Source organism: Silurus aristotelis, assembly GCF_946808225.1.
Source record: "Silurus aristotelis genome assembly, chromosome: 5".
Classification (NCBI taxonomy): Eukaryota; Metazoa; Chordata; class Actinopteri; order Siluriformes; family Siluridae; genus Silurus; species Silurus aristotelis.
In genome coordinates, this window is record NC_139578.1 from 12,182,030 (window position 1) to 12,326,208 (window position 144,179).

Below are 144,179 nucleotides of genomic sequence, written 5' to 3' on the forward strand. Positions count from 1 at the left end.
CTCTCTCTCTCTCTCTCTCTCTCTCTCTTTCTTTCTTTCTTCACCCAAGTAGACTGGATTCAAATCCCTTCTCTGGGCAAATAGTACACTACAGCATACAGGATATAGACGCTGTAGGTAGTGGGGTGATATGGGGCGTAGGGAGTCGCTTGGGATTCAGCCAATGGCCTGAACGCGTGTCGAGACACTGGTACTTCATATCCACACTTTACACTCGCGTCCTAAACAGTACGCCAAACTAGTGCGCAGAGGCAGGCGTGTCTCTAGCAGAGGTGTCGTTTCAGCATTCTGTGTAGTACAGTAGTATGCAGGTTGTGCATCTCCTGAGCTTGAACAGGTAGGTCATGGTTTTGCATTAGAGCCAATCAACCATTGTGATTGAGAGGACCCTGGAGCATGTTTTTAGGGGATTTTAAAGTTATATTCGGGGACACAATCCACGCGTCATCTCGTCCTGAGGTAGACTAATTGAACTGCAGGGCAATGACATCACGCACGTGACTTACAAAAAATAAATAAATAAATACCCGATCTCTCTCTCTCTCTCGCGCGCGCGGGGGCACGTGAGCGCTCGCGCTCAATTAATATGCTTGTGATGAAAGCGTGGTTTTTGCGAGGGGGGAAATGCAGAGACCGACGACTCCCGAACATGTCCCCTGCGCCTCGGCCCAATTCACCCCCCACCCCCCTTCACACACACACACACACACACACACGTTGAAGGTCATCATGTGTCTTTCATAGACACATACAGTAGCGTCTACAGGACATGGAGAGAATGTCTAATAGCGTCGCACGCGCAAAAAAGCGGGTCAGGATGTTTCACGCGACAACCGGTAACCTTCTTCTCTCTCGAAACATCTGCACACGGAATAAAAAAAAAAAAAAAACCCAAACCACCCTTAATGGCATCTTGTGGTGATAAAGTTGAGGCTCTTACCCGGGTGAGAGCAGAGCGCCAGACTGACGAGGAGCTGCAGCAGCGCTCCCTGCATGGTTCAGCCGAGCCGAGACGAAGCCGCAAACTCAAATCTCCGCATGGGGAGCGTCAGAACATCCCAAAACACGGAATAACAGTCCCTTCCATGCGTGTCGGTCTTTCTCTGTCTTTCTTCTCGTCAAACTATTCTTTTTTTTTTTACCCCCTCCCTTCTTCTCTCTCTCTCTTTTTTTTATTCTTCCCCTGGGCTTTGCTCCTTCGTTGCGTTCCAGAAGAGCTCCGCTTTCTCATTAGCGCCACATTCCTCGCATCTCTCCCTCTCTCCCTCTCTCTCTCTCTGGCGTCAGAAGCAGTTCCCCCTCCTCTTTCCCTCTTTCACTCTTTTCGTTTGTTTTACCCCCGGCCCTCCCTCCGTACCTTCCTCCCCGCCTCCTTCTTTCGGATCCCACTCGGTCACTGGACCTTAAAGAAAGCTTATGGAACATCTTTATGTTCATACCCGCATCCCCTCATCCCTTTATCCGTTCATCTCTAATAAAAAAATCCATCACAACACACACTCCTACTTTCTATGGATGCTGTTTGAGTCCTGGTGTGTTCACTGTTGTATTAGAGTCAGACCAGCTAATAAACTGGTTATAGAGCATATTTTAGATATATGGAAGAGTAGAAATCCACAAATAAGGATTTATACATATATTTGTATGCGTTTATAAGAAGACACAAACTCTCGTGATATTCCTATCTCATCTTTTTTTAGGGTTGGAAGCAGTTCTTTTGGATAAGTAATTGCATTGCGCCCTCTGGTGGAAAAAAAAAGAACAGGCTTATGACATCAGAGTAATAAAAAAAATGTTTAGTATTGCAGAAATAGGCTTTTGGTTTACAAGCTAATATACTACAACTACTACTTATAATAATGATAATAATTATCGATAATTATTATTATTATAGCTGTTGATTATGCTGCTGCACAGAAATACTATACTAATTGGTCCCCTTTGTATTTACAGTGGTTGCACTGGTTTATCTTTTGTACTTTTTGTACTGAATTATGTTTCTTTCAGCGAAACAAGTAGAATGATTCAAGTATCGCTTCATACATTGTTATTATTCCTCAGAGTAAAGCTCAAATACACTGCATGCACGTTTCTAGGTAAAAGATGCATAATATACAAGATTATGGACAATGAAAGCACCCATTAGTATCCCGCCCCAGCGACAAGGAGCGGTATAGTGTAGAATCTTCTTTTCTCTCAGGATTTACTTTTATATAAAAAATGTATATTATATAAAAAATATTTTGAGCTCTCCATTGGATGTGGCTCAGTTTATTCCCACATTACTAGATGAGTTTCTCACTGCACATGCCCCAGATTGGGTTTATTCTCATGTGCTTAATGAAAGATTCAGGCATCTAAGATGATGCTGATCAGTTTTCTCACAACGTGAGAATGATGACCAAAAGAAAGCCGCTCCCAGATGCGGCATCTGTGACGCTGCATCTCTGCCGGGACTCGAACCCGGAGCCTCTGGATTAGAAGTCCAGCGCGCTATTCCATTGCGCCACAGAGACGAAGTCGAGAAAACGGCAGCCGACCTGCTTTAGATACATACAACCCCCTCTGTCTCCTTCATCAGCATCTTGCAGCATCAGGACCGTACTGGAGGCGCGTTTGCTCATTGTAGCCAGCAGAGGGCGCTACAGCTTCATTAGAATTGCTCAAGCCGATTTGGTACAGGAACAAGTAAAAGTATAACAATTATATATTATATATACAAATATAGTACAAATATTTATATATATATATATTTTTTTTTTATTTTGTTTTTGGACACAGCAACAGAAACATTGACTTTTTCAATCAATAAAACATAATTAATTGCCAAAAATGTTAAAATTATTGCACATTTATTTATTATTGTACAATTAGCATGAGCATACTAATTTACAATTAATCCAGTTACAGTAAAAACAAAAAACAGAAATGTGTCCTTAAAAAAACCTGAGTGGTCCAAGCAACTTGATGCTACTTGGTAATAAACCTAATATAGAATCTTTCAATAGTTTATTTTGGATTTATCTAGAAATAGGATTACCATTAGCAAATTTGTTTTTATTATTGTGGATTACAATTTAAAGAGATCCAGCTAAACAAACACTTTTCAAATATTGTAAAAGTAGAAGGTGCTTATGGGTTGGTGTTCTGCCCTTGGCCAAGCGATTTTTATTGGTAGCTTCGACAGTGATCCGACATATACATATCTTATAGCAAGAATATAACTATGATTTATTTACATACCAGTGCAAAATATATAAATGCAAGTTTTAACAACAGGAAAAAAGTTGCATTGGGCACTCTTTATGCTGCTTTAAAATTATATAAAGGTTAATGAGAAGGTTACAGCTTGACAAGCTGCAATTTTCCTTTATCTTTCGATCTAGGAATTTTTAAAGCTTTTCTGGGATATGTATGAACGGCTGATTTGTTAGTGTCATAATTGTCATTGCTTTCTATTTTAACTTGACCCGCATTAGACTGTTCATTCACTGTTTTAAACCATTTGTTGGCTCCATAGGCACAATTCTGTCCTCTGTGGAAATGTGAACAAAGTAAAGACTTACGATCGCGACAATCAAGGAATAAGCCGAGGCGCTGCTTAACCAAATTCCACATGTGCCCAAAAAAAAAAAAAAACGAAAAAAAAAAATGAAAAAACCTAACATGACCTTTATGTTACTGTATCTTTTCACTTAAAACATGAACTATCCATCTTTATATTTTAAAATAAACCGTGGCTTGCTGGGCTTTTACAAATGGTTTGAATAGGAGAAGCAGGACGACGTCTGACACGAACTCTCCCAGGCTCCAGACTTGCGTTGTAGCATATATATTAAGTATTCTCACAAACAAACAGTGTAACAGTGTATTTGCTAAGCAGCAGGATGTCTTTATCTTTTTCTGGAACATGTTCATTCTAAGAACAAATAGACATTTCAGGCTGAAATTCTGTCAGCGTTATTATTATTCATCAAAAAATCAATGTAGCAAATATCTTATAAATAACAATTTTAACATTTTGTATTACTTACAACAAGCAACTTCTTGTGTTCAAAATCCTGACTAAAACAACATCCTACATATTATTAAATGGTATGTAAATATTTGCACCTTAAAACCTTCAGGTTTTGTTGATTGGAATCTGTGATGCAGTTTCTGGCTCCACATGGATCGGTTCCACCACCTCCTCAATAGGTACATAGAGTTCTCCCACATACAGGACCTGTGGAAATGGAGGGACACAGATATTCCCAAATCAGCACATGATCCATAAACCAAAGGCTGATTGTATGATATTGAGTTTATGAAAAGAAGTTCACAGGTTTATGAATATAACCAGTAAAATATATACATTGAAAAAAAACCCATAGGAAAACCATGATTAATACTGCTATGATGATGATCTGTTTTCTGTAAATGTGCAATTACAGCAGATCACCTTTGTCATTTCTTTTTTATTGTCAAACATATCCTTGAAGAAATTTGCTGGACTGGGAACTTTAGGGAGAAACTTCTCTTTGTGTCTGTGAAGAAATAAAGCATTTTTATTTTGAGAATGATCATTAGCTTAGTAAGAAAAAAACAAAACAAATAAAGAATGAAAAATGATTATTACCTCCGAAACAGCAACATAGCAACGATGAGACAAGAGCACATTATTACAGGGATGGCAATCATAGCCACATTAAATGGCAAATCTGGATCACTATTGTTACCTAAATAAAATAAATAAATAAAACAAAAATTATTAATTTTTTTAGTGAAGCTTAAAGACAAGAGGCTGTTGCAATACAAGTTTGATGATAGAGTCTTGATGTTTTAAGAGGTATAACACTGAATAAAAGTGTCACATTACCGAAATACACAGGTTCGCTTATTTCACTGTTGTTGTTGACATCCCCACAGTACGTTTTATCAAATAATGCTTGCACTTTAACAGCATACCTGCAAGCAACATCATATTGTACTGTGGCTGTCCAGTTTCTTTCATGAGTTGCACATACTGGGATTGGGTCCTATGTAGACATACACACAATATAATTAAGATACGTAGAGAGATAAGATATATCCAGAGAATTCTAAACATTATGTAGTCAGGCATTGCGATTCTATCAGTATTAAGTTTGCTTATATATTAACAAAAGAAAAGATTAAAAGCTGAAAGCTACAGTGCAAAACCTTCTGCATATGTAAAAGACAATCAGGTAATATAATAAAGCATGCAGGAAAACTCACTTCATTGCATTTTGTGTACACAAACCTATGTATCCAACAGTGACGGGGTCCTAACATAGGGGGGCTAGAGTGAAAATGGAGATCATCTCCTTTCCTAATGATTTCAATTGTGGGTGCTGGATCCATCGCTGCAAAAATAGTGATAAAGGTTAAAAAGAGGAAGAAAAGAATATTGGAATGCAAAAATAAAACCTGCAACATAAAAGTCATAAGTAAGAAATGAACAACAACGATCTTATATTGCACAAATGACAAAACGTTAGAGAATGTATGCACCATTTTGTGCAGAAAAACAAAACACAAATTCACAATAAAACTGCCATTTAGGGTTTTTTTTTTTTATGTGCATCTGTTCTTGGAAGGCAAGTAAATTTTATAAAGAGAAAACATTCCCACTCACTTTTTAATATAACTGAGTGGGTTCTATTACTCTATTAAAAACTACAAACCCAATATCAAAAATATTTGGGATGCTGTGTAAATTGTAAATAAAAGCAGAATGCAATGATTTGCGAATCTAATAAACCCATATTTTATTCACAATATATTAAGAGTATAAGTGAGCTTCAGGCCCTCGGGTGGCACTGCATTGTAGAAGAGCCATATGTGAACATGATCCAGAAATGGGTCATCTCATTTAAATGGATTGAGGCACAGTAAAAAAACATTTATGTGGTCAGACAAATCTAATTTGATATTTTCTTTTATTTCTAAATGATGGACACCATGCCCTCTGGATTAAAAAAGGGAAAGAGATAATCCATCTTGTTATCAGCACTCATCTTCAAAATCCTTCATCTCTGATAAAATTGGGTTGCATTAGTTTCTATGAAATTAGCAAGGCATCAATTCTGAACTATGCCGTCATCCAGAAGACCTCTTTCTTAGGGAAGGCCTTGCATATTTCAGCAACAGCATGCTAAACCGCATAACACATCAATTACAACAGTATGGCTTTGTAGTACAAGAGTCCGAGTGCTGAACTGGCCTGCCTGCATTCCAGACCTTTAACTATTTGAAAAAAATTTGCCACATCATGTAACTAAAAATACGACAAAGAAGACCCAGGACTGTTAAGCAGGTAGAATCCTGTATCTGACAGAATGAGACAATGTTCTTTTTAAAAAATGTCAGCGAATGGTCTCCTCGGTTCACAGATCTATAAAGGCTGTTGTTAAAAGGAGAGAGGATGCTACACAGTGCTAAACACGGCCCTGTGTTGCGGCCATTAAATAAAAAATAACCTCATTAAATTTACATTTACTCAATGTACTCAATAAACGTGTTATGTTTTCTATGGTCTGTTGTAAATAAAATATGGGTTTTTAAGATTTGAAAATAATTTTATTTTGGTTTTATTAAAATTTTACACACATCTACATTACATCACTTTTTTGGAATTGGGGTTGTACATTTGTCTTCTGAATTCTACCAAGTTCTTATCATATTTAATAGTTTAATAGTAACCCCTGAACAACAACAACTTTATGCTGTTTTCCAAGAAGCCAATTGCTTGGTGGCATCACAATGCATAAAATTCTGCAAATACCAAGCTTCAACCTTTAACTCTGGTAGGATTGTTGGTGCCAAATTGGAAAATGAACAGACTGGTCTTAGCTGAGAGGATGCCACTTTTTACAAGCATGGTGAGCAGATTGGCCAGCAGATCAAAGTCACCTTTTCCCCATACTGATGTCTGACGTTATATTAAGCGCTTGACCTGTATCTAAGGGATTTTATGGCATTGTTAAAGTTCAAGTTTATTATAATATTTTAATTATTGTTTTTCACAATTGACAATGTCTCAAAGCAGCTTTACAGAACTTAAGAATTAAGAATTTCATACCGGATCGGTCGAGGCCTGGGTTATCAACGAGTGCCCCACAATCTGCAAGAGAGAAAGGGAAAGTTTTTAGGACTGTGGTGAGACCTGCTATGTTGTATGTTTTAGTGACGAGGATGGTCAGGATTAGAAATGAGTTTATTAGAGGGACAGCGCATGTAGGACGTTTTGGAGACAAGGTGAGGGAGGTGAGATTGAGATGTTTTGGATATATGCAGAGGAGGGACATGGGGTATATCGGTAGGAGAATGCTGAGGATGGAGCCTCCAGGAAGGAGGAAAAGAGGAAGGCCAAGGAGGAGGTTTATGGATGTGGTGAGGGAAGACATGCAGATAGATGGTTTAAAAGAGGTAGATGTAGAGGATAGGGTGGTATGGAAACGTATGATCCGCTGTGGCGACCCCAAATGGGAACAGCCGATAGAAGAAGAAAAATAAGAAGAGTTCAGGGAAAACCTGCAAAACAGTCTAATTCATAACATACAGCCTTCTTTAAAATGTTTTTTTATTCCTGAAAGATCATTATTTTTGGAAAACCCACATTTATCCTGTCTGGCAGTGTGGAATGGTACTCATTCCCACCTAGAGGCAACTGTAGCCACCCCTTTTTTCATCTTTTTTTGAAAATAAAATAAAAAACCAAACAAACAGAGTAACCCAGAGAAATCTCTAGCAACAGTTTCCATGTCAACACAAAAAAAAAACATAAACTCCAAAAAATGATTATGAACAAACAACACAAAGTATACTCAGTAGTATGCAGTAGGGGAAGGCACAGTAATATGGCAGTGCTGACTCAACACTGCCAAGCTACACTTTTGCCATTAGGCAAAACATTTAACCCTTTCTGAAAGGGTGTTGCATAAGAGCTGACTCTATGTGGGTGGTAAACTCTGTGCTTTTACCCGAGTTTCCTGATTTTTGTGAAGAAATCATTTTTACTGTAATGTATGTTACAAACACTTCTCATTCTACTTCTGCTTCTTCTACTTGATTTAATTGTTTATTAACATGTTTATAGAAACATAACTTACATTTACATGTACGGCATTTGGCAGACGCCCCTATTCAGAGCGACTTACAACTGAGCAGTGGAGAATTAAGGGCCTTGCTCAAGGTCCCAGCAGTGGCAGTTTGATGGTGGTGTGTTTTGAACCTGTAAACCTTCCGATCCAAAGTCCAATGCCTTGACCATTGAGCTCCCACCTCCTAACCTAATGATTATTAAATCCACCAATGCATCCATCAAGCAGAGTTTACCCATTAACAACAAAGAATCCATCATATACTTTCATTTTTTTCCCCCACTGTACTTCACTTACAGTCCCAAATGACCTGCACAGTGCTGTTCAGAAACATGGGGTCATTTGGGACAGTTGGGACTAAACAGCATTTAATTTCTGGGCTCATAGACTGAACCTGACACCTTAATAAATCTGTTTGATCATAATCTGATCAGCAGCATCAAACACGAATTTGACATATGAATGGCCTGTGTTTTTGTCAGATTATACAGTTGTCATAATTAGTATATTGCATTAGTTCTTGTTTTTAATACAAAAAATATGCCTAAAGTTACAGTCCAGATAATCTACCTATGTTTAGATCATTGTCAAGATGTCCCACATGGACAGAACTATTGGACATTATAAATAATTTTACTAATCTGTGTTTAGACACGTATCATATGAGCCGCAGCTTCCTAGGAACAAGAATGTAATAAGGCAAATGACTGACGTCAATCCTTCAGGATTGTTACACCCTTGTCTTTACTGCACTATTGGTCCATGTTACAGCCATACAATGTTATGTACTAATTCACCTAACTTCATGTACCTATATTATTTAGGGGTTTTTTGGTTCTTTAGTTTATACGGTTTTTGGTTTGAAAAAATTCAACCAAAAAAAACCGAACACAAAACTGTATTGGAGCCTCTCATTCCCATTCTCTCAAACTCCGTTTTCCCACCAGGACAAGACATTGTCACGACATGTGAGCTAAAGCACCAAAAACGTAACTAAACCCAAATATAAAATAGTGAAAATTAGTTTACCTTGTTTAGTGACAACCCCAGCCAAAGCGACCGAAAAACACATGACACATACGACAGTCCAGTATCCGCAAAACATACTGCCGCGTTTCTAGTTATAACTTGTTAAAATACCCTTTTCCAGGTTTTTTTTTTTTTTTATGATAGAAAACTATTCTTGTTTTTCATAACCGCATTCAGACGTGTCCACTGTGAAGAGGAAAATGAGACTGACGCGTTTAGGAGAAGACAAGCTCAAACTGAAAGCGTGGAAGTGAACTTTTACGAGTAGGGTAGGAGTGCCTGCTTATTCACTGGAATAACATGTCGGATTTGGCATTTAGCTTCATAAGAAGGAAGTATGTCTAAATTGCCCCGAGGTTTGCATGTGTATGTGAGCGTATTAAAGTATTGGGGGGAGAGAGAGAGAGAGAGAGAGAGAGAGAGAGAGAGAGAGAAAGAAGAAAGTCAATTTGTATGGTGGGAGGAAATACAAATAAAAGTAGCCAGATGTGACTATTATGTTCCAAATTCTTCTCCCTAGTCTTCACACTTCTGGGAAGGTTTTTCCTGGAACGTGGCAGTGGGGTTTTGCCCTCTCCCCGCTCAAGAGCATTAGTGAGGTGTTAAGCAGATGAGGTCCACTGAGAAAATAAACAACTCATACCAAGATGAGGATTCGTATCAAGAACATGAGCAAGTACAGCTCAGGAAATAACCACTTTACAGACTGATTACTTTAATAATGGAAAAGATCAATTTCTTAAAAGCATCAAAATGTATTTATTTATTTGGAACCCCATTAGCTTCCACGAGTGGTCGCTAATCTTCCTGGGGTCCATTTTACAAAATCAAAACATATTATATACAATCACACCACACTTTTTTACAATATGTTATAAAAAAAATATACAATTCAATTTGAGTCATTACACTTAATTTTCATTACAAATCATACATTTTTTCACCATCTTTTTAAAATAATATCTGTTACTTATTTGTCTTATACACATTGACAGTTGATTCCAAGCTACTGAGGATCTAAATAGTACAGTTCTCCTCATACAATTTGACTGTGCAAAAGGAACAACTAAATCACCAGAGCTGACCTGCCGAGTAATATGTTGGTGGCAATACCCACTGTACACCAATTTATCCACAAAAAATCTGCGATTATTTTTATAGATGGCATTATGCATATAGCACAGAAGACTTATCTTTACCTTATCCTGTACCTTCAGCCATACTAATATAGTGTGCATCACATTCACACTGGTCCTGTACGAACAGCCAAGAGCTACTCTGGCAGCTCTATTCTGTGCAAGTTGAAGTTTTTTCAAGTGCTCCTGTGTAGCACTGGACCAAATAACTGAGCAGTACTCCAGGTGTGACAAGACCAGAGACTGGACAACTGTTCTCATGACTGAGGCTGGACAAAACGGCACACACTTCCTAGACAAAGCAATGCCTCTGCCCATCCTGGAAACAATATGATTTATCTTATCAGTCCATGAGAGCTGATTATCCAGCTTGACACCCAAGAGTTTAATTATAGTAACCTGTTCAACCAAAATTGTTTCAATAGTCAAATTAAGGTTACAAGGTTTATTTAACAAATGTTTAGTACCAAAAAACGATACATTTGGTTTAAAAAAATATTTAAAACTAATTTGTTCAAATGAACCCAGTTGATAATCAAATTTAATTGGTTTTGAAGGTTCAGACTTAAATTAGTGATTGAAGGAAATGCACAAAATAAACTCGCATCATCTGCATACAGTACAACTTCTGCATTTCTAACAACATGTGGCAAATCATTCACAAAAATTGAAAATAAAAGTGGACCCAAACAGCTGCCCTGTGGAATACCGCATAATATACATTTACTGTCAGAAAAACTACCATTAAAAAATACTTGCTGAGTTCTGCCATTAAGATAACTCCTTATCAGTGAAACAGACAGTTGTGAGAACCCATAATACTTGCGCTTTGACAACAGAATATCATGGTCAATTACATCAAATGCAGCTGTAAAATCTAAAAGTACTGCACCAACAAGTCTTTTATCCTCCATATATGTAAGCCACTGATCAACCATATGCACTAATGCAGTGTTAGTTTAATGGCCTGGTCCATAGGCATGCTGTGAACTAGTAAGCAATTCATTTAATGTAAAGTACTCTAACATTTGATTAAAAAGTAACCTTTCAAATATTTTGCTTAATACAGGAAGAATATGAATTGGTCTACAATTAGAAGGAATAAATCCTGCCTTATCCTCTTTGAGTAAAGGTACAATTTTAGACTGTTTCCATAGCTTAGGAAACACTCCGCTGAGCACTGATCTCTTAAATGTGTGACATATTGGTTTGCACAAAATATTTGCAACAATTTTAAAAATGTTGCCATCAAGATGATCAGTACCAGGCGCTTTCTTATCAGATAAAGAGAGAAGCAACTTCTTAACATTGTCCTCACTAAAAGTATAAAATGACAAGGAGCAAGTTTTCCCTCTCATAATAAATCTAACTGTCACAAGGAGATTCAATATCTAGCATTGTCATACAAGATCTTAATTGTTCTACTTTGCATATAAAAAAATTATTTAAATGATTTGCAATATCATATGGTTTACTAATAATGTCACCATCATTAGTCCCCATATACATATTCAAATTATTTGGCTTTTTACATATCAATTCCTGTAATACTTTCCACAATTGTTTGCTATCATTCATAGTATTAGAGATTTTTTGTCCATAATATGCTTTCTTTTTTATGTTATTTAATTTTGTAGTTTTGTTTCTCAACTTGCGATAATGTGCTCTGTCTACATAACATTTTGATTCAAAGGCCAGATCTTTGACATTGTCCCTTTGCCTCATGAGGGACATTAACTCTTCATCTAACCATGGAGCGCTGTTGATTTTTATAGATCTTTTCCGGAGAGGTGCATGTTTATCAACTATTTTACTAAAAGTGTCCATAAAAATGTTAAGAGAAGCATTTACATCCTCCTCCTGAAGAACTGCCGACCAATTTGAATTATTGATCTCATCAACAAACAGGCTGGGATTAAAGTTTTTATATGATCTACGATACGTGATCCTTCCACCAGGTTTAGGAATTTTCATCATTATTGAAATTGCTATCAGGTTATGATCACTGCATCCTACCCCCACAGAAACTGCTCGTGAACATAAATCAGGAACATTAGTAAAAATATGATCTATACATGTTGATTTAGACGTGTTATCCACAGCAATTCTTGTGGGTTGTGTCACCACCTGTTTGAGATTGCATACATTAGCCATTGTGATCAACTTTTTATGTAATGAGCACTTTTTTGAAAACCAGTCAATATTAAAATCCCCAAGCAGAAAGATATCCTTATTTTGATCTGAAACCATGTCCATATTTTCACATATTTTTTGTAAGTACTCTACATTTGAGTTTGGAGGTCTATAACAGCAACCAACCAGAAATGGCTTATTAAATGGAAGATTAATCTGTAACCATATTATTTCAATATCTCTGCATATTAAATCTGATTTAATTGTAGCAACAATATTCTCCTTTATATAAAACGCAACTCCCCCACCATTTTGATTTCTATCTCTTCTTTATAATTTGTACTCATCAATAGTTAGCTGTGAGTTCTCAAAACTGTCATCTAGATGTGTTTCAGATAAGGCAAAAACATGAATATTTTCTGTTGAACAGATTCTTGTAATTTCATGAATCTTGTTTCGAAGACTACATATGCTTAAATGAGCTAAAAGTAAACCTTTCTTTGACAAATTTACAAATAAAGATGACATGTTTACAAAAGAAAAAAAACATCAATGAGACACAATTTAAGTTGGATAGTAAACAGTCAGTTATTCTCTTTGTCCAATTGCAGGCCAAATAATGAGTTTATCATACCTTAGACTGGCTCTTTCACCTTTTGTTCTGGCTGCTATCAGTTTAGGCAGCAATTCCCTTCTCCTTTGCTGCACCACATCTGAAAAGTCTTCGTTGATGTAAATATTTGTGCCCTTTAATTTCTTCGCAGAAAAAAGGATGCGCTGGCGATCTTTAAATCTCAGAAACTTAAAAATTTTCCTCTGCTTTCTTCCTTCCTGGAACTGGCCCATCCGATATGCTCGCTCAATCTCAATTTTTGTACCATCGAGACCCAAATTCTCAGCTAGCACTTGTTGAATCTTGATTTCTAGACCACTTGAAGTTTCTCCTTTTTCCTCTGCAATCCCATCAATTAGAAGATTGGATCTCCTGGACTGATTATCAATGTATCAAAATAAATCATCCATCTCCTGCTTTGACTTTGTAATGCTGCTTTCAAATTATTTGATTTTTACATCAATGTCTATATATCCTTTTTTCATATCTTTCATGATACCTTGAGTAAATTGTAGGCTTGTTTTCAACTCCTGGACATCTCTGATAACACCATCCAACCTTTTTGTGCTTCCATCCATGATTATTTGAATAAAACTCTTGAAGTTTTCTTGTTGCTGTTGTAACATGTCCTTGTAGAATTCTTTCTGCTGATTCAGTAACTGGGTCAACTGTACTCATGGTCACAACAGCATCATCATCAGGCATTGCTTTAGATTTAGGAGGCATGATTACTCACTCTTACCACGATGTACCAAGTTGGATGTTAATGTGAGGATATCTCTTCAGGCCTAACAAGGCCAGAAGCCTCCAAAGCGCAGTACAAAATGTTGCAAATTATAAAGTTCTTTACAACTCGATGTTCTTAAAATCCACTGTATATGATCAAAGTGCATATATTGAGCAAATCTCAAACTTGATGTAATGGTCCTTAATGCGATTAAGTAGATTTTTAGTAGATTGTAAGCAGCCAAAAACTCAGAGAAAAGGCATGGCAGCCATCTTGTGATAGATCTCCAATACAATATTGTGTGGTAGATTATAGGTTAAGGTACTGAACATGGGCTCTGAAGGTTATGAGTTCAAATCCTAGTTCCAATGAGAACGTAATGGAAAAGCCACACATTATCAGCTCATTGCTGTATGTTTCAGGTCAGAGTAGATGCTGAATAAAACAGCTGGAACATAATGAGGGAATATGGAAATTTCCAGTTGAATGAAGAATTACTCTTAGGTCAGCTGGCACTTTAATATCATTAATTAAAGAAAACATTATATCTTACTATTCTGATAGTCTGGTCATATGACAGCAGGACAGTGTCTGAATGTTTAGGGGGCCCCTAAGATTAGGGACCAATCAATTAATTTTATATGCAAGAATAAAAAAAGAAATATTCAAAAACTATTTCATTTACAATATGATACTTCTGAATAATAAAAAAAACCCAATAAGCACTACGAACTGTTAATACTGAACTTTTCTAAAAATATCTATTTAATTGACAATTTAAAGTAATGCTCTCAAAGCTAGTAATGCCAAGCTAGCAACTTAATTAGCAACCTTTATGACATAAATCATTTGTGAATGTTGGAACCAATACATCTGCCTACTTTAAAATGATCACATATCACATATGACCTACATATTACATGATCTAATATGATAATCTTTGGTAGTAAATTGCTTTGCAATAGTAGCGTTTTATCATAAAACCGGTAGCATTGCTTCAGATATTGCTGACCTTTTAGTTTTTTGGTTGGGAAAGCTAGAATTCAAAATAGATTACTGGAAATGACAAATAAAATAAAATTTTTTTTTTTTTTTTTTTTTTTTTTTAAATAAGTATTTGTATGGGGGAGTGGTGGCTCCAGCGGTTAAGGCGCTGGGTTGCCGATCGGAAGGTCTGGGGTTCGAGCCCCGGTATCGCCAGGCTGCCAATCTTGGGCCCTTGAGCAAGGCCCTTAACCCTCTATGCTCTGGGGGTCCCTTACGAGGGAAATATCAAGGTCCGTGACGTCGGAATGACGTGGGGCCACCTTCCCGTGGGCTCACCACCTGCAGGAGGGACCATAAGGGACGGTGCTGTGAGGATTGGCCAGCAGTCGAAGGCGGGGTATGCCTGCTTAGACTGCTGCCCCCGCGACCCGAATTACGGATAAGCGGGAGAAAATGAATGAATGAATGAAGTATTTGTATGGCTTTGTTTAGTTGATATTGGCTTATTGTGCTCAAGGAGCTCTGCCTGTGATCTAACTTTTGATAATAAACATTTACTGAGATGAGCCTCTCTGTCGTAACCAGACAAGACTTTACAGGAAAAAAAAACAGAGGCATTTCCCAGACAAGTCGTAGGAGGAGAACATGGGAGGAGTCACGTAGCTTATTTACTGGCATAGCAAAGACAAACTGGATTTGAACTATTTTCATAAGAAGGAAACCTGGTGTGTATGTGTGTTTTTTTAAGCAAGTATTTCAAGTTTGGATGCACACACAATATCAGGTACACTATATATATGTGTGCTTCCAACATTGTGGCATTAATTTAACAACATATATGTAATGGTCATTTGACAATGGACTTTTTTTTACACCTTAAATGGTGCATCTAAAATAAATGTACAATAATTCAATATTCTTTTAAGGGTCTTTCTAAATTATCCCCTATGTGTAAATGACTGTATGTCTATGATACTCCTGTATGTTCCATAAATAAAATTATCATTTTATTTTATACATATGTACATAATACATATGATTTCTGTGCATTTTGAGACCATTTCAGTTTCTTTCGCTGTAAGTGTTTAAGTGTATAAGTATTCACAGCGCTTTACCCAGACTTAAACCCAGGATGTTGAACATCTCAGGAGAGATCTGAAAACGGCTGTGCACCGACGTTCCCCATCCCACCTAAAGGAGCTTTAAAGGTTCTGCAAAGAAGAATGGGAGAAATTAGTGTGCAAAGCTTGTAGCATATGTAACTGGTGCCAAAGGTGCTTCCACAAAGTATTGAGCAAAGGCTGTGAATACATACGTGATTTTTTTATTTTTTATTTTTTTTGTATTTTTAATATGATACTGTTAATAATTAGCTAATTTCTCCAAATCATGTCAAGTTATGAGTCACTTAATGTTCAACAACAGCCCTGTTTCATATAACACCTTTTTATATAAACATAAATTTAATACATTTTAAGTTTGCTAAAAATACTAGAAATTGCTGTGAGAAAAAAAATAATAATAATAATAAATATATTTATATATATATATATATATATATATATATATATATATATATATATATATATATATATATATATATATATATATATATATATAGTTTCTTTTTTTTCCCTTTATATTGCATACCATTTTCCTACCAGTGTTATATCTACATAATCTACCCCCTTGTTTAGAGAATCCTGTGAGGAATTATACAGCATGGGCTTTTTTTTGTCCTTTACGTTCCAGGAATTGGAACTGATAGTGCTAATTGCACAGTAGACTGGCTAATTCTCATGTAATGAATCGAGGAAGTGGAACTGATCAACCTTTACCAGCTTACCCTGTGACATGCAACCTTTCAAGTTAAAAGTACATAATAACATATATACATAACATACATACAACATAATTAAGGTTTTCATGTTTTAAGGTATTGGTGACAGACTTATGCAAGCACAGTATCATACCAGCTGCAATTGCTATATATTTAACAATATACAGGAAATGTAACTATATATATAAATTTAGCTTTATTTTATATAAATGTTTCTTAATCGGTGTTGCCTACAATATTCTACACTAAGTGTTCTGCTTCTTTAAAACTGTGGTTTTTGTGGTTCTGTAAAGGGATGTGGGTATGTAATTGACACCATACATGTCTGAAGAATAGCAGCTCAAAAACTAAAACACAGTTCAGCAAAAAACATAGTTAAAACTCCTTAAAAACATGTGTCCTGAAGTACAGGGATTTAATAACTGAATTTACTCTGCTCTTTTAGAGCCCTGCTGGTATCCTGTTGCCATTCAATTCAATTCAATTCATTTTTATTTGTATAGCGCTTTTAACAATGAACATTGTCTCAAAGCAGCTTTACACAGATAATGCGGTGATTAAAAATGAATATATGCCATGCTTTTTGCAGAGGGCAGTTAAAACTTTCTTCCTTTAATGAATCAATAAATTAATGAATTAAACCAATCAACCAAACGGACAAACAAACTAATAAACGAACAAGTCAAAGATCACCATTTGTTTTTGGATAACTACTAAGTCAATATGTAAAATATTTTATTTTAGTCTATATTTAAGACTTAAAAACCATGTGGTCATTAATGAATCATTTAATTTCAGTTCAACAATTTATGATCTCCAGTGCACACCAAACTGATTAAATGAGCATGATGGATATCTGTGAGACCAGAAGGCTAGTCTCTGTCACATCTTGTCTCTCTCCCAAAATGGTTTACTTTCAGATATGTTTAGACATCGATAGCTGTGAGTAAAACTCACTGAGTCATGTTGACGTCAGGGTTAGATTGTCGTCACTCTGTCCACATTCCCAATTTATACTTACCATCCCTGTTTACAGTGAATCCAGAAAGTATTCACAGGCGCTTCCATTTTTCCACATTTTGTTGTTACAGCATTATTCAGCAAATTTTTTTAAATTCTTTATTTTTCCTCAAAATCCCACAAACAATACCCCATAATGACAATGTGAAAGAAGTTTGTTTGTAATGTTTGCAAATGTACATACGTCACATGTACATACATATTCACACCCTTTCCCATGACACTCCAAATTGAGCTCAGGTGCATCTTATTTCCACTGGTCATCCTTGAGATGTTTCTACAACGTGATTAGTTGCCTGTGGTAAATTCAGTTGATTGGACATGATTTGGAAAGGCACACACTGTCTATATGAGATCCTACTGTTAACAGTACAGGTCAAAACACAAACCAAGACATAAAGTGTAAGGATTGTATCGAGGCACAGATCTGGGGAAGGGTACAGAAAAATTTCTGCAGCATTAAAGGTACCAATGAGCACAGTGGCCCGCATCATCCGTAAATGGAAGAACTTTGGAACCAACAGGACTCTTCCTGGAGCGGGAAGCCTGGCCAAACTGACCAATCGGGGGGAAAAGGGCCTTAGTCAAGAAGGTGACCAAGAACCCAATGGTCACTCTTAAAGAGCTTCAGAAGAACAACCCTCTCTGCAGCAGTCCACCAATCAGGCCTGTATGGTAGCATGGTCAGACTGAAGCCACTCCTCAGTAAAAGCCACTCACCACCTGGCCAATACCTTCACTACAAGCATGGTGGTGGCAGCATCATACTGTGGGGATGTTTTTTTTAGTGGCAGGAACTGGGAGACTAGTCAGGATTGTTAAAAAAATGAATGCAGCAATGTTTAGAGACATCCTTGATAAGAACCTGCTCCAGAGTGCTCTGAACCTCAGACCGTGGTGACGGTTCATCTTACAACAGGACAATGACCCTAAGCACACAGCCAAGATAACAAAAGAGTGGCTACGGGACGACTCCTTGCCAGCCAGAGCCCAGACTTGAACCCGAGTGAACATCTCTGGAAAAACCTGAAAATGGCTGTGCACACTGTGCATCCAACCAGATGGAGCTTAAGAGGTTCTGCAAAGAACAATGGGAGAAACTGCTTTAATATAGATGTGCTAAGCTTGCAGCCTCATATTTAAAAAGACTTGAGGCTGTAATTGCCAAAGGTGCTTCAACAAAGTATTGAGCAAAGGCTGCGCATACTTTTGTGCATGTGATTTTTTTTGCTTTATATTTGTAATATATCTGCAAAGATTTCAAACATACTTATTTCACATTGAAAATTTTTTATGTATTGTTTGTGGAATTTTAAGGAAAATAATATATTTATCTATTTTGGAATATGGCTGTAACATACAATGTGGAAAAAGTGAAGCGCTGTGAATACTTTCTGGTTGCACTGTATTTTCTTGTTTAAAAAAAATCACAGAAGACAAATATAGAACACAGCTACACAAACACAACTACAAACAACCTAGCTAATGCTGAAAAACATGAAAGAAATGTACAACAAAAAGGAGGGGTTCAGTAAACCAAGAGAACATAGTCATTAAGGAAGGACAGCTAAGGAAATAGCCACTTTGGAGACTGATTACACTCGTAATAGCTTTATTCAGGATGGAAAACATCCATTTCTTTGACCACAGAATGGATCTATTCCATGCGTTGCATAAGCCACACATTATCAGTTCATTATAAGCTTGAGAGATAGTTTCTTTATGTTCCAGGCCAGAGGAGAAACTGAACTAAGCAGGAAGTGAAGACATTAAGTACAAACATGGGAGGCCCTTTTAGATTAGGTTAAGCTTCTAGGCTCCTCATGACAACAGACACTAAGATTAATCCTTTCTTTTCAACATTACATAAGTATATATTTATTACCATGTAGGTCCTACAGAATATGTTCTTCTAATGTGGAAAAACTCTAGCTACATAATAAGCCCTTTATACAGTTTAAACCTCATAACAGCTGATACTCAGAGGTTATTTTGATATAGCAGCTGTGGCTTAAGGAATCAGACTAAAAGTTTTTATATTTAAATGAATATCACAAAAATGTAAATGCAGCATGCCTTTAATAAATATATCCAAAGCTATGTTATAGTTCACATCTTTATCATTTTTTTGCCTTTCATTTGGTTAAATTGTTCATTAGGTTCACTTAACTCAAACTGTCATAGATTCTTAACCACAGAGTCAGAAAGCTATTAAATATAAAATAAAAGGACACAGTGTGAATAGTTGTGTATAAAAAAGAACTTAATCTTTATTAATCTTCTCTCATCAGTTTTTGCAGAGATCAGGATATTTCTGCCTTCTAATCAAGACAGTGTGTTTCTATGGTAAACAAAGCACCGCCTTCTGGAGCTGCTTCACTCCCCTGGAGAATTATGTACAAAATGGTCATGTGAAAATTATACTTTCAAAATCCACTTGTCTACTTCCTCATGGCTTCACCCCAAGACCCGACCTTGGTGAGTCCACAATAACAGTCTTTATGCTTGTATTTACATTATTTTCACAGTAGTTAATAAATAATGGTGGTGACCGAGTAATATGCTTTATGATGGGTAATCGAATAATAGCCAAGACCTTGTGGGGTTAGGCAGACTGGTAAAAAGAATTCAATGGATAACGCTCATCACCGTAGTTAAACATAAACTTTTTTTAATTTACAGAGCAAACTATGTAGAAAACCTTTTCGTCTGCCAGTATTTACATATATTACTATTAACACTATACATCCTCATAATATTAGACTGAAGTTTCTATTTATGTACAAAATGGGGTACAGATGCTGAAAAATTACTGTGTACATGTTTAGTGTTCCTTATTTACATTGTTACCCGTTTTCCTTTCCACTGTAAACCAAGTGGGCAAATATATCTATATTCCTGAGTAATGCTGTTTGCAGGCACATCATAGGGCTCTTTCTTCACTGAAAAAGATAAGCTCTGTTTCAGAACCCACTGCCTGTTGTGGCTGAGCTTGTCTTTGATGCCACCCTGACTTCCTCATTCAAACGTGAACTCAGACAGCTATTTAGCAAACCACAACCTATCCAATGCAAACGTGAATGCAACGCAGTCCTTGTACCTGAAGTACATGTGCATGAAGACTAAAGGAGTGCACTGAACTAAGTGGCTCTAAAAGCAACAGTGTTGTGCATAGATTTATGTCTAAGCTGCAAGTCCAGTTTTGTCACTGTGAGTCCACTACTGGCCATGTTCAGAGAAGAGCAATGTGTAATTTAGATGCAGCTCTCATGGTTTGGGTGTAAAAGTGCAGATTTTGGCTCGACGTTCACTCCACTTGCAACGATCTCTTTAACAGGCACATAGAGTTTTCCTCCACCCAGGCTCTGTGGTGAAAGAGAAACATTGGCGTATTATTAGTTCAACAAGGAACATTATCATATCTCACTTCATACCTCTGCCAGGCTTTTATCTGTGTATCTGTGTCACTTTGATGTGGTTACCTTAGAAAGTCCATCAGTAGTACTGTTAAGCATATCTTTGAAAAACATGGATGGTTCAGGAATCTTTGGGAGAATTATGTCCTTGTTTCTGTGAAAATATTGATACAGGAATAAAATGTTTGCAAGACGAGCCATTTATGTTAATCTTGCCTAGAGGAAATAGAAATATTGTCACTCGTATAGCATTAAAAAGTAATACAAGTTGTCTCTTAATATTTTATTACAAGAGCAGGGAAATGAAGGACAGTGAAACAACCTTTCTGGAAAAATAAATAAAGAAATATATATATATATATATATATATATATATATATATATATATATATATATATATATATATATATATATATATATATATATATATATAAACACATTATAAATGTAAATGTAAAACACACATTATATGACATTATAACATTATGACCGGTGACTAAATAACACTGATTATCTCTTTATTACGGCACCTTTCATTAGGTAGGGTATATTACGAGCTTACGGATTTGATCGAGTTTGACAAGGGCCAAATTATGACGCCCAGACGACTGGGTCTATCCTTAAAACTGCAGGTCTTGTGGGCTGTTCCCCGTCTGCAGTGTTCATTATCTATCGAAAGTGGTCCAAGGCTAGAACAGTGGTGAACTGGCGACATAGTCATAAGCGGCCAAGGCTCATTGATGTATGTGGGGAGTGAAGGCTGACCCGTGTGGTCCGATCCAACAGATGAGCTACTGTAGCTCACATTGCTGAAGAAGTTAATGCTGTTAATGCGCGATGAGTCAGATGTGTTTTTGGCAGCAAAAGGGGACCAACACAATATTAGGCAGGTGGTCATAATGTTATGCTTCATCAGTATATATATATATATATATATATATATATATATATATATATATATATATATATATATATATATATATATATATATATATATAAAATGCTGACTTATTGCAAAAAAAAAAAAAAGAATATTGAATGAATGAATGATAAGAATTACCTCCTAAAGAGCACTATAGCTACAATGAGACTGCAGCATACCATTACAGGGGTGATGATCATAGCTACTTTAAATGGCAAATTTGGGTCACCATCCTCACCTACAAACAAAAAACTGGGTTAAAGTCAAAGTAATCAGAATATAGTATCTTATCATATGGTTTGTCATACACTACAGAAATCTACACCCTTTTAAGTCTAAAAATATAGTGTAGTCACTGTCTGGGATCCTCTCGCACTACCTTTTCCTGAAACACTTAAACTAACACTTTCAAAGTTTGCTTTGTTGAAAAAATAAAAATAAATAAATAGACAAGGGCATTTGCTAAATGCCACAAATGTAAATGTAGTCAGTTTGGATTTTGATGAACCAGTCTTTGTGGTAGAGAAAAGTACAGTATAATAGTGAAATAGTGAAATAGTGAGTTAAGAAGGGTAGAAGTCTAAAAAAAGGAATACAATACCAAAATATTCCGGTTCGCTAATGTCACTCTCAATCTCCTGTTTCCCGCCACATAAGCTGGAGTATATGACCTGCCCTCGAACGGTGTACCTGCAGCCCGCGTCATATTCCACATGTACTGAGCTTTTCTCTTGTGCTCCCTCTTCACTCTACATATTCAGACACAAACATTTTCATGTAAATATCTATACAGGTGTGCTTATTTGTTAAGTCAATTTTAATACCTAAATGTCAGCAATTTATAAAAAATATTCAGTAGAACAGCCTGGAACAGTATAGGGTTACAAAAGCATTAAAGTACACTCACCACACACTTTATTAGAAAAAAACCTGTGTACACCTGCATATAAATACAGTTATCTAAGCAGCCATTTAAGTAGCAGCAGCGAAATGCAAACAAGCTCAAGCATATCTAAAGGTCAAGAGCTTTAGAAAATGTGTTCACTTTAAACATCAGAATGAAGAAAAGATGTGAGCTCATGATAAAGTCACTCATGGAATCACTATTAACATAACAAGAATCAAGGTGCTATCATAGGAGAATATACACCTAAACTGCACTGTTGAAGACTGGAAAAAGACCATGTGATCTTTCTTTCGAATATTTAACTTTTTAGCCTCAGATTTCTGTTCTTTATTGACAGGATTAAAATGTGATGCTGTTGTAGCCAAAGACTATAGACTGTTTTCATAGGGTAAATCAGTTCCTTAAACGTACTCAAAAGGTCAAACCTTCCTTCCTGGCACAGACAAAATGCCACAATTAAACTCACAGATATCATATTTTCCCTTGTTGCTATTTTATGTGAGCTCTTGACCTGTATCAGCGCAATTATATACATTTTGATCTGCTGCTACATGATTGGATTACTGCATAAATGAGCGGTTGTACATTTGCTCCTCTAAAAGTGGGAGATGGGTGTATATATTTGCATGCTGTTGAATTATACATACATAGATTAATAAATATCATAAATATTTAACCATGTACAGGTCATAGGCCACCAGCAGCTTTGTTATTTTAGCAAAGTTTTAAATTATATATTAATTCTACTGTCTCCAAGATAAAAATACAGGAAACGCGTACACATTTAAATATGTAAAAAAATAGCTTTTTTTTTTCGGGGAAAAGTCAGTATTTAGTGTGACCTCTGTTTGCACTAAGACTGAACTTTTCTGAAGTAATTTACAATACAAGGCTTCTTTCAGCCCTTCCCAGAGTTGTTCTTTAGATTTAGGTTGCCTTTAAGTTCTTTATTTATGTCTTTAATTGTCTTTTATTTGGGAAGGAATGGCATGATGAATTCGAATCTGTCTGTACTTCTCAGCGCTTATGATCCAATCAATTTGGACAACATCGCCATATACCACCGGTAGAAATGCAGCCCTAAACCAGGACAGACCCTACACCATGTTTCACTGAAGCCCACATGCATTTACTTACCCACCTAACTGTTTTCACATACTGTCAATGACTGAACCCAAATATTGCAAACTTGGATTCAGCACTCATAATACAATTTTCCACTGATCTTCATTCCAATCTTGATGCATATACATCGCATATCTTAACTTTTTCATCCTGTTCCATTTCCATTAAAGTGGGTTCTTATCTGCTATCCTAATCGTGCTATTTTGGATTGTAGTAGGGTAAATCCTGATGAAGCTGACAGATGCTGAGCCAAGTCCTTGCTGGACATCTTCTAGAGGTTTTCTTGGCCTTCCTTTCTTGTCTGTGACCGCTCCTTATTCTTACATTTTCGTTATTATAGTTTAAATACCACATCAGTGTGTTTGTCGATTTCCCACTGAGAGTGGTCTTGCTGATGCAAAAGAATGATTTTATGTCTGTCAAATTCTGTGGTTTTTGGCCTTTTGAATGGAACGCTCTTATAGAAGGTGGTCTTATTAGCAAGCTTCCACTGCATTAAACTCGTACAACATGTCCATGTTATGCTTAAGCATGTCTTTAAAAAAACCTGGTGTAATAGACCTTTTTTCACTGCAGTCTATTTGACGTGAAATAGTAGGACAAATTCCATTCCAGGTCCCTGCTATTGCTCAAGAGTAAATACACTAAATACTTGCCTGTAGCAGCTTCAAAGAAGCTATTTTTAATACTGCATACACATTTCTTATATTTTCTGGTTGTATTCTAGTAAAGCAACTACAAAATAATTGTGAATGGTTAATATAGCATTGCTGAAACAACAAATCTAATGGTGGCTTAAGAACTTTGCACAGTAATGTATGTAGAAATGATGGTTTGCTGGTTGATTTTGAGGCTAATTCTATTTCACATTATAAGACAGCAAAGCACATATAACACCAATGTCTTACCTCTTTTTTGCATCTGCTGTAGAAATACTTGTATTTCAAACAATGTGATGGTATGAAATTTGAAGTGATTGTTTGAAAATGGAGGCGTTCACCTTCTTGTGTGATGCTGACCTTGGGCTTAGGTATTTTCACTAAAAAAATACAAAAAAAAGAAAGAATAACCAATGGAAAAATGTAAAACAACATTTTCAATTACATGATAAAATGCATTTAAAAACACACATAATTTGCTTTGTATTAGTTCATGCACATTTAAAATAAAACAAAAAAGATCAAGTTTCAAAATAAAGTGTGTCTGGTAGGATTTTAGATGGTTTTAATCCCTAGATTATGTTTTTTTATGTTTTAAAGTAATTTTTAATATACATTGCATTCAGAATGTTTTCAGACCCACTTCATGTAACAATTTTATGTTACAGCCTGATACCAAATCCTTTAAATAATTTTTTATTTTTTTGCACATCTGGATTGCGGTAATCTCTGCCATTCTTCTTTGCGAATCCACTCAAGATGGGTCAATTTGAACGGGGACCGTCAAGGTGGACAGCCACTTTCAGGTCTCTTTAGAGATGTTCATTAGTGTTCAATTTAGAGCTCTTAGTTGTCGCTAAGCCACTCTGTGTTGTCTTGGCTGTGTGCTTAGGGTCATTGTCATGTTGGAAGGTGAACCTTTGCACTGTGAAAAAAAGTTTTGATTGCAGATGTTACTGACCTTTGCCCCATTGAGCTTTTTCTTAACCCTGACTAGTCTTCCAGTCACTGCTGCTAAAAAACATCCCCATAGCATGATGCTGCCACCATCATGCTTCAGTGTTTGGATGGTATTGTGCAGGTGTTGAGCAGTGCCTGGTTTCCTCTGACATAAGTTTTACAATTAAGGCCAAACAGTTCAAATTAGTTTTCATTAGACCATAAAATATTGTTCCACACAGTCTGAGAGTCATTTTTTGGTAAAGGCCAAGTGGGATTTCATCCATAAAGCCCATATCAGTGGAGGGCTGCAGTGATGGTTGTCCTTTTGCAACTTTGTACCAGCGCCACATATCTCTGGATATCTGGATCTTGGTCACCTCTTCTGCCCCGATTGGTTAGTTTGGACAGTCAACCAGCTCATGGAAAATTCCTGGTTGTGCCAAACATCTTTTAATTGAGAATCAGGGAGGCTACTGTGCTCTTGGGAATCTTCAGTGCAGGAGAAATTAGAGCCCTCACCAGATCTGTGCCTTGCAACAATAATGTCTCATAGCTCTGCAAGCCTCATGGCTTGTTTTTTGCTCTGATACACATTGTCAGCTGGGAGGCTTTCTAGAGAAAAGTGTGTGCCTTTTCAAATCATGTCCAATCAATTTAAACATCAAACATCTCAGCAATGATCAATTGAAATGGAAGGCACCTGAGCTACATTTTAAGTGTGGTTGCAAAGGGTCTCAGTTTTTAGTTACATATGATATTTCAGTTTTTTTTCCTTTTTCATACACTTGCAAATATTTAAAAAATTCTGTTTATAGAATGTAGAATTAGGACATTCATTTAAAAAATGAAGTTGATTCTAGTATCAGGCTGCAACGTAACAAAATTGAAAATAGTGAAGCAGGACTGAATACTTTCTGAATGCACTGTATGCAATATATATATATATATATATATATATATATATATATATATATATATATATATATATATATATATATATATATTCTAAAAACTCATAAGGCAGGTGCTAAAATAGGCCAGAAGTATAAACTAAGAATGTAAGTGGACATGCTTGATAAGCAGAGAAAATTTTTTTTATGGTTGTGCCTACCTGACTCAAGTATGTCTATCATAAACCTGTTGTTAATCAGTTGATTTTCTCCAGTGCCATTAATGACAAAGTAAACATTTGTTTGGAATGTAAGACCTTTATCATGCAGGTGGCAGCCTGTCTTCATGTTTCCATAGGTGATATATGACATACAATGCTTTAGGATGCCTTTGTTATTTTGCTCTTCCCTATAGGACAATGTATGTATTAGTACATTAGTGTTCAGGTACAAGCAAATCATTTATGCTGCTTGGAAAACAAAAAATGAGCTCAAACAAAGATTTTAAATTTAAACTTATAATAAAACCAAACAAGCCACCTGTAAAACAGCTGAAGGTCAGGAGTACTTTTGACTACAGTCCATGTGCAGTTCATCGTTTCATTCGCATAGTAGACACAATTGAAGTTCTTCACTAAGGCTGATTAAAAAAATCAGTCAATACAATGTCCTTGCACACAAGAAATGACTTTACTGAATAATGTGATTACTTGCAAGCCCTCTATAGGCTTAATGCTGCTCTTAAATCCTTACTGACTCGTAATTCAACTTTTAGGAACATTTAGCATTTTAGAGAAATTATTAAGTTTACAAGTAGCAGAATGTGCTATTAACAGCTGCCAATACATAAAAGATGATAATAAAACTCATAATTATAAAATATGTGAATCGTATGCTCAGGGTGTTACCTTGAGGTGGAGAGAGATGTTTGTATACTTCTTTGCTGGCCTTTTTGTTTTCGCAGTCCATTGGGTTCGTTGTTATGCCGACACATATTTCATCCTCTTTAGAAATGGAAGTTTCAAAGTTCAAACGATCTGTTCGATGTTTATTTGAAGTATCGCTTCTGGGAGGACATTTTTGCTGAGGAAGAATTTTTTATTTTTTTTTGTTACTTACACAGCTTTACAGTATATACGTTTGCAGTGAAATGAAAACCTGTCCCATTCCTCTTTATTCTTCTGTGCAATAAGAAATAATAGAAAAAACTAATAAAAAAAAAAATTTTGAAATATTTGTAAGAAATATTTGTACAAGAATGCAAAAAACCCCCCAAATGATGCATAATGTTATGTTATGTGTAATAAGAATAAGAGTCCAAAGTGCAGGGTGAGGAATGTCAATGATTGCAGAGTGGACAAGAGAGTCTTTATGGAGCCCTAATGGATTTGTACAGTAGGCATATCCATGTTGAAAAGTCAGATGGCCTGAGGGAAATAGCCTTTAAGTTTTAGCCATCAGACTACACAAGTACCTGCCTGATTGCAGCTGGCTGAATGGACAGTTTCCGGGGTGAGTGGAGTCCTTGATGATTTTAGAAGCTCTGTATCATTTGGTGTAGATGTGTTGCACACCACTCTCTGCAGAGTTTTGCAGTCCTTGGTTGAACAGTTCCTGTACCGTGCAAGTAATTAAACTTTATGCTGCCCGAGTATAGAAACTTTTCCAGGATTTTGGTTCCAACCACTGTCTGGCCTTGGATGGTCAGGTCCTCAAAAAAGTTGCTCGCTCTCTTGACAGAGGTCCCACCAATCCTGAGCAAGGTGTATTTTAACTGTTGTCACTCAGTGAAGTTCACAATAAGATCCTTGGTTTTGCTTACATTCAGAAGAGACAGTTAGAACGATGCGAAGCTCCACCTTCTCAAGGTGGGCAGCCTGGTTGTTGTTCGAGCTGAGTCCTATAATCATAGCGTCATCAGCAAACTTGATAATCTATTCTGATAATCTATACTCTAAGTAGAGCTGCGAGAGGACACACAGTGTGTAGAGAGAGTACAGCATGCGGTTCAAGATATGACCTTGTTTTGGAGGTAAACTCTCACTACCTGATGTGTGCCTGTGAAGAGTATCTGGACATAGTCACAATGGGCTTACTGGGTTTTTTTTGACACAGGAATGCCAACAGATTTTTTAAAACAGGTGGATCCACAAAGGTTAAAGATAGAACTGAACAGATCAGCAAGCTAATCAGCACAGGATTTCAATTGAGGTTTCAAATGTCTGAAAACCTCATCCATAACAGAGTTGCTTCCTTCTGATTCCCTAGTCGGCAGGCTAGTGCCAACATTGTTTACCCCTCAAAGCAAGCGTAGGCGAACTAAAAACATATCCCTTTAAAATGTGTTGCCTTAACATTCCTACCAGAATAGATCAGGTAGGGAGGGCATGCAAATTTGTTGAAAATGACACAATGGAGTAACATCTCACCTCATTATATATTGCTAAAGTATAGTTCACTTTACAGTCTGTGCCCAAGCCGACTGGTTCTCTCCAGTGTACACGCAGAGACAAAACGCTCGAGTCCCATGACAAGCTGAGGTTTTCCGGTGGTGGCAAATCGCCTTCAATAAGTGGGGGGGGGGGACACACACAGATAGCAACAAGTTAAATGGAGCACATGCAGATTTCATAGGTCCACAAATACACACAAGGGTTTGGCCTGAACTTTGCAACCAAATGCCATTATCAAATTACAATTCTCTTTATGGTCGAGGTGCACACTTTGTTCCTGTTTGTAATCAATAATTACATATTAACAACACAGCCGGAGAACAAGAAAAGCCTGTCGAACTACAGATTACACATAGAAGATCAGGCAACTGAACCTGAAATAAATCGACACGATTCTTATTATTACTCTCCTGATTTATATGTGAATTTTTTATTTATTTTTAGCTACACCTTTTTTTCCCAATAATTTCTCATCCCTTTTTCTCTGAACGCTAGTTCGACAAGTTGATAGTCCAGTTTCTTTACCAATGTTCATAAGGTTTATTCTGTAAGGTCAACGTATACAAGCCCACGCCCTTACATAAGAAAATATAATATTAATAAATGTAAAGAAAACCCAAAAAACAAATTGTTCTTTAGGTCTCACATAAAGATGCAAATGTACTTAGAATGCATTATAAAAAATGAATCAAAAACACAATGCAGATCAAAGAGATGATTATAACAGATATGAAGCATTTCATTTAGTCCAAGAAAGTAGACTAAAATGAGATATCTTTTGTAGGAAATTAGTTCTGTGCTGTGAATGCCTGAAAGACCGGATGCTGGATTGACGGGTGACCCTGTGTCCGGATTTTCGGGAAGTCTACAGGATATGCAGATTTACACACACACACACACACACACACACACACACAGAACTGCACTCCTCCCTTTCAACAACAATCAACAAACCTTTCTAAATTCAAACCTTAACAGAGGTACAGAAATTACCTGACAAGCTGGCAAGTCCATCCAGGGCGAAGGACATGCACATCAGCAGCACAGAACCACCCCAGCCGGGGAGCACCATAATCAGCTCACTGATGGGGCAAAGTGTCCTCAGTAAACCTCTTCATGTGTGAATAGAGAACAAAAAAAAATCAAAACACGACACTTATCCTAAAGGATGTCAAGACGTTAAATCCCTTATGACCGTGCTTAAAATAAGCCGAAATGACTACCAGAGTTACGTCCGTATCCCAGAGTGTTGTGAGTGTGACTGAAAGAAAACCAGCTCTAATCTGCGTCTCTTGGCTTGTCAGTAGAAGTGGGCAGGGTTTCCTGCTACTGTTTATAAAGGTTTTATGGCGCAACACCAAAATGCTGCACACCTCAAACGCGCGCTACATTGTAAACATGTAACATGGCAAGGGCAAATGGGGAACCATTGTTTTCCGAGATATGATGAACACATCTGAGAAAATGGGCAATGCACTGAATTTTTCTTTTGGATTTGGATGTTGTGTCACTAAGTCGTGGGATGCATTAGTCATACATTACATTCGTCTATGTGAGACGTCTTTATAACGCCTTATATAGCTATTACAGATAGAGAGTACAGAATAAGAAATACTTCTTGCTTGAATCCTGTTTAATATTGATTTCACGGGGCATTTTGGAGGTTTATAAAACAATACCGACGACGGAAACGAACTGTGCTGAAATACACAATCGGAATTCATTACAGAAATCATAAAACACTTCCACTACTCACGCAATCAGTGGTTAACCAGTAAGTGGGTGTGTATACATTACAAAAGTGGGTTTGTATACATTAATAAATTATTACGATGGAACTATAATGAATGGACAATAAGTTCCATCCAGATGAGGATGGGTTCCCTTTTTGAATCTGTTTCCTCTCAAGAAATTTTGTGGGTTTATCAAACAGGACATGGCAGAACTGTACTGAAATACACAGTCTAATCCATCACAGAAATCCTGAAACACTTCCACTACTAACACAATCAGTGGTTAACCAGTAAAACCATTACCCATTCACAGTGAGTTTGTGTACATCATTAAATCATTATGACATTCAGTGCCACCAGGATGAGGATGGGTTCCTTTTTGAGTCTGGTTCCTCAATGCAATCTGTGGGTTTATAAAACACATTGAACTGTGCTGAAATACACAATATAAACCATTACAGAAATACTGAAACCACTTCCACTATTAACACCATCAACGGATAACCAGGAAAACCATTATTTATTCAAAGTGGGTTTGTATACATCGTTAAATCATTATGATAAAGCTATAATGAATGGACATTCGGTGCTATCCAGATGAGGAAGGGCTTCCTTTTGAGTCTGGTTCCTCTCAATGCATTTTGTGAGTTTATAAAACAGTACGGATGAAAGAAACGGCTGAAGTGTACTGACATACACAATCAAATCTATCACAGTCCTGAAACACTTCCACTACTAACACCATCAATAGTTAACCAGTAAAACCATTACCCTTACAAAATAGGTTTGTGTATATCATTAAATCATTATGATCAAATAGAAATAAATGGACATTATCAAGGTGCCACCTAGATGGGGAGGGCTTCCCTGTTGAGTCTGGTTCCTCTTAAAGTATTCTTCATGTTTAAAAACAGTACTGATAAAAGAAACGAGTAAACTCTTGAAATACACAATAGAAACCACACCACATCACAGAAATCCTGAAATCCTCCCACTACTAACACTATTAGCTGGTAAACAAATCCAATAACCATTCCAAGGTGGGTTTGAGTACATAGTAAAATGATTATAATAAAAGTCTAATGATACCATCCAGATGAGGATGGGTTCCCTTTTGAGTCTGGTTTCTCTCAAGGTTTCATCCCACAGACCATTTTAGGAAGTTTTTCCTTGCTACTGGCCCCACTGGCTCACTTCTTACGGATACACCTATAAGAATAAACTTGTAGGAACTAAACTTACAAATTCAAACTTTTATGTCTGCAAAGTTGCTTTTACAATGTCCATTGTTAAAAGCTCTAATTAAATAAAACACATTAAATTAAATTATCATCAAAGTAAAGAAACCACTAAGAAAACACACAGGAATCTCTGTTTCATGATGTTTTAACTGGTTACAAGTAAATATGAACATGTTGTATTAGTTGTCAAAGTTTTTCTAATAATCCTTAATTATCCACTAGACACACACACACAAAAAAAATATTAGTAGAGATCCATTACATTGACATTCATTCTATTACAATTCTATGAGGATTTTTATTGTTTTTTTTTTCGTGTTTCTCAACAGAAAGGCTTCCTTACACAAAAGGAACTGTGTCTGGCATAGTTAAATAAAACTGCATTTGACCTACATACTTGTTAAGCATACATACCAGTTTGCCTGATATATTCTACATATTAAATCATTCCCCCCCCAATCATTCAAATATAAGGGAAATGAACACTTTTTTTTAAGCTGTGTTTTTTGCAAGTTTATATAATTTTTTAAAAGAATATAATTAACAGTTTATATAATTTTTAGAAGAATATAATATTATATAATTATTAGAAGAAAAAATGCCTCTGACATAAAAAAAAAAACATTTAATCATTCTCATGGCTGGGTGGTTAAGCTGTTGCAAACTTGCGTTAGACTTTAAACAGGAAACATGGCAAGCACATCACACTGTTACCCAACTTCTTAATCAATTCTGAAAGACCGGAAGTAATGCAGACTTCTAGTCCATAAACATCCCAATTACACCATAAGCAACATAGGGCTGAAATACACTTTTGCGATACCCAGAATTTGGCATATGAATTTTCCAATTTTCAATGTTATTTTATGTTCACATGAAAAATAAACCGGGAACTGGAGGAGAACCAGCAAAAAAAGAAATAAAAATAATTATAATTATAAAAAGGTTAAGCAGACATACATAACTTGTCATAATGGTTTGGTCATAGTTTCTTACAACATATTTTATCCCCTCCTCAGCAATTCTTCAGCACATTCCAAACACGCAAATCCAAAATGAGACGAAACCAGATGTTTGCAACTGTTAGATTGTTCTCCATGAACAGGCTTGTTTTTACATAGTCATGTGGACACTTGAATAAATAATTGAAAAAATTTGTTGTTTTTGAATAGATTAAACTCTAAGTCTTGCTTAACCAATCCTGCTACATAGTCTATCTCAGGTCACACATGGGCACCACTGCTCTTGGCTTCATATCAGGAACTATTTCTCACAATGATAAAATCTGTGGAAACAATCAGTCATTTTATTACCAATTTCCAACTATCTTTTGCACCATTCACCAACAGGCAATGCATCTTCGCAAAGGCAAACACTTTCATGATTCAGTACTGTTTTTTATTTTATACACACACACACACACACACACACACACACACACACACACACACACACACACACACACACACACACACACACACACACACACACACACACACACACACACACTCCTGTATTACCATATAATCTGATTATAAACGTGGCGTCTTTAATTTATATATTAATAAAAATCTGACATGATGATTTCTGTAAAATATGCATTTGGAGCGTGTCCTCAGTGAAAAGTGCTGTATAAATAAAACAATGCTGAACTGAATATTTTGAAACGATAAATTTTTCCACATGCTATATATTAAGGTTATCAGCATTTGACTAGCATTTGCGTTTATTTCCTCAGGTAAAATAACACAAATAATGCATAAGGTCATACTTCATTTACTGTGTAGTTTGTCACTACTGTAAGTGAACACAGTGATACTGGTGCTCTCCTAATTAAGCTTTCAATACAATGAGAAAAAATATTTAAAAGATTGAGAGCTAAAGAGGCGCTAAATCGAAAAAAAAAAAAAAAGATTGTCAAGATCGTAGAGATTCTACACTACAAGGCACCACTTAGCAAAAAAATTACTGACAATGCATAATAATCATATTCAATTGTAATAATAATAATAATAATAATAATAATAATAATAATCATCATAAAATTCTAAATGGTGTAAGCATTAAAAAAAGAACAAGAAATTCACAAAAGTAGCTTATTAAAATCGAGGTTTTATTACATTCTTCAATATAGTTCAAAATTAGCACCCCTTACTCTGAATTCTTATAGCCACTGTGTTCAACAACAATAATAATAATAATTATTATAATAATAATAAAAACCTACTGAACATTTTCTGAACTATGAAATACACTGGGACTTTTACATGTTGGCTGCTGCTACGTGTGAATTTGCTGAATCTCTAAATATTTTGTGGGGAAAATGACAGACAAATGGTGCAAAATAAAACAGCAATATGCACTTATAACAACATGGCACTTTCTCAGAGGCTAACAATGAAGCAATGTTTTATATATATATATATATATATAAAAAACAGACATGGTGTGCAGGCATTTGAATAGTCAGACTTTAGCTGAAGCCAGTGGATGTTCCACTGATGGCTCGGAACACATGGAGCGAGTTCTGCAAGAGGGAACGCATCTCATCCTCCTCGAAGATCTACAGTTAAAAAAGACAGGATATGGTAATAGACATTTAAGGGATTAACACTTTCTTCAAGGTAATATAACGCTGATACAGTGCAAGACATGAAATTCAGTCACTAAAGGATGTGTAAATATTTTTTTAAGGTGTGTTGTGTAAATGATATACAAATCTGCGGGCATGCTTCAAAGTTTCAAATTATGTTTGTATTTAAAACAAAGGTTACCTAGCACTCAATCTACAGAGCATGGCAGCACGGAAAAGGAAAGCAGAGACAGGTTAGAAAACAGAATGTATGGAGAGAAATTTTTTTTGCATTTGTCAGAGCAATAGATACTTTATATGGATCACAAACATGCACAAACACCAACCACAGAGTTGTAAAGATAATCAGATAGCTATTTTTGTCTGAGAATTTAGACTACAGTGAGACAACATACTGGTATGTTTATGTCATTGGAATAAGTATTTTGGCAAGATCTCACTCTTCACACCTTAAATCACACAGGTCACTTCAGTTCTAGATCTTAAATGTTTAGATTAAGCCGTATGGGCTTGAGGCGCATTTTTTCTTTGGAATTTTGGACTGTGTAAAAATTAGAGCCGGATTGGCTGTACTGAATTTTATTCGTTTTTTTTGTCATTTAGTTTATAGTCATTACAGTACCATAAAAAAGTCCAAGTTAGTTCACCTGTTTGCCATCAGAAAACACTTAAATTCAGAGTTGAATGGAGACCACGTGTAAGCAATTAAAGAATCACATGATCCCGATTAAAATACGCATATTCCTGGAAGGCCCTAGATTTGGTTAGAGATCAGAGCTGAAAAGCAATGCGGAGATGAAATGTGCTATAACAAGTCTGTTCTCGAATAAACGCAAAACCAAGAACCCAAATCTGACCCAATTAGCCCAAAACTCTATTCTACTGAGAATCTTGTGGTAAGATTTAAAAAAAAAATTGCTGCTCACACACATTATCCAAAAATCTTTTTTTTTTTTTTGCCAAGAAGAATAATATAAATAGATTTTAGGGTTCAGATATCTACCTGAAAACACAACCCAGAGCATTTTTTCACACGACATTCGTGGAGCCTCACTGCTATTTCCTTTCTGGTTTTTTTAGTGGCAACATGTCTATACTTGATATCTCCCCTAAAGTCAGGTGATTTCGTAATTCTTGAGAAAACTAACTGCCAGGATTCTGAATCACAAGCGAGTTTCACAATAGATAATCTAAAAAAAAAAAAAACAGCACTCAGGAAAAGGGAAAAAATGAGGCATGACACTGTACTTCTAAAAGGTATAAAGCGTATTTTGGATTGGCGTAGTTGTTTGTGTAACCCTGACCAAGAATGACTTTGTTACTTCCTTAAACACAAGATGCACATCCAACTTCTTAATGCACATCCGGTATATTTTCATTCCTGCCTGCATCAGATGCCAGAATGCATTTGTTTTTTTAAAAAGCTATTTTTATTTTTTAGCACCTTCTAATTGAAACTGATCAATAATATCTTTTTAATTCCAGACAACACAGACCAGCTTCAAAACCGACAAATGGCTTCATTTTACACTGTTACACTGAACTAGCCTCTCCCTAATACACAGGTATCATACAGATCATTAAATGAATAATTTGAGACATGCTGGCAAAACCTGAACACTAGATAACGACTTGTTTAAAAATAATTATAAGGACTATTTCTTGATAATTCATACAGGATTGTGCATGCAAATCTGTTTACAGTGTCATAGAGGATAAATAACAAGACGTGAGAAAACATGAGCAACAAAGATCGTTATCAATAACTGCAATGTTTATCTCAATATTTCACAGTTCATTTCCCAGAGTAATAAAATTTCAGGCTGTAATCAGGTTCAAACCCAACTTTACTAGGTGTTCCAAGTGCTTGCCAAGTTGTCGGGAAGCTGGAAAGCATGACTGTAAACTAATTTGGTGTCCATGAGGAATAGAGTTGAAAAGACTAGCATATTATTAAAATGCTACAAATGAAGTTTTTGATTTACCATGTAAAAAAAAAAAGGATGTTTTCTTCAATTAATGTTTTACAGTAAATGCATTCATTTAAGAGCTCTTTGAAATACTTTATTTATGTTGCCGTTGTATTTCCTTTAGTAAGGATTAAACATTAGTGAGCTAAACCATGTCGATTGCTATCACTTTCATCAGTTCACTCAGACAAACAATAGGCCAGTGGAATTTAAGACAATATTTGAGACGAATACCGTACAGAATAAATAATAGCAAAGTTTTATCTATAGTTGCAGGAAGAGTTCAAGAATGATTTTGCTTCTGTCTGTGTCCTACCTGTTCATGAATAATATCAGACAGTTCCTTGACCATGCTTTTAAAATTGCACTTCAGTCCCTCGTGATATTCGTACTGGTCCTCTTTAATAAGCCGCTCGTTAATATCTAAAGCCACACTGCATGCCTGAACAAAGCTCCTGTAAGAAGCACAACAAAAACTATAAAGTATTCAAGTAGTACTTAATATTAACAAGTTAAAAAACCAATAGGATTGTCTATAACTACGAGAAAAATAAATCCCACTCAACAGTCAATTTTGAGATTCTAAATTGATAATGTTCGTGCTTAATGAAGATGTAAGAATAATAACAGTCAGTGTAATAATAAGAGTCGAAGATGCATTCAAATAGAAAGAGTCATTAATGAACATATTATGAGGGGAAACAACATTAAGACACGATCAAATAAAGCAGCTTGAATAATTGGATAGATTACAAACCTGAATATATCTTTGAGCTCTTTGACTTTCTTATTGGACTGGCCAGACTTGGCGTCATCCAGGAAAGCTCTAGCATATGCCATGGGACCAGCATTGACCTAAATACCAAAAAAATGAACCAACCATCACTATTAAATTGTGCAATCTTTTACTAACCTCTTCATCAGCAATCTAAATGTTCTTACTACACAAGTGGATGGCTAAAAGCTTATTCATTGTGACTCATGGAAACAGTTAAATCAAGCATTTCATTGTGGGACTACGGGACCTGCACACTGACGCAACCCTGAAGCTTGAGCTGTAGCTGAATCATGTCCACTTCCTGGTTGCAGCAGAGTTTGTTGAGTTCAATGCTCCGATCTCGCATTTCATCTATGGCCACTTCAATGGGTTTCAGCTCCAAGTGCTTTTCCCCAACCACCTCTATCCTCTTCTTCACATAGGGGAATGTGTTGGTCGCTGTGGAGGTGTGCGCACAATTGATACAAGTCAGATGGGCAATTAGTGGGAATTAAAAAAAAACCCTCAAAAACTAAAACCACTTTGCCTCAACTTGAGCTCATAAGACTACAGTTAATCCTGTATGTCATCTAATCAGAAAACTGTAGTAAACATGACAGACAGCAGGCAAACACAATACAAACAGCACATCAACACAGAGAAGTCCGTTACAAAATAAGGTAATTTTCTCCATACATCAAAGCATGCTGTGCACCTGTTGTTATAAATACAGCTGTGACAAGCCACCCAGCCTTACCCGAAAGATATGAACAAAAGCTACGTTCCGAATGACTTGTGACTGTAAATAAACGCTATGAAAATGACAGTTTGCTTCGAAGAGTGCTCGGAGTCATTAAAAACCAAAATAAATATTTAAAACAAATAGGATTGTGCGTTCACCTATAGATGCTATGTTTTTTAGATTGACATGATGATTAGTACTCCTGGGCTGTATGGTATAGTGTTAAGTGTAGAGTATTTTCTGTAATCTATTTTAAAAGACAAAAATTCAAGTTGAAGTGTAAAACAAAAATCTAAAAGTAGTGAATATCAAATGAATAATTTGATTTTAAAAAGCCAAAAATGCAAAGCTTTTTACCGAAAGAAGAAAGTTGTTCAATTTAGTTTTGATGAGCTTCAAACAAATCATTTGAAAGATGTTGTGAACTTAGACATGTTGGATTTTACATCATACAATTTAATCATCACCATTTCATATTTGCATACAATAAGACTATATATGAGATTCTCCTTGTTTCTAGCTTTTACTCAAACCTCAAGCATAAATAAGTGAATTGTAGCATATTTCTTAGAATTGTGCATTTAGTTCATTTATGCTCATTTTCTAACCAATGTTTTGTTGTTGAGACCATTAAAAATTTCATATTTTGCTATTTGGGGCTTGGTTAATAATTTGTTCCAGTTGTGTGGTATTATTTAAAGCACATTTGAAATGTATGTTTAAATATTATTGCCCTTAGTTAAAAATGTTTATACTGCGTCATTTGTAGCTAACATTAGGACTGGTGCTGCACTACACAGGTTACATTTTATATAAAGTTAAAAAATGTCAATTTGTATCTTTTTACCTGCAACATTGTTTTCCTGAACTAATGTTTAGCTGGATTTCAATTAACAGTTCAGATAACAGTTGTATGAAAACATCCTCAGTGTTTAGCCTATGTAGGCACAATCTTAACATTTAGACTGAATTGCAAAAGGGTTCTGAAGTAAAGGTTACATGTGCTGTAGTGCAATCATTTAACGTGTAATTCAGGCACAGAAATGCATGCCTCGGGTGAGTGTGCGTAAAATGAAGTAATAAATTGGCAAGATTACAGTTTGACAAAATTTTCAATTAATCTTCAAAACGGTGACTTGAAACTCTTAACATGGTGTTGAGAGGAAGCTGATAAACTGGTTCACAAAAGATGACTTGTTTTTAAAGTCTCTGGCATGGATTATTTGAATAACACGTTTTTTTGTTGTTTCCAAAAAAACACTCATTCTGGGATTCCAGTGTGACAGAGCTGCTGTACTCACTGGTTAGAACTGTTCGCCTCTTGCACTGCTCTTCAACCCCTCCGTGCTTCTTCCCTGTCAGCGTGTAGGGTGTTTCAAAAACAAAGCGGTTGATGTTGTGACATTTCTCAAAGTCTGTTGTTCTCTCAGCCAGCTCTTTCTCATCAAAGTAAGGCTTGACAAATGTGACCTGTATATAAGCAAACTTTTGGTCCAGGTCTTTCTGGTTTACCTGTCAATTAAAAGGCAATGCAATTCAATTACTTTATTAAAAAAAAAATGTTCAACATAAACTTTGAATTAAATTGTACAACATGCGCAGTGTATGCCAAAACGAATTACAGCTACATAAAAGCACACAGACAATAGAATCCTTTTAAAATATATGGATTATTATTCTGTTATCTGTCTAAGTACACATTCTTCATTGACTACAATAGATCAGTAATTAGGCAGTAAATAATGAAAAAGGAATCTATGTAGTTATGAGAGCGATGAACGTATGTCTGGTCTAACCAGTGGGTTCTATGTATTACAGAAAAGAGCAAAGGCCTCATGAGCAATAATTCTGTTTTCTGTTGAAGTGTTACAATGCAAGCATTTGGAGTAGTGCAAAATATTTCAGCACCAATATAATGATTCGCTTGTATTTGTTTTTACGTTCTTGCTCAAAAACTATTTCAAAAATGCACCAATTTCCTGCAATGGTCTTCTCAGGTTTTTGAGTACCTTATTAGAGTCCTGAATGATCTTGACATTCTCTGCTCCAAACTTATCCCCATATAGGCTGAGCAAGCGATGTGAAATTTCTGACAGACCTGTGAGCTTTGGCTCTTTGTAAATATATTCTTTTCCGTCCTCCTCTTCAAAGAAGCCCTGAAAAAAATTAACATCCATACATATTAAATGGTATGTGACAGTGGTGTATATTAATAGCAATACATGCTGTAAAGTCAACAGGGTTCAAATAATAGAGTGCTTTCAGTATTTATTGTAAGGAGACAATTGAAAATGGTGTGAAAACCTGAAACATACTGGGACTAATAATATTCCATGTAAAGCAGCAATTAAAAGCTTGGAAATGCCCTTTGAGGGTGTGTCATTGGTGCGTATTATGCAGTGTCGTCTTGCTTGGTATGATATATATAATAAACAAAAATAGCATGTGCTGACAAAATGACTGTGGTGTCATGCAAAGTCGGGGTAAGGAATAAAACATCCGTGGTATGGGACAAATAAACATCATTGGTATGAGACATCGTGACTACAGCATTTGTTCAAATAAAAAGCCGGGCAGATAAGTAATTGTAGTTTGTAATAGTCACAAAGAAGCATGACACACGGTTTGTGAAATGTTCTGTGTGACAAAGTAGTCAAATTAATTATTTTATTACTGAATACACAGAATGGAAATGCAGTATTTATCTGTGACATGGGTGTAAATTAAAAAAACAGAAATTGGGTCTATGTGCCCTTTTTTAAGACAATGTAGCACTGGAGGATTAAGCAAATAAAGACCAGTTCGTTTTCCAGAGATGTTGCAATATGAAACCTTAATATGATATGATAGTAAGATGTAGAAAGCACACATGACCCATTGATGTTGTTTTGCAAGAATTCTACAGTTTTTTTAATTCGTTGTGTGTTCTGCTTAACTTAATGATGTGAACCCTGGTGGCTGGGCTTTGTGTATAAAGCCAATACAAACTACATTTGCTGTTAATCTGGTTAACTGTGGAAAGGGAGATTAAGGATCCAGAATGGTTTCTTATAAAAGCCTATTTACCATGCTTATGTCCATTTTACCCACCTGCCCATAAAAGGCCACTCGGAAGTAAGTACCCAGAAGGCGGCGACGCGTCTGCATGACCTCCAAGATCTTAGAATATGCTCTCTGTAGGGTATCATACAAGCGTCTCAGCTTCTGCAAAACAGAAAGTCAAATAATCCTATTTGCAAATGCTCCAAAAATGTTTTTTTTTTTTTTTTTTTTTTATTTGCAATGCAGAACTATGTCCACTTCAAAGCTAAGAGGTTTCTCTCATTGTATTTAATTTCTTTTAAAATGTAATGCTGCTGAAAGGTCCTATTATTATTATTATAATAAAATTTGTTCATGTCTTATTAGACTTAATCAAGTGTATGTTGAACACTGCACAGACAGGAAATTTAACTCCCAATGCATTTTGAGTTTTGCATGTTCTCCCATGTCCGGGTCGGCTTCCTCTGGGTTCACCGGTTTCCTGCCACTATCCAAAAACATACCAGGATGTCAACCACCTGCACTAAATCGGCCCTGTTTGACAGGGGTGGGTGTGCATAACATGCTTCAACCCATCCAGGGTCTAATCCGTGGCTAGTGTTCCCAGAATAAGCAGTGGAAGCAGCAAAATCCTGAGCAGGATCAATAATTACAAAAAAATCAAGAAAGAATTAACAACAGTTGCAATGATTATGAAAATGTTCATCAAATGGACATACTATGTCAATGCAAATGAATATGATGCTGCAACAATGAATGAAACAAAATGTATTAGGATGACACAGGTCACGCTGATATAAACTTGCCAGTAATATTTACAACACTGTAAGAAAGCATCCATATATGGGAGCCCAGGCCTTGTTTATGACCGCTTTCTATAAACATGTTAAGAGGCAGTGCTGGTTAGATTTACAGAAGGAAAATCTGTGTTACTTTTTGGTGTTTGGTTGTTTAACTTTAACTAAAATGCTAACAAGTTCAGATTTCTATTAAAAAGAAAAGGCTAGTAAGTATTTTTTTTATTAAAACTATGAGCTGTATATAAACTTTTATATCAACACAAATACAAATTAAGAGCTTTTTGCTATTTTATAGCAGGCAGGTGTAGATGTATTCATTACTCAAATGCTCTTATGGAGTACACATAACTTTCCTGGTGTACATACTGATATAATTTTATACAATGTGGAGTTTTTCTGACTAATATGTACAAACATAACATGAGCATATTGTGTGAACTTTGTTCAGTATTGACTTTATAAAAATGTGCAAAATGTGTGGTCATTGTTCAAACATGTTATAGCATATACAAGCTGACACAGGTGGACTCTGTCAAAATCATTTGTGGCTGTAACTAAGCTCGAAGTTCAGTTCTGAATATTTGTTATTCTGTTATAACGTTGTGTAAATCAAAATACAAAAAATAAGTAATTATTTGAAAAAAAAACTATATATACAGAATAACGAGTGAAAAAATTGAAAATGGGTTTGCATACTTTCCATGCCTTAAATATTAACCGTAATTTCCGGATTATTAAACGCACCCATATACAGTATAAGCCGCACCCTCTGAATTTTACAAAGATTTTTATTTTGAACATAAATAAGCCGCACCTGTCTATACATTGAAACTAATAAACTTTACACAGGCTTTAAAGAAAGACACGACTTGTATCTAAACGTTTTTCTTTTGGCATCGTCGTGTGTTTAAAAATCACCATCGGTGAATCTTTTCTCCTGATGCCGTGCAGCTCAGAACACAGGTGAAGTGCGTTTTTTCATGCCCGGTAGTTTTCAGCGTGACGAATGATTCACATTTCCTGTTGACAGTCCGAGTGAGCGGCAGGTCAAACATCAGAGGAACATCATCCATATTTATGATGTGGTGCAGCCCGATTCAGTGGGAGCGCGTCTGATTTTTTGTGGCAATTTAATTACAACCTTTATTTATAAATCGTGTAAATTAAGTAACGGATTTCCTATTTTTTTTAAGGAACCAAAGTGAGTCTTCTAATGCATTTTTAGAAGTAGTATTTCTGTAGGATATTACACACAGAAAAAATGTCAGAAATGTTTATGACAACAGTGTTAACTTTGCAATATGGGTGTACAGTCCTGAGAATTGTATTTTATGTAATTGTAAAAAAAAGTGTACATGGAGTTAATTCAGGTTAATCTATAGTTCACCTTAAAGTTTGCACAGAAAAGGCTACTCATAAAACCAAGAGATAAAGCTACAACATCATCTGAATATTCCTCTAGTGATTATAAAAGACATAAGCTCTTACGAAAACCCTGACTATTTCAGGCGCCCTAATGTCTAGAATCTTTTTTTATATATATATATATATATATGACATGTTGACATAACCCTGTTCCACATTTTTACTTGTTTATGTGCTATAACTAAACTGAGATAAAGCGAAAGGAAAGTGCAGTAATGGTCTGCTCTTTTATTCACTTGCGTGTGACGCGGTGTCATTTGCAACCACATTTACAATAGCGGTAAACTATTTACTTTCTCTTACCTCAAACTCATGGCGCTTTTCATACACTGGAATTATGAGCCGGGCAATGTACGTGATAAGCTCAAACCGTTCAGCTTTCCAGAGGCCTTCAACACACACTTCCAGCTGCTCTACCAGAACATCCTGTTACACACACACACACACACACACACACACACACATCAGTGTAACTGTGGTTTAATCATTTGAAAAGGACACGAATAAAAGAAACAACTTGTTTCTTGTTTCTTTGTGTACAACTTTCACCTTTTCAAAAACACAAATAAACAGTTCATGTTTTACCTCGCTGTAGTATACATCTTGCATGCCCGAGTCTTCTTTCATAGCTGCCTCCTCGTCTATGTTAAAAGTGATCTTTTTAAAAGCTGCCAGGCCACTCGGGAACAGTTCTAAGACCAGACAACAATAATATCCTACATTAAATAGCTGATTTTTGTACACCATAGTCTGAGTAGTGCATTGTGCATGTTTCCAGTTAAAAATACACCTGGTCCCTGGTTGCCTGTTTTGTGCTTCATACTGTACATGCAGCAAAGGCCTTTGTGTGCTCCAATAAATTAATTTAATCTGTTTTTCTAGCTCTGCAAAACCTAAAAATACCCCATGAATAGCATGTGTATTGTAGTTATAAACCACAGGACAGATAATCACATTTAAATTTCAAAGATTAAAATATCTTGATAAAACAAGAAATAAATAAATGCCTAGGTAACGCATAACAAATGTCCAGTGTTGAGACTTGGTGCAAGAATTTGAATACATATTGTAAGCTGGGAAAGGACATGCAAAGTGGCTTGAAGGGGAAAAAAAGTGACTGAAATGTCTTTATTTTGTGTTTTTAATGTAACTTTTTTGTGTTTCATCACCACATAGTGCAACAACAACGGCTGTGCGTAAACTATTTGAATTAACGTAAAAGTGGTTACATGTATTTTTTTAATAAATGAAAAAGAAGACAACTTACTTTTTCTGAACAAATACTCTGCCATTAAAGCTGCAATGTGGACATAACACATAGCTGCCTGCAAACACAAAAGATTACACAACTAATGTTAATCGACAGGATGGGGACTGTTTCGAGATATTCTGTATAAAATGTTCATTAGCATATGAATGGCAAAATAAATATATATATTTTTTTTTTTTTACATATTAGACTGCAGGAGGTCAATAGAATTCTTTAGCCAGAAATCCTAAGACCACTATAAATAAGATTTTCCTATGAGCTCACAAGTTTCCAAATTTACTGTGCAAGAGCAAATATAAGCAACAGCTGACTTTTTACGATATGTATATACAAGCATAGATTTTAGGGAAGAAATTACAAATTGGGTGGTCCTCACTTTTATAAACAAACAAACAAAAAAATTCCCCTCAGAAAATTAATAATTAATTCCGAAACCAGGTGAGTTCTATAAAAAGCAGAACTTTTGGCAGCTTGGGGTTCTGGAGTGCTCTGGTGTATGCCAAGAAGGAAGGAAATCAGCCATGACCTCAGAGATACAATTGTTGTGAAAGACCCACAAAATCCTAGAAAAAAAGATGTACTTCACCTGATTGTTGCTGAATGTGGCTCCTACATGTTATTGAAACACATATTTTATATTATATTTATATCATATTATATGTCTGGTTTCTGAATAGGGAAATATTTGGGGTCTTTTAGGAGGAAAAAAGTACACGTTGAAATCTGGTGCGCTTTTTTTTTTGTCGCCTGAGGGAACTTTTATGTTAATAGAGATTAATGTTGACTACACAACAGTTTTGTTTAGACCCTGATAAATACAAAAACATTTAATGGAGGGTGAACATATTTTTCTCTTAAACTGTAATTAGTTAGAGTCTATAAAATATGTATATGTATGAATATATAACTAGGAAAGATATATATATATATATATATATATATACCCATGACAACATATTCATAATAATTCAGGATAGATTAAAAATCCTAGAGAGGTAGAAGAGTAAGAAGGTTCTTTTCTCTTTAGTTAATACACCGTACTGGTTTGGGCATGCCCTTCGTGCAATGACTGGAATGCATAAATAAATAAGTTACAGCTGTGTACAAGATAAACCTGAAAACATGCTGCACATGATAAACAGAATAGTGCAAAAGTTAGAGACCTCTACTTTTTTTTAATAATTAGTGATTCGATCCTGACCGGTAATTAGTTTTTGGTAAACAATAATGATAGGATGAAATTGTAGATAATTAATAGTAGATATGATAGTAAAAATCCATTTTAGTCAAGAACTTTGTATAACTTTTTTAAGCAGGACAAAATTACAAATATCAGCAGTATTAAAAGGAACTGAATACTGTACTGAATGCTGTATTATAAAAATCCCCATCAGTATTGTTTGTCACCATATACACTATATAGACAAAAAGTGTCAGGACGTTTGACTTTTCCAGCCGTGTGTAGTTCCTTCCAAAATGTTAGCATTATTTTAGATTCACACAATTGTATATGATGTTTTTGGATGGGGAAGCATTTCAATTGTCCCCTCAGCTGAACAAGCACACACACAAACCTTTTCCAGCACCAAGCACCTTTTCACACTTCCCATAAAGCAATCTACCTCAAGATATGGTTTTCATGGGTTGGAGGAGATCTTTAGTGGCCTGCTATAGAGCTCTGACCTCAACCCTATTGAACACCTGTGGGATAAATTGGAATGCTGACTGCACCCCATGCATCCTCACCCTACATCAGTAACTGACTTTACTAATGCTCTTGTGGGGGTATGAGCACAAATCTCCACAAACACACTTCAAAATCTAGTGGAACATGGTGGAGGTAGAGGTTATAACCGCAAATAGGGACTGAATCTATAAAGGGATGTCTGAAAGGCACATACGAATCTGATCTGAGTCAGGGGTCCACAAGTGTAATTAACAACACTATTAACAATGCCATTGTGGCTAAAAAAAAAAAAAAGTAGTGTAGTGTAGCACACAAGACATATAACATTTGCTTACACAGCTGACTGACTTTGTTTGAATATCCTGTTTCTCTGGAAAATGGATGTTTTCACACGCAAATCTGTCCAAATGTGTAAGGTGTTATCAATCCCCAAAGCAGTCCAGAGTACTGGTCCCTTGGAACTGGTACTGGTTGTCTTAAAAAAAAAAAAAGGGGCTTGGGTCTCACTTTATCTGCTTTCAGTGCTATCAATTGTGTATGTTGCTCATTCAATTCAAGTTTTGTGATGATGGAGACAGAGTTGCTATACAAATGCCTTATAGATATAAAAAAACTAAACTAAACTTTTGTGTTGGTCAGATTTAAGAGATTAGCTTTTTTTAAATTATGTAAAGTTTGTGTAAAATATGACCACAAAACTGAAAAAAGATAACAGCATCAAATAGGATATCCTAAACCAGATCACACGTTATTAAATAATACTCATTTTTAATCTTTGACTCTTATTGAATTATGTAAAGTCAATTAGAAATACTACATGATTGGACTGTGTTGCTAATAAGTTCTTATATAGAATAATTGCAGCAGTTGACCAGAAGATTGTTCAATAAGAAAAGTGACACATGGCTTCGGTTTCTTTGGTGTTTGTGTGTATATTATACAATACACGTGATTATTAGATATATGGCATATATAATACACAATGATTCCAATATTCTATCATTTATAGCCATTTAATATTTTCTTTTACTGTATTGTGAATTTTAAGTGTATGGTTTCTTACTAAAAAAGAACCATAATTTAGAGATGACCTAATATAATTTCACACAACATAATCAAAAAATCTAGGCTAGAGAAATAATAAATGTACATAATTAAAGTTAATATGATTTTAAATCACCCTGTCTAAAACAATAACATTTAATTGGCTTTATTAAAGCAAACAATTCACATAGGACCAATGACCACAATTCAGTTAAACAAATTCAAATATTTCTATAGACTATATGGACAAATGTTTGTGTATGCCTGACCATAAGTTTTGTAGGCGCTTTTTGAACAACACGTTCCACATTTTGTCCCCAATTTGCCGTTGTTAGACTGTAACCTTCACTCTTCTGGGAAGATGTTCTACTAGAACCTCCAGTGTGGTTGTGGCCACAAGAATGTTAGTCATGTCCTGATGTACAGTGAGGACCCATTAGAGGTGCAGTCAGCAGGCCAATTCATCCCAAAGGTGTTCAAAAGGGTTCTACAGCAGGCCACTCAAAAATCCCTTATGCCAAACTCATTTAAACCATATACTGTATTAATGAAGCACTCTTTGTGCACAGGGGCATTGTCAAGTTGAAACAGGTTTGTGTCTCCTAATTTAAGTGACGTTTAAAGCATCCAAAGCCATCCTATACAATTGTGTGCCTCCAACTTTGCAGTAACAACTGGGGGTCGAACCACATATGGCTGGGAAAGTCTATATATGTATATACAAAGCGTTCATACATACCTCTGAGGTGTCTCCGTTTTTGAGGTGAGCTCGTGCCATGCTGTCCAACCAGGTGCGTCTGAGCTCGGGTGTGCTGGCGTAGGAGCGAGCCAGACTATACTGTAGATCCAGCAGCATTTCTGGGTCCTTCTCATGCTCACGCATTTGAGCTGTGGCCATCAGCACGGTACGGATGCGCATCGTAAGGCCCTTCACTTCTGTTGGAAATGATGTGGACTAAACATACACAGATTTTTTTATAAAATGTTATGTATGAAAACATTCGAAACATTTACAACCTTTAAAGTAGTCACATTGAATAACGATAAAAATGCAAAAGGAGAATTGGGAATCGGAGAATATATGGAATTTGAATATACTGATCATTGAATGTTGAATATTTTCCAATAGCAGCACATCCAAAGGTTCAAGGTTGTTTGTCATGTACATACTACATGCATGTAATGTAATGTAGAGAATCGATTTATTTTCTCTTGTACCACAGCAGTTTGATAACAATTAAAACTTTGACATTTATTAATGAAAGAAGGGCCATACTTTTAAATTTCAGCGTTACATATTTAGTGTTGGTTAATGTCTGGTATAAACAGTTTCATTCAGAAGCCTCTAATTTGCTCGAAGGTTTTAAGGCAAAAAAAGGAAGGTTAGCTTGTCATGAGAAACCGGAAAGTTCTTTGTTCTGATATCTTACCCATGGCAGAAAACTTGCTGACTGCTACAAACCACTGACACAGGATCCTTCTTTTTTTATTATGTATGTTAGATAAACAACCCCTTACAGAAAACCTAACCAGATCAACTAATATATACATTTGTTTGCCATATAACACCCTGTAAATGAAGTTTAAATGTTGCATCTATAGAAAATATATTCAAACGTGCATTAACATAAACAATGTGATTTGAATTCAAGTTGGCAAGACTCTCTGTGCTGTACTCCATGCTGCTACTGAAAATGAACATGTACTGCTCAGTCAATATCACGACCAAACAGATCAGAATATTCAACAAGATACAATAGTTTCTGATTAGCCCCTGCCAATGTGGATATTAACTCAAAAGGATCACTGTAATTAGGCAGAACTAGTTCTATGATTTAGCTTGAAAATACTGCGATATACCTTCATGGCTTTATCACTGTTGGCAAAGTTGTTGATGATGGATAATGATTCCTGGAAACGTGAACTTCCTGTCAGGGCCACGTCTGCAATTAACTGGCTCACAGCAATGATGATCTTGGGAGGAAGAAGAACCAAAAACAAACAAACAAAAAATGTAAATATACTGCACTTACATAACAAACCAAGACCCACTCTAATTATGGATATCTCCAAAAATGCATACGTGAGTTTTGTCCAGAGCCCAAAATTCCTTCGGGTCACCTTTGGAAGAAATGTGAAATAAATGTTGCTTTTTTTATGTGAATAGGAAAAAACTATTTCCCATTAGATTCTGATGAATTTCAGCCTGTGAATGCTTATTGCAGTTTTGTACGTGATAGAAATGTTCCACAACTTCTTTGTCTAGGTTGGTAAAAATGTAGTATGTAATATTATTATTACATTTAATTTTTTTATCATTATACTCATATACTGTGAAGATGGCCCACACTTTACTGCTTGGGCACTGAACCCACTGCTCAGCCAGTATAACCCACACTGCGAATGAAAGAAGACACATGTGCAACCATTATGCAGTAGTTCCCAGTAGTGACCAGGGACACGGTAAGGTGCCCAAACCATATTAACATGTTCACCAATTCAGGGGAGTAGAAGCATACTCATGGCTTTTGAGATTTAGTTAGCTTTTCATATAAAATAAACCAAGCAACCATATAAAGTACAGTAGCCTCGTTTCCAAAACCTTGGCTACATCTTGATATCCTATTTATGAGATACACTAACAAGACATCATGTACCCTTAACAAAAAGCCCTCCTGTGGTATTTTCCCCATCAAGTTTCAATGCACACAATCACATTTTTTTCCACATACAATCTTCCACATCCTGGATGAAACCTACAATGTTTCTCTTGAATCCTAGTTCAATGATTTGATTGAATCGCCTTTCCAGAAGCCTGGCATAGACCTCTCTTAAAAAGCTTAAAAGCTTAATTCCCATTATTACAACACCTTTTTAAAAAATATGGATCTGTTTTGTCAGTCCAAGAGCACTGCACCAGACCTTCAAGCAACATCCTAATCACACATCCTCAACCTCATCTTGTACCTTCAACATCTCTGTCTAAAGATCATCCAGCCATACAGCTTTGCAGATTTCTAACCACTGTAGTAACTTCAGGGGCAGAGAGATTTCTGGCATGTCTCCTGAAGTGAGAGCATGCAAGAGAGAGTGCTGCATTTCTCTAAATACTCAACATCTAGAGGTCGACAATCTCAGTAGAGGTCAACAATCCCCAGTAATTGCTAAGCAGTGCCTTCTGAGGCAATGAACTGTGTTCAAAGAGCATCTTTAGGAACAAGTGAAAGTTTTTCAATGCCCTCTCTCTGAACTTCTCTAGTTGCTAAGCTTTAGCTTCTGCAACTGCTTTTGCCAAGCTCTTGTGGCGCCCTAATAAATATAAGAGCACTTGGGAGGTCTCAGTCTTCAACTCGACAACTGTCCTTACTCCTGATGACCACCTCACTTTATTTTGCAGGCAGATGCACAAGATGACTCCGTTATGCCATTTCTGGAAGAACCTGTCAGTGGTACATTGGCACCATAGTCACCACACCCTAGAATGTGGAAACCACCCTTAGGCCTGGATAATTTATATATAGGCAGTGTACATGTAAACTTTTTTTTGTATGCACTAATTATTCTAACCCATTTGGCTGAAATGCATGAAAAAATGTTTCTTTTCTACGTTTTCATATTGATGGAGATATTTGAACTATAATGTACTGTATAGTATAAAGTGATATAAGTGTACACCCTAATTTTTGCAAACCAAATTGGCATTAATACCAAGTTGTTTCACTCTTTGATGCTAAAGCAGCCTATTCTCTTCTATACAGGCTTTACTCTACAGTTTGCATGTTTTTTCATTAAATCATTGTTATTTTAAAATTGTTTGTTTTTTAAGGCTGACAAACAATTAAATAATATGAATGCCTGAAGACTTTGACGGCAAACCGTTGATTTGGTAAACAAAAGCTGTTTACGTGTCTCAAAAAGAACACTACAGAGAAAAAAAAAAAACTTCTGTACCTGTAAGTGCATGCGCAAAAAGCTCCTCCTCTTGGTGTACTCAAAGTTGTTCTTCATGAGGAGGTAAAGCAGGCCTGCTGCTTCTCCACGTACACTTCCCAGTTTAGACATGCAGCACTTTAGCACCTCGTAACACAACGAGCCACACAAGGTCACGCGGCCCTTGAAGAGAGTCACCTGAAACTGCATGCAACCATCAAAAATGCCATTTGAATAAAAAATATCGCAATCATGACCTCTGGAATAAGTGCTTGCAGAATAAACTATAAAAACATTTTCCCATAAATATAGACATTACATGTATAGTTCCCTTTATACACAAGAGACATCATTGTGTGTGTGTGTGTGTGTGTGTGTGTGTGTGTGTGTGTGTGTGTGTGTGTGTTCACCTTGGAAATAAAAGATCGTAAAGATGCAAAGACGTGTCGGAATGCCACTTCTGACTGTCCAACTTTAAGGAAGGTGAGATAAATATCAAACACTTTCTTCATCAGAGGGTTGTGGCCATCACTCTCTAAAAGCTGGTTCTGTAGGCACCGATTTACAAATTATTTGTGCACAACGCCCAATAGCAAAAACCAATCCTGAGAAATTAGCTAGTATTTGTGCTACCTTAAAACACTGAGTGAAGAGTGAGAGTGTGTCCAGCACAATGAGGCAAGCTTCGGTAGAGATGTTACCCTCTAACAGGGCCTGATGGTTCATTTCAGCTTCTGTTGAGCCGCCACCTAAAATATCAATCAGGTGTATATTCATTCTATTTGTCATGTGCTGCAGTGTTTAGACTCAATGTAACAAATGGCAAAGTGGATGGAGAATAAATGAGTTTTTCCCAGAACAAACTATTGTAAAGAGCTGCAATATGCATGAACTATGGTCTTTTGAGAACAAGGCTCAGTACCTGTGTTGAGTGTATGAGAGGCCTCCAGGGTGTTAAACTGCTGCAGGCTGGTCTGAATTAGACTGGAGCGCCCACGCATCACAGGCATCGTCTGAGACTTCCTATCTGAGGAAAAGGCCCTCGAAACCCAAGATTCCTGACACCTACACAGACAACACACACAAAGAGGTGTACAAAAAGCATTAATACCAAAGTACAATAAAAAAATATATACTAAACAAATCCTAATTGTATAGTCTGTGATTGTTATATAACATGAGATGGCACAGCTTGTATTCTTGGAAAGTCATTAAACATTTATTATTAATTAACAGCAAAAATACAAACAAACCAAAAAAAAAAAAAAAACAGTACAATACAGTTCTTACCTGTTTATGTTCCTCTTACCAACAAAACGAAACTGAACCAAAGAAATCCTGCCCAAAACACAAGAGGTACTTCATTAGAATAAAAAAACTAGGAATGGATTAATTAAAGTTACAGTGAGTTGAGAAATCATTAGCAATTTGGTATATATATATATATATATATATATATATATATATATATATATATATATATATATATATATATATATAAAAAAAGAAAACAGTGAAAATACATTTTTTGTGGTTATTCAGCTAAATCTAACAAAAGTGTATTAAACAGGAGTGAAAGCATTCAATGTCTATATTCCTATTGCTGTATAAAAACATTAAATTCTGCCTGGATATAAGTGGAGTGACATGAGTTCAGGTTCCTTTCTTCTGGGCTAGCTTTAGCTCTTGGTGGTGGTTATGAAACTTATGGAATTTGCCCTAAGCTCCTACAAACCAGTTATTTATGTATTCCGCTATCTGGAGGACTAGCGGCTGTTTGGCTAATGACAAACCAGATAGCTTGTGATCTCACATGTGGAAGCGCTAGGATTAAAAATCATCTATTAGACAATCCATCTGAACCCTGTATAGACTATAAAGTTCAGAGAACATTTGATCAATGTTCTCGAAATCTGTTACTGCAGCATTATGTGGCAACCATAAAACTAGTATGGACCAATAAACTTCGAAGTCGTTTTTACATAAATCGGAAAGCAGATAATCGCAAGCAATGCTGAGTTGGATAAACAAACTTGAGAAGTGGCTGAACAATCAGAGACATCATGTTTCCGAGATCTGTGTACCTACTGGGTTGATAAAGACAGACAGCAAATGTGCTGGCTCACAGTGAGCCTATAACCGGACATTGTCAATTTCACAAGATGGTGTTTAAGTTCATTTGGAACACCTACAGCAGAGTGTAAGTCACTCTGTTTGCAAACAAACACAATTCACAGATAAGGCAGAGACAGAAACAGGATGCGCTGGCACAAAATTGGCCAAATTGTTGGCCGCATGCCTTCCTACCACCATGTAATTGATGACACTGCAGCTCATTACAACCACTGCTGCATGTAGTTTTGCTTTGCTTTCATACTCCGCACGGGGATAAGTAAATGGCAAAATGGTTCCACTAATCAACTTAGTTCATAACGCAATTCAGAACAATGGTTGCATAGTTAACCTTGTGATTTCTCTCATACCATCCCTGGGACCTTAACCAAACTAACCACAAAATGCACCTTTACCAATGGGTTCTCATAATCCCCAGAGCTCCCTGCATACCAGTAAATACCTTCTGCATTGGTTTCAAGTGTTAAGTATTCCATAAAACAATCATACCACAAGTTTACCACAGTTTAACCATAACCACCATAGGCACCCTTCACATAGCACTACTAATGATGATTCACCCCAAGATATGACAATACATTTTCCCTCTAATCAGGCCTGTTATCATACTATACTTCAAGTACATTTCACATACCGAAACCACATTTTGATGTGACAGGCTGATAGCTAAAACTTTGATATAGCAGAGCAGGTTAAAACCAGCTCCAAATTCATTGTAATACCTGACTGTAATACCAGATTTGTCTTCTTTTAGAAGTAGAAGTTTATTCTACAGATTTACAGAATGACACACAAGATATTTTAGTAAAACTGCTTAGTTTGTTGTTTACAGTTAGGCAAGAATAGACACACTTATTCAATATTAGGTCTCTAGCAGTTAAGCAAAATATTAAAAAAAATCTGTATATATATCCCTATAATCCTTTTTCATTCATCCTTCATTCATTTTCTCCCGCTTATCCGTAATTCGGGTCGCGGGGGCAGCAGTCTAAGCAGGCCCCCGCCTTCGACTGCTGCCCAATCCTCACAGCACCCCTATAATCCTTATTTATAATTATGCCAGTTTGTCCTTTTGAACCTGTGAAAATGGAGGGATCAGGAAAAAAAAAAAAAAAAAAAAGAGTATAACTTTTGAAGCAATATTTTTGTTAAAGTTTTGCTGATTTTCTTTCCAAATAGACTCAAGTGGGGTCAGAAGGTAGAGGTGCTGAAGAAATGTCTGCCAAAAGAGCACCATTCAAACAAACAGCGAGGCAACTACGATCACTGATGGGTCCGATAGTACACTCAGTTGCCATATAATACACACTTGATGAAACCTAATTAGAAATCATAATTGCACTTTTTAATTAGACCTACATTTCAAAATTAATGAAGACAATATTAAAATTTTGTATCCTTTACCGTGGAAAACCAAACAGTTCCAAATTAATAGAAATGGAAAAAGTCATTGTTAAAGTTAGTAAATAATAATATTAAACCACATGAAACAAAACATTTCAAAATGTTTAAAAGGCATTGATGTTTGGGACAAATTTGGGAAGCGTTATTTTATATATATATATATATATATATATATATATATATATATATATATATATATATATATATATATATATATATATATAAAATAACGCTTCCCAAATTTGTGGGATACTATAACTTATAACTTATAACATATAACTTACCCAAATACTTATTTTCCTCACTGTATATATATATATATATATATATATATATATATATATATATATATATATATATATATATACTGTATATATATATATATATATATATATATATATATATATATATATATATATATATATATATATATATATATATGTGTCAGGCTGCAGACGCGGAAGCAGATAAAGTCCAATCATGTTCTTTATTGAGGTGCAAAAAACAAAACACTCATACACCAATGAAAACAAAAGCAAACCCAGACATCCGCTCGTAACGAAGTATCCACTATGAGCGCGAATGTCAAACGCCTAATCCCAATGCAAGTAAAGCTTTCGGCAATGAGTACTTCAATAAGGAAATGGAGTTCGGAGAAATAGCCAGCGGTGAATCCCGGCGTTTGAGCAGCCACGCGATTTACCTGCATGACAATACAACGACCGACAGCCTGTGACTCAAGAACGTGAGTTTATGTAGTCTGATCTTTCATGAGCCACAGCTGTCGGTAATCTTGGGAAGCAGCGTGACTGCTATCGAGGGGGGCGTGGCAGGGTGGATCTCTGACAGCTACAGACGGGGGCGTGGCAGGGTGAATCCCTGACAGCTACAGAGGGGGGCGTGGCAGGGTGAATCCCTGACAGTACCCCCCCATCCAGGGGCGACACCTGACGCCCCAAAACCCACCTATGCCAGGCGGGCCAGGGCACTCCGAGGAAGGCCTCCTTAGACGCCTGGGAGCAACGGAGGCCTGGTGAACATCCTCTGCGGAGAGCCGGCATGGAACAACACCTTGCAGGAGGATCCGGAACGGAGCCACGCCCTCGGTGCTGACGGGAGGCTGAGTAAAGCCCCTGGCGGGGATTGAAGCCGGAGTGATCTCCATGGCGGGGAACCGGAACTGGACGCCAACCATGACAATGACCGGGGAGTGGAGGACGTCCCGGGCGGAGACCAGGAACGTCGTACCACCCTCTGAGGGACCTGGAGGACCGACGTCACCGTCAGAGGGACCTGGAGGACCGACGTCGCCGTCAGAGGGACCTGGAGGACCGACGTCGCCGTCAGAGGGACCTGGAGGACCGACGTCGCCGTCAGAGGGACCTGGAGGACCGACGTCGCCATGCGGGGATCCTGTGGGCGATCCGTCGTCCTGAAGAGGACCTGGGGGCGAGACGTCGCCCTCTGTGGAGCTTGGATGCGATCCTTCGCCCTGCGTGGAGCTTGGATGCGATCCTTCGCCCTGCGTAAAGCCTGGATGCGATCCTTCGCCCTGCGTAAAGCCTGGATGCGATCCTTCGCCCTGCGTAAAGCCTGGATGCGATCCTTCGCCCTGCGTAAAGCCTGGATGCGATCCTTCGCCCTGAAGAGGACCCGGGGGCGAGCCGTCGCCCTGAAGAGGACCCGGGGGCGAGCCGTCGCCTTCTGCGGAGCCCGGGGCGAGCCGTCGCCTTCTGCGGGCGCTGGAGACGAGCCGTCGCCTTCTGCGGGCGCTGGAGACGAGCCGTCGCCTTCTGCGGGCGCTGGAGACGAGCCTTTGCCGTCGGTGGAACCCGGGGGCAGCGGTTCAACTTCCCTTTCGCAGTCCTGGAGCCGGGGTGAGTGCACAGGGAAACCCCTGGGCGTAGGGGCGCTCCTTGGGACCCTTAGGAGCAGATCGAAGTCTACTGGGCAGCCTGGAAATGAGGTGAAGCCTGCCTGGAGATCCATGAGCAGAGAAGGGCTCGCCTGGAGGTCCACGACATCAGTGGAGCTCTCTTTGGGACACTGAAGCGGAGACGAGCTCGTGGGGTCGCTCGGAGGCGGAGACGAGCTCTCGGGAGGAGCCTGGAGCGGAGTCGTGCCCTCTGGAGGAGCCAGGAGCTGGGCGGAGCTCTCTGGAGGGACCTGGAGCTGGGCGGAGCTCTCTGGAGGGACCTGGAGCTGGGCGGAGCTCTCTGGAGGGACCTGGAGCTGGGCGGAGCTCTCTGGAGGGACCTGGAGCTGGGCGGAGCTCTCTGGAGGGACCTGGAGCTGGGCGGAGCTCTCTGGAGGGACCTGGAGCTGGGCGGAGCTCTCTTGGAGATCCTGAGGCGGAGCCGAGCTTTTCGTGGGCATGTCGCCTTGGAAGGGGCTCTGGGATGTGGCGTCGTCTGGAGAGGGACTCGGAGGAGTCACTTCGCCTTCTGTGACCGGAGGTGGCGGCGCGGCGCTCTCGTGAAGACTCTGTGGCGGCGCGGCGCTCTCGTGAAGACTCTGTGGCGGCGCGGCGCTCTCGTGAAGACTCTGTGGCGGCGCGGCGCTCTCGTGAAGACTCTGTGGCGGCGCGGCGCTCTCGTGAAGACTCTGTGGCGGCGCGGCGCTCTCGTGAAGACTCTGTGGCGGCGCGGCGCTCTCGTGAAGACTCTGTGGCGGCGCGGCGCTCTCGTGAAGACTCTGTGGCGGCGCGGCGCTCTCGTGAAGACTCTGTGGCGGCGCGGCGCTCTCGTGAAGACTCAAGGGAACTGTAGTGGAGATCCACCACCTCTATCCCCAACTTCCCCAGAAGCAGCCCGCTGAATTCGGCGAGTGAGCCGAATTTGCCCCCTTTGGCGCTCCATAGTGAGCTGGCTTTGGCAAGAACTTCACCAGACAGGAGGGAAATACAGAGGGCAATCTTGGCTCGTTCGGAAGGAAACCGGGAAATGTTAACAGCCACATACTCGCCGATGCCTTGCAGAAATCCGCCTAATTCGTCTTTTTTCCCCGAGTAACGAGCCGGTAATCCCCTCGCGCTCTCTGAGGGGCGTGGCGCAGCCGCGCTCTCATGATCCGGCTTCTGTGGATCTGATCCGCGAGGAGCGGCACTGAGCTTCCGGAGGAATATATATATATATATGTCAGGCTGCAGACGCGGAAGCAGATAAAGTCCAATCATGTTCTTTATTGAGGTGCAAAAAACAAAACACTCATACACCAATGAAAACAAAAGCAAACCCAGACATCCGCTCGTAACGAAGTATCCACTATGAGCGCGAATGTCAAACGCCTAATCCCAATGCAAGTAAAGCTTTCGGCAATGAGTACTTCAATAAGGAAATGGAGTTCGGAGAAATAGCCAGCGGTGAATCCCGGCGTTTGAGCAGCCACGCGATTTACCTGCATGACAATACAACGACCGACAGCCTGTGACTCAAGAACGTGAGTTTATGTAGTCTGATCTTTCATGAGCCACAGCTGTCGGTAATCTTGGGAAGCAGCGTGACTGCTATCGAGGGGGGCGTGGCAGGGTGGATCTCTGACAGCTACAGACGGGGGCGTGGCAGGGTGAATCCCTGACAGCTACAGAGGGGGGCGTGGCAGGGTGAATCCCTGACAATATATATATATATATATATATATATATATATATATATATATATATATATATATATATATATATATATATATATATTCTTTTCAAGAAACCCTCTCTTATCACTGCTATTCATGTATCTGGAATTATCATCTCACACCCAAATGAAAGTGTGACTCATCGTGTGATCCCCCCCCCCCCCCCCCCACACACACACACAATCATACCTACCTACAAGGTGTGGCAGTTTAAACAAGGACTTTGCATACCTGCAAATGATTGAATGACTGAAAAATGCTTTTTGTTTTCTCAACTTACTCTAGAATATTGAGGAAGTTCATGATGTCCTGTGGATTCACTTTGTTCCAGTAAGCCAGCAGTGTATCTGTTGAAGAAAAAAAAAAATGTGTAGAAGGTTAAGGTAAACCAACAGTATTTGTCCCTGTTTTCATAAATGGGCTTATTAAAGACTAAATTCTGTACAGTCAAACAAAACATGTTTAATAAATAAAGACTGTATAAAAAATATATCAGAAGAGCTACAGGACAAATATTGTCCATCATTCAAGCAAATAACAGTTTGAACTGACCCTCTGATACAGTCTTCACAATGTGCAGAAAACACAGCAACAGTCCTTTGACTTCATAATGTCCAAGGCGCCCTATGGAGGGCAGGTTGCTCATTGTGGAGCCACGTCTTTGCAACTGAAACAAAAAAAAACACTGCTTTAAAAAAACACCAGAGTGCAAACAGATTTTCAGACATTTTGTGATTTGGTTGTGATTGTGTAAAAGGAATTGATGTTTAATTAAATAGATGAGAGACAATGTGGTTATTTGGACACACTTTTTGGTCACATGATTTTCCTGGCCTTTGAGTCAAAAGGTTTTCACAGCTTAATTTCCTGGTACACACACATTGGTCTTTTCGCTACAAGTCACCAGTCACTGCACTGTATAGTCACCAGCAGGCCTTCCGACTTTTATTAGCGGGTGACGCAACTAGCGTTCTACAAATCAGAATAAAGATCGTGTGTGCTCTATTGTCTTCACTTCCATTGGTAGAATCATCACATGTACTACTGTCTTTACTCCAAATGGTACTTGGGCTATGTGTGCTATACTATCTACATTTCCATTGGTAGTTTAATCACCAATAGTCTACTATCTTCAGTTCCATTTGTTGATGGGCAACATGTGCTTTATTGTCTGCACTACCATTGGTAGTTAGGCCTTGTGTGTGTTTCTTTAGTCCTATTGGTAGAGGGATCATGTGTTGGATCATCACTGCTCCAAGTTGTTTCATACGTGCATAAATCTAAACTTCTGCAAAGACACGCCCACATTTATTTGCTGTTTCATTTGGCTGCTGTTGATTATGTCACCGGAAATCACCAGCCCTAATTAAATACAAATGGTCTCTCTGTTAATCTGTGTTCACCCACACAGCAACTCACGGCAACAGTCTAACATTCGCCATGACATTTACCAGGAGTGTAGGTTAAATATTAGGACATTTTTATTTTATTTATAAATAATGTGTTAATGGCACTGTGGATTAACTGAATCTGTGTGGAACACGGTAGTATCATGTGTTCCAAATAGACAGGAGTTTGAGAACGGGGCCTTAAAGTCTTTCAAAGAAATAAAGAAGACATTTGTCAAGGTGACCCTTACAACGATACAACTCTAAGACGCTAACCTCATTAACCTCTGGTATGCTGGGGTCTCCGTATAACGAGCTTCGCGAGTCTTCTCTCCTTACATGTCCGTTCATTGTGACCAGTCCAGCTATAAAACAAACACATCACTGACATCTAGCATATCATGTATTAATTACTAAATAAATGAATGTTGAATATTCAAATCCCTCATCTTCGTTCTACTCACTCGGGTCCTTTTCAATGGCTGCACTGGCACGCCGAGGGTCTAAGCTAGTCATGGACACATCATCTCTGCACTGAGGAAACATTTTAGAAAAAAAGAAATCATTTGAGTTTGAGTAATATGTATATGTATGTATATGAAGTAACACATGTGAAGTCAAACAGTACAGAGATTCATTCACAGAATTTGTAGAATACAGGAGCTCGTCTGTTGAATCGGACCACACGAACCAGCCTTTACTACCCACGTGCATCAATGATCCTTGGCCGCCCATGATAGATACTAACAATTGCAGACTGGGAACACCCCACAAGAGCTGCAGTTTTGGTGATGTTCTGACCCAGTTGTCTAGCCATTACAATTTAGCCCTTGTTAAACAAGTCACTCAAATCCTGACACTTGCCCATTTGTCCTGCTTCTAACACATGAACTTTGGGGACAATATGTTTACCTGCTGCCTTTTATATATACCACAAACTCACATGTGCCATTATGAAGAGGTAATCAGTGTTATTCTCTTTCCAAGCCATAATGATATGATGTCATAATCATGTGCCTGGTCGGTGTAAATATAATAGCTCTGGTTGCCATAATTGGGTTGAGTTTAAACAGATATTGTCTATTTCTTTATTTATACCTTAGAGTTTACTATAGACTACTGCTAAAATAAATGTATACATCTATTTTGTGTATATCGAAGTCTTTTAGTCTGGCCATTTCGAATGGCCACACAATTATGGCTGTGGGAAAAGAAAATGCTAAATGTGTTGTGAAATTGAATAACTGTTTGCATCATCCACATGTCTCTTTCAACAACAGTGTTATTTCACATCTCAATTCGCTTTAAGCATGCAGAAGAACTCACAATAACAATTACTTTTATCAATGTCCAAATATTTAATGGGCTTGACTGTATGTGTGTTATGATATTGTATGTTGTAACTGACACCAAAAGTCTATGCTATACAAATTTCATCATTAGTTTCTGCTCACGGATAATTGCTCTAATGTGATTGAGCTGCGCATTGCACACTGTATGCTGATGCATTTTTACAGTCTTGTTTGTTTATTTCCATTTACAATAACCAGCTGCACATTACTTACAAAAAAATTTTTTTCGGGCAATTTAAAACGGTTCCTTACATCTCTTTTAGAGCAGAACTTCTACTGAAGCAACAAGGATTTTTCAGAAGTAAATATCAGCAGAAGAAGATGATCAGCAGAAGCTTACCATGATGCCAAAGCCAGATCTTGAAGGCTGCCTGTTGGCATTCAGCTGGTTCAGGTTTTGGTAGAGCAGCTCAAAGAGTGGCAGGTAGAGCACACAAATACGGGCCTGGTGATTCTGTTCAATCAAAAATAAATAAAGAAATAAATACATAAACAACAACATCCACCATAATAATTAAAGCAGTGTCAGTACTAAACTCAACCCTCACTTCCTGTTTGATGACTTTGCTTTTTAAAGGCTTACTCTGAAGATGATTTGTGCCACATTCGGTGACGCTTGGACAAAACTGTACACAAAATAAAGGAGTAGCGAAATCAAAGATGGCAAAAAAATTGAAGACTGATAAGATAAGATGCACTGAACTCATCTTGACTCAGGGAATCTTTTAATGTTATGACCAGAAACATGCTTTAGAATTAGACCCCTTGGTTGCATTTGAGAGATAATTAGCAGCACTTTATGTTTTTTAGTTCCTCTGCACAGAGAGTAACTGCAGCTCAAACTCTAGACCCTGTAGCTATAAAACAGAAACACTGATTAATGCAGTACTGTGCTGCACACACGTAAATAAACAAAACAATTGTAAGTAAATATTGACAATTCTGAATTTTCAACATGGACTTATAAATGGATCACAGGTCAGTGAAGTACACAGAGGACATCCTGTCATTACCAGATTCTTTTCTGGACTCAGAAACATACTTTTTTTTTAGTAGCAAAAGGAAACACTGAGTCAATTGTTTATCACATAAGCCTAACAAACACAGACTCAATGATGGAACAAAATGTTATTGTCCAAAACCATCTGGCTGTGAAGCTGCGAGTATTAAAAGCTGTTTGAACTATCTGATCTGAATCACCCTGATCTATAATTTAGTGGTCAATAACTGGCAGTTTACTTTTGTGCACTCTAATTTAAAGCTTATATCTACAGAAGGTAAATTACGCATATTGTTTGGATCATCCGATCTATAAAATGCACAAATGCAAATAATCTCCAGACAGCGCTCTCTCTCTCTCTGTCTCCACATTTAAAGCCTAAGTAGACTGAATGACATATTTGCATAACAGGCAGTTGCTTATCAGTGTCCAGGTTAACATTTTGTTTGAGCATCATCTGCACAACAGCGAGAGCGAGGTTGTCCTCGTCTGTGGTATAATATTACACACCCATTGAAAAATCCTTTTCTAAGTTGGGTAACGATAAAAACGGAAAAACAAACTGAATTATTGATCACAGTTTTCAGATCTTAAAGTATTAGGTATTGAAATCTAAGAACTGATGTTACAAATAAAACTCAAACTGTAAAACCAGTCACCCATAATTTCTTTGTCAAATTAAGCAATGTGTCATATCAGCCCTGTTTAATTATATAATGGATTTATTTATTTAGTAAACATTCTGTACTGGACTATTCTTTCTGCCTGTTCATTTACTTTATATGGTCTAAGATTCTGTTGCCCTGATGTCATGGTATTTTCTTTAAATTGTTCGGTATGTTTTTATTTCTAATCTATATTATGCCGTTCTGTTTTCATTTGCCTGCGTTGACCCCGTGGACCTTAAATAAGTTTATTGGACTTCCCCCAACAAATGCTTTCAGGCTACGCCCCTGGGCATCTCTTAAAAAAAATTGCATTGCACGATCAGCTATGTATGCAAATTTGATAGGCAACAGTGATGAGACAGCTTTCTGAATGTGGTACACTGGATATACACACCTGTGACCTCTTCATACGTTGAAGGGGAAAAAAAAAACTTTCCAAAGGCTTTAGTCAAAGTTGAGTTAATTATGAGCATTCGGATTTAAGTCCATAAATCATGATATTGGCTCGAGTAAAGAGCAGTGTTGAGTCAAACTGTCAAGCTGTAATTCATAATATTAGATGTAAATGTACACTCAAAGCCAAGGCTAGTATTACAAAGATAAATGTGCCACGGCATTGTCAAGTCCACATTTGTCCAATGGTACGTAAGGAGAGACTGCATTTTAGTCAAAGGCACTGTTTTTTAAACACGAAGGTTTTGACACGTTTCTTGTAAATACTAACAAATCTTTAGTACTTGCTGAAATGAGACATCAACTTTTAATTCAATTTCAGTAAACAGCTATTACTTACCTTGTAGGATGTATATCTGTCATCCATGGCATGTTTAATGAACAGGTTCTTCAGGACAGCTACAGCCAGTTGCCTGATGTCCGGATTTCCCTGCAGGCCCTTGGCTACCTCTCGGAGTAACAGCCCCACTAGGAAGTGGTTCTTGCAATAGTCCTCAGTAAGACTGTACTCCAGACTCTGGTCTGCAAAGTGTTATTGGTGTAACTTATATTATCAGTATTAACAAGAGGACACTGTTATGTAGCACTCCAAGTTATTGAACAAGCAGGAAGAATTTCAAGCTTTGTTTGTCTGTATGGTACAAATATGCACAAACAAGAAGTAGAACAAACGATGTACATCAAACAACAGATCTTCCTTCAGCCATCAAGACACAGACCATCTGATGGTGATTGTGAAATTAATGAGAACATAGTGCTTCTGGTACAATAAAACCGTTTTTAAACAACAAAACTGATTTGATTTGTGTCTCTCTGGAAGATGCTCCAACTGTTCACCATACGACATTCCTCAACTCTGTGCAAAACACAACCATGAGTTCCAGAAAGAGCTTGTGGTTTATGTAGCAGGATCTCCCACAAGCGCAAAGCTGCAAAGTGCATGTGCTGGATTGTTTTTTTTTGTACGTGACAATTCGATATATTTTTGTTACATCTTCAGCACAGCGCTAAGAGAAACCACTTAACCACACAAGATCCTTCTGCTAGTCATACAGTGCAGAGTGCACAAAGGAGAGAAGAGTGTGATGAAGACTAGTAGTGCCTACCTGTGAGGAAGTGCATTTATTTATGGAAACAACACAGACAGAAGCACTTGAAAAAAACACATTCATTGAAATAAGAACTGCTCATTCAAAAAAATGGCATAATGCACAATAGGATTTCAGCATTAAAAAAAAGCAAACAGAAAAAGCACAGGCCCAGGCCTGAATTGTCAGATGCGATGACAGTTAGATGGTCAAGCAGGATAATGGCTGTTGCAAAGAAAGTGGCTAGCCAGTTAGTGTGGTTATAAATGGGCAGCCCGGACTTGTTTTACATCGGCATTCGCCGGCACCACCTACCTATGACGCCAAAACACTCCGCCGCGTACGAAATAAAATCTGATCATGAGCAAAAAAAACAAACAGAAAAGAGACAATAAAAAAACGAGGGCACCGTGCAGGAAGGGAGGTGACCATGTGTTTACATCAATGTAATGTTTCTGTAGCTGGGAATGAGCATTTGGCTTAATCTAGTAAAAAACATTGCCTGATAAGATCAGGTAGTCCAGAGAATTTCGACTGTTTTGATTTAAAGATGCACAAATGTCTCTTTGCATCTATGTTCCATCAGATATCTGGCACAAGCTATCTATTCTATGCCTAGACTAGAAAAGTGCTTCCGCTGTGCAGTGCAGCAATTCTAGTAAAAGTGGTACAGTGAAAATAAAAAGCTTTTATTTTGTTTTGCCAGACTGCAAGGCCATGAATATAAACTATAATTATTACAATGAACACAATAAGAAAGTGAAATGAGATCAAACTGTAACACATTACGCAAAATTAGTCGTGAATATTTCTACATGTGGGTCTAGCTGTAGATGTCAGTGTGCTTGTTGTTAGAGTGATCTCGATGTGGAAAAACAAGTGCAGGTAGTGTAAGAGTAAGGGACGGGAGGGAAAAGGGGAGGGATGAAGGATTATTACAACACGTGAGAGAATTGTCACCAAACTGAACGTACCCTGGACTCTTTGTAACTTGGTACGGCCGAATGCCATGGGCAGGTTCAGTGGAATGTAGTGCTCATGATTGCACACTGCCATGAGGAAGTAGAACTTCATTTCTGTCAAAACCTGTAAATGCAAAAAATGTAAATGCGTCGCTGTGTCGGGTGAACTAATACTTGTGAACACTTTCGGATACAGTGCCCTCCACTAACATTGGCACCAATGGTTAACGCTGTGTGTGCATAGAAGGCTGTGACATTTTTTTCTTTTTGTTTCACCTTTTAAACTTTTGTTCGAAAATTCACAAAAATACAGGGATGTCAATGATATCAAACAATTGCTAACACAACAGAGTTTAATCCCCCCCAACACACAAAAAAAACCCAAAAGAAAATTGAGTATATGTTAAACAAGGGTGTCAATGTTAATAAAGGACACTGTAATTGTATAATACATAGTGTTAAACGTACATAATTAACGCTCATGTTTGCAAACGTTTTCGCTATTGAAATGCAGAAGAAAGACTTTAGAATTTAGGGAAGTGGTAGCTACGTGGTTAAGGCTCTGGGTTACTGATCTGGAGGTTGGGGGTTTAAGCTCCAGTATCTTTATGCTTGTGCAAGGCTGTTAAACCTCTGACCCCAGCTTCCTAAAATCACTAGGGTACGCGAAGAAATAATTTCACCATGCTCTAATGTACATGTGACAAGTAAAAGCCTTTATGTTTAAATAAGCCTAAATGCTCTTGTAATTTTCATTGGGTTTAAAAGAATATGAATAAAAATGATTTTTTTGTTTGATGAAGAAGTGTGTGTTTTCTCTGTGTGAGAACATCTGTGTGTAGGCATGTTATTGATTTACTTATTTATTTTTTATCTTCATGGAGACCTAGAAATATGTCAGTTTTCTCTTTGAGGTTAAACAGGGACACGTGATTTTTTTTACTACGATAACTATTTTAATTTACTACACAGGCTGCACTTGTGTAGGAGTACAGATAAAGATGCAATTCAGGGGAAACCACTATTAGATTGCCTACTATGTATTTTTATTACAACCCTCTCCTTATGATTTAGTGACGGACTTAAAAAAGTTTTTCCCAGATTAGGAGCACATACTCAAGTAAACATTGATTACATTGTGTGAAATATTTTGGATGGGAAGCCCATAACACCAGATTTATGAGTATCAGACATTTCAACAAATCTTTCATGAGGTAAATATAATTTTTTTTCCTTATCCATTGTTTTAAATAGTAAATCTAATGCCGGTTTATATCAGAATCTGAATTGTATTTGAATAAAACAAGTGACATCTTTAGAAATACTGCTAAAATTATTACATAAAATAGTTTTCATTAAACACATTTATGAGGTACAATTCCATATGGTATTTCATACTTCACATTTCATACATTATACTGAATGAGCAAAAGTATTAGGACACCTGAAATTTCCAATTTCATATGTGATTCATCCTCAAATTTCTACCACAAAGTTGGAGGCACATAATTGTAGAATAACATTTCTCCTTCACTTGCACTAGAAGACCCAAACCTCCAGAATGACAATGCTTTTCTGCATAAAGTAAAGTGAAGTGAAGATATGGCTTATATGGGTTGGAGTGGAAGATCTTGAGTGACCTGCAATACATCTTAGACCTCAACCCTACTGAACACCTTTGGGATGATTTGGATTGCTGACTGCACCCCAGTCCTCCTCAACCTACATCAGTCCCTTACTTCATTAACACCTTGTGTAACCAAGCTCAGCACATACTAAGCTAATGTGTTCACACACACCTTTGTCCATATAGTGTATTTCACACATCCAATTCTCTGTCAGGCAATATTGGGGAGGTTTTAATGACTTCTCCATAGCCAGCCCTATATTCAAGAACCACCTATTCCTTGGAACTCAGTTTTCAGTCAGTGGCAACAGTCAGGTCCTGTCAAATTTAGTGATCTTTTTATATATATAATGTTTTTGCCTCATTCTCAAATCTGCCAATACAATCTGCCAAGATCACACTTGTTTAGATATTTTCAAGTTCGTCATCTAATCCAAAACCATTAGAGCAGGAATCGTTGCAGTTTTAAATATGTCCATACATTTGAAGGGAGTAATTTCTAAAATGTATAATACTTTAATGTCAGTTAAAAATATTAATCTGAACAAAATCCATGCGGAGTGGACAAGAGATTTGAGAGTGGACATATTAGAGGAAACCTGGAACAATGCATTATTTAGAGTGAATGGGACAACCTTGTGTACTCGTTTAGGCTTGATTCAGTTCAAGGTCCTCCACAAACTCTGTTATAGCAAGGTTAATCTGTCCAAGATATACACCAATGTAACTGACACATGTGATCATTGTCGCTCTGCTAGAGCACATTTGGCTCATATGTTTGAAATGGCAGTTTTTGGAGTACCTGAGCAAGGTACAGTCATGTCCAGGAAATGTCAATACACTTGTGCTTTTGCTTGTCTTTTAGTTTGGAAATCAAGTTAACCACCTTTAGTTTCACACTGGCTTAGAGATCGCATGCTATTTTTGGAATTGGAGAAAATTAAATACTCTCAGAGAATCCACCGAACGCTTATTTATTTAGTATGGGCGCCAATGATTTCATATTTTGAAAAAGGTGTCGCACTTTCCCCAAAGCGAAATTAATAGTGAAATTGGAAGGCATGTGCACATTGTAACAGGTAATGCAGTCAGGTGCAATGGGCTAATGATGTTGTTCGGTATTTCCTCATTGTTTGTAATGTCAAAACTTTTTGTGTTTTTTTGTTGGGGGGGGGGGGATGTTGGAAAACTTGTAAAATAAATATGAAAAGCACTTGTGTATTTAATACTATATATATATATATATATATATATATATATATATATATATATATATATATATATATATATATAGAGAGAGAGAGAGAGAGAGAGAGAGAGAGAGAGAGAGATAGATAGATAGATAGATAGATAGATAGATAGATAGATAGATAGATAGATAGATAGATAGATATAAATAACTGTTGAACTTCGTTTCAGTACACTCTCAGACAAAAGGTCACATGCTGATAAAGACATTTAGGGCCCCAAAACATTTAACAAACCTACAGATGTATTTTTATAAAGATATTTATCTATTTTCATATACGATCACCAGAAACAAAAGCCCCCCTACTAATTTTTTTTTGCTGCTGGCAATAATGCTAAGTATGTCTGCCATCATGTGAGTGTACAGTGTGTATTAATTTTCAGAAAGTGCACTTGAATGAGGATGTAATTGTATTTGCAAGTCAAATACACTCAGAGAGCATTAAGCACAGTTACTCTTTCATCCTGTTTATTATTTATATTTTATCAGCACTATGAAATGATCAAAGTAGTGGTTGAGAGCTAATTTTGGTAGATCTTAGTGTTTTTGTATACAATTTGCATCTTATAATTAATTATACTTCGTGATCTATTGCAGGTTTTAAAGTAATGATCCAGCTTTAAAAGTTTTAAAGGGTTTAATAGCAGTGACAATGCCACCTTAATAATGAAAATTGTTAGACAATAACTCGGATAATTCAAACTACTGACAGCTTCTTTTCAACAGTGGCTGGATCAAACACTGGGACACAAAGTTTCTAACACGGTCAAATTTCAACTATTTTGCATATTAGAATATGTTTTACCACTCGGCTGTGTCAGGTAGTCTAGTTATGCAAATTATGCATTCTCTTTAACTCTCAATAAGCTGTAAGTAAAGGCAGTTGTTTACTTACACAGTCTCAGTCCGTCCATGGTATTTTGTTAATTAAAAAAAAAGAAAAAAAAAACTTGGATTTTGAAGTTTCTGAAATCAATAATATTCATACACTAAAAATTATATAATAATGTATTAAATATAATGTGCACTATATGAAATTCTGATTGTACTGATGATACTGACATTTCCATGATTCCAGATATGACTTACACGGGTTAAAGGGGAAGATCTTGTGTGCCTGCTATAGAGCTCTGAACTCAACCCTATTAAACACCTCTGGGATGAAATGAAACACTGACTGCTCCCCAGGCCTCCTCACCCCACATCAGTTCCTGACTTTATGAATGCTTTTGTGGCTGAATGAGCACAAATCCCCAAACCACAATCCAAATTCTAGTGGAACAGAAGAGTGGAGGTTATTATAACAACAACACAAAAATGGGAACTGAATGTGGAATGGGATCTTATGCTCAGGTGTCCACATACTTTTATCCATACAGTGTTCTGTACCACTGGTCAGGGGTTATGCAACAAAAAAAATAGTCTAGCTACATGGAATTGTTCTTTTAGATCACACTTACCTCAAACCCAATACATATAGTACAGTACTTCTTACCTTGGGATCTTTTTCGCTGAATCCACACATGTAATCATTTATAAGACTAAATGCAAATCCTCTGTTCATGAAGGTCAAACAGCGCTGTAATGAGAAGCAGAATCATTTTCACTAAAATATAAAAGTTTTATTATTTTGAGGAACAACTATACTGTATATATATATATATATATATATATATATATATATATATATATATATATATATATATATATATATATATATATATATACAGTGAGGAAAATAATTATTTGAACACCCTGCTATTTTGCAAGTTCTCCCACTTAGAAATCATGGAGGGGTCTGAAATTGTCATCATAGGTGCATGTCCACTGTGAGAGACATAATCTAAAAAAAAAAATCCAGAAATCACAATGTATGATTTTTTAACTATTTATTTGTATGATACAGCTGCAAATAAGTATTTGAACACCTGAGAAAGTCAATGTTAATATTTTGTACAGTAGACTTTGTTTGCAATTACAGAGGTCAAACGTTTCCTGTAGTTTTTCACCAGGTTTGCACACACTGCAGGAGGGATTTTGGCCCACTCCTCCACACAGATCTTCTCTAGATCAGTCAGGTTTCTGGCCTGTCGCTGAGAAACACGGAGTTTGAGCTCCCTCCAAAGATTCTCTATTGGGTTTAGGTCTGGAGACTGGCTAGGCCACGCCAGAACCTTGATATGCTTCTTACAGAGCCACTCCTTGGTTATCCTGGCTGTGTGCTTCGGGTCATTGTCATGTTGGAAGACCCAGCCTCGACCCATCTTCGAAGCTCTAATTGAGGGAAGAAGGTTGTTCTCGCAATCTCGCAATACATGGCCCCGGTCATCCTCTCCTTAATACAGTGCAGTCGCCCTGTCCCATGTGCAGAAAAACACCCCCAAAGCAGGATGCTACCACCCCCATACTTCACAGTAGGGATGGTGTTCTTGGGATGGTACTCATCATTCTTCTTCCTCCAAACACGTTTAGTGAAATTATGACCCAAAAGTTCTATTTTGGTCTCATCTGACCACATGACTTTCTCCCATGACTCCTCTGGATCATCCAAATAGTCATTGGCAAACTTAAGACGTGCCTGGACATGTGCTGGTTTAAGCAGGGGAACCTTCTGTGCCATGCATAATTTCAAACCATGGCGTCTTAGTGTATTACCAACAGTAACCTTGGAAACGGTGGTCCCAGCTCTTTTCAGGTCATTGACCAGCTCCTCCCGTGTAGTTCTGGGCTGATTTCTCACCTTCCTTAGGATCATTGAGACCCCACGAGGTGAGATCTTGCATGGAGCCCCAGTCCGAGGGAGACTGACAGTCATGTTTAGCTTCTTCAATTTTCTAATGATTGCTCCAACAGTGGACCTTTTTTCACCAAGCTGCTTGGCAATTTCCCCGTAGCCCTTTCCAGCCTTGTGGAGGTGTACAATTTTGCCTCTAGTGTCTTTGGACAGCTCTTTGGTCTTGGCCATGTTAGTAGTTGGATTCTTACTGATTGTATGGGGTGGACAGGTGTCTTTATGCAGCTAACGACCTCAAACAGGTGCATCTAATTTAGGATAATAAATGTAGTGGAGGTGGACATTTTTAAAGGCAGACTAACAGGTCTTTGAGGGTCAGAATTCTAGCTGATAGACAGGCGTTCAAATACTTATTTGCAGCTGTATCATACAAATAAATAGTTTAAAAATCATACATTGTGATTTCTGGAAATTTTTTTTTAGATTATGTCTCTCACAGTGGACATGCACCTACGATGACAATTTCAGACCCCTCCATGATTTCTAAGTAGGAGAACTTGCAAAATAGCAGGGTGTTCAAATACTTAATTTCCTCACTGTATATATATATATATATATATATATATATATATATATATATATATATATATATATATATATATATATAGTATCTCACAAAAGTGAGTACACCCCCACATTTAAGAAACCATTTTAGTATCTTCTCAAGGGACAATACTATAGAAATGAATCTTAGATATAATTTAGATTAGTCAATGTGCAACTTGTATAGCAGTAAATATTTACCCTCCTCTAAAAATAAATCAACGTACAGACATTATTGTCTAAGTAACTGGCAATAAAAGTGAGTACACACTAAGTGAACATGTCAAATATAAAAGACAATACACTGTTCTTTATTTAACAAGTGATTCATCTCTATCAACTGCTAATCGTTTGATTCTGACTTTGTGTGTGGATGTGGGTTAGATGCCTAAGAAAGTAAGATACACAGACCTTGATGAAGTTGGCCAGGCTGATGTTGACACACCGAGCCTCTTCAGGAATCTCTACATAGCGTATGGTGATGTGAGGCATGATGGAGAGCAGCAGACACTGCAGCACCTGCTGAAATGACTCGGGGAACCTCTGTGCTCTAGGCATCTATGAGAGAAATGTAAAACTTTCATTTAGATTTCCCATTTGCTCTCTGAAAAAAAAACACTATTTTGTGCGTTTGCCATTTACTCGTTTCTTTCGTTAGATCTTTACTAAGCTCTTTTTTTACTGGGACATCATGAAACCATCATATAGAAAATAAGAGTGTAGATATGATAAAAACAAAACAGCAAATGGCTGAGGAACATTATACCTATTTTAAAATTTAAGGAATCTTTAAATATGCAATTTGGGAACCCTTCCACGTTTTCCGTCTGTCTCTATAATCGTTGAAACTCAACAAATATGAGCAAAAAATTTGAACAAAACATTTAAATTAATTTTAAAGACAGTGGATTTTTTATATAGTAAATGTAGTATACATTTTTCCAAAAAGCACAGTGCACAGAAGAACACATTTATAGAGGTGTGGAACAAAACTGCACCCTAAACTGCAACCTTAATAAATATCAAACTTGTGGCCTTCAAAAAAAAAGAATTGTACTCAAGTCCATGGGTTTTGCATTTGAGACGGAGGCTAATATTTAGTACTTCTAGTGTTAAGGAAAGGTTATAACAAACCATGATCCAAAACTTTTAAATTAACCAACCTTCATTCTATTGCCTTCAAAGAGGTGATGTGCCATTGACTTGGCCATTGCTTCAAAGAAGAACCATGAGTACTGAAACATAAGACAAATAAGTGCACTTGTAGTAAAGAAAGCAAACTTATCATCTTCACAAGGTGTTGTGACTGATGCTAACTCTGCTTATTTGGTGCAGAGATAAATAAAACAAAAAACAAAACATAACATTCAGTTTTGAGGCTGCATGTAACGAAAACTGAGATCCTGTGGAAAACAGGGGAAACGACTACAGTACCCCCTGCTGTTCAGAGAACGCATTGCATGTTTTACACACTCATTTATCTTCAGTACACCAGGAACAAAGCACAATGCGCGTGTGCGTGCACGCACGCACGCACGCACGCACACAAACGCACGCACACAATCATACACATTCACACACACAATACAGACAATTTGGAAATGAATAGAGACAGGAGAACCTGGGGAAACCGGATGAACTGGGAGAGCATGCAAATTCTGTGTAATTTAGATGTTAATTTTATATTAACACTTAATATTATATAGTAATAATAATAATGATAATAATAATACCTTCAGTAGCTTGTTGCAGGTGTTAAAGTCTGCAGTTTGCTTGAGAATTGCTGTGACGTTTGTGGCTAACACTTCATGTGTGCTCACTGTGTTTCCTGATGCGGCATTGTTTGTGAGAAATACATACTGAGAACAAGAGAGACATTTTCGTTCAAACCTATATTTATAAAAAAGTTTAGATTTAAACAGTATTCTTTTTTTTTTTTTTTTTACAGTAAAATCAACCTGTTACAAATATCAATAACCAGATAAATAGCCTAGATTTCAAGAGTTCAAAGATTCAAGATTTCCGTTGTCACAAACATAGTATATATACAACTATGATTAAAACTTGAAGTGAAATGTAAACCTGATCAGCTGCTCAGAAAATTGTGCCTTAAATAAAAGGAAACTTAAATATAAAATAATAGAAAATGTGAGAAAATACAAGAAAATATGAGAAAATATATTAGGTGATTATAAAGTAGTAGTTACAAATAGTGCAAATATAGTTTAATGTGCAAAAGGGAAGTACAAATTGTATGGATTGTAATGAAGTAGGAAGTAGGAATTACCACAGACACAATAATAATTATATCTACCTTTAGAAAAGAGCGCAAGTAGTGCTCCAGCCCTTCTTCGTGACACTGGGACACAATGTGAATGATCACACTGTAGGGAACATAACTATCTGTTACTATTACTGTCCTCAGACTGTATATTGTGTACAAATCAAACATCTTAATTAAAGACTGGGAACATTTAAAAGAAGCTTGCATGCATCTTTAATCAATTCATCATAGCCCAACCCAAAAAGCACAGAATTTACCGGGTGGCATTGATGGCGATCTCTTGAGGCTCTTTGCTTGCCGTTACAAGGACCTGAAACAGCTGCACAAGCACGGTGGGCAAGAATTTAATGATGACCTGAGTCTCCACAGCGTGCAGGCACTGCCACGGGACGAGAAGAAAGAGAAGAGATCAATACTTTTTGGCCATGACCTCATGATATACTGCACGCTTCATTTAAGCTAACAGAGTTGAGGCAAAAGTTTGTACACCCTAGAGATAAAGAGATTTCATTGACAATAATAAGACATTTAAGGTTGTGTGTCACAGAAGTTCATTATAACAGTAATAGTTATATGTAATATGTGGAGTGTGTGCCATACCAGGTCTATGCAGAAGTTGTTACTATAGAAATGAAAATTTAATTGCAACTTTAACCTAAACCTATTGTGAGAAATAGTGTTATAGAAGATATAAAGCTTAGAAACCTTTAATTCAAACCGAAAGAAGAATGTAATTAATGTTAATATCACTATTAATGTGATATTCTGCATGCATATCACCATGCTCTCAAATCATCCCTTATATCTATCTATCTATCTATCTATCTATCTATCTATCTATCTATCTATCTATCTATCTATCTATCTATCTATCTATCTATCTATCTATCTATCTATCTATCTATCTAGATAGAGATAGGAAGGGATCATTTGAGGGCATGGTGATGGTTTTGCAAGTTATTTATATATATATATATACAGTGAGGAAAATAAGTATTTGAACACCCTGCTATTTTGCAAGTTCTCCCACTTAGAAATCATGGAGGGGTCTGAAATTGTCATCGTAGGTGCATGTCCACTGTGAGAGACATAATCTAAAAAAAAAAATCCAGAAATCACAATATATGATTTTTAAACTATTTCTTTGTATGATACAGCTGCAAATAAGTATTTGAACACCTGTCTATCAGCTAGAATTCTGACCCTCAAAGACCTGTTAGTCTGCCTTTAAAATGTCCACCTCCACTACATTTATTATCCTAAATTACATGCACCTGTTTGAGGTCGTTAGCTGCATAAAGACACCTGTCCACCCCATACAATCAGTAAGAATCCAACTACTAACATGGCCAAGACCAAAGAGCTGTCCAAAGACACTAGAGACAAAATTATACACCTCCACAAGGCTGGAAAGGGCTACGGGGAAATTGCCAAGCAGCTTGGTGAAAAAAGGTCCACTGTTGAACCAATCATTAGAAAATGGAAGAAGCTAAACATGACTGTCAATCTCCCTCGGACTGGGGCTGCATGCAAGATCTCACCTCGTGGGGTCTCAATGATCCTAAGGAAGGTGAGAAATCAGCCCAGAACTACACGGGAGGAGCTGGTCAATGACCTGAAAAGAGCTGAGACCACCGTTTCCAAGGTTACTGTTGGTAATACACCAAGACGTCATTGTTTGAAATCATGCATGGCACGGAAGGTTCCCCTGCTTAAACCAGCACATGTCCAGGCACGTCTTAAGTTTGCCAATGACCATTTGGATGATCCAGAGGAGTCATAGGAGAAAGTCATGTGGTCAGATGAGACAAAATAGAACCTTTGGGTCATAATTCCACTAAACGTGTTTGGAGGAAGAAGAATGATGAGTACCATCCCAAGAACACCATCCCTACTGTGAAGCATGGGGGTGGTAGCATCATGCTTTGGGGGTGTTTTTTTGCACATGGGACAGGGCGACTGCACTGTATTAAGGAGAGGATGACTGGGGCCATGTATTGCGAGATTTTGGGGAACAACCTCCTTCCCTCAGTTAGAGCATTAAAGATGGGTCGAGGCTGGGTCTTCCAACATGACAATGACCCAAAGCACACAGCCAGGATAACCAAGGAGTGGCTCTGTAAGAAGCATATCAAGGTTCTGGCGTGGCCTAGCCAGTCTCCAGACCTTAACCCAATAGAGAATCTTTGGAGGGAGCTCAAACTTCATGTTTCTCAGCGACAGGCCAGAAACCTGACTGATCTAGAGAAGATCTGTGTGGAGGAGTGGGCCAAAATCCCTCCTGCAGTGTGTGCAATCCTGGTGAAAAACTACAGGAAACGTTTGACCTCTGTAATTGCAAACAAAGGCTACTGTATCAAATATTAACATTGACTTTCTCAGGTGTTCAAATACTTATTTGCAGCTGTATCATACAAATAAATAGTTTAAAATCATATATTGTGTTTTCTGGATTTTTTTTTTAGATTATGTCTCTCACAGTGGACATGCACCTACGATGACAATTTCAGACTCCTCCATGATTTCTAAGTGGGAGAACGTGCAAAATAGCAGGGTGTTCAAATACTTATTTTCCTCACTGTGTATATATATATATATATATATATATATATATATATATATATATATATATATATATATATATATACACTGTATAAACTTTATTTATTTACAGGCAATGCTAGGACAATATCTGTATCTATTTACTAGTCCAATTATTTATAACTGTTTCTGGATTTAAACCCATAGTGTGTATGGAATTTCTATACAATAAAACAAAAAACTAAATAATAGCACTGAAAGGGCAGATACTAAGGTCCACTGATGTTCATGTTAATTGAACATGGTCTTTATTTGAGCTTATCTCTTTTTTGTATCTGTATTTATATTTCGATTTATATACAATGTTCACAAAAAGTGTTTGAATATATCCACACTTTGGTGTTGGTCCACTAAATGCGCTCACCTTTAAGTACTTGATGAGATCCGTCAGGTTCCCCTCTGACGTCGACCTCCTCAGCTGACAATACTGGAAGAAATTGTGCAGGTGCAAATCCTAGACAGGGACAAACACACATATATACACTCAGTTCCATTGTGTGGGATACTCAAATATTTATATATATTTTGTTTTAGAAACAGATGTTCTTCACTCACTGCAATAAACACCTCTTACCTGAGTATAAATTGTTGATACTGCATAGGTCTTCACTTTAAACAGAGGCTTAGCATTCTCCACCCATTTGATCTCTGGTGACTTGTTGAAGAAAGGACAAAAAAAATAGATTACCAACTGACCAAATTCAAGATAAATTATTAAAAACGTCTCAATAAGTATTTTTTTTCTAAAAACGCTGATCATGAGTTCTGCTTATTCATCATTCTTATAATGCCTGACCATCTTTTTTTCATAAAATGGATCTCTGTTTTTATATGAAGTGCTTTTATTTTTCCACTCTTTTAGAAAGCAATACAAAATATGGATTTAAGAAACAAAAAATTTGATATAAAATAATAAACGAGTCTAAATGTTTTTTAAATAATCTATTAGACTGTCAAAGGAACATCTCCACACCTTTACACATGTCACATCAATGAATATACCATGAGTAAACAGCTACATGTCCTCCTGTTAGCTGTAAACACAGCCAGCTAGCAATCTGTTAAGTAACCCTAGCACATTTGTTACAGAGACACAGGGATTTTAGTATCCAAGTATCAGGTTACCAATACTTTAAAAATATATATATTTTCAGTCAAGACCAAAAGTTGTGAAAATTGCTAACATTGGCTAATTTATATATCAGTCCAATAGCTAGATTAGTTAGCGAGCTAGCTAGCCATCTTAACCTTACGATTTAATGGTGTTTCAAAGTATTAAGTAATGTAATCATTTTTTAATAACTGGTTTATTGATCGTTTCGACTCATCACTTTTGTTTAAGAAAAGAAATCTGTTTTGAAAAAAGGATCAAATTTATTGGCTTAAACAGCAATCTATTTAATATAACCAAATTGTAAAAAATCCTTCAGGAAATAACAACTTGAGTATTAATGGACACTTTGGAATGACAAGCCGATGAAATAATCTGATGAATAAACACAATATCAATCTACTGAGGAACATGAGTTCCTGATTTAACACAGCATAGTGCTGATTTAATTTGAGCATGGGAGACATTTAATTGTAATTTTTTTAGTCATAGAAGTAAAGAGTCACAAAAAAAAAAAATCCTTGTCTAAAGGAGAAGCACCTACCCTCTTAGAGTCTTGGTTCTTATCACAAAGATACCCAGCAGGTAAAGTAGCAGAAACAGGAAGCTGTAGTTCTGAAGACTGTATTCTTCCATCTTTTAGTAATGGTGCCCAGGAATATCCCACTGTAATGCAATAATAACAGTTTAATGGACTACTTTAATAATGAACTGTTGAATTATTTCGAACATGTGCATACACACCCACTCTTACCCAGGGTCTCTACTCCGTCTCTCTTCTTGGTGCTGGCTTTGTTACTAAGCTCACAGCTGATGTGGTAGAAGGTGAAGAGAATGTGATGCTTCTCATGAACATGGATTGGCAGCTCGATTTTAATCTGCAAGTTAACGACATAAGAAATGATTTTCTTCCGGTAATCAGAACAAGGATATTACTTTTTTTTTTTTACAATTATTTTTAATAATACATGCTCATTCTTATGTCTCATAAAAACTATATTATAGTGCGAACTACATCCAGATCTCTTCATCCTGCTACCCCATGGTGTAAAATCCTATTCTGTTCTCTAACAAATTTCTTTTATTATTTTTCTTGCCACAAGGTGGCAGCAACATAACATACAAGTGAATGCGAGTTTCATTTCCTGATCTTATTAACAGTAGTTCTGCATATTAAAAAAATAAATAAATCATGCCGTTTTTTTTTTTTAAATGTCCTGTGACTCAAAACTGGAATAAACAAAAACGACCTTTGTGTTTATTCACTGTTTATGTAATTTGAAGACAGCAGATGATCTGACAAACTGTTTCTGGATTTCCCTGAGATGAATTTGCATCGAGTTCACAATTGCTTTGTAAAGTTAAAAGGAACTTGCTTTGATAAAAGGGAAGAATAAAATGGCATCATTTAAAGCAATCAAACTACACAGAGACAAACCTATGATTTATTTTTTAACTTTTGACATACTGTAAAAAATATTACCTCATTGTAAAAGTCTGGGCTTTGGTTGTGATGCAGCACAGCGGCAAATGCACTCGTGGTGAACAATGGCTCCCCTGGCTTGCCATAAACACACTGCAATAGATAATAAATAATTGTTTATTTTAGCTCTTTACCAATTCTAGTTTTCCACCTTCCAGGAGGAAAGGAGGAGTCAGAATTGAACCTGAGAAGTAGGGATTTGTCTTATGCAAGAATGTTTCTGGTTATTATTATTAATATTATTATTATGTTTTTTTATTGCAAAAAAAAAAATGTGACTGGTTTCATAAAATTTATAAGGCCACGTTTGTCTATTCAGTCAAACTGAACATTTTCAAAATGAAATAGATAGTTCAGAATAGAGTAGACCACAGAACAGTCGCAAAACTACTGAAAGTCTAACCCTCTAAACCTGAAAGTTTGTAACCTTTCAAACATTTGTTAAACATTAGAAAAATCTGATGCAGTACCTTAAGTGGGCCTGCTCCCTCTTCATCTGAATCTTTGAACTGAATAGACACGGCAATGTTCCTCGCCTGAAGCACAGACAGAATATAAAAACAAACAGTCAACTTAGTTTCACTTAATCAAACTCATATCACTGCATCAGATATACAATCTAGTCACTAAAAGCCAAACATCAAGTCTATGGCTTTTTACCTTTGCAAATGTCTTTTGGCTTTCATATTTCAGCTGCTGGGGATAAATATACAACTGATTTTTATAGATGGTAAAAGGGTGATTGTACTTGGCTTCTTCAGAGATAAACTCTTCTAGTTCCACAGACACTTTCTCACACTGCTCATCAAACGGCTTCACGGGGATGTAGGAAGGCGTCACTGAATCTAAGACAGCAAAAGCATTAAAAAGTCTCATAAGAATATTTTTTTGTTGTACAAGTGTTCATTCATTCATTCATTCATTTATTCATTTCCTATTTCAATTTCTTTCGTTTAATTCCCATCCTATGTAGTGCACTAGTGCAAAGCATTTTGGGATTTAGTCAGATGTATTTCACTTCCACAAAAAATGATCAAAGTCAATGCCAGACAAAAATCTATTGCTATGCATATGTCATAATTAATACAAAATGTTTGTCATACCAAATCTATTACTGCTTAAAATGAAAGGTAATGACAAGGAGCAGAGAAAAGGGAGTTTTGGACTGAATTTGGAATACACACAGCACAGAACTGCCCTTGTTCTTCTTTTTATTATACAAACCATGGATTAAAATTATTATTATTAATAATAATAATGATAATAATGACAATAATACTATTTAAATGTTCACTTTCAGGTCTCTGTCCATTTGCACTGTAATCAATATACTGTTTGAACTACAGTAACACATGCAGGTAGTCCTCTACTTACAATGGAGATACGTTACGAAGACTCCATCGTAAGTCAAAAATATCATAAGTCGAAGATGGTACTATGACTGTGACAGTCTTTTGTGCTTCATGCTGATTTAAAATTTTTATTTCCTGCTCTAAACTGATGGCTCTTCTCTTCTTTTTTTTCCACTACAAGCAGGAGACATACTTGGGTGCTTGGAAGACATGCTTGTATCAATAAAATTGCTGTTTGAAATAGAAACAAATACACACTGAGACGACTTTTACTGGACTTTACTTGAGGTGCGCGATTAAAGCCGGGAGCTTCAGAGAAAGCGGCCGAGAATCCACCTGCCACGCTGAAGGGGGCCAAAGGGGGTGTGGCAGGTGGATTCTTGACAAACATGTACTGTATGTATTTTTATAGCATGCCTTCATCAAACAAATCGCGGCAACGCTGTTGTGTAAAAAAAAACCTTCAAAAACACGTGCATGCACATTCTCATTTATTAACGCACATCATGTACATAAAGAAATTTCAAGCAAGTTAATATACTGCCGCCATTTTGATTTTCGTTTATCTCGATCATCGGTTACCTCGATGCTTTTTGGCAACCCCCTAGGACATCGACATAACCGGGTTCCACTGTATAATATTCATATTTACCAATATAAAAGGAAAAAAATAGAATGGTATAGAATAAAATTTTAACAGATAGAATCTCTGAACCCAAAGATCAGATAAACTGATGTGGCCTTGGTACAAATGTACTCATGTGATTGCCTCATGTTCAGAGCAGCCTAATAAAGTGTTATAAAACATCTGCATAGCAGACAAATCACTGCAAAAACTGTATTTACAATGACAGACATACAATACCCAAGTGATTTTTTGAAGGTGTGATCTAGAGACTTACTTTGCAAGTCCGGAGACACACATTGGATGGCGATATTTATTTGTCCTGGGATGATTTGCAATTTACTTTTTTCAGGTCTACAAGAAAGAACACAAACTCTCAAAACACTAAACGAGCTATTGAACAAACACAGGAAGGACACATGTCTAGTGCAAAAAGAAACCACATGTACTTTGTACTTCATATACTGCATACACACTCCACTCACTTCCTGATTTCAGTCAGTAGTTTGAGAAGGTCTTCTGTGGAGATCTTGCTGCTGTCCTGGCGATACAGAGGTGAGAACTTTCCTTCTGTGTCCAAACTTCCCTGGCCATCTTTAAACACCTGCCTGAAAACGAATCCCATTATTGTGTAGTTTGTGTTAATCGCAAATGTTTTGAAGACAAAAACAAAACAAAACAACACCCATAAAACACATAACTCAAGAGTTAAATGACAATTCTTCAACATGAAACTCTTTCAACTGCTTGAAACATGTATGATGCAAACACTGAAATGTATTTACTAAAATGTCTAAACAGTGCAGCCAGTTTTCTTAGAAGGAAACAAATCAACTTTTCACCTTAATTTTTTAATTTAAGATATAAATCATTGTTTTTTTTTTTTTTTGCCTCAGTCCATTCATTCATATACCATTTATTAGACAACTTACTTGGCAGCCCAAGCAAAGGGCATTCTGTACTGTCCGAGCCGCTGACACGTCTGCTTAGCTGCCTTTAGTACTTTCGGAACCGTCTGTGGATCACGCATTAAAAGGCAAGAAAAGAAGATAACAGTAAAACTACATCTGTATAACAAAGCAAAACTGTATTAAATATTTTACCGCTCATAACACAACCTATAAACAGCATGTATTCTGAATAAATGTTCAAAAAGGACCAATAATACATGACTAATTCTAACTAAATAAACTACATATTTTAGCTACATATTTTACATATTACATACTTTACATCATCACCAATCATCATCCTTTTTCATAGTTTGTACATCCATCCATCCATCCATCTATCCATCCATCCATCTATCTATCCATCTATCCATCTATCCATCTATCTATCCATCCATCCATCCATCTATCCATCTATCTATCTATCTATCTATCTATCTATCTATCTATCTATCTATCTATCTATCTATCTATCTATCTATCTATCTATCTATCAGCACCTTGCTCATATCCGAAGTCTTAATGTAGGGTTCAGCGCAGTGAGTGATCCCATTCTGCAAAACCTTCTCTACCCGAGCCACCAGGAATACGTCTGTATGAGGGTTGGTCACAGAAAAGATGCCCTGTAGAACACATACATAATACGTTTCAAACACACTTTGTTAGATGTACACATTTCAGATTCAAGCACTACTACTTATTTGCACTATTATATTGAGGCACCTCGCATCGTTTATTTTACAAAAAACTTCGCTAACTAGTTTTTGCTGTTAATAAACTCTAGACTAGTTTTGTGCGACTGCAGATATAGAATGATTAAGATGTTGCTAACATTTCTATACAAGATGTGCAATAGCAAGAGGACTTTTTTGTATCAATCTGAACGAGCCAGTAATTCTGCATATCACTGATAGTGAATGCGATCAATAATAAATGAATAAATATGAGTAATCTTATACATGAAAATGCTTTATGGTTAATACTGTAATGCCTATTAATAATGCATCAATCGAAAGTCGAAACAAGTGCATTTGTCTGCACAGAAGGTGAATTTCTTTTCAAATTGTTGGTTTTGTATGTACGAAAACATACGTTTCTTCTGATGTCAGTGGACCGACTATAAAGTTTTATGATATGCCTATTTGTAAGATTTTATCAAGACTGATCAAAATAATATTGGTTTCATTCAGAAGGCATTGTTTTCGTGGTTCTGGTCTTTCCCAGTTTTTTCCCTAGTTTATTTTATTTTTTAAATAGTATTGACATTTTTTATCATCTGATGTTAAATCCTTCCCCCAGCTCTCCTCTAGTTTCAAAGCTAAATAAATCAGATGCAATAAGTGGAGCCTCTATCATGTCATGATAACATGATGTTATTCTCTGATCTGCTGAGTTAGGCTCTGGTGTGTTTCAGTTCCAGTAAGCCACGTCATAGTTCCCACCCTGGCACTGAAAGCTCAGGGCGGTCTAGGCGCAGGCTATGATTTACTATGCAGCACTAGAGCTGCTGAAGAAATGACTAATGGATCAGGGTTACTGAGTTTCATGCATGCAAAATGCCTTCCAGAGTCACAGACATAGTGCGAACTGTATCTTTTATTTACATACTTATGTATATATATATATATATATATATATATATATATATATATATATATATATATATGCATCATTGAATGATTAAGGTATAGCATGATAAAGCTAACACACATCCAGGCCGAATTAATGATCAAAATACTACTACAGTTTCTGAAAATACTAAGAATGTTAATACCAATACAAATAATAAAACAAAAGTTTATTGTTCATTGAATTACTTATGACATTTTATAAATTTCCTGTAGAAGAAATCGGTATTTATTGTCATCTTTGACCTGGCTCGTTTTGCCATAATATAGACACTGAAGAAATATATGACACATATACCAATTTTTCCAATTTCAAATTCTGAAATTGGAAAAATGAGAAAATCCATTCAGACTGTAGATATTTTTGTGTTGAAGCCCATTCTGAAAACTTCCACTTCTGCTATCCCTGCAATCCATTCTGTATGTTCTACCAAATCGTAGCTTCCCTTTCTAGAATTAAATGCATTATTGTCTCTATAGTAACAGCTAATTCATATGAAATTGTCACAAGACTTTGTGTGACATTTCCCTGCCTTGTCCAGCAGAGATCATGCCCAATAGAATATTATATAAAGAATTGGAAATCTGCCATTTCTCACTTCCTGGTCACTTCTTGGGTTCCAGCTTTATAAGCAGATACATCACATCACATTTATTTGTACAAGTATCTGGTTGGTGTTTTTTTATTTTTTTAGGATTATGTCTATTGGATTACACTCTGCTACTGATTGATCTAAATCAGAGGTGCCCAAACTTTTTCCTATTAAGGGCCAAACATTTTACTGAAAGTTGCCTTGGTTCCTCACTTTTATGATTTCATAATATTTGAAAATAAATAAATACATTGAAAACGTCACTCTGTAAACTTATGCAGTTTCACTTTCAAAGTTGCCCAGTCCAGTGCAATTTATAAATAGAACAATATAAACATAGAAATACTGCCATTTATTGTACAGTGGAGTTCAATGCCTAATACAGCTATTCCCCCTATACGATATACAGCCATATGCTTATAATGCCAGTGACCTCTAATTAGACACATAAAGCTGGGCTTTATTTTTCCCCCAAAAATTGTATTAAATTTTTTTTTTCAAAATTGGGCTAATTGATTGTCTTTGATTTATTATTATTGCTTTTTTATTTTTTATTATTATTTTTTGTCTGTGGATGGATCCTCACTCTGCCTCAGAGTCTCAAGGATATGCCAATATTAAACAGATAAACAAAAATAGCTGTTAGTTAACAAAGGATGATGTATACATAACATTAAAGCTTTCTGTAGGAAGGTGTCTAGGTTTATAGAAATAAAGTGTGTCAGCTCTTTGTTATTGTCAGTTCTCCACCCAAAAAGGGTTTGCAGGTTTGCAATAATTTGCAATGTAGTACCTCTGATACAAAGATACGTCACTATTGTAGTCTATGTGCATAGCAATGCATCAAACTATCAAACCAAACCAAGCTCACTTGTGCGATTTAAACAATATAATATACATTGTTTATAAACCCTTTATTTCGTCCAACTTAATGCATGTTTGTGCTTTTCATTATATACACCGTTGTTAGAATTGTTTAGGGTAATGAATTAAAATTAACTTCTCTTTCTCCCATCACATCATAACACGTCCCTAACACCGGAGTTTCTTAAAAAAAAGGCGAGTCAAAACTTTACTTACAACCTAAGACTTTCTACATTTACAAATTGTTGAGGTAGTAGATGAATTAAAATATTCAAAACAATTAACACAATTTTTTTACAAACAATCTCAAAAACACTTAAAGCCCTTCATGATAAAAATATAAAAGATGTAACCTCCTACCTGAGTTGGAAAACGTAGTAGAGACTCAGACACTCTCTGAAAAACTGGTAAGCCGTCGACTCGGGCTGCGTCAGCCGCTTCTTTTCCTTCGGCGCCAATGGGTGTATGAGGGGCTTCAGACAGCAACTCTCTCACGCATGCTGGGTTTAGATCCACGTGGAAATCTTCGGAGATCTTGCAGCCTTTGGTTACGTCAAATAAGGCTAAAGTGATGAAGAATGGCTCGAGCTGGAGCAAGAAGAACAAAACTGAATGAAAAATGACAGCTTAAAAAAAGGGTTAATTAGGCAAACATAGCACAGTTTAATCATTTAATCTGACAAAACTATATGTATGATTTGACCTGCTGTACACTTTAGTTGAAGGACGCATTCATTGGCCTTCATAGCACTTACATTTATGACATTTTTGGCAGATTCCCTTATCCGAGGGGTATTATCTCATTCACACAACTGATAATTATCTCATTCATACAACTGAGCGGCTAAGGGTTAAGGGCCGTGCTCAAGAGCGCTGGTGTTACTTGGATTGAAACTCACCACCACTTAGCAACAACTCCCCACAAAAATTCTGCAAAAAAAGCAATGATGGAGGACCAATGTAATAGTTATATAAAGCCTTACATGGAAGAAAAAATCAACAAGTTCAAGTTGTTGTTTATTCCGCTAAGAGCACTCTGAACGCGGCTTTTGCCCTGAAGACTTTAATAAAGCACCATTTCAATTCCAGCTCCATTTAATTAAAAAGCTCATACATCAGCTGAATGCATGCTTGTATGCCTTTAAACTAAAGTGCTAATCAATGTTGTATATATAAGACTGTTGACTGTGCTGTACTAATGTCTACATTCTATAGCTTCTCTAATTCAAAAAGCCCATATTTCAGGGAGATATCATACTTCAGAGAAGATAAATGTGCTACTGAACAAATAACTAATGATCATCTACCCTTGATGATAATTGAGGTTTTCATTTTCAACCCTCAGAGGGTTTTATATATATATATATATATATTGTAACCTTACATAAGATTTCACAGTCCTCATATACTGTATGAACGTGTCATAATGGTAAAAACAAGGATTACCAAAATATATACAACAATGTACATAAATTAAGTCAAGGACTGAATTTTTTTTTTTAAATAAATGACACACTATGAGCAGCCAAATAATAATTTATATCTGCTGCTGCCTAAGATTAAAGCACAAACAGCCTGCATGACCTAGGAAAGTCTCGCCATTACTTATAAATATTTCTTAGAATCTCATGCTTACTATTGGGAGGAGTGCCACATTTTTTCCAACCACACTAGTGTCTGTCAGCATTCTTGCCCATATGCCATCCAGAGTACTCTGCTGAGGATTATGTTCTTTACGGTGGTTTATAGCCCTGTCTCTGCAAAAGCCAAAAATGAGAGCTGTTCTCATTCGGACTGACGTGCTTTCTGCCTTTTCTAATTCAGTTCAGTGAAGTGAGTTAATGTGTATACAAAGTACACTTTCAATCTTTTCTGCCACTAACGTGAACTGTGATGTTTCTGGTGGCTCAGGCTGCACATCTTGCACATACTGGATATTATACAGTTTTTATAATTTTATAACATATTACGAATGTAAACTCCATTTTTATTGTAAATTCTACTGTAAATTATTTTATTGTCAATGTATTTATTTTGCAGTTTTTTTTATTCTACCGTAAATCTGTTGTTTTTTTCGTTTTTTTATCCCACTATTATTTTTGTATCTTTTTTTTTATTCTATTGATGTTTAATGTCACAAACCTGTCAATAAAAGCATTTCACCACACATTGTACTATGTATGGCTGTGTATGTAAATTAAAACTTTGAATGGGTCTTCAAAGCAACAACAAAAAAAGTTGCTATAAGCCTGTAAAAAGCACCACAAGTCTAACAAATAATGAAAATTCTCAAATACAGACACATGACAAAGAGAAAATTGTAGCTCTTTTTGTGTGGTTCTTTTTGCTGGCATAGTTTATATCTAATTGTTTCCTTAATTTATACCGACATGAATCTTTTCAGGAAACATTCTCATCCTGGTATGAGTGATTGCTTCTGGAATAACAATGCCACCATTCAGCAGGGTTTGATGGTTGTAAATCATAAATAGTATTCTTCGACTACGAAACAAATCAGCACAAACCATTCCAACTGAAAACGTGGTTCATTTTGACTGGACGATGGTGGACATCAAAACATCAAGTGATACAGGATGTACTTTACGTTACCAGGACCCAGTATTAAAATGTAACCTACGTTGGTCAGAACCCCGTCATTTTTCTCGATGACTAAACCCTGCAGGGTGAAAGTCAGATCATGGCAGCTGACCATAATACGGCGACCGAAACGCTCTTCGAACGGCTTCACATCTGGCTCGATGCCTGAGAAATCCAGTCTCTGAGAGGAGAGGAACACTATGTCAATTAGAATCAGTCATTAGACTACAGAGACAGGAATAGTATAAGACAGACAGCGCCAAACCAATAAAGATTTAGGAGAGTGCAATGGCCACCAACCTGAGTCTCTGGATCTAGGGAAAGAATCTTCTGTCTAGATTCATTCCTGTTGATTTTATTGAGCTGGTCTGTTTCTCTGGCAAACTGGAGATGTGAGCAGAGTGAGAACGAGTGTGCAGAAAAGCTTTGTACATACTTTTATAATATATTACAGTGAATCCAGCTATTCGTAATTTGCTTTTACCTTCATTAGCTCTGGATGAAGACTCCGACCAAAACCCTCAGAAATGCTCTCTGGTTTTCCTTGGCTACTGGTTTCTTCATCTGAGTGTAAAAAAAAAAAAAAAAAAAAAGACATACATGTATACACATATTTCTAAGATAGTTACATAAAACTGAATACTGTTATTTAAAGCTTAACGAGAAAATTGAGACACAAATGCAACAAAAATGCAAACTATAAACCCAGTAGAAAGCTTTGAACTGGGGCATCTCTAAAACAGAAGATTTAGCAGGGTGTTCCCTTTATGCATTTGTTAGTACCTACCAAAGAGGTCCAAGGGAAAACCATAATTATGGTAATCATGAACATGTGTCTGGTCTGATCTCAAAAAGAGCTACAGTAGCACAAATTGCTGTTCATTATAAAAAGGTGTCAGTTTACTGAGCTTGCGTAGTTTTGAGCTGCAAAGATGCAAAATGGTCAGCGTGCCCATGCTGACTTCTGTTAACCACTGAAATCACCTACAATCACCATTAAAACTGGACCATGGAACAATAGTAGAAGGTGGCCTGGTTTGAAAAAATACGTCTTTTTAATAACTGGATGGCAAAGTATTCACTAGGAAAGTAATAACACCAGAATTTACTTTGGGAAAAAAGGCAAGCTGGTGGAAGTGGTGTGAAGCTCTGGGCAATGTTCTGCTGCAGAACCATTGGCCCTGGCATTCATTTGGATGTTACTTTGACAGCAAACACCTACCTATACATTGTACAAACACATGCCTTTAGAGTAAAAATATTCCCTAAGGGCAGTGGCCACTTTCAGCAGAATAATGCCAAACTGTTTTAAGTTGTTCAGGAATGGTTCATGGAATATGACAAGGGTTCATGGTGTTGATTAGTCTTCCAAATTTTCCAGTTCTCAATCTTCAAGTATTTTTGGGATGTGTTGATACCACAGCACACCTTAGAAGTAATTTCCCTCTATATTATTACCATTAAATGATAAATGTAAAAAAAATGATAATTTAAGCACAAGAGAAAGAGCGCTTGTGTCATGTCCAACAAAACACCCACAGAACAGCAAAATCCAGTCATGGCCCAGTCCCTGTCTGCAACGCAAGGAAAAATATTTACACTCAGCGCAGAAGAGTGGGATGATTTCTCCACTAATGAAAGGCATCACCCAGACTCAAATGCACATCTACACACATGCACATGCACACACACACACACATGCACATCACACGTGCAAGGAAGCAGCACTTGTTGCACAGTTGCTCCAAGATCCCCTTTTCAGACACACTGGAAATTATGAAGGCAAAATGCACTCAAACAACTTCCTCAGTAAAAAGTATAGTATGAAACTTGGAAAGGGAAGTTAAGGTGACAAAATGATGAACAATAATCTGGACTCAATTTTACCTAATATACATTCCGGATACTGTGCATATGTCAGGTTTTTGTATGGAGGATTATTTACAGATTGCGGGTGAGTGAAGTTTTAGTAGAATTACATGTGAATACCAGCATACACTCGGAGTCTTGAGACACTAGACTATGTTTCCAATAAGCCACTGGGCCATATCATGTGGTTTCTATACATGAATCTTATTTACAGAAAAATAGTCTTGTGTATAGCCTCACATAGCACTACAATCTGCCTTTCGCGATTGTCAGGTTATGGATTCGTTTATTCACCCAATTGTGGTTTCTTTCTAAAATATATAAATAATACACACGTGATATTTAAAGCACGTACCTCCTTACATAGCATCATAGCAAGTACGAGTTGAGGTGTGTTTTAAATTAGCATCTGTGGCTTTAATATTTGTTGGAACTGACAGCATGAGTATGAATGACTGCATGCACCGTAATTTCCAAACTATAAAGCGCACCCATATATAAGCCGCAGTGTTTTACAAATATTTTTCTTTTAAACATAAATAAGCCGCACCTGTCTATAAGCTGTCTACACTAGTGTACTTTACACAGGCTTTAACGAAAGACACGTTACACACGGTGTAACGGGTGAAATATGTTGCGCTTCCTTTAGGAGGCGCAACAGGTATTTTGGGAATAGCCTGCCACTGCATTTTTCCGCTATTACTGCATGTGTGCAATCTGCTGATTTCTAAGTTTCTTTGACTAACCCTTAACGCTGTTGCCAAGAAAAATAAAAAAGGCACAAGTTTTGGAAACCTGTCTGTGCTTATATGATTTCTGTTGCAACTGGAGTTAGTGAGCTCTCCCTTCACCCAGACTCAATGCGTTACAACGGCTTGTATCTAAACAGTAGCCTACCAGGAAAGTCATTGTTCACTGTCTTCCTCCTTCCTTTCACAACTATTTCTCTCAGGAGTTTATCATTTGGCATCGTTGTGCATTTAAAAAAAATGTTTTTTCTCCCGATGGCGTGCAGCTCAGAACACAGGTGAGGTGCGTTTTTTCGTTTCCGTTCGGAAATTTCATTGGTCTAATGTTATGTCGCTCAGTTTTTTGGCTTGAAGTTTGTGTAAACCAGGAAAAACCCAGGAAAATTTCATAAATAGCCGCTTCGTTGTTTAAGCCACGAGGTTCAAAACGTTGGGAAAAAGTAGCGGCTTATAGTCCGAAAAATACGGTACTATATTACAGTGTATATATATATATATATATATATATATATATATATATATATATATATATATATATATATATATATATATTTATTTATGCACTATACAGTATGTGTACATAAAAGGGGGGAAACAAGCTGGAATTTACAGCCGAGACTATACCACAACACAGACATCATAAATATAGCAAAACTAAATTCTGGCAGAACCTGATTACCACCAAATAACAAGACAAAATCCTCCCAGTTATCTTGTGAGCAGATTCCACTAAACACATTCAAAATAAAAACTTGTTAATAGTCGAAAGTAAATTCAGTCATCACCTTGAGTTTAAATACACTTTAGGTCTTTATTCATTATCTTATTATTTTATTTTCCTAGTGTTTCATCATTTTTATAGCACCAGCATACCATGACAAGTTTCTTGTACATGCAACCAACAATGTTTGGCAATAAAGATTATTTGGATTCGATGCATTTACTGTTCAATACAAAGCAAGTGACTCTAGAAGGTTACAAAAAAGATAAATAAAGTAGAAACTGGAAAGGGAGACTGCAGGCCAACATTTATTAAGGGTAGCAAGGGTAGAAGTATGTGGATGCTTGACCATCACAACCAGATGTGCTTTATGAACATCACTTTTCAAACAATAGCTATTACTATAGAGATACCTGACCTTCGCTGTTATAATAATCTCTTTAAGGCTAACACTGGATAACATGCTTTGTGCACAGGCTGGGTCAGTTCTCGAGACAGAAAATCATACTGTCAGAGCGTACAAAGACATCCTGGAATTTTGCGCTTCCAACTTTGAGGCAACGGTTCTCAGAAGACTCACATATTTGTGTAACAATCGGGTGCCCACATACTTTTGGCTAAATAGTATAGATTATGAAAAACCTAAAAGTGAAATCGAAAGAAGACTTGAGCCTGTCAAAAATTTGAGCTACTGAAAAGGCAGTGTGAATATCCAGTTCCCTATTAAACAAAGGGAGGAAAAAGCAGATAAACACACCTAATACACAGTCTGAGGAGTCGGTTCCGTTCCTCCTGTCCTCCGATGAACTCTGTAGAGCGAGCTTCAGTGTGTTTACCCAATCCTCCAGCTCAGCTTCGCTATCTGCTGCCAAATAGTGACTGTAGCGATCTTGCATCTTCAGCTCAAAGCCATTGCGACGCATCTTAGGACACTATAAAGCAAACAGAGATCACTTCCATTGTAGTGATTTTACATTTGAGGGAATAACCTTTGAACTCCACATCCTAAAAAATAGTTTAATGATCTCCCAAGCCATCCCACAAGCTGACTAATGACCACAAACCTAAGCCCAAGCCTGAGCCAAAGAGTTAAGAAAGTTATGACTAAACAGCTACTAAATAGTTTTACTGGTTAAGTGTGCTGGTAAATGTACCGTCACCACGTCGATACAGGAGTCCAAGTAGATGGAGCCTTTGGTCTCTTTACAGTTCTTCTCATCTTTATAGGAGTTAAGAATGTAGGAACCATCAGGGAGCTGAGACAGGTAGAAATACCGCCGCTTGAACACCTATGATTAAAAAACCCTCCTTAGTTAACTGCGGTTGACAATAAGCAAAGGATTCAAGATTCAAAATGGATGAAAAATGAACTACAGGGTTATTTATTTATTTATTATTATTAGCAAAGGTTTCAGTTACCTTCATTGATACAGAAAGGCTGCTGTTGACATTTGCTTTATGGAGCCATCCCTGTTTCATCACACCTCCTTTCTGAGAGCACAGTGACAAGGAGTCCTAACACACACACACACACACACACACACACACACACACACACACACACACACACACACACACACACACACACACACACACACACACACACACACAGTTAAAAACATTGAATGAAAATCTTCTTTTGTTTTAAACAGGCAAACACAAATCCAGTGTATTTCATTCTAAAGCAGCATTTGTTCGAATTACTGCTGACTCAGGTGCACATTCCTTTATTGATACTCCTCCTGTCATCCTTTCTTATTAATCCACTGTCTCTCTACAGACACACGAACACACACACACACACACACACACACACACACACACACACACACACACACACACACACACACACACACACACACACACACACACACACACACACACACACACACCCCTAACATGAGCATTTCCTGTGAACAGATCAAATAGCCGGATGATATAAACAAATGAAGCAATAAAATGACTGTAAAACTCAGTCATGGCCAGTTAATGCATGTGCTCATACCTATTAATTGACCAAACAGTGTAAAAAAAAAAAAATAATTTTATATATATATATATATATATATATATATATATATATATATATATATATATATATATATATATATATATATATATATATATATATATATATACGGCAGTTCAAAAGAAAAAATGGATCAATCAAATGCAGTTAGCTAGTTAGCATACGTATTGTTGTCTGTGTACTTCGTAACACGGAGAAGCCACTGGACACTGGACATTTCCTCAATAAAATGGTTTAAATAATAACTAGAGGCTTATATGATAAAAAGAGGCATCAATTTTGCCACTCTAGAAAACACGAAATATGTTTATGACTATGTTTAATAGAATTTCCCTTTTTACTATGCTAATGCCAGGTCAGACTAGCACTGACTCCAGCAGCTAATGTAACTGTCCAGACAGCAAATTAGATTCTAGCTAAGGGTTATTTGTGCAACCTCTGTCTTGATTACTGTTTAGAACAGAGGATCTGCAGGATGTTTATGTTCCTAATTTTTATATAATCCTGTCTCACATGTCAATAGAAATTGGATTAAAAAAAATTTAGGGTTAGGGTACGTATTTATTATTTCTATACTGTAATTCCCGGTTTATCGGTGGTTACGTTCCAAAACCGTCGGCGATAAACGAAAAACGGCACACCAAAAATGCTTTTTTATGTATACATACTGTAATAACATTTTACTTAATTTTTATAATTAATAATTATATTTTATTATTAAATTTAATTATTTAAACATAAAACTCCAGAAAAACACTTCCCTATAAGTTTTGTGGTCTATCTTGCAATCCTCGAGAGACCGGCAACAAACTAGTTATGTGGAAAACGCAATTCTGCGATAAACCGGAGGCGTAAAATTCAAACTGCGGCAAAGCGGGGGATTACTAAATTTTACTTTCAATGAACTTATTATCAAACCATGGCACATTAAACATATAGAAAAACATGGAACATGAAACTTTATTCATTAAAATTTCATTCTAAGAAACGATAATCAAAATGTATAACTTACTATATTAGAGAAATATTAAAGTTATAAAATATCGTTTCAATGACTCATTGAAAAAAAGCTTTAATTGCACTATGTCTTTGGAACATAAACGGTTAGGTGAGTTAGCGAGTACTGGAAATTATATTTTTGTTATTTTATCATTTGAAAGATGTACATTATCTCACAAAAGTGAGTACACCCCTCACATTTCAGCATCTATTTTAGTATCTTCTCAATGGACAAAACTATACAAACGAAACTTGGATAAATTTAAGAGTAGTCAATGTGCAGCTTGTATAGAAGTACAGATTTACTGTCCTTTTAAAAATAACTCAACATACAGACATTATTGTCCAAATAACTGGCAACAAAAGTGAGTAAGAAACTGGGCCAAACAACAGTATTACAACATCAAAACAACCCCAAACACACTGCTAAGGTGACAACTGCCTTGCTGAGGAAGCTGAAGGTGAATTTGTTAAAGTGGCTATCTGTCTCCAGACCTGAACCCTATTGAGCACTTGTGGCGTATCCTTAAGCAAAAGGTGGAGAGGCGTCATGTGTCTAACATCCAGCAGCTCCGTGATTTTATTATGTAGGAGTGAAAGAGGATCCCAGCAACAACCTGTGCAGCTTTGGTAACTTCCATACCCAGGATGATTAAGACAGTGCTGGATAACAGTGGTGCTCATACAAAATATTGACACTTTGGACACAGTTTTGACATGTTAATTTAGTGTGTACTCACTTTTGTTGCCAGTTATTTGGACAATAATGTCTGTATGTTTAGTTATTTTTAGAGGACAGTAAATCTGTACTGCTATACAAGGTGCACATTTACTCATCTAAAATATATCCAAGTTTCTATAATATTGTTTATCGAGAAGAAATACTAAAATGGATTCTGAAATGTGAGGGGTGTACTCACTTTTGCTTAAACACTGATAGAGCCTATCTTTCTGTATCTTTCTGAGCAAGATACAGAAAGATAATGTATAGACAGGTTAAAGTCGATTATTTACAGGTTTAATATTACAAATATGACAATTTCATCAATCAACATTTTTTTTTTTTACTTCTCAATATTTAATAAATAGTAAACATCTTTTACCTCAACTTGACTACATCTTTTAACATGACTAGTTTTATCATACGGTCATGTGTACAGATTTATAAACATTCGTATGGCCATTATTTAGGCCACATATTTTGTATCGGATTCCATTGAAAACTAAAATATCAGTAAACCATATGCGTTATTTCTAGTTTTCCACAGAGGTGGGAAGTAACGAAGTAGATTTTTCTGGTATCAGTACTTTACCTCACTGTTTATTTTTTACAGTTTTTATTTTTAACTTTTTACCCCAACTCATTAAATTTTTACACAAATATCTGTACTTTCTACTTCATTTTTAAAACAGGCTCTTTACTTTAGTTTTAATTTATTTGGTGAAATATACATTATTTTTTCTCTCATTGCTCATTCTCACTTTCTTAACCTATTTATTGTCATTGTGTGGCTTTTTCAATCTACCACTGGTGTATCATTTCCTGGCTCTCACACACCACAGACGTGGACTAGATTACAGAGCAAACAACGAGCAGGCAGAAGGCAACAAGAAGTCTGGGGTTAATGTGGATGAGACAGAGGGAGTCAGCGATGTAAACATGACTGAGCAGAGACATTCCTGATCACCTGATCATCATCATCTTTTCTCTGCTTGTGTTTTATATAGTGGCTGTTCAGCCTGGATTCATTCATTAGGTAAAATTTTTAATTCGTTTTGTATTAAAACATTAATTATTTTTATTAAAAATATAAATAAATGCATATAAAAGAGGCGAAATTTAACGCAAAACAAGTGTTGAACGATGTTCTTTCTTTACTAAGATAAAAAGAAAAATCCACCAAGAGGACATTTGTTTTACTGATGCGCCAAGTCTCAAATCAGGACCAAAATCCAGTTTTACCTTTACCAGGTTTACCTTATTAACCACCGTGTGGAAACACAGCAAAGGTTCCGTTTGTTGTTCTGATGATTTACATCATTTTAAACACCATAATTACTTTAAAACACTCACAAGAATATTTTGTCTTCATGCTCTAAATTAAGTAGAGTTTCACTAATAATAAACATACATTTGCATAAAGCATCTAGATTTGTTCATGGCCATGTTGATTAGAGTATTAAAAACTTGAAACGTGTTATTCGAAGGTACATTTAGAACAGATGAAAGTGTATGAATTAATTTTAGTTTTTGTTAAGTTAACTCATGACTCTCTTTCAGCTTCTCCCATTAGGGATTTGGCACATGTTTTTATGCTGGATGCCCTTCCTAACGCAACCCTCCCCATTTATCCAGGCTTGGGACCGGCACTAAGGGTGCACTGGCTTGTGCAACCCTAATGGCTGGGGTTGGTTCCCTGACCGGGGATCAAACCCAGGCCGCGGCTGTGAGAGCGCCGAATCCTAACCACTGCATCACCAGGGAACCTTAAGTTAACTCATGAAAATTATGCCATTAATCACGATTAAATATTATTAAGAACTGATTTCCAGTTACCAACGTGACACTAAAACAGGTAGTAGTAATGGCTACTTTTTACTTGAGTTCATGTCAGAGCCCAAACTTCTTTACTTTAACTTGAGTAAAAAAAAGATGTGTGTACTTTTGCCACCTCTGAGTTTCCATAGTTTTGGCACTAATGACAATCAATCCTAATTAACACAGTGAGCTTTGCACGGTCAGAAAAACAGTGTGTTTGAGTGAGTGAGTGAGTGAGTGAGTGAGTGAGTGAGTGAGTGAGTGAGTGAGTGAGTGTGTGTGTGCTTGCATTTATCTCTCTAATGTGATTGAAGTTGCCTGCTGCTGCTGCTTTCTCTAGCTCTCAACTGTAATGTGATTGTCCAAGTACACTCCTCCTTCTTCCTCATTTCTTTTTCCATCCCCTATTCTCTCTCGCTCACGTTTTCTTTCTCTCCTTCTCCCTCTCCCTCACTGCTCCTCTGAGACTAAAGGATCAATCACTCTTCCACTTCCCTTCTTCCCCTGACTGCTCTATGGATTAAAAGCCTTTATTCCATCATTCATTCATTTCGATATGCAATCAACGGGCCTTACTAACGTCCTTGAAATGGCCAACAAAAGGAAATACGATCATGATTATGATGTCACACTTTCAGCAACCCCACAGAGAAAGGTACAAACATATAAAATTAGAACAGCCTCTAAATGGCACTGATGCATTATGGAAACACAAAACATTCAGAAAGGCAATACTTTCCACTTTAAAAGTCACCCATTCTCTCCATCTTGTATCATCCAGATCGACCGGACATTTCATTTAAGGCTATTTATAGTATGAGAGCCTCAGCCCACTGAAAAGGCCTCTGTGCCGACTGTAGACATATGACTGTGATTTTCCTCATGGCAAACAAATAATATGAAACGACTTTTACAAAAAGATAGACCACCATTTTTTTTACATTTATTTAGGGCTGAAATTGAATAATTAGAATACAAAAAGCATCAAGGCAAATTATTTGCTTAACTTAGTCCACAACTACAAACGGAGCACTGTGTTTCCCCACAGACCATTATTACTGATGCACCACCCGCTAAACTGTGATCCGCTCTGGGATTATAAACGTGGCATACGCACAAAACAGGGCTGGAAACGTGCGTATGCCACTTTCCACGCAAAGGTTCTGTGTCTGTCGCCTATTCCCATTCTCGCCTTCTGTTTCCACATTGTGAGTATGCGGGGTTTAGAGTTTACTTACAGGTGCACACTTTCTCCCATCATGTTTTTTTTTGGTTTTGGTTTTTTATAAATCACCTTTGCGTGGAAAGTGGCAGTTTTATTTATGATTTTTTATTTTTATTTTATATATGTATTTTAATGTAATATGGCACTTAAATGCATTAAATAAGTTTAGATTTTACAGATATTCTTGTAGGCAATTTCAGCAATTAAAATTTACATTTTTCTAAAAAGGAAACAAATTACTTGTTTATTTTAAGAGACCCGTTTTATTTTTCTATTGCATATTTAGTATTGATCTTTAATGAAGAAAAAGTACTTCTTATCCGATCGCTCTAATAATCGATGGAATCTACAAACCCTGACTGCTCACACTGTAACATGTATGATTAAAGGTCACATTGCAGTTTCAATAATTGCAGCTCGACAGGATATTTCACCACATTGTTTAGAAATTCAAAATTCAATTTCATTCGTTTTTATTTGTATAACACACACACACACACACACACACACACACACACACACACACACACACACAGAAGTCCTCTTACCTCCTCTCCTTCATCAGTCTCAAACATGTGGGATGGGAGTTTTTCAGTCTTAGTCCCTTTACTAGATCAGAAAACATTGTAAGTGAGCACTGGAACAACTCACTACACTGAAAACACTGAATTTATAATAAGAAAGACTATAAACCTTTTAAATAACCAATGTTGCACTTATTTTTTTAATAAAAATTTAAAATACTTAAAATAATAAAAATTAAAATAAGTACTAAGTCAGCAAACAGACACAATTCTAGAATCCTTACATTGAAATTCTACAGGATCATGTCAGCTAATGTTTTTTTGTATGCTGTATTTTGGTGAGAATTTTCCAGGCATGGTTTGGGTCCACTAGCATGGTTTCTATCCCCAAGTTACAGTGGGGCAAAAAAGTATTTAGTCAGCCACCAATTGTGCAAGTTCTCCCACTTAAAAAGATGAGAGAGGCCTGTAATTTTCATCATAGGTACACTTTAACTATGAGAGACAAAATGAGAAAAAATAGTGATGAGAAAATCACATTGTTTGATTTTTAAAGAATGTATTTGGAAATTATGGTGGAAAATAAGTATTTGGTCAATAACAAAAGTTCATCTCTAAACTTTATATACCCTTTGTTGGCAATGACAGAGATCAAACGTTTTCTGTAAGTCTCCACAAGGTTTTTACACACTGTTGCTGGTAGTTTGGCCCATTCCTCTATGCAGATCTCCTCTAGAGCAGTGATGTTTTGTGGCTGTACGGATTTTAAACTCCCTCCAAAGATTTTCTATGGGGTTGAGATCTGGAGACTGGCTAGGCCATTCCAGGACCTTGAAATGCTTCTTACGAAGCCACTCCTTGTGTTTGGGATCATTGTGGTGTGTTTGGGATCATTGTCATGCTGAAAGACCCAGCCACGTTTTATCTTCAATGCCCTTGCTGATGGAAGGCGGTTTCCACTCAAAATCTCACGATACATGTCCCCATTCAATCTTTCCTTTACACGGATCAGTCGTCCTGGTCCCTTTGCAGAAAAACAGCCCCAAAGCATGATGTTTCCACCCCCATGCTTCACAGTAGGTATGATTTTCTTTGAATGCAACTTTGAATGCGACAAGTTGAGTTTTTACCAAGAAGTTCTAGGTTGGTTGAGACTGATTATATGTCATTCTCCCAATCCACTTCTGGATCATCCAAATGCTCTCTAGCAATTCTTCAGCCGGGCTCAGACATGTACTGCCTCAAGCAGGGGGACACGTCTATAACTGCAGTATTTGAGTCCCTGGTGGCGTAGTGTGTTACTGATGGTAGCCTTTGTTACTTTGGTCCCAGCTTTCTGCAGGTCATTCAATAGGTCACCCTGTGTGGTTCTGGGATTTTTGCTCACCGTTCTTGTAAACATTTTGACCCCACGGGGTAAGATCTTGCGTAGAGCCCCAGATCGAGGGAGATTATCAGTGGTCTTCCATTTTCTAATAATTGCTCCCACAGTTGATTTCTTCACAACAAGCTGCTTAGCTATTGCAGATTCAGTCTTCCCAGCCTGGTGCAGGTCTACAATTTTGTTTCTGGTGTCCTTTGACAGCTCTTTGGTCTTGGCCATAGTGGAGTTTGGAGTCTGACTGTTTGAGATTGTGGACAGGTGTCTTTTATACTGATAACGTGTTCAAACAGGTGCCATTAATACCGGTAACAAGTGGAAGATAGAGGAGCCTCTTAAAGAAGAAGTTACAGGTCTGTGAGAGCCAGAAATCTTGCTTTTTTGTAGGTGACCAAATACTTATTTTCCACTATCACTTGCAAATAAATTCTTTAAAAATCAGACAATGTGATTTTCTGGATTTTTTTTTCTCATTTTGTCTCTCATAGTTGAAGTGTACCTATGATAAAAATTACAGGCCTCTTTTTAAGTGGGAGAACTTGCACAGTTGGTGGCTGACTAAATACTTTTTGCACCACTGTATAAGGATAATCCTACATAATAATTATGCAATAATAATTCTAATATCATAATAGAACAGCTGCAAAGTGGCAGAAATGTCTGGTTTATAAGACATACCAAAGAAAGCCGATCTGAGCTGATAGAATGGCTACAACAGCTTTTTATTTCTGTGGTGAGCAGAAAAGCTTCTTAAAATGGCCAACATGTCAAATCTTTGAAGAGGACCAGCTACAACAGTGAAACACCAAATCAGGTTCCCCTTTACAGGAATACGAGGCTGCACTGGGCATGGGCTCGTAAACATCGGACTGCTTAAGAAAGGAAAAATGTTGCCTGCTATGAAAGATCTTGATTTTTGCTGCGACAAGTTTTGGTGCCAACAAGATTAATCCATGGAAACAATCTGCCTTGTGTCAACATTTCAGTCTGATGGAGGCAGAATATTTTGGGGAATGTTTTCCTGGCACACAAAATAAAATCTGCTTTTATGACTTTCGAAAAGAACGAATTTGGACCAGATTTTTGGAGAAATTCCGAAAATGATCAAGGATTCACAAACTATCAGCATCACTATGTATTTTCACTTAGTGTAGAACATTACTTTTTTTTTACTATTATAATAAGATCAGTGAAGTTTGGCTAATGGGGGAGACAAGTGTATTTATAATAATCACTGTGCTATATTAAAAAAATAAAGTATAAGCAAATACAGTAGCACATAATCAGTAAGTTTTTGATATAACTGTCTGTTGTTTCAAGCATTAAAGACAACATTTCATACACAGAGACGAATCAATCAGATAATAATGATAATGATAATAATCATAACAATAATAATAATAATAATAATAATAATAATAATAATAAAGGGTTATATCCCACCTGGGAAGAGTGCGAAAACATCCTGAGTAAGCCTCGTAATTGTAATTGATTGTGTGCCACTCAGTGTTGTACATTTTGATGCACTGCCAAAAAGGAACACTCACCAGTTACTACATCACAGCATCAGATTTACTCATAAAAAAACATGAAGCATGTAGAAAAATGTGACAAAACAGTGCCAAAAGCAGTGTTTAATCATGGAAAATGTATTAGTCAATCTTTTTTTTTTTTTTTTTTTTTTTTTTTTAATTCAGAAGCAGATGTTTAGCAAAGTACCTCTGTGGCAAACAGGCTTTTGGCTTCTTGTTGAGCATTCTGAGGTACAGAGGAGACAGTCGTTCTTCTCTGACGATCAATTTGTGTCTCCTGGAAAAAAGCAGTATTGAGGCATTGAGTACAGCAAGCAATAACTGGCTGTTTATAACACATCATGTACAAACGCCCCAAAAAGCTGAAGCTTAGCTATGGAAAACAAACATACAGAATAAAAAAAACAAAAATGAATCTTAATTGATGAAATAAAATTAAGAACTTTTCTCTAACACACAATGATAAATATGAATTGACAAAGCTTCAATGATTTGATTGTTCAACTTCAATTTGCTTCATTATGCTACATAAGCTATTATTTCTGTAACTTTATAGTAGAGTAAGATCTTGGGTTAAATGTACTCCTCATGGTGCTGGGTTAAATATACTTCACTTTCATGGTGTGTTCTTACAGCCGCCTGCACTGAGCTCTACTGTATCATAATGGAAATATTTTTGGTGAACTCACTGAGACGTCATCGGCTGGCCACAGCAGCAGGTCTCTCTGAGGATCACTGTGGATCTGTGCTTTCCTTTGAAACACCACATTTTCGTAGTCTAGTGGCTCGATGATCTTTGTTTGTTCCTGTGCACACGCACACACAGGAAAAGAGAAAGTAAGAAAGAAAGAGAATAAATAAATAAATAAACAAACACATTTTAATTACATGGATGAAATAAGTGGTATTAAAATGACTACCAAAACTCAAACAAAAACACAACCAAAAGGTCAAAATTAGTTTTATTTCTGAACTGTGATTGTACAAACCAAAACACAAGGCAAAAGAACAGCATCATCTGACGAAATGGTGACCTAATGGTTCCCTTGTAGATGGATGATAACATGTAGTAACAACAATGTCTCCAAAAACACGACACTACTGTGTGTAAAGGAATTTTACCATATAAAAAAAATCAACACAAGTCTGCTTTGATTCCTCCTGCCTCTATATTTAACACTTTAACACTTAACACATAAGATACCTGCATAAGCTACACTGTACAGGCAGTATAACAGCACATGACAATCCCACCCAAATGTAGTTTCTTCTCAAACTATTGTTACAAAGATTAAAGCACAGAATAGTATAAAGTGTCTATGTAAGGTGTAACACTGCATTTTCCCTTTAATAGAACTAATGAAGTTCAAACGTGTTCCAGCGTGACAATGTCCCTGTGCATAAAGAGAGTTCCATGAAGACATTGAGAACTTACTAAGAACTTTTGAAATCATTTGGAATGCTGATATTATATTATTGTATTATATATTATTAGAATTTGTTGATAATATCTAGACTAAGTTGTATCTATCTGTCCATCTGTCTGTCTATCTATCTATCTATCTATCTATCTATCTATCTATCTATCTATCTATCTATCTAGCTAGCTAGCTAGCTAGCTACTGGCTTACACTGTAGCTCAATGTAAATCTGGTATTGCCATTCAGAGAAGCCAAAAAGATCAAACTTACTTTAACTTATATATACAAAAAACTGTTATTACACTGTGATAAAACTGCCTTTTAATAATATACAGAACTCTGAAGGAAAAAAGAAGGCAAAGCTTAAGGTGGAGATAATATAAGAAGTGAAGACACAGGCTTCCAGACACATGTACAATATGGTATTTTTTAATGAATTATATTGTACAAAGCTCCACAGCATGCATAGAAAAAATCAAAAAGACAATAAGCCACAGATTTGGCTTAAGATGGCAAAGAATACTTTGGTAACTTTGAAAGAAGATTTATTATTGGATAGTAACAAAGACTGTTCATTTGGCTGTGTTTTAAAGAGAACATTGACTACGGTGACATCTGGTGTAGGGGGTGTGAGGCGGGAAATTCAATAATGGTGATACTTGTGAATTATTGCGTAATCTAAGGGCAGAAACTTCCTGCACTGGGCAACATAGTTGTGCAAAAAAGACGATATAACCACTTTTGACTATATTTAAGTGAGTAAATCCCATTTTAAATTAATGGGATTAATACACAATACACAAAAACAAATACAATATGTCTGAATGCTTCACCCCTGCAGTGAAGCAATCCAGTGGTTATGTTCTGCTGAAAGGGATATTTTGTTTTTATTTGTGCTCTTAAAGTTAAGGGTCTCTGTAAATGATTCTGACTGATCATCTTTATCCTATGATGAATCGTTGACAGTGCATGAAGTCTCAATGAATAGTTTCATGACCTGGGCAGCTGTGACTTTGATATACAGTACCAGACATACACTGAGCTACATCTGTATTTATTCATTCTTTCAATTTATACTTTTTTATTTATTCTGTAACTGTTGTATCTAGGACAGGGTCATGCCCAGACTCCACTTAGGGAGTAATCTGAGCACAGGGGATACTGAAGCTGTTAGGTGCCAACACTAAAAACAGCCACAGACAATTTTTGATCACATGAAGGATAAGGTTTACAAACTGATGCACAACTCAAGTCTTCAGCCAGTATGAATTCCTCCCGGACCTGTCGATTTTATTGCAAGTTTACTTTCATTTTGTATTCATTTACACAGCAAACAAATTTGGCTATATTAGCATGCTAAGCTCTAATTGGCTCTGTGCCATCATAATTCCCATCGCTGTAATTATGAATATGCTACTATTTATATTATAAAATTAAAATTAACTTTAGTACCTCGTACGTGTCCATTTGACCGCACAGCTGTATGTTTAAGGTACAGATATATTTAGAATCTGTAAATGTCTGATTGTGTGATGATAAAAACAATGATAATTCTGTTTTATTTAGAACTTACTATGACACTGACCTTGTGCTCTACCATCAGTGAAGGTTGTCTGGCAGCAGAAAATATGATTAATATTAACCAGACCACTTCCAGGAAATAGAAAATTGCTGAAATAGAATCATAAACCAAACCCTTATACCTAATATGTAAATGCACTCACTTATTTTAGACCTCATATTGCACAGGAAGTGAGAAAGGAAGGAATGAGATGTTAGTAAAGTGATGTGCTGCTTTCTCTGGCTAACTCCGTTCCAAAGCTGACCAATCTGTGTTTACAAGCTGAGCACAAATGATAAGAAGCACTAAGTTCAGCACTATTTTAACTCGAGTCAGTGCCTTTTACAATCCGTTCATTGTTCCAAGATTCACTGCTCATAAGCAGTGTTATAATAGTCCCTTGGAACTACTTTCTAGATGTATCATATCACATCAGTGCATGATGATTTTGAATCATAAGATAATACAAAATGACTCTTCAAGTTACTCAGAAAGCACGTAGCACACACTTCAGGACATGTGCATACCCGAAAATTGAACAACTTCCTGTCATGCGTCAGGGCATGTGCACAGAGGACTTTCAAACCACAATCCAGGCTTCCAGTACTGGTCGAATTACAGCGTCTTACAGCATTCTGGCTGCACTGTTGAACCCTCTCTCCGTTTTACCCCAAACAAAACTTTCTTCATTGTACTCTGAACAAGGAACTGTTTCAGAATAAACCACACACTCATCCTCTACAAGAAAATTAAGCACACTGGCCTGAAATTAGCCAAAATGGATATTCCAACTGCAACACCCTTCACTCTTTATTGTTACTGTATAATATGAAGAAGCACAAAGTATATAAGATAAATTACAGATCGTCAAACCACAACCAGGAGGGAAAAGGAAGTGTTAGCTAGCAGCAGACCACTGTAAGGGCGTTGGCGCTTGGGTTAGCTATGGTGAAGTTCCTACTTCCGTATCTGCAGAAAGACGCAGCGCTGAAATCTTTAGACCCAACATTTGTGACAAAATCTCAGCCGCAGAGAATTCAACAACTTTTGTGTCATACACAAACTGAGACCGGCCTCAATGGTCTTCAGGCCTAATTGCTTTACCAGATAACTTTCACTGAGATGAACACGAATGTAAAAGGCAGCTGTTGGATTAGGTGTATAAACACAATGGCCTAAACCCATCAGGGCTTTTTTTTTTTTCTCTGACCCTAATGTATGTGTGCTACTTGTTTTCTTTTAATTCTGTCTAATTAAATCTGGAGACGACTCAGTTCCAGAAATGGCCACTGACTAAAAACACAGTGTTACAATACAAATACAATGTGTAAACGTTAAATATGTTCGTTTTTTTACCCAGTTTTGAACTTAAGACCCCTCCAAGACATTTGACACCAGGCGTAGACACAACATACCCAAGCTTTTGTGATCTCAAGACACACCATGACAACCTGGCGTACAGTAGGATCGAAATGAAACTCACAGTACAAAGATTGTGAAAAGAGGTGACGAGGAAGAAGACAGGCTTCAGCCTGAAGCTGAGGAAAGCGCTGGAGAAAATCTCAGAGGCATTCCCTCAGCATCATTACAACCTCTGTGGAGCACTGCCTAATGACTGTTTGTCCCCAAACAGAACACAACATGAGAGTTCACTCTAAAATCATAAAAACCTGTCAGCCATTTTTTTTTTTTTTTTGGTCTGACTGCATCATTTGCTGCAGCATCACCAGCCAACATATTACTACATGCACAGACAATAATGCAGCTCCCTTCTTTTAGGCACGTGGGTCCATTCATCGTGGCTGAACAAGGACACAGCATGCATACACAATCTAAGCAATGATCTCCCATGGATACATTGCAAACTCAAACCTACATTTTGTGCGTTTGTATAATAATGTAAGCAAAGTAAAATGAGATTGGATACGCACATGGGCCGCTTTTTTCCAAACACAAAGGAACAACAAGCAGCCCATGTCTTCTGCACATTAAACACATCAGGATAATAGTACATCCATTATCTAGGGAAATAAAGCCAGTAGATTTAAAATATGGAAACACAAAAGGAGGACGTTTCTTAGTGCAAAAAATGTTGATGAACGCATCACATGCTGCAGCTCTGAGAGTCGCAGCATCAGTTCAGTGGTAAACGGGAAATTGTGGCTAAAACTGCTTTGGCTCGCGAGAGAAACAAGATCCGATCACGCGGAAATCGATTGCGATGCCCATTTCTGGATGCAAGACCGACAGAATCGGTGTCCCGCCGAAAAGAGCAAATGGAAACAATGTTACTAACCACAGCAGTAGACGTCCTGACAGCCTCCGACACGCTCTGCCTGAGCTCCGCCGCTGTCCCAGGTTTACTCAGCCTTTTGGTGAATTTCCGCACTTCGGACATGCTTTTAGATTTCTTTTTTTTTTTTTTTAATTCATAGATCCATCAACTTTCCCTGAGAGATTTGCGATATTACCTTCAATCCAGGTGCGACGCACGCGCGCACACACACACACACACACACACACACACACAGAGACGTAGCGCGCGATCACAAACACGCCGAACTGCTGCTCAGAGGCGCTGCACCGCCTACAGAGGGGTTGCCAGATAGATAGAAAAACAATCCTAAAAATCTCAACATTACAGCCAAAAACCAGGAGGCGTGGCAAATAATTGATTAAAAAAATATCATTATTCATAAAATAAGTAAGTGAATATAATCCGAAGAAATCTTCCGAAGTGAAGTAGGTCTATTCGATAGATCAGATAAGATTACGTTCAACTTTATGGTCATTGTGCAAGGTACATGTACAGATCCAATAAAATGCAGTTAAATCTAACAAGAAGTGCATAAGTGGTCTATTTACAATAAATATATATACATAGATTAGGATGATTAATGTACAGGAGATGGAGCTGGAGGTAGCAGAGCTGAAGATGAGATTTTTGTTGGGAGTGATGAAGATGGACAGGATTAGAAATGAGTTTATTAGAGGGACAGTGCATGTAGGACGTTTTGGAGACAAGGTGAGATGGTTTGGACATGTGCAATGAAGGGACATGGGGTATATCAGTAGGAGAATGCTGAGGATGGAGCCACCAGGAAGAAGGAAAAAAGGAAGGCCAAGGAGGAGGTTTATAGTTGTGGTGTGAGAAGACATGCAGATGGTTGGGGTGAAAGAAGAAGATGTAGAGGACGGGGGGGGGGGGGGGGGGGTATGGAGAATGATGATCCGCTGTGGCGACCCCTAATGGGAGAAGCCGAAAGAAGAAAAATATTAAACGTGCATACGATACTATGTAGGATAGGAAGTTACTATACTTGTATACTACATAGGTTAGGGCAGATAGGATATAAAGTATAGCCAGTATTCTGAGTAAAGGTGAAGGTGCAATGTTGGGATATTATTCCCTCAGGGAATACTTGGTGTAACAGTTATACGTGATATTGTGCAATAAGTGTCATCAGTGCAGGAAACCGAGTAGTCTGCAATACAACCTGTTACAAAATGTAACATACGTCCAATGAGTTTAATCTAGGAATAGGCTCTAATGCGAACATTGTTGTTTGTACAAGGTGGTCTTGTTGGCAAGAACGACCTCCTGGACCTGTGGCACGCTTCTGTATGCAGAATAATTTTGTAGAGTGAAGGAGAGCCCCGTTTGATCAGGGAAACCGGATGTTTGATATACAATTGTACAATATTTTTTCCCTGACTCTAAAGCGACATCTAGAGGCAAGTATTCTTAGTGCAAGAGATTACGTGCTTTTTTTTTTTCCATATTAATCAAAGCTTTAATCAATGAACAGGAGAGAAATGTCAGATTTTCTGGAATCTTTTCAATTCATGATCTTAATTTAGTTTATGAAGTATGACTTCAGCTAAATATGATCTTTATGATTCTAACAAAAAGGCATAACATCTTTGCCGTAACCAGTAATAGAGTTCACATTAGGTGAGATTTGAAAATGTTTTACTTTTTACATGATTTTGACCCATCTATGTTGTAGGTTTTCAGATATTTGGGGTTGTCTTTACCTACGAAATTAGATGTCGGGTTCTAAGAGAAGACTCTATGCAGTATATATTCAACTATAGCCTTATCTAAGGTGTGGTTTGCTTTATGAAACTACTTTCTCCCTCTTCCTTTTCCCTTGTTTCTGACTTTGGCCATCTTTCTGTTTCTTCTCACTGAATTCAAACTCGGGGTTTCATAAAGTTTACTAGAGTCATCAAGATTTAGGGTTTTAAAAATGTATGGTCATTTGCCCAAAAAAGTTTAGGAACCCCTGGTGAAAGTGAACAAACATTGCCCAGTAAAAGTTTTAAAAAGATTTGCGATAAAATTACATCCTTCATATTTTTTGTTGTAAAATAAATGATTACATTTTTCTAATGACTCCATTTATTTTCTAACGACTCCATGCAGTTATGACCCCAAGTATGGGAAACCCTGCATTATACATATGTAACTAACAGATAAAGATTATAAGAGTGATGCATACAAGGACATCAATTACTAATGTTCAAATCTAAATGATAAATCTAGAATTCAAAAAATGTGAGATGGTCAAGGTTTTAAGTTACAGGATCTTCCTAACATCTATTTAGGGCATTATAATCTATAATATTTTTTTAAAACTATTGTTTGCCCAAAATGTTTGCGTTTGCGTTAACTAGTAGAAAAAATATATATATATATAATCTTCCTCCCTGAGCAGATCTGCTCTACTCTCAGCCAGGTCACCTTTGCCTGTGGATTTCATTCCTATGTATGATCATCTAGAGAATGTGAGGTAATGAACACACAAGCCCCAACTGCACATGTCCAAGCAGAGACATGTGGGCGGTGGACGTCAATGCCATGGTGTATAGACACTACATCTACTGTTTGTTCTATGTGCAGGGTTAGCAAAAAAAAAAAAACAAAGCAGGCTGCAGAGAAACATGATTTTTATACAAAAACATTGTAAATACATAACTTACACTTACTTTAGAAGATATCAGAATATAAAAAGTAAAAAAAAATTAATATGTCAAAAAAAGACATTTATATTTCCCAGCACCTTTTAAACTGTCTAGCTGTATTAATTATTTATTTAATCTTGAATAATTTAAAGTCGATATAAATCTATATAGGTGATCCTGCACATTGTTATTCACTTCCTATTTGTATATTTGACATATTATGCCTGTATTTTAATGTAGTCCTAAATAAAGAAATTATACAGTCATGTATAATCATCACAATGCTGCATGTTATTTCATGCTGTGATTTCAGCTCATGTTAGAGACAAAATGCTAGCAAATTAAACACAACTCATGATCAGTTCATGTCAGAAGCATTTTCTTTAAGCAGCATTTGGCAATTAGTGCTACAGCGAAAAAAAAAAAAAAAGGAAAAACTTTACATTTGCATTTGGCAAGCATTATTATTTGTAGTTTAACGCAATAAATTACAATTACACTGAACTAAATAAATCACATCTTAAAATCACATTGCAAACAGTTTCGTCATAGACTATAGACATTTTTATTACAGATAGGATTTTATGAATTTCTTCACTGAAAAAATTGAAAGTATTCGAAAAAAACAATTGTGGAGGTCCAACCTCTGACAGCATTTCCTGATCCAATCGTACCTAAAACTCCACAACTACACTGCTTTACACGTACAGGACAGGAAGAACTGTATGAGGTTATTACCAAAGCCAAATCAACAACATGTCTTTTAGCTCCCATTCCAACTATACTACTGAAAGCAATGTTACATACAGCTGGTGAGGCTCTTCTAAATATTATTAACTCCTCACTATCTTTATGTCACATCCCTAAACCCCTCAAGTTAGCAGTTATTAAGTCCCTCATTAAGAAACCTAATTTGAATCCAAACACACTATCAAATTACAGACCCATTTCAAATTTTCCATTTATGTCTAAAATTTTAGAAAAGATTGTCTCTGCCCAGTTATGTTCCTACTTACAAGAAAACACTATCTTTGAAGAGTTTCAGTCAGGTTTTAGGCCCCATCATAGCACAGAAACTGCTCTAGTTAAAATCACTAATGACCTGTTTTTAGCTTCACACCAAGGCTACATCTCTCTGTTAGTTTTGTTAGATTTTAGTGCTGCATTTAACACTATAGATCATTATCTTCTACTAGATCGCTTACAAAATTACATCGGCATTCAGGGACAGGCATTAAGCTGGTTTAAACCCTACCTGCCTGATCGTTACTATTTTGTAGACTTAAAAGGAGAGCTATCCAGGTTAATGCAAGTAAATTATGGCGTGCCACAAGTTTTAGTTCTAGGACTCCTGCTTTTCACAATATACATGCTTCCCTTGGGAAGAAGGCATGGAATTAGCTTCCACTGTTATGCTGATGATACCCAACTATATACAGTGAGAAAAATAAGTATTTGATCACCCTGCTATTTTGCAAGTTCTCCCACTTTGCAATCATGGAGGGGTCTGAAATTGTCATCGTAGGTGCATGTCCACTGTGAGAGACATAATTTAAAAAAAATTTATTTGTATGACACAGCTGCAAATAAGTATTTGAACACCTGAGAAAGTCAATGTTAATATTTGGTACAGTAGCCTTTGTTTGCAATTACAGAGGTCAAACGTTTCCTGTAGTTTTTCACCAGGTTTGCACACACTGCAGGAGGGATTTTGGCCCACTCCTCCACACAGATCTTCTCTAGATCAGTCAGGTTTCTGGCCTGTCGCTGAGAAACACAGAGTTTGAGTTCCCTCCAAAGATTCTCTATTAGGTTTAGGTCTGGAGACTGGCTAGGCCACGCCAGAACCTTGATATGCTTCTTACAGAGCCACTCCTTGGTTATCCTGGCTGTGTGCTTCAGGTCATTGTCATGTTGGAAGATCCAGCCTCGATCCATCTTCAATGCTCTAACTGAGGGAAGGAGGTTGTTCCCCAAAATCTCACAATACATGGCCCCGGTCATACTCTCCTTAATACAGTGCAGTCGCCCTGTCCCATGTGCAGAAAAACACCCCCAAAGCATGATGCTACCACCCCCATGCTTCACAGTAGGGATGGTGTTCTTGGGATAGTACTCATCATTCTTCTTCCTCCAAACACGTTTAGTGGAATTATGACCCAAAAGTTCTATTTTGGTCTCATCTGACCACATGACTTTCTCCCATGACTCCTCTGGACCATCCAAATGGTCATTGGCAAACTTAAGACGTGCCTGGACATGTGCTGGTTTAAGCAGGGGAACCTTCCGTGCCATGCATGATTTCAAACCATGACGTCTTAGTGTATTACCAACAGTAACCTTGGAAACGGTGGTCCCAGCTCTTTTCAGGTCATTGACCAGCTCCTCCCGTGTAGTTCTGGGCTGATTTCTCACCTTCCTTAGGATCATTGAGACCCCACGAGGTGAGATCTTGCATGGAGCCCCAGTCCGAGGGAGATTGACAGTCATGTTTAGCTTCTTCTATTTTCTAATGATTGGTCCAACAGTGGACCTTTTTTCACCAAGCTGCTTGGCAATTTCCCCGTAGCCCTTTCCAGCCTTGTGAAGGTGTACAATTTTGTCTCTAGTGTCTTTGGACAGCTCTTTGGTCTTGGCCATGTTAGTGGTTGGATTCTTACTGATTGTATGGGGTGGACAGGTGTCTTTATGCAGCTAACGACCTCAAACAGGTGCATCTAATTTAGGATAATAAATGTAGTGGAGGTGGACATTTTAAAGGCAGACTAACAGGTCTTTGAGGCTCAGAATTCTAGCTGATAGACAGGTGTTCAAATACTTATTTGCAGCTGTATCATACAAATAAATAGTTTAAAAATCATATATTGTGATTTCTGGATTTTTTTTTTAGATTATGTCTCTCACAGTGGACATGCACCTACGATGACAATTTCAGACCCCTCCATGATTTCTAAGTGGGAGAACTTGCAAAATAACAGGGTGTTCAAATACTTATTTTCCTCACTGTATCTCATCGAAACCAGATGATACAGTTCAATTGGTTTGGATAACTGAGTGTGTCAAGGAATTAAAAGGTTGGATGACTCATAACTTTTTATTATTGAATTATGGTAAGACAGAGATTTTGCTCATCGGCCCAAAAACTTAGCAACTTGCGCTTGTTAATATCATGAACAGCAGCTATGCTAATTTCTCTCCACTGCTTCTCTTTCTCTACCCATCCCAGGGCATCCTGAGGTTCAGATTCAGTAACGCCCTACCTCATGAAGATTGTGGACCTTTATTGAAGTAGATGACGAGCCCGCAAACATACCAAACCATCTAGAGACGTACCAGCGCCATTCGGATCCCACTTAATGTGGAGTTTGGACATTGGACCTCTTTGAGTGTTTAAAGGCTCTGGCATGGAGAAGCTGGTGTTGGATCTGTGATGATCTCAAATGTTGAGCTATTTTATGAGTTGCTCATTAGCTCCTGGTTCCATAATCTCAAATGGCTGTATAAGACTGTAGAAAGGACGATACTTATAATCTTACATTCCAGTACTAATGTTAGTTCTCACTCACGTGTTCTTTATTGTTTAAAGACTATAATCACACTCTTGATATCACCCAAATAAGGATGGGTTTCTCTTTTGAGTCGGGTTCCTCTCAAGGTTTCTTCCTCATAACATCTAAGGGATTTTTCTTTTTTTGCCACTGTCACTATGGCTGCTCATCAGGGATAAATACACATTGTTCACCTTAACTGTTAAATTCTGTAAAGCTGCTTTGAGACAATGTCTGTTGTGAAAAGCGCTATAGAAATAAACTTGACTTGACTTGAGATAGGGCTGAACAGACATTTTACCAAATGTATTAATTACGTTCTGCTACTATGAAGCACACATTTTTATTTTTATTTTTTACAGAATACAATCACAAAATAAAGCAGAAGAAATATTAGCAGAGTAGCACAGTGGGAAGCATTACTATGTCACATCCTGTGCAAGTCCTTGTGATGTCCCTGTGGATTTCCCCCAACTTTCCCAAAGTATACGATTATTTGCCCCTGTAACTGCAACATCCTCAATTATTTTGACATGAAAACTTTTTTTGTGAGATTCCCCCTAATATCTTTCTCTTCCTAAAATTTTTAGTGTTACATTTTCATTAATTGTCATTTTGAATGAATTATGCAGGTGTCTAATTTAAATTCTTATTCATTGGAAGAACTCCATTATAATCGATTCAAGCTAGTTCTTTGCTCAGTTGTACAGAACACGTGTAGGTTTAAAAATGTCTGGTGTTGAGGATGTGCACAAATAGAAACACATAAATCAACATTTTTATCTGTTAGTGATTTATTTAATAGTAACAAGTAGTTTCGTTATCAAAACTGGCATTTTCCTGAAAGCAGGGTCCTAGAAGAAATAAATTCCAAAAAGTGCAAATTATGTTTTTTCTTTGTCTGTCCTAAGTCATAGTCTATTGCATTTTTATGAGCATATGAGGACATTATATACAAATGGCATGTTATTTACAGGCTCCAAAAGATACAAAATTACAAACATTATAATATGTACATTCAATGAAAATACATTCTGTACAGCAGACATTCATAACCACCCTCACCTTTCACACACATTCAGTGATGCACAGCTGCACAAGACGGTATAAAAATTCAATAGTTTTGGCTGAATTTGACCACATCTCTTCCTCTGCCTCTCTACACCACTCTTTTTTTTCTCTTGTGCACTTGCTATCTAACTCAGGTGGCATCTTAGGAGCTGCAGCACTCGGCGACTGTGGTTGGCTCTCCATGGCTTCACTAAACTCTTCATGTTGACTAGAAGTCGACCTTTCCTCACATCGTAGTGTCCAGCAACAAGATATTCCTCCCCTGCAGAAAGACAGATACACCACTCCAATTTAGCAAAAGAGAAATACATAATATATTGATCATATTATGACAATGTGTGTGTGTGTGTATGTGTGTGTGTGTGTGTGTGTGTGTGTGTTTTCACTCACCTGGATACAGTACAGGGCAGGTACAGCCTCGAGTTGTCCAGGACTCTGGATACAGAGTGGCAGTTCCTTGCATAAGCCTGACGGTGGAGCTGTTCCATAGCACCTTAAGAACTTTTACATCCACCTCGGCATGAGAGCCCTTATCATGTGCTGCCAGTACTCTTACCTTTAAAGCTACACAAAACACACATACACACACAGAAAACCTTACCTTTCTTCCCATATACTCAGATTTGCACACAGTAGACTGCTGGAACACTACAGCCTTGAAATATCCTCAGGCTCACACACGTGCGCACACACACACACACACACACACACACAAAATACCAGTGCATTTATGTCTATGTCTGCGTGTGTCTGAAAATCCGAATACTTACCATAGGAATATTGCATAATGCAGAAGATTTTACTGTTCTTGAGAGATTGCTGTTTGCACTCACATTTCTCTGCACAGAAATAAACATCCTATTGCCAAGTATAGTTTATTTCTGTTGTCGGGTAATTATAATAAAAACTAAAAAAACAATAACATTCAGACAGCACATATCATATCTATGCCAACACAATGAACTCCATAGGAGTAGCACTGTTAACAAACTGGTACCTTGAAAGTTCAGCGCTGAAAAAAGTTCCTCCGCTCGAAATATGGTGTTATTGTGATCAGGATCTGACCTACACACACAAATCATCACACACATATACGATAGATAGATAGATAGATAGATAGATAGATAGATAGATAGATAGATAGATAGATAGATAGATAGATAGATAGATAGATAGATAGATAGATAGATAGATAGATAGATAGATAGATAGATAGATAGATAGATAGATAGATAGATAGATAGATAGATAGATAGATAGATAGATAGATAGATAGATAGATAGATAGATAGATAGATAGATAGATAGATAGATAGATAGATAGATAGATAGATAGATAGATAGATAGAGGGAGTTTTTCCTTGCCACAGTCGACACCGGCTTGCTCATCAGGGACTTACACTTACAAAGAACATATTCATTTTTTATCACCACATTATCTGTGTAAAGCTGCTTTGAGACAATGTTCATTGTTAAAAGTGCTATACAAATAAAAATTAATGGAATTGAATAGATCATTCTCAGTATTTATTGGTTTTCTGTTCGGGGGAAAAAAAACACACCCAAACACACAGACTAACCCTGTCATGCAGTCTCCAGTGTAGGGATCACAGTCACCTGCACAGTGGCAAGGTCTGCAGCCATACTCATCGAAACCCCAGTATCCCAGCATACACTTGTCGCACAATGGGTTGGCCACACCAGGCTTGCAGATACAGTCCCCATTAGCAGGGTTGCAACTCTCGGTTCCAACACGGTCACACAAACAAGCTGTGGTTTAACAAACAAGACAGAAATATATTCATACATACACCTATTTACCCTTATACCCTGCAATAATTGGGCATGATACCAGAGGTAGTAGACTGCCATCTCCATATTTAAAGCAGTCCAATATAAAGTGCGATATTCTCTATGAGAGAATATATATATTAAGCTAAAAAGAGTTAGAGGAAACTGCAAAAAAATTATGTAATAGCTAGAGCTGGATTTGCCAGTAAAAGCAGTGATTTTTTCATTCATTTAATTGAAAGAAAATATGATGATGGTGGTGATGATAATGATTATTATAAGAAATGTATTTAGTTTCAGCAAATTATTGAAACAATTCACAATGCTGGTCAAACAGATTAGTTTAACTCCCTGTACGTGTTCATCTGCATGCGAGTAGCTTTAGAATTTAAACCCACATAAGGAAACGGAGGACACAATATCAGAATAATGTGGAACAGCATTATAACAATGTACTTTTAAGTAATGTTTTTATTATACATTATACATTTAAACTATTGAGCCATTATACTCATACTATTATTAAGAATAAGGGAGATGTGCAGACCTGCAGTAACTACAGGGGAATAAAGTTGATCAGTCACACCATGAAGTTATGGGAAAGAGTAGTGGAAGCCAGGCTGAGAGAAGAGGTGACCATCTGTGAGCAGCAATATGGCTTAATGCCTAGGAAGAGCACCACAGATGCATTATTTGCTTTGAGAATGTTGATGGAGAAGTAAAGAGAAGGTCAGAAGAAGTTGCATTGTGTGTGTGTGGATTTAGAGAAAGCGTACGACAGAGTGCCGAAAGAGGAGTTGTGGTATTGTATGAGTAAGTCAGGTGTGGCAGAGAATTATGTGAGGGTGGTGCAGGACATGTATGAGGACAGTGTGACAGCAGTGAAGTGTGCAGAAGAAACGTTTGAGGTGGAGGTTAGACTGCATCAAGGATTGGCTCTGAGCCCTTTACTGTTTGCAGTGGTGATGGACAGGTTGACGGACGAGGTCTGACACGAGTCTCCATGGACGATGATGTTTGTGAATGATATTGTGATTTGTGGTAAGAGTAGGGAGCAGGTTGAGAAGAGCCTGGAAAGGTGGAGGTACATGCTGGAGAGAGGGGGAAAGAGGGGGGGCAGTGGAGTGGAGCAGTTACAGGGAAGAGGTGGAGAAGGTGGAGGAGTTCAGGTACCTGGGATCAACAGTGCAAAGTAATGGAGAGTGTGTTAGAGAAGTGAAGAAAAGAGTGCAGGCAGGGTGGAGTGGGTGGAGAAGAGTGATAGCAGGAGTGATTTATAATAGAAGGGTATCTGCAAAAGGAAAAGGAAAAGTTTATAGGACTGTGGTGAGACCTGCGATGTTGTATGGTTTAGAGACAGTGGCATTGAGTAAAATACACAAGGTGTATTTTGGAGACAAGGTGAGGGAGGCAAAACTGAGAGGGTTTGGACATGTGCAGAGGAGGGACATGGTGTATATAGGTAGGAGAATGCTGAGGATGGAGCCACCAGGAAGGAGGAAAAGAGGAAGACCAAGGAAGAGGTTTATTGATGTGGTGAGAGAAGACATGCAGGTAGTTGGTTTGAAAGAGGCAGATGTAGAGGACAGTATGGCGACCCCAAATGGGAGAAGCTGAAAGAATTAGTAGTTGTTCTCGTACTATATACTTTTCTAAAATCGTTTATAGCACCTAAATATGCTACATTACATATTCAGCTTTAATTTTAATGATAAAAAAGGAAATGGTACTAATTTCATACTAAAGTGTACAGTTTTCAGTGGGTAAAGGCTGAGTGCACCATCATTGAAGAGTTCTGCCAATTTTTGTGTTTCTTATTTACAGAATGAATTGTTTTAATCATGTAATTTATTTGAGAAAATGCAGTAATTTTTCTTTCAACAGACGCATTCTTTTCTGAACAATGCCCGAGTTCAAAAGTGTATGAGAAAAGACTATTACAGGTTAAAAGTTTTAAAACCAAACATTCTTTAAAAAGTACAAAAGAATTGACCCATGGAATAAGAATTTGAAATGGTTTGCTCATACTCATCATGACAGGAAGTCTGGTTCCATATGTGCATAGAAGAGGTTGCTACATAAACACACCCCGAAAAAACCATGATACTGACGCCTTGGTTATGAGGTGAAATATCGCAGCGGTGTGTCAGTATGTGATGATTAATCTGTCTGCTGCACACTCACACATTAACAGCTAAAACCCCTCCGAGTTCTTGTTATTCTGCATGTCTCAGCTCGTTAAGAGAGCCATCAGCATTCCGACCTGGAATAGTGCTCTATGCCAAACAGCCCCTGTGTGTTTGCGTGTGTGTCTGTGCGCGCAGGCACATGTGTGAATTAATGTATTTTCTAAAGTACAAAGTTCCTGAACTCTGACATGCTCCTGGCTGAGCTTTAGGAATAAATATTTGAACACAAAGTGTGCACACATATGTACACACGCGGTCAGCTCAGCGTGAGAAAGAAAAAGGAGATCTAATATGGGAAAGGGGAAAAGAAGACAGATTTTTCTTAAACTATTTAAGTGGCTTCTCAAAATCTGAGAAAAAACGCCCTCCAGCATCCCGCACAGAATTTGTTAACTAAAAGAACTGTAAAGTTCTCCACACCCTGACAGCCATTGTGTCATAAATTACTTTTAAGTCAACGACTTATGAAAGTGTGTGTGGTGAGGCGTTGTCTTACGTGTACATGAGTTCTCAGCGGTCAGTAGTCTCTCTGGATGTCTGTAAAAGCCTGGCTGGCACTGCTGACAGTGTCGACCTGTTGTATTGTGAAGGCAGTGACACACACCTCCACTTCTCTGACCAGAACGCAGCCACAAACTTTTGTCAAAGTGGCAGCTCTCTGCATGTCCATTACACTTGCACTCTTGAAGCATACACAAATATAATTACTACTGATTTAAGAAAGAAAGAAAGAAGGAAAGAAGGAAAGAAGGAAAGAAGGAAAGAAAGAAAGAAAGAAAGAAAGAAAGAAAGAAAGAAAGAAGTACTCACCATTACACTGGTGAGCTTCTCCAGTTAAGCCACTTGCTGGTCTCCATGGTCGGTCATTATAGAGACGATCGCATCTCTCACAGTGATCACCTGCTGTGTGATGCCGACACACACATTTGCCATGGACCTGTGAAGGACAAACAGTTACATCAGTCTAGCAGCTCCTTATTTTGGGAAGGTCTTTGATATTTGAATAATCATCTAAATATTGTTCAGAAAATCAAACATTTGATTTACTTCTTGCTGTTATTTCCCTATTCCTAAAAAGCATTCCTCTAATTTAGCAATTGCAGATTCTCAAGCAGTCGTCTACAGCTGTAAATCCCGGGAGGCTGAAGGGAAATTGAAAAGCTGAACACACTGAGAAGAATGTGCTATCTTAATGCATATGCAAAAACAGGCACTGCATTACTTTCAGGGCCAAATATGCACTCTTATCCACTTTCCCAGCTAAAGCTGTGGTACAGCATGATATGGTAACAAATCTGTGATCGCACAATTCATTGATATTTCCATTGCCAAGTGACCCATATTATTAAGTGATATCTAAACAATGTTGACCTTTTTAGCCTTAGATGCTCTTTTTTTTTTTTTTATATTTGTCCACCTGCAAAATACCTAATCTTGAAGTTACACTAGTGCAATGCAAATTTCTGATAAGAAAATTAAACATTAAGCATTGGGACACATTGGTTTTCCTGAAGATAGAAAATATTTATTTCATGATAACTTCAACAATGAATGGCAGTTCAGATAAACTCATCTCACCAATTCAAACACGCTCCCTTTTCTTTCTCTAGTCACAAACAGCTGATTAAGTGCAAATCTTCCACATGATTCTAATCAACAATGAAGCACTATAGGGGTAAAATTGCAAAGCAGTGACCTGCACGTTCTGTTCAATTCTCAACTTTTGTACACTTGCTTATGTTGTTTTATGCCTTTGACTTGTCTATTTTCATCATCTGTAGGAGCTTGATATCTCCACTGCACTGTTCCCAAACAGATGTCAGCACGAACACACAGCCCAAACAAAACAAAACAAAAAGTGTGCAAGCAAGAGAATTTTTGATTTTTTTTTTTTAATGAGTGTAGCTGGAGAGGGTTGTTTTCTTGTGTTCATAATTATAATTGAAAAACACTGCGTGCGCCACTCGTTAAACGATTCTCATAAAGTGTGCAGAAGTCACACATAAAAATTCTGATAATCAAGCAGTGCGTGTATCTACGCCTAGAGATCTTCAACAGGAGTGAATACACGCCTTTGTGTTTGGGTTGGTTTAGAGAGTGTGTGTGTATGGTCTGCACTGTTAGATCAAAGTCTGATCCTCCCTGAGTAGAGTGTTTGTGTCACTATTTGTTGTTACTGTCTGATTACGGAAGGCAAACAATAAAAAGTGGATTAGCGAAAGTGGCATGCAATGAAGCCGTTCTCTCTACATGTTTTTTCCTGTGTATCACTCCCACTGTTCCTTCCCTCCTTCCTGTCACTTTGCTATCTCTTTTCAGATCTCGGCCCTGCTATTAAAAGTTTGGGTTTTCAGTAATAGGACCATTAAATAGAGAAATACTGCATAACAAGATACGAGAAACAAATAAAACTAGAAAAATGTCACACAAGTAGCCATTTATATAACCGTGATAAATGCCTTTTAAAATAGCAAATATGCCTGCTCTTTATTAACGGGTTAATCATTCCTGAGCAGACACTTACACTTTCCTTATACAATGCTCAATTGTTTTCGCCATTGTTGAACTGCTGAACTGTGTTCTGAAATTAGCTTACCGTGCCAAGTGCGATAGTAAAAAATCAACTAATGTCTGACCTTTGTTTAAACGTACACCTACATTTAAAATCAGGTCAGGGCAACAATCATTTCAGATAAAACATCTAACGTTATTCATGTCTGTCTGATGTTTAATGTGCACAACAATGTGTATTTAGCATTTAGTTTGATCAATACAATATCAAAAGACCTTCATTTGGGTCTCCACTCACCACATGGTGCCCACGATTGTGTGTGGCCTGGTAGCTACTGGCTGGCACACACTGTTCAGAATGCCCATGGCACAAGCAGGCTCCCTTCAAGATGAAGTCAGAGATGGCATAGGGCACGTTTAGAAGGTTGGTATTACTTTGTTTGAGCTGACACGGGCATGGCTGGGGCTGCAGCAGGTGAACGCGGAGGTTAGTAATACCAAGTTGAGCACGAGCCTCTGAGCTGTAAGGTTCTAATTTGCTCCAGGGAGAGAGAGCACGATATATAACCTGGAAAAACATACCCACACAAACACACACACACACACACAGCATACTCATTAATAAAGAAATTGGAGGTAGTCAAGATTTAGCAGTTGTGAATGCAAATGGTGTCTAATTATCACGCAATTGTGCACCATTATTATGGTTACCACTGCACTAAAGAATAAACAGTATCTTACCAGGACAATAGTAGACCAAATAAAATAAAATGTACCACCCACAATCATATAAACAACTTAAATCCTGTGGATAATTACCAAAATAATGCTTGTTAGATATATATAAATGTAATGAACTATGAACCCTGGATAACTGCCAGAGGAAGTGAGAATCACCTGGATACCTTCTTGTGTGTATGCATGTTGAGGCATATGACCGCAATGCACGCAAGGAAAGCTTACTGGAAGAGCATACAATTCCTACGTTCTTTCTGAGCGAAAAAGCTGTATTCAAAAGTACCGTATCAGTTCATCTTGCAAAAAGGATGTTAGGCTTTAACACTTTTCAGAAAGATGCAATGCATTTATGAACCACTGAGAACATTAGTGTAACAAATGCCATATAAGCCCCTAGTTAATATGGGGCTTATATGTGCTATTGGTTTTTGTAAATATACTGGATGTAGCTTAAACACCATTTTATTGGCAATTAATTTTGAGGGGCCTAGGGGCCAGACAAGGCTGAGGACGGCAAACCTTTCCCTCACATTGGCATTGCTGTGACCTTTTGAAGCCACAAATGTAAAGCTGTCCATAGTATTTCTGTGTAAGATAGACAGAATCACTTGATGCCTTTATGGCTGATGAAGCAGACTGGAAATATGTCTGAAGTAATCAACACTTGGTGACCCTTTAAGAACTGGGAAGGACAGATAGGCTGCCCTTAAATCCAACTGCTCTGATCTTATCCTGGATCATTGCATGCCTCCTGTACACTTGTGGCTGTACAATGCTCCTCAGCCTAAAAAAAGACAATGTACAAATGAATAACTGATTAGCTCATCTCGATGTAGGCTGAAAAACCAGCTCAAGCACCCACATCAGGAGCTGGTACCACACAGTGTGACCTGGCTAAATCAAAATGTCTGCCACATGTCAGATTGATGGAGAGGCTAGTATACTCACAGAATCTGACGTGTATATGTTCTTGTGTTTGGCTTTGTAAACATAGTGGGAGTATACTGTGGAATCAAATGATATTAGGTGAACACATAGGAGCCAGTCATCCAAGTATGAGAGTATCCTGATGCCTGAAAACCCCCATGACACAAGCTGCAGTGTAGAGGTGTTAGAGGTGATTTAAAAGACTTCGAAAGACATCAGTGGTCTAAAGCATTGTAAACCAGTCCTTTGTTTGCATGGCTTAAACAACACCTGGCTACCTTAACAAATAAAAACAGACTGACACTTTCAAATCTATAACTGAATAAGAAAAATAACACCCTTCTAAATGAGCATGCAAGTTTGTTTTGAAATTAATAAAACGTTTTAATGTTTTTTGTTCAAGATTCATGATTGGATCAACAACTCTGACTGGGATCCAACAGCCAAATTGACATTTGCAACAATGGGCAAATTTCCTGCTGGCTTTCGAATGGCGTGACAGTAGGGAAATTCACATTGATGGTACTTTCAAAGCTATAGCCGGATGCCCTCTCTTTGTAAAAGGGATGTTATTACACTCATTCCAATCATTCCGAGCAGCACTAGCTAATCATAAGTATCCGAGAGTTTTATGTGTTTCAAAGGAAGAATCTTCTAGATTTCACTCTCTACATTTGACAGCGCTTGTGTGACTAGTGGATAGGAAATGAGCTGATTTAACTGATTTTCTAAGTTTGTGTGTGTGGTGTAGAAAAGGGAAAGCCGCTGAATTACGCTAGTAGCACTTGTATTTCTAGAAATGCCAGGAGATAAAATATCTACAGGAGTGCGTATTACCTATGTAGGAAAGGCGAGAAAAGGCGATCCCCAGGCCAAAGGACATAAAACTCTGAGCATAGTTACAAGAGGATAAGCAGTTATCTGTATATGTTTCTGTCTAGCAAATAAGTCAATAATCTTTTGTGATAATACATTTTTATTTATTTTCACAGGACTATTATTGTTATCCAAACCTATTATTGTATAGAAACGCAATAATTATTCCTACACTCTTTGGAGAGTCCTCTGTCATCCATTCAGCCAAGTAACACCCCAGTTTAAAAGGTCATCCACACTATTTAGCATGCGCACTCAACTCTTTTGGTGTGAGACATAATGATTAAATTATCTATTATTATATTTTCATAATGTTAAATCTTTTTTTCTCTTTGAATCGTTACACACAAACTCACCTCTCCACCACTGCATGGCCTTGAAAATGAGTATTTCTCAGTACAGCCATGACCATCTTTCAGTCCAAACCAGGAGCTGCAGTTGCGGCTGTATGAATGCAGGGTGCTCCACGTACGCCCGAAATCCCGTGAACGCTCCACAGTCATGGCTGCCGGGCGTGGTGAGTGAAATATCACAATCAGGTGGGTAAAATAAAATTCCACCTCCAGGTTCAACTGCAATGTTTCATTAATGACGTCTCCGGCTGACTGCCACCATGTAGGTGGCTGTTTGAAGGACGAGTCGGTCATGGAGGTGGGAGGGTGAGCATGAGGATGGCACACTTCACACTGCAGTATACAGCTGCCAACGTCATAGCGACATAAGTGCTCTGGTGTTGTGGAGCCACACTGCGTGTCCGTGAGCATGGAGCGCCCAGTAGCCAGGTTGCCCATGCGAGGATTACACACACGGTTTTCACAGCCTAACACAAAAATGCACAAATAACAGCTATTTCGAAAATTCGGGGATTTCCATAAGCATTTGGACAGGGACACATTTGTAATTTTACCTCTGTTTACCTTCATGATTCATAGGAAATGAAGCAATCGAGTTTTACATTTACAGCAGACACCCTTATCCAGAGCGATATACTGTTATCCTAGTTCTATAGCTGAGCAATTGAGGGTTAAGGGCCTTGGTCAAGGGCCCAGCAGTGGCGGCGTAGTGGTGCTGGGATTTGAACCTATGACCTTCCGATCATAAGCCCAACATCTTATCCATTTAGCTACCACTTTCCACTTGATTGACTTGTAGACTTTCAGCTTTACTTCCTATGATTTAACTAAACAAATACTGCATTAACTCTTTAGGAAAAATTCCACCATTTTTAAATATAAGGGTTAAATATTAGTTCTTCAATGAAAACCCTTGTATTTAAAGACTGACTGATATTTGGAGCCTATAGATATAACCAAATGCTGAGTTTTCTCCCTTGAGATTCTTTGCCAGTCCTTTACATTAGCAGCCTTCAGATGCTTGTATGTTGTTCATCCATAGTTTTTTTTCTACAGTAAGCAGAAGAATGTTTCAATGGGTTGAGGTATGGGGACACTTGATTATTAAATAATATAAAAGAATATTTCATTCCTATGCCTTATGAAGTGAAGCTGTTGGGTTGCTTTCGCAATATGTTTTATGCTGTTATCTTTCCTGCTGTGACGTGCCACCTTATCTGTTTTGCAGCATTTGACTAAATCCGAGCAGAAAGTATAGCTCTATGCACTTCAGAATTTATCCTGCTACTTCTATTAACAGTCACATCATTGGTAAACACTAATGATCCAGTTCCACTGGCAGCCATATATTCCCATACCATATAAGTCGGATTTAATTTCAAGTGTCCTTGTTGGACTGGGTGAACATTTTCCAAAATGTTTTTAACATTCTAATCTGGCTAAAATTCCAGACAATTCCAGATAACGTGCTTGTACAGTCTGACAATGATACACCTGCCGCCTTGAGTGTTTTTGACTTGGCGAGATGTTATAAAGGGGTTTTTCTTCATTAAGGAATTAATTCATCATTTGATGTGTCAACTCATGATCATCTATTTTAGATATCTTCCAGGTTTTTCTGTTAATTCTGATCTCTCCAGTGCATTCCTTCTTTTCTATTAATGTTCCAAATGATTGATTTGGCCACTCCTAAAGTTTCTGCTCTCTCTCACCGATAGGACTGTTTCACTTCTTTCATCCTAATGATGGCCTCCATTACCTATATGGACACCTCTTTGGACCACATAGTAAGTTCCCATGAACAGCTACCAAATGCAAATTCAACACTTGGAATCAAACCCAGACTATTTAACCCTTTATTTCATCATGAAATAGGGAGGAAACCATTCACACGTGAACCTATTGATTAGTCAATTGTCTGATTTCTTCTCTCTTTTTTGAAAACTTAAACTTTTGCAGTGTTTTTTCTAAATGTTCTTTGTTGAATTAATTTGAAAGCTCAAAGTCTACACACAAATTTTGTTTGCTTCATTTCTGAATCTACTGTGGTGGTGTACAGAGGGAACATTAAAAAAAAAATGAATTGCTGTCCAAATACTCAGACATGACTAAGAAAATCACAGTATGCAACAATTATTACTTCTTATTTAAAATTGTATCCCCTATGCTTTATGGATGAAAAATAGGAAAGAGACTGGTGACTGTCAAGAAAAGGTGTGAAGTGGGGACACAAATGATTATAGGACATTTATTTCACATTTAAATGAAAGAGGTGCCAATTATCTAGAAATCCTTTATTGCTGGTTGATTAATTAGTTGATTGATTTATTTATTGACAATTAAGGAACGCCTTTAAAACTCGCTACATGTCTATGATGCATTTCTGGTTCTTTAATGCAAAAGACACAGTGTGTGTGTGTGTGTGTGTGTGTGTGTGTGTGTGTGTGTGTGTGTGTGTGTGTGTGTGTGTGTGTGCGTGTGCGCGCTTGTTTCGCTAGCACCTGCAGAGCACTGACCTGAACGCGCAGAGTGAGAAGCGCCGCACGCGAGCACGAGAAACAACGCCCACCTCTCCATCGATGCCTCGTCAGGTCTTCAAAAAAAAATAAAAATAAATAAAAATAAACAAAAAAAATAAATAGGTCCAATGTCCTACAAAGAAAAACTCGAACAGCGATTAAGCGAATGCTCTTGTCCCGTAACAAGTCGGAGGCTCTGCAAAGTAGCGACCGCGTTTTCTCAAACGGCAAGTAGAAGCATGACCGCGTTTAGTGCGCGTGGCGCGGCCAGGTGCGCGCGCGCGCCCGCGAGCAGCCGCCGACGTGCCACTGCGTTGAAGAGAAAGCGCTCACCTGCGGACCGAGACCCGGCGCGCGCGATCCCGCCATCTGTCCACTACGACACTCAGACACACCTGAATATTGTATTTTTTATTGTATTTATTTTTTTTTACCGAAAGAGTCTATGCACATGAACGGGCGTCGGAGCCTCTTCGTACGCATCTCATCTCAGATCAGAGCTTCTGGATCCTCCAGCTGAATTCTCTAGAATACCGCTGAGTGACAGGAGCGTGAACTTTGGCTCCGCCCCCTTTCTCAACATTTTTACTCAGATTTAAAGGCGCATTCCCAGCACACTCCACTCATCAGTCACAAACTATGCTCTCACACACACACACACACACACACACACACACACACACACACACACACACACACACACACACACTCAGGGCACTTACTCTTTAACTGAATGCACATTGTGAAATGCAAAAAAATGTGAGGACATTTTGTAGATTAGTTTTCTAGATGTGTTTTAAAAAACTAGCTTGTTCTAAACACTTGTTCGTTTCAGCACAATGAAACTCTTTCTTCACATATACCAGCAATGTTAGAAAGCTGGGTTCAAAGCACATATGGTCAGCCATGTTACAGCACCCCTGGAGCACAGAGGATTAAGGGCCTGAAGGGTGTCAGCTTGGAGATACTTGGCTTAAACGTCTGACCTTCTGATCAGAAAACCAGAGCCTTAACCACTGAGCTACCACATCCCACCAACAAACAAACAAGCAAACAAACAAGGTTCCATTTATTTAGTCATCCATTATCTATTCCATTAGGTTTATTGTACAGCATATAAAAAATTATGTGCATATACAGCATGATCAGAACATGCTCATTTTGTCCGTATTGTTCAGACGTACCGTACTTATAACCTACAGCATTCCAAATCTAATCATGTGTGGCGGTTTAGTTTCAGAAGTGGTTTGATTGGTGTCAGATTAAAGGCTGAAGGGAGGCAGAAAGCGGAAAACGTAGAGAGCAGCTGAGTGGGAAATGCGAGTGGATCAAAGCAATGCCGATCGCTGCCCCTTTCCTGATTGGCTGTCTGGTATGTGGACTGGCTGAAAGGCTTTCCGTTCATAATCCGTTCATGTGGATTTGCAAACGTGGCCCTGTTTCTTATATTAATCGGGTGCTTTGATTCCGCACGGTTTTTACAAGAGCTCAATGCCCCCCCCTCTTCATCACTTGTAAGGCCTGTGCTTTAGAGTAGATACAGTGGTAATTTGTAAAAGGACCCACACACTGTGTTTACAAAAGACACTGCGTTTCGATTTACAACTGGTCATACTGACATGACTGTCTGTTTTCTTGCAAGGTCAAGGTGTTTAGATAAACCGCAGCCGACATGCCGATCCCATCTCCTTTACATCCTTTTGATAACTTCAAGTGACAGGATATGCATTCCTTTCATTCTAACAAGACTTTTTCCAAACACCTGTGTTCATTTAGATAACATACTTGTCATTCAGTTTATGTAAATGATGTGATATTCAGACTCTGTGCTCAGGTTGGAAGAGATGTAGACGTGCTTTTCACCATCTTAGGCCACTCGTATCAGCAGCCACCGTATGTGAATTAAAAGGCCGAGATTCCGCATAATCTTCGGCATACCTACATGTTAATAGGTTTCATATTAACACACATTCTTTTAACTAGAGGAGAACATTGTAATGTAGGGCTCCCAAGTGTCTGACCTGTCATCCAGCGATTGCAAGTTTGAAGAAAACCAAACCCAAAAAAAAAAAAAAACCAACACATCAAAGCTTGATGAGGATGGGCTATTAAAGCACATTGGGTGTGTACTCAGGTAAGAGTGAAAGAAGGCTATAGTTTCCACAGGCAAACCAAAACTGGACAGTTGATGAGTAGAAAATGTCTCCTGGTCTAACAAATCAAATGTAAGGATCAGAATTTGACATCTGCAGTATAAAACCATGGAGCCAACCTGACTTGTACCAGCAGTTCAGCCTGGTAGTGTAATGTGTGGGGAATGTTTTCTTGGCCCACATTGGGCACACTGTTTGAATGCTACAGCTTGGGTATTTTTGCTGACTACTGACTTATGGCAACAGTCTACCCATCATATAATACCTACTTTTTGTCAGATAACATGTCATGTAAAATGTAACAAGTCTCAGTTCACCCAATATTAGTATACTAAAATGCTCTTCCCAGTCACTAGATCTTATTCCAGTAGAGCATCTTTAAGATGTGGCAATTGGCAAATCTGTATCCCTACTAAACTCTACACTACATCACTATGACACTGATGGCTCAATATAATGATTTTACTGCCAGCAATCATGCAGTTCAGCTTTAATCATTTCCATTGAAATATAATTGTATATATATTTGTAAACTCACAGCAGATCCTTAGAATATCTGTATACCATCTGTATATACACTATAATTTCTGAACAGTTTCTAAATACATCTAAATACATACATTGTAAATGGTTTTATCTCATTTCTCTACATATAATGTGCCTTACACACATCTTGTTTTACCTTTATTTACATTGTCTTTTTCACACACACACACACACACACACACACACACACACACACACACACACACACACACACACACACACACACCTGTGTGTTAATGTTACAGCATATACAATGGGTATTACTTAGGTGTCATTTTGGCACACTCTTCCACACAAACATTCATCAAACCTTGAAGGATCTCTGGCTTCTTCTATGAACTCTGATCTTTAGTTCTTAGATTTTTTTTTTGTTTTTTTATGAGATTCAAGTCAGGTGATTGGCTGGGCCATTCTAGCAGCTTTATTTATTTTCTCTGAAACCAAGTGAGAGTTTCCTTGGCTGTGTGTTTGGGATTATTTTCTTGCTAAAATGTCCAACTTCATTTCATCTTCATTATCCCGGTAGATGCAACAGATTTTTTTTTTAGCAAGAATATCAATGACGTTCCCACCTCCAAACTTCAATGTTGCTATGGTGTTTTTGGGGTGATGTGCAGTGCCATTTGTCCTCCAAACATGGTGTGAACTATGGCATCCAAAGAGTTCAATTTTGGTCTCATCTGACTAGACTATATTCTCCCAGTTTTTCACTGGCTGGTCCAAATGTTGTGCAGCAAACTTTAAACGAGCTTCAACATGCTTTTTCTTCAGAAGTGTAGTCTTGCCTGGTGAGCGTGCACACAGGCCATGGCCGTTGAATGCATTGCTTATTGTTTTCTTGGAAACAATTGTACCTGCTAATTCCAGGTATTTCTTAAGCTCTCAACAAGTGGTCTTTGGCTCTTGTACACCTCTTCTAATATTCGTTTTACTCCTCTGGCAGAATTCTAGCGAGGAGCACCTGGTCATGGCCGGTTTATGGTGAAATTATGTTCTTTTCACTTCCAGATTATGGCCCCAACAGCGCTCACTGAAACATTCAGAAGTTTAGAAATTCTTCTGTAATCAATGGCATCAGTATGTTTTGCAGCAAAAAGGTTGTGACGGTCTTGAGAGAGCGCTTTGCTTTTACCAATCATGAGATGTTTTTGTATAACACCTTTATATGGGCCATCAGTTGGGATTGAACCAGCTGATATTAATTTACACTTACACTCTAATTACTGATTGATTTCAGATGGTCTTGGCTTTCCATGGCTTTTTTCTTTACTTCTCTTTCTCCATGTGTTTATTGTTACATCATTTATGGACATTTATGGTTTGATTTCTTTGTATGTGTGGATTGCATGGGCTGTTACCAACATCTGGTGAAGATTTCATGTCAATAGCACTTTAGAAATATATTTACTGAGAAAAATGGTGACGAGTTCAATGCTTATTTTAACTGGTGTATTCCACATTTATCTGCACTTGTCAGTTTGCACAAATCTATCTATCTATCTATCTATCTATCTATCTATCTATCTATCTATCTATCTATCTATCTATCTATCTATCTATCTATCTATCTACAGCAGTAATGTAATTAATCGTGGAAATGGGGGGCAAAGTGCCAATTTTACACTTCAAATAAAGAAAAAGTACCTATATTTCGAAAGATGTATGTATACATGTTTATATCGCAAATGATACCAATCTGGATATCTAAGAAAAACCTGTACTACAAGCCAGAGGGACTCGTTCAGGCAGAGGGACTGTGCTACTGATGGGTCGTTCATGAACGATTCGTTCATTTTGAACGAGTCTTTAATGTGAATCAGAAGAACGAGTCGTCTCAAATTGTTTCCCCAAGTCCGAGTCGTTCGTCCTTTGTCGCGTGACTGTCGTATATGCTATAAAGGAGATTCAATGATTAAAGGAACGAAATGAACTAAATGACTCAAAAAAGATTCATTCGTTTGGATGATCGATTCATAGAACCGAATCACTAAAATGACTCGATTTTCCTATCACTAGGCTGTGCTGTGAGCACGCCTAAACAGGTGAGGTCGCTGTAGTTGGTTTTTCTATACCCTTCCGGGTAAAAAGGTTACTCGTTTCCCCCCCGTTCCTAGCGGCAAAAGGCCATGCGAGTGCGCTTTTGAAACGGATGCTTATAGAATTAAACATTGTTTTGGTGTTAAAAACCTGATTTACCTCTGGAAATATGGTGAGTCACGTCAGATCGGGTTTTGCTCTGCGCAGAGATTCATTCTTTAAATCAACGCGGGGAGGTTTTTATTCATTGTCCGGGCCGCGTTTCATGTAGCAGACTAGCCGACTCTTTCTACGGCTCACAACGTCAGCGTTTCGTTTTTGTCCTCGGGTTGTTTTTCTTCATCTAACTGACAATACTAAATTGATTCAGACCAACTGTTCTTCACACTGTAATAGTGTATTAATGCGGGATGTAATATTAAACCTATTCGAATGTAGATTTATAATGAGTGATGTGTATTGCAGTTTCTGCATGTAACCTAGGGGGCAGTAAGTGAACAGAAAGTCAAGTTGGTATGTGAAATAAATAAAGTGGTGTCTCACGGTTAAGCAGAATAAGGTCGTTTTTTATCCGTAATAATACGCAGGTGTTAGTATGATGTGGTGTTTATATTTATTTATATATTTATTCTACTTTTTTTCTACCATCATTATTTAGAGAAAGGGAATGTAGTATTTCGTCAAACTCCTCCTCCTGCGTTATGATTGGCTTAGAACTCAGTTCGTTGACCAATCAGCGTGCAGAACCTTTTCTGGTTTTATACATCAATCAGGCATCACATTATGAGCGTTGAAGTGAATAATAACACTGATTATCTCTAAACAGTGACATCTGTTAGTGAGTGGGTATATCAGGCAGCAAGTGAACATGTTGTCCTCAAAGTTGATGAGTTAGAAGCAGGAAAAATGGGCGAGTGTAAGGATTTGATTGAGTTTGACAAGGGCCGAATTGTGACGGCTAGACGACTGGGTTTATCTCCAAAACTGCATCTCTTGTGGGCTGTTCCCCGTCTGCAGTGTTTAGTATCTAACAAAAGTGTTCCAAGAAAGTAACAGTGTTGAACTGGAGACAGGGTCATGTGTGCTGAGGCTCACTAATGCACGTGAGGAGTGAAGGCTGGACCGTGTGGTCCGATCCAACAGACGAGCTCCTGTAGATCACACTGCTGAAGAAGTTAATGCTGTTAATGCTCGACAGGTCAGAACTGTTTTAGAAGCAGAAGGGGACCAACACAATATTAGACAGGTGGTCATAATGTTATGCCTGATCAGTGTATATCTCCAGGAAAAACACCCCCCCCCCTCCCTTCTTTTATATATATATATATATATATATATATATATATATATATATATATATACACATATATATACACGTATATATACACATATATATACACGTATATATACACGTATGTATATGTGTATATGTATATATATACACACGTGTGTGTGTGTGTGTGTGTGTGTGTGTATATATATATATATATATGTGTGTGTGTGTGTGTGAGAGAGAGAGAGAGAGAGAGAGAGAGATGTAATAAGATATAGATATAATTTATTTGTTTTTCATTTGTAGAGTTTGCCACTAAATCCAAAGCCGTTTCTCAACGGTCTGACAGGGAAACCAGTGATGGTGAAGCTGAAGTGGGGGATGGAGTACAAGGGCTACTTGGTATCTGTGGACGGATACATGAACATGCAGGTACTGAAATGGTGTCCGAATAAAACTAACAAAAAACCCTCCATCATGTCTTCTGGGGAAAATTTAATACTGATCTGCAGAGCTAAATGTATTGATTTTGTGTGAGATGACTCCAGACTGACCTGAAGAGGAATTTAAAGTTCTGACCGGTAACGTCAATGCAGAGTTTTTCATTCAGCATTAGTTAACACAAATGATTGACCATAAGCTGATTTTTAAGACCATTACACTGTGAATGTGTTTGATAAAGCAAACACACTCTGTATGTTTGAAGCTAATAGTCACTTCTTGTTTACCAGATATTGGACAATGTTTATCAAACTTGCATACTCCCAGTATCAGCAGTGGCGACATCTACAAGTTAGAGCTTTTTTTAGCTTTTGCTATAGTGGTATATCAGGCTTCTGGTCAGATTATATGTCGGTATTTTCTGTTACCTCACACACTATTTATTCGGTTAGTTATAATTTTATGTATATACAGTATATGGACAAAAGTATTGGGACACATGACTTTTTCAGCCATATGTGGATTTTCTACAAACTGTGCCCACAAAGATGAACATACAAAGTGTCTTTGCATGCAGTAGCATTGAATGTTCCCTTAACTTTGAGATTGGGAACTCGAACATGTTCCAGTGTGACTATGCCTCTTTGCATTTTCCATACTACATGGGTTGGACTGGACGATCTTGCGTGGCCTGCTAGAGCGCTGACCTTTGAACCCCTTTGGGAAGAGTTTGAAGACCTTCTAACTCTACATCAGGATTTGACTTTAATAATGCCTTTGTGAGACATTTATAAAGCACACACAAACATTTGTCCATATAGTGTATATCGAGACACCTTACTAGCAAGCCAGAGGCAATGATGAACAGAAAACACGATTAAAACATTTTAAAACATATTTTGATGTTGATGGTAAAACCAGTGAAAAAAGTGATGTTGAAAAGGTGTGTATGATCAAATAAATCAGCTTTATTTTTAATTTTTTTTGTAAGAAAAATGTATTTTCAAGAAAATTATTTACTTGAAAATTATTTTATTTATTTATAGCCCACTAGTCTAATCTTTCCACTACATTCTCTCTCAAATCTATTTCTAAATCCATTTTTTAGTAACAGACCGTTTTTGAGCTCTGTGCAGAAGCAGCAGCCAAATAAAGAAAGAATGCTTTAATATGAAATTATATATTATATGTATATATAATATATAAGGCTCATAAGTGTATTCCACCATAGTGGAATTTATATATATTTATTTTGTACTCTAACTGAAATATGGGAATTAAAACAACTGTTTTCTTCTGAAATATGTAATGTGCAGTTGGCCAACACAGAGGAGTACGTGGATGGAGCTTTGGCCGGTCACCTCGGGGAGGTGTTAATAAGGTAACAGCATATTTATAACCCATTGCATTCACAATGCTAAATAGTGTGCAGCCTTTCAGTTTGTTGTTCCTGTGAGAAGTTTTTGATTATTCTCCTTGTCCCGTGTGACATTCCTTTAAGCATATGTATACACCTGTGTGTGTGTGTGTGTGTGTGTGTGTGTGTGTGTGTGTGTGTGTGTGTGTGTGTGTGTGTGTGTGTGTGTGTGTGTGTATAATCTCTGTATATATGTGTATGTATATATATATACACACACACACACACACACACACACACACACACACAGAGATCTCTCTCTCTCTCTCTCTCTCTCTCTCTCTCTCTCTCTCTCTCTCTCTCTCTCTCTCTCTCTCTCTCTCTCTCTCTCTCTCTCTCTCTCTCTCTCTCTCTCTCTCTCTCTCTCTGTGTGTGTGTGTATATATATATATATATATATATATATATATATATATATATATATATATATATATATATTGAGGTCTGTTGCACTGGTGTGTCTTCACTTCTATCAGCAGGTGGTCTCTGAATCTGCACACCCCAAGTGAAACTAGATCTATTTTTGTTTGTTTGAACCAAAAGTGGTGAAAATATAATTTTCTTTTCTACTGAATGTCACATTCATCATATAAATAATAATTTGTGTACTTTAACTTAGAACGAGTGCTTTAATTAATTTTCTAGTTCAGATTTATATGTAGCTCAATTTTTAATCAACTCATGTAGAATGCAGTTATTCACACAAAAGCCATCAAAGAATTTTCTTACCGAGAGCAAAGTACATTTAGTTCTTTATATTTGTTTAATCCTGTGCAGTTTTTCCAAATAAGTATTAATCACAAATACTTATTTAAATTGTCGTTGTTGTTTATTGTTCGGTTCACTACACGTTTTTTTCCCCCTGATGTCATGTATTTGTGTGTTTTACGATTATACAACAAATTGGATTCTGCCAAAATCTCACGTAATTGATCTTTTCTGTCTTCCAGGTGTAACAATGTTTTGTATATACGAGGCGTGGAAGAAGAGGAAGAGGACGGAGAGATGCGAGAATAGTTCTGGGTTATGGATTTGTGGTTCAAAATTTATGGTTTATGTCGTCTTAGTTGTTTGTGAATTTCATTTCTGTTTCTGTTTCTTTTCCTTTTTTTTTTTTTTTTTTGCTAATTCATGTTGTTTTTTTTTACACTATAAAAAGCATAATTGCTGGATCCATAAACGGTGCCAATAAAGTTATGCATTTTGTATTTTGCTGGCTTGGATTTTTTTTTGTGTGTGTGTTTGGGAGAATAAATAACCTAAAGAGTTCACACTGATAGCTTATATAGAAGAGAGTATACCCATCAATGTTTATTTTGGAGAGTTTGTGCCTTGTGCAACGATGTAGTCATATTTAAATTATACCAGATGTAGTCAGTGGTTAGTGGACTTTGTTACGCATTACAAATACATTTTGGGGAATATGGGGGATAAGTCAAAATGAAGAAATTAATGTTATGGTGTTCTTTGGTATAACACTTCCAGTTTGGCTAATAAAGGGAGTTCTGTGTTCTGAAAGAGAAGGCTACATTGATGGCTTTGATGCCCTGCATTGTGAGCAGTGTCTCTTTACGAATGCTTTAAATGTAAGCCAGGTAAGAAATGTGACTCATATGTAACATTGTCATATCGATCATCACCACTGTTTATTGCTTATCATTTAAATCTTTAGAATTTTTTATATTGTCATTAAAGATGGCATTAATAGTGTCTGATATTTTCTGAACTTGTGGCATAGATGGTCAGAAATTATTTGGACAAGTAGCAACCTGCTTATTCATTTCTCAGGCAGGAAAAAATGTGAACCAATTTAAATTTAGGCATTTGCCAGATGATCTTATCCAGAGTGACTTAAGATTTTATATATATATATATATATATATATATATATATATATATATATATATATATATATATATATATGGATGGGCTATTGGTAAATCAGATTTTGTCACTCACATTCATACAGAGTACAACATGTGAAATGCTTTTTATGACTGTCCAAAATGTAATAGAAATCAAATTAATTAAAGTGTAACTATGAAGTATAAAATATAAGGATTAAAAATTTTTTTTTGTTATATACAGTGGGTACGGAAAGTATTCAGACCCCCTTAAATTTTTCACTCTTTGTTATATTGCAGCTATTTGCTAAAATCATTTAGGTTCATTCTTCTTCCTCATGAATGTACACACAGCTCCCCATATTGACAGAAAAACACAGAATTGTTGACATTGTTGCAGATTTATTAAAAAAGAAAAACTGAAATATCACATGGTCCTAAGTATTTAGACCCTTTGCTCAGTATTTAGTCCCCTGTGAAAAGCCCCCTTTTGATCCAATACAGCCAGGAGTCTTTTTGGGAAAGATGCAACAAGTCTTTCACACCTGGATTTGGGGATCCTCTGCCATTCCTCCTTGCAGGTCCTCTCCAGTTCTGTCAGGTTGGATGGTAAACATTGGTGGACAGCCATTTTTAGGTCTCTCCAGAGATGCTCAATTGGGTTTAAGTCAGGGCTCTGGCTGGGCCATTCAAGAACAGTCACGGAGTTGTTGTGAAGCCACTCCTTCGTTATTTTAGCTGTGTGCTTAGGGTCATTGTCTTGTTGGAAGGTAAACCTTCGGCCCAGTCTGAGGTCCAGAGCACTCTGGAGAAGGTTTTTGTCTAGGATATCCCTGTACTTGGCCGCATTCATCTTTCCCTCGATTGCAACCAGTCGTCCTGTCCCTGCAGCTGAAAAACACCCCCACAGCATGATGCTGCCACCACCATGCTTCACTGTTGGGACTGTATTGGACAGGTGATGAGCAGTGCCTGGTTTTCTCCACACATACCGCTTAGAATTAAGGCCAAAAAGTTCTATTTTGGTCTTATCAGACCAGAGAATCTTATTTCTCACCATCTTGGAGTCCTTCAGGTGTAATTTAGCAAACTCCATGCGGGCTTTCATGTGTCTTACACTGAGGAGAGGCTTCCGTCGGGCCACTCTGCCATAAAGCCCCGACTGGTGGAGGGCTGCAGTGATGGTTGACTTTCTACAACTTTCTCCCATCTCCTGACTGCATCTCTGGAGCTCAGCCACAGTGATCTTTGGGTTCTTCTTTACCTCTCTCACCAAGGCTCTTCTCCCCCGATAGCTCAGTTTGGCCGGACGGCCAGCTCTAGGAAGGGTTCTGGTCGTCCCAAACGTCTTCCATTTGAGGATTATGGAGGCCACTGTGCTCTTAGGAACCTTAAGTGCAGCAGAAATCTTTTTGTAACCTTGGCCAGATCTGTGCCTTGCCACAATTCTGTCTCTGAGCTCTTCAGGCAGTTCCTTTGACCTCATGATTCTCATTTGCTCTGACATGCATTGTGATCTGGAAGGTCTTATATAGCCAGGTGTGTGGCTTTCCTAAACAAGTCCAATCAGTATAATCAAACACAGCTGGACTCAAATGAAGGTGTAGAACCATCTCAAGGATGATCAGAAGAAATGGAAAGCACCTGAGTTAAATATATGAGTGTCACAGCAAAGGGTCTGAATACTTAGGACCATGTGATATTTCAGTTTTTCTTTTTTAATAAATCTGCAACAATGTCAACAATTCTGTGTTTTTCTATCAATATGGGGAGCTGTGTGTACATTCATGAGGAAGAAGAATGAACTTAAATGATTTTAGCAAATGGCTGCAATATAACAGAGTGAAAAATTTAAGGGGGTCTGAATACTTTCCGTACCCACTGTATACAAGAATAAGACAAAACTTTATGTATATGAATATGACTGATATTGACAGTAGTCCAGATTGCAAGTGTTCCAGTGTGATTGTTTGTGCTGGTATTAAAGGGGCACTGAGGTGTGCGAGTCTAGTGTTAAAGTGACAGTTGTGCAATTGTGCAAAAGAAGTAAAGGTAGACGGAGAGTGAAAGTCCAGATAAGTTTTATTTTGTTCACAACTGATGAACTCCTCAACGCTTGTTATCTCACAATCAGTGTTTCCTGGTGTGGGAAGTTTCTGTGACATTTAACTAGTTTTGAAGGAAGTATATTATAATGTATACTGTATATCACACACACCTGAACGTTTGTATGTATTTTTAACATCCTTTTACTCATTTAGTCCCTTTTTGCTGTTATAATAGCCTACACTCGTCTGGGAAGATGTTCCACTAGATTGTGGAGTGTGCTTGTGGAGATTTGGGGATAATCAGACACATGGGTAAAGTCAGGTACTGATGTTGAGGCCTGGGGTGCAGTCCGTGTTCCATTTTATTTCAGAGGTGTTCAGTAGGGTTGAGATCGGAGCTTTACTGCAGACCACTCAAGATCTTTCAATCCAAACCATATAAGCCATATGTTAATGGAGCTTGCTTTGTGCACAGGGACATTGTCAAGACTCAAACCCACAGGTTTGAGTCTTTATCTCTCCATTTAGGCACAAAGGGTCTGGATCAGGTTTGACTCCACTCCCCCCAGACTGTTGGTAACCGTGATTGATTGTTTTGTTTTTTTACACGGTCTACACGGCCAATGATGATTTGCTTTAATGAGCATGAAAACAAATGATCGGGGTAAAAAAAAATTTCGGAGTGGAAATAGTTATAAAGGTTATTACATCACTATTATGCTACATTGCATGGTCTAACTAAAAACTGGTGCCACCTGGGTTTTTCCTCTTTTTCCATGTCAAATCATGCAAAAAAGGTGTTAAATAGGCAAATAGTTTTAGTAGGCCTAATATAACCTCTACAGATATAGTGCGATTGAGAAATAAGGTGGTAGTGGACCTACGTTTTTAATCCACACAGACTTGGCAACCTGCCGTGTGCTTCAATCAATAACAAAGTACTCGATTTTAAGAGCGTATTTAAAAAAAAAAATGTTTTTTACTAAAACCTTTTACATGTTGACTTGAAGAATGGACTTAAAAGATGGAGTATGTCACCGTATTGAAGTGTGTGTGTGTAAAACACATGAAAATGTCTGCTTTGATCTTATTCACTAAGAGCCACCCCACACCCCACAGCATGAACCATTGATTTCTCAGTCTTTTTGCCCCTCCCCCCAAAGCAGACCTTTGCCCTGGAGCTTGTCTCATTTGGAGCTTTGCTAAATATTTACCTGCCTTTTCATGTGTCTGGTCTGTGTGTGAACTCTTACTTTTTTTTTAGCTCCTCTAAAGTGCTTGTGATCAGAAGGATAAACTGATACAAAATGTCAGACACTTTTCGGCTTTTAGTGAAAAATGCCAAACAGGTGGTGATGGTGTGTACAAATGGTGAGAAGTTTCTGACCAAAGATGGGATGCGGAATTTGGCAATTCAGGAGAATGCAAGTGTGGTCGTTGGACAGTAAGTCATTTCTGAAAGCATGTTAGATGAGGCACTTATGTGTACATTTGCCTCAAATTAAATTCTACTGTGTTTTGTACGTGTCAATGCATTGCTTGTGTCTATGTCTATGACGATGTCCTTAATCTTTACCTATTCAAGTAATGGACTTATTGAAGCTGTGGGACCTGCAGACTCTATAGAGTCCGAATTCAAAAAAGCTGTGTTTGATCAAGTACTGGATGCCACTGGCATGTGTGTTCTCCCTGGTAATTACTCATTCTGCAGACACTACATTTATATCATTCAAATGATTATTATATTAAGTCAATTCTTTTTTTTATTTAAATCAGGTTTGGTTGATGCACACACTCATCCAGTTTGGGCTGGGGACAGAGTGCATGAGTTTGCAATGAAGGTAAATTTTAATGACCAAGTTTCCCCACTTCTATATTTAAAGGCATTGTAACTTCGACATGTGCACCATGACAAACATGCTGTGTTTATGCAGTTAGCCGGAGCCACATACATGCAGGTGCATGAGGCCGGTGGAGGCATTCACTTTACAGTGGAACACACACGTGCAACAGATCCAGAAACCCTGCTGCAGGGGCTGAAGGGCCGTCTGGAGCGCATGCTGAGAGCGGGAACTACACTGGTTGAGTGTAAGAGCGGTTATGGCCTGGAGCTTAAAACCGAGCTCAAAATGTTGAACGTTATAGACGCAGCCAGGAAGACCCTACCTATTGGGATAACGTCAACATACTGCGGTGCACATGCAGTGGCCAGGTAAAGCACATTTAATTCAAGCGTTCCTTATTAACAGGAGATAGGAGGAGTATATAAACAAAGCTTATGTATGAGTGTAATGTGGAATACGGCCTCACACAGAGATACCTACCGTTCAGTCTTATTCAAGCTCTTATTTGTTTGTTTGGCATCTTGAACTGGAAATGGACTGCTAATCCAAAACATAAAAAAAAAAAAAAAAAATTTTCTCACATAATCTCACACACACTCTTTTGACTTCTGTTTGTGTTCAGAGGTAAGACAATGGAGGAGGCGACTGAGGACATTCTGTCAGTGCAGCTGCCTGCTATACAAAAGCAGATTTCTGCAGGTGAACTGCAGGTCGACAATATTGATGTGTTTTGTGAGAAAGGGGTTTTTGATCTGGATTCCACCCGCCAAATTCTCCAGGCTGGGAAGGACATGGGCCTCAACATCAACTTTCATGGAGATGAACTGCATCCTATGAACTCTGCACAGGTGATTTCTAGATTCAGTGTTTGTATATATACAGTAATATCAGTCTATAATGTTTCATAGAAGATTCAAGAAACAGTTAATGTTGATAAAAATCTGTTAAATTAAATGGATTGATGGTCATATAAGCACCTTTCCGATACATTTGAACATTTTTAATTAAACAGTTAGCAACCAAACATGGCTATTTCTTATGTTATCATATTCTAGTGTTTGTTTGTTTACAATCCAAGGAATAAAACTAGTGCAGACTTGAAATAATGCAGACCACTGACAGGTCAATGGCCCTCATGGGTGAAAGGTAAAAATAATTACACAAGAAAGACAGTCAACATATATCATAAAATATAAACAACAATACATCTTTCAAACGATCAGTTAAATTATTTCCTTTGTTTCTTCAAATGAAAATAAATATCAAGTTCCTGAGAACTAATACTTTTACAGGTCTCATTATACAAAAAGAAACTAACAAAAAGTCTGACTAGAGTGATTGCAATTCAGTGCTGCCTTGAAACGTCATTAAACTGTCACAACTTTACTTGTGTTTCCACACTCACAATGTTAGCTTGGGGCGAAGCTTGGGGCTTTAGCCATAAGTCATCTGGAAGAAGTGACCGATGAGGGCATTGCTGCCATGGCAAGAGCAAAGACATGTGCCATCCTGCTGCCTACAACTGCCTACATTCTCAGGTAGACATTTACTTATTTTAAAGATCTAAACTACAAACCACGAAAGAGCAGAACTCAGTATTTATATCATCAAAACAGGCTTCCATGTCCTCGGGCTAGAGATATGCTTGATGCTGGAGTAATTGTATCACTTGGAAGTGACTTTAACCCGAATGCTTACTGCTGCTCGATGGTAACTGAAATGCACATAAACACGTTTGAATGTTATAGAGTTAAAATATAGTGTATTGGCTATATGCGTGTAACAGTTTACTTTTTTGGTAGCCTATAGTGATGCACTTGGCCTGTGTGACGTTGAAAATGTCGATGTCTGAAGCCCTGGCAGCTGCCACAATAAACGCAGCTTATGCTTTAAATCGCTCACAGTCACATGGATCTCTGGAGCCTGGCAAGCAAGGAGACCTTCTCATCATCAATGCCCCACGGTACATCCACTGAATTTATGCTTTCATACATGGAAATGTATGTATATGTGTGTGTGTATATATATATATATATATATATATATATATATATATATATATATATATATATATATATATATATATATATAGGACAATAATGGTCTGAAACACTGTATTATTAAAATAATTTATTTCTTTCTAAACTGTATTTAATAAAACTGCCTAAATGTTTCTCCTTACTTTATGCAGATGGGAGCATCTTATCTACCAGTTTGGAAGCCATCAAGAGCTGGTGAGGTTTGTCATCATCAAGGGCAACGTTGTCTATGAAAATGACAAGGTCATGGACCTCTGAATGTACTAACAGTCATTTATTTCAAGGTACTGCTGATAATAAAGTGTGCATTTAAACATGTCCTTCTGGTTAAACAATACAATATTTATGCTCTGAACAACAAAACAAGGTCACATACACCAATTTTAGCAACTTACACCAAAAAAAAATACTACAAGGTAACACCATTTTTGACCAGACTCTGAGGATGCCTTTTGTGCTTTATGTCCAAGCTAAAAAAAACACCACCATCTACTCCCATGGAACCATAGAACACCCTGACTGGCCTGGTATTAACATTACATAACATATTAACAATATCTATAGTGTTCAAAGGCATTAAAGTTTGTAAAAAAAAAAAAAATCAATACAAAGACATCGCTTCATAAAATCTTAGAAACAGACAAAATGTTGCAGACTTTTCAATACTTATGCGTAAACAGAAAACAGTATTAATACTTATAGAATGAAAAAAAAAAAAATCAACGAATCACAATTATTGTATCTACATTGATATTAATAAATATTTTGATAAAATGAAATAATAATACACACACTGCATATAAAATAGGGATCGTTTGAGAATATTATAAAAGCATATATCCCTGTTCTAATAAACTTAAAACTGTTTAGATTTAGTTACAAAACCCAGAATGTCCAATACAAAAAAATAGTGTGCGCTTCTCTAATGCGCAATATCCAAAATTCTTCAGGTGACTTTCGGCTTGTTTGGAGACGCGATCTCGTATTGTCGGCGTGTACAGTCAGCCCCTTAAAGGAAAAGCTCGGTTTAGGATGAGTTCTACTTTGTCTCCACCTAGCGCACATGCCTCCAGCACGCACACCAACCTCCGATTCGTCAGCTGGGCTGCATTGCCAATCAAATCAGCTGTAAGTGGAGAAACACAGAGAATGTAATGCAAGTATCATTGTAATTGTAATTCATGTTCACTTGCAAAGACATGTCAATCTACATGAATTCATTAACAGTGGGCAGTAACAAGGTAAATGTAAATCGTTACTGTAGTTAAGTAGCTTTTTCACGTATTTGTACTTAACTGAAATTTTTCCATTTGAGCAGACTTTAATTTCACCACATTGCAAAGTCAAATTACTTCCTTTTTTTCACCCCAACTCCATTTAGCAAATTCAGTCGTTCCTTTTTATGTATACATGGATAAAAACGGAACGGGTCAACGCGCAGCAAGCTACCAATCAGGGGAGAGTGCGATTAGTTTTGAACTTGTTTCAATTGTCGTTTGGTTGTATCTCTTCAGCACATACGATGGGAGAAACTCCTGACTCGAACTTGCCACAACACTCGTGACCTTATTTGAGTTTTTTTTGTTTTTTGTAGTAGTAGTTGAAAAGAAGGTTTTGGGCTTGTTGGAACTCAAGACTCTGTGCCTGAGCGGACACATCAATTAAGTGCCTCTATGTTCGAATCAGTTCTAAACAATCACTAATTAATTACCAAAAGGTCTTAAACTACCACATATTACACAGCCAGTCCAAATAAGAAATCTTCCAGTCATGAGATGAGAAGCAGCTGATCACTTTATTGCAGTAAATACAGCCTGGTCCCAGAAGGCCTTTCAGGAGTGAGCTTTTCTTAACACAAAGACACCCGTCGGGTTTCACGGACACGTGCATATTGACGTGGCAAATTTAAAATACTTAAATTTAAATTACTACTGTAATTTACATATTTTCGATGCATGATAATTGTAATAGATATCAATCAGTGTTTGATATCAATCATTCTGTAAACATAAACTGAGGTATTTAAGCACAGATAATGATAAAAGGAACATTACAGCCAAATTGAATCATAGTACTTTGAATACTTATGTACATCTAAAGGCAAATACTTTTGTACTTTTACTCAAGTGAAAGTTAAAAGGGAGAACTTATTTTACTCCGTACTCTCATCTTTACTTCATGTTTTGGAGACAAGGTGAGAGAGGCGTGATAGTTTGGACATGTGTAGAGGAGGGACATGGGGTATATCGGTAAGAGAATGCTGAGGATGGAGCCGTCAGTAAGGAGGAAAAGAGGAAGGCCAAGGAGGAGGTTTATAGATGTGGAGAGAGAAGACATGCAGGTAGTTGGTTTGAAACAGGCAGATGTAGAGGACAGGGGGTATGGAGACGGATGATCCGCTGTGACGACCCCTCGTTGGAAAAGAGAAGCCGAAAGAAGAAGACTCTTAACTTTACTTTGACTCTAATTCATGGTTTGTGTACTTGTCCAACATGTTCATTTCGATCCTCATTTGTATAAACTCCCTAAACTGAGTACAAATATATAATGTGCATGTTAGATGTAATTCTGAGCTAAATATGTGTGCTCATTATAAAAACAGAATTTCGTGGTAGTGTTACAATAAGAACAAGAAGCAAATATTGCTTTTCTTTCTCATAAAAAAACAACAGATTTGATATATTATTTATAGTTAAGTAAATTTGTTAAATCCTGGTTTTATAAAAGTAACAGACAAGCCATTTTTATAGTTTGCTTCTGTAATGACTAGTAGTTGATCTTTATTCTTTCATGCTTCTATTCAATTATAAATATAAATTAATACATTTTTAAAAACCTTTAGTTGACACTTTTCTACAAAGCACTCAATACTTCTAATGGAAGTTATGTATATTCTTAGCACCTTACCTATTTGTACTAGCATGAGAATGCTTAAGCACTTCTATAAAGGGGTTATTATTATTTATTGATTTTTTACC

General features: G+C 37.3%; 8 protein-coding genes and 1 long non-coding RNA gene across 12 annotated transcripts in view; 3 read left to right on the forward strand and 6 right to left on the reverse strand.

Moving 5' to 3' along the window:
• Window positions 1-1,473, reverse strand: part of kirrel1a (kirre like nephrin family adhesion molecule 1a) — a 28,802-nt gene extending 27,329 nt beyond the window's left edge. Inside the window, exon 1 of the mRNA XM_083542165.1 lies at window positions 941-1,473. Within this exon, the coding sequence (XP_083398291.1) occupies window positions 941-995 (55 nt within the window). The 5' untranslated portion in view covers window positions 996-1,473. The remainder of the gene's footprint in view (window positions 1-940) is intronic.
• Window positions 1,474-2,835: 1,362 nt separating this feature from the next.
• On the reverse strand, window positions 2,836-9,440 carry LOC310726524 (uncharacterized protein). Its single transcript, XM_083542230.1, has 8 exons — window positions 9,135-9,440; window positions 7,085-7,126; window positions 5,239-5,366; window positions 4,859-5,018; window positions 4,619-4,718; window positions 4,442-4,526; window positions 4,114-4,225; window positions 2,836-3,919 (listed from the first exon to the last, which is right to left on the reverse strand). The coding sequence occupies exons 1-7, from the start codon at window positions 9,208-9,210 to the stop codon at window positions 4,124-4,126; spliced, it is 693 nt and encodes a 230-aa protein (XP_083398356.1). The 5' UTR covers window positions 9,211-9,440; the 3' UTR covers window positions 2,836-3,919; window positions 4,114-4,123.
• Window positions 9,441-19,835: 10,395 nt separating this feature from the next.
• Window positions 19,836-30,206, reverse strand: LOC310726542 (interleukin-13 receptor subunit alpha-1-like). Its single transcript, XM_083542244.1, has 11 exons — window positions 30,125-30,206; window positions 29,898-30,016; window positions 28,881-29,014; window positions 27,360-27,534; window positions 26,992-27,091; window positions 26,673-26,860; window positions 24,869-24,999; window positions 22,530-22,677; window positions 22,067-22,166; window positions 21,073-21,160; window positions 19,836-20,955 (listed from the first exon to the last, which is right to left on the reverse strand). The coding sequence occupies exons 2-11, from the start codon at window positions 29,974-29,976 to the stop codon at window positions 20,845-20,847; spliced, it is 1,254 nt and encodes a 417-aa protein (XP_083398370.1). The 5' UTR covers window positions 29,977-30,016; window positions 30,125-30,206; the 3' UTR covers window positions 19,836-20,844.
• LOC310726543 lies at window positions 24,998-26,219 on the forward strand. Its single transcript, XR_014533789.1, has 2 exons — window positions 24,998-25,747; window positions 25,825-26,219. It is a non-coding gene; the product is annotated as an uncharacterized lncRNA (long non-coding RNA).
• A 4,003-nt stretch (window positions 30,207-34,209) lies between the features above and the next one.
• Window positions 34,210-106,656, reverse strand: dock11 (dedicator of cytokinesis 11). 4 transcript variants are annotated; one of them, XM_083542240.1, is made up of 54 exons: window positions 106,365-106,656; window positions 101,776-101,892; window positions 101,274-101,363; window positions 100,998-101,080; window positions 98,198-98,258; window positions 92,277-92,372; window positions 92,012-92,146; window positions 91,615-91,789; window positions 88,003-88,082; window positions 87,819-87,902; window positions 87,559-87,699; window positions 85,281-85,508; window positions 82,336-82,458; window positions 81,818-81,900; window positions 81,371-81,493; window positions 81,163-81,239; window positions 79,569-79,753; window positions 79,379-79,444; window positions 78,909-79,001; window positions 78,180-78,303; window positions 77,970-78,091; window positions 76,889-76,969; window positions 76,679-76,768; window positions 73,971-74,092; window positions 73,744-73,813; window positions 73,163-73,288; window positions 72,593-72,664; window positions 71,841-71,987; window positions 69,588-69,671; window positions 65,229-65,340; window positions 64,570-64,608; window positions 63,507-63,688; window positions 61,386-61,499; window positions 60,158-60,227; window positions 59,979-60,058; window positions 58,858-58,972; window positions 58,586-58,652; window positions 52,429-52,476; window positions 52,061-52,203; window positions 51,772-51,887; window positions 51,549-51,686; window positions 51,160-51,342; window positions 49,069-49,182; window positions 47,948-48,163; window positions 44,475-44,532; window positions 43,793-43,899; window positions 43,511-43,633; window positions 41,031-41,144; window positions 39,950-40,096; window positions 39,242-39,452; window positions 37,467-37,657; window positions 37,199-37,296; window positions 36,758-36,896; window positions 34,210-34,441 (listed from the first exon to the last, which is right to left on the reverse strand). In XM_083542240.1, exons 1-54 carry the CDS (start codon window positions 106,464-106,466, stop codon window positions 34,352-34,354), a joined length of 6,195 nt encoding a protein of 2,064 aa, XP_083398366.1. In that variant the 5' UTR covers window positions 106,467-106,656; the 3' UTR covers window positions 34,210-34,351. The 4 variants fall into 4 exon arrangements, with proteins under 4 accessions (XP_083398366.1, XP_083398365.1, XP_083398368.1 ...); XM_083542239.1 differs by having other exon boundaries at window positions 59,970-60,058; XM_083542242.1 differs by lacking the exon at window positions 64,570-64,608.
• Window positions 106,657-113,360: 6,704 nt separating this feature from the next.
• On the reverse strand, window positions 113,361-126,121 carry ntn4 (netrin 4). Its single transcript, XM_083542252.1, has 11 exons — window positions 125,994-126,121; window positions 125,557-125,633; window positions 123,044-123,507; window positions 120,445-120,714; window positions 118,446-118,572; window positions 118,132-118,317; window positions 115,236-115,425; window positions 114,653-114,720; window positions 114,426-114,494; window positions 114,046-114,219; window positions 113,361-113,917 (listed from the first exon to the last, which is right to left on the reverse strand). Exons 2-11 carry the CDS (start codon window positions 125,615-125,617, stop codon window positions 113,781-113,783), a joined length of 1,746 nt encoding a protein of 581 aa, XP_083398378.1. The 5' UTR covers window positions 125,618-125,633; window positions 125,994-126,121; the 3' UTR covers window positions 113,361-113,780.
• Window positions 126,122-130,323: 4,202 nt separating this feature from the next.
• Window positions 130,324-134,634, forward strand: snrpf (small nuclear ribonucleoprotein polypeptide F). Its single transcript, XM_083543110.1, has 4 exons — window positions 130,324-130,467; window positions 131,875-132,000; window positions 133,326-133,390; window positions 134,377-134,634. Exons 1-4 carry the CDS (start codon window positions 130,465-130,467, stop codon window positions 134,441-134,443), a joined length of 261 nt encoding a protein of 86 aa, XP_083399236.1. The 5' UTR covers window positions 130,324-130,464; the 3' UTR covers window positions 134,444-134,634.
• A 3,882-nt stretch (window positions 134,635-138,516) lies between these two features.
• amdhd1 (amidohydrolase domain containing 1) lies at window positions 138,517-141,519 on the forward strand. The gene is made up of 9 exons (XM_083542277.1): window positions 138,517-138,762; window positions 138,904-139,010; window positions 139,095-139,159; window positions 139,253-139,530; window positions 139,785-140,010; window positions 140,576-140,700; window positions 140,779-140,872; window positions 140,965-141,125; window positions 141,354-141,519. The coding sequence occupies exons 1-9, from the start codon at window positions 138,626-138,628 to the stop codon at window positions 141,457-141,459; spliced, it is 1,299 nt and encodes a 432-aa protein (XP_083398403.1). The 5' UTR covers window positions 138,517-138,625; the 3' UTR covers window positions 141,460-141,519.
• LOC310726545 (RPA-related protein RADX) overlaps window positions 141,461-144,179 on the reverse strand; it is a 12,716-nt gene continuing 9,997 nt past the window's right edge. Inside the window, exons 14-15 of the mRNA XM_083542246.1 lie at window position 144,179; window positions 141,461-142,327 (exon numbers count right to left, since the gene is read on the reverse strand). The exon at window position 144,179 is cut by the window's right edge and continues 152 nt beyond it. Of these exons, the coding sequence (XP_083398372.1) occupies window positions 142,203-142,327; window position 144,179 (126 nt within the window). The 3' untranslated portion in view covers window positions 141,461-142,202. The remainder of the gene's footprint in view (window positions 142,328-144,178) is intronic.

What these genes read in the sequence shown, in the direction of transcription:
- snrpf (XM_083543110.1), top strand. An exon ending in ACGGATACATGAACATGCAG is followed by an intron (nt 132,001 to 133,325) that starts GTACTGAAATGG and finishes TGTAATGTGCAG; the next exon opens with TTGGCCAACACAGAGGAGTA. An exon ending in CTCGGGGAGGTGTTAATAAG is followed by an intron (nt 133,391 to 134,376) that starts GTAACAGCATAT and finishes TCTGTCTTCCAG; the next exon opens with GTGTAACAATGTTTTGTATA.
- ntn4 (XM_083542252.1), bottom strand. Translation starts at nt 125,617, where the DNA reads ATGGAGAGGTGGGCGTTGTTTCTCGTGCTCGCGTGCGGCGCTTCTCAC. An exon ending in TTCTCACTCTGCGCGTTCAG is followed by an intron (nt 123,508 to 125,556) that starts GTCAGTGCTCTG and finishes TTTTTGTGTTAG; the next exon opens with GCTGTGAAAACCGTGTGTGT. An exon ending in AGAAGCTCACCAGTGTAATG is followed by an intron (nt 118,318 to 118,445) that starts GTGAGTACTTCT and finishes GTATGCTTCAAG; the next exon opens with AGTGCAAGTGTAATGGACAT.
- amdhd1 (XM_083542277.1), top strand. Translation starts at nt 138,626, where the DNA reads ATGTCAGACACTTTTCGGCTTTTAGTGAAAAATGCCAAACAGGTGGTG. An exon ending in ACAACTGCCTACATTCTCAG is followed by an intron (nt 140,701 to 140,778) that starts GTAGACATTTAC and finishes TCATCAAAACAG; the next exon opens with GCTTCCATGTCCTCGGGCTA. An exon ending in ATGCTTACTGCTGCTCGATG is followed by an intron (nt 140,873 to 140,964) that starts GTAACTGAAATG and finishes CTTTTTTGGTAG; the next exon opens with CCTATAGTGATGCACTTGGC.
- LOC310726524 (XM_083542230.1), bottom strand. Translation starts at nt 9,210, where the DNA reads ATGTTTTGCGGATACTGGACTGTCGTATGTGTCATGTGTTTTTCGGTC. An exon ending in AAGCGAACCTGTGTATTTCG is followed by an intron (nt 4,719 to 4,858) that starts GTAATGTGACAC and finishes TATTTTATTTAG; the next exon opens with GTAACAATAGTGATCCAGAT. An exon ending in GCTATGTTGCTGTTTCGGAG is followed by an intron (nt 4,527 to 4,618) that starts GTAATAATCATT and finishes ATTTCTTCACAG; the next exon opens with ACACAAAGAGAAGTTTCTCC.
- LOC310726542 (XM_083542244.1), bottom strand. Translation starts at nt 29,976, where the DNA reads ATGGTGCTCCCCGGCTGGGGTGGTTCTGTGCTGCTGATGTGCATGTCC. An exon ending in ACAGCAGATGCAAAAAAGAG is followed by an intron (nt 22,678 to 24,868) that starts GTAAGACATTGG and finishes CTGAATATGTAG; the next exon opens with AGTGAAGAGGGAGCACAAGA. An exon ending in GCTATAGTGCTCTTTAGGAG is followed by an intron (nt 21,161 to 22,066) that starts GTAATTCTTATC and finishes ATATTTTCACAG; the next exon opens with AAACAAGGACATAATTCTCC.
- dock11 (XM_083542239.1), bottom strand. Translation starts at nt 106,466, where the DNA reads ATGTCCGAAGTGCGGAAATTCACCAAAAGGCTGAGTAAACCTGGGACA. An exon ending in GAGGCGAACAGTTCTAACCA is followed by an intron (nt 37,658 to 39,241) that starts GTGAGTACAGCA and finishes ACACCTCCACAG; the next exon opens with CGACCAACACATTCCCCTAT. An exon ending in CTGATATTATTCATGAACAG is followed by an intron (nt 34,442 to 36,757) that starts GTAGGACACAGA and finishes TTTTAACTGTAG; the next exon opens with ATCTTCGAGGAGGATGAGAT.